This window comes from Equus przewalskii, chromosome 19, assembly GCF_037783145.1.
Source record: "Equus przewalskii isolate Varuska chromosome 19, EquPr2, whole genome shotgun sequence".
Lineage (NCBI taxonomy): Eukaryota > Metazoa > Chordata > Mammalia > Perissodactyla > Equidae > Equus > Equus przewalskii.
Window position 1 is genome coordinate 24,813,709 of NC_091849.1, and position 142,966 is coordinate 24,956,674.

The 142,966-nt window shown below is 43.2% G+C and overlaps 3 protein-coding genes and 7 pseudogenes across 42 annotated transcripts; all 10 read left to right on the forward strand.

Moving 5' to 3' along the window:
* Positions 1–300: 300 nt before the first annotated feature.
* On the forward strand, positions 301–74,442 carry LOC103562016 (butyrophilin subfamily 3 member A3-like). 19 transcript variants are annotated; one of them, XR_011529928.1, is made up of 14 exons: positions 336–506; positions 1,483–1,558; positions 4,897–5,027; positions 5,274–5,621; positions 8,541–8,696; positions 8,875–8,895; positions 8,985–9,011; positions 9,890–9,916; positions 10,387–10,413; positions 32,334–32,395; positions 34,818–34,844; positions 35,498–35,524; positions 35,858–36,016; positions 39,560–44,259. XR_011529928.1 is itself a non-coding variant. In XM_070585216.1 (10 exons), the coding sequence occupies exons 3-10, from the start codon at positions 4,943–4,945 to the stop codon at positions 12,442–12,444; spliced, it is 1,221 nt and encodes a 406-aa protein (XP_070441317.1). In that variant the 5' UTR covers positions 301–506; positions 1,486–1,558; positions 4,897–4,942; the 3' UTR covers positions 12,445–13,805. The 19 variants fall into 19 exon arrangements, 17 of the variants coding, with proteins under 17 accessions (XP_070441317.1, XP_070441327.1, XP_070441328.1 ...); XR_011529927.1 differs by lacking the exons at positions 35,498–35,524; positions 35,858–36,016; positions 39,560–44,259 and adding an exon at positions 71,456–74,442; XM_070585216.1 differs by lacking the exons at positions 32,334–32,395; positions 34,818–34,844; positions 35,498–35,524; positions 35,858–36,016; positions 39,560–44,259 and adding an exon at positions 11,915–13,805 and having other exon boundaries at positions 301–506; positions 1,486–1,558.
* Positions 37,462–39,552, forward strand: LOC139077439 (butyrophilin subfamily 3 member A3 pseudogene; annotated as a pseudogene).
* On the forward strand, positions 44,642–74,442 carry LOC103542445 (butyrophilin subfamily 3 member A2-like). 10 transcript variants are annotated; one of them, XM_070585257.1, is made up of 14 exons: positions 44,642–44,659; positions 47,711–47,975; positions 60,453–60,617; positions 60,914–61,050; positions 61,410–61,502; positions 63,948–64,094; positions 67,065–67,154; positions 67,406–67,753; positions 69,170–69,451; positions 70,942–71,142; positions 71,321–71,341; positions 71,425–71,455; positions 72,357–72,385; positions 73,735–74,442. In XM_070585257.1, exons 7-12 carry the CDS (start codon positions 67,076–67,078, stop codon positions 71,433–71,435), a joined length of 942 nt encoding a protein of 313 aa, XP_070441358.1. In that variant the 5' UTR covers positions 44,642–44,659; positions 47,711–47,975; positions 60,453–60,617; positions 60,914–61,050; positions 61,410–61,502; positions 63,948–64,094; positions 67,065–67,075; the 3' UTR covers positions 71,436–71,455; positions 72,357–72,385; positions 73,735–74,442. The 10 variants fall into 10 exon arrangements, 7 of the variants coding, with proteins under 7 accessions (XP_070441358.1, XP_070441360.1, XP_070441357.1 ...); XM_070585259.1 differs by lacking the exons at positions 60,453–60,617; positions 60,914–61,050; XM_070585256.1 differs by lacking the exons at positions 44,642–44,659; positions 47,711–47,975; positions 60,453–60,617; positions 60,914–61,050; positions 61,410–61,502 and adding an exon at positions 62,828–62,987 and having other exon boundaries at positions 63,945–64,094.
* LOC139077423 (butyrophilin subfamily 3 member A3-like) lies at positions 72,118–74,442 on the forward strand (annotated as a pseudogene).
* A 2,793-nt stretch (positions 74,443–77,235) lies between these two features.
* LOC103562018 (butyrophilin subfamily 2 member A2-like) lies at positions 77,236–91,079 on the forward strand (annotated as a pseudogene).
* On the forward strand, positions 88,802–91,079 carry LOC139073319 (butyrophilin subfamily 2 member A2-like; annotated as a pseudogene).
* Positions 91,080–109,520: 18,441 nt separating this feature from the next.
* Positions 109,521–111,827, forward strand: LOC103562014 (butyrophilin subfamily 3 member A2-like; annotated as a pseudogene).
* Positions 111,828–113,200: 1,373 nt separating this feature from the next.
* On the forward strand, positions 113,201–122,705 carry LOC103562019 (butyrophilin subfamily 3 member A2-like). Of its 13 annotated transcripts, none has more exons than XM_070585299.1 (8): positions 113,212–113,351; positions 114,369–114,514; positions 115,988–116,082; positions 117,660–117,749; positions 119,774–120,055; positions 121,799–121,999; positions 122,180–122,200; positions 122,291–122,705. In XM_070585299.1, the coding sequence occupies exons 4-8, from the start codon at positions 117,665–117,667 to the stop codon at positions 122,311–122,313; spliced, it is 612 nt and encodes a 203-aa protein (XP_070441400.1). In that variant the 5' UTR covers positions 113,212–113,351; positions 114,369–114,514; positions 115,988–116,082; positions 117,660–117,664; the 3' UTR covers positions 122,314–122,705. The 13 variants fall into 13 exon arrangements, with proteins under 13 accessions (XP_070441404.1, XP_070441399.1, XP_070441393.1 ...); XM_070585300.1 differs by having other exon boundaries at positions 117,665–117,749; XM_070585301.1 differs by having other exon boundaries at positions 113,215–113,351; positions 114,366–114,514.
* A 1,000-nt stretch (positions 122,706–123,705) lies between these two features.
* On the forward strand, positions 123,706–125,976 carry LOC103540603 (butyrophilin subfamily 3 member A3 pseudogene; annotated as a pseudogene).
* Positions 125,977–130,956: 4,980 nt separating this feature from the next.
* LOC103562020 (butyrophilin subfamily 2 member A2-like) lies at positions 130,957–139,892 on the forward strand (annotated as a pseudogene).
* Positions 139,893–142,966: the final 3,074 nt, after the last annotated feature.

A 142,966-nucleotide genomic window follows, 5' to 3' on the forward strand; every position in this document is an offset into this window, starting at 1 on the left:
CACCTACACAGATGTTAGCAAAGAGCCACAGAATCATTTTAATTAATGCACATCTTCCTCTCTTCACAGAGTAAAATTTTATAATTTTTCTGCTTAGTTCTGCTGATAAATCTATTGTGATATAAAAGACATAAAACAGGTGTGTATAATCAGTATGAAAGCCTGATTATACACAAAGATGCAAATCAACGATTCAACTGGTAAACACAGAGACACAAGCAGTGTGGAATTATGGTTAAAATTTGTCTTCATTTTGCCCAGTCCAGTCCAGTTTCAGTTTTCATTCTAACCTTCTCCACTGATGTCTGGCCAGCAACTGATAAGAAACACCCATCTGAGCCAATCAAAGAACTAATTCCTACAGAAAGGGACTCTATTACTGCTTCTCACAGTGCGCAGCCTCTCCTCCTTTTCCCTTTCTTCTAGAGCAGACTGTTAACATTAAAGGAAAACTATTGATTCTCTTCATTCCATGGGCTGCGATTTTCAGATGGGAGTGCCAAGGGGTAAGTGAGGGAAATTGGTAAAATCCAGGGTCACAGGCCATGGAAGGAGAGAGGCTAAAATGCTGAGAGTGGGTACAGGAAAGTCCTCACCCCAAGAAAGGGCTTTGGTGCTTGTGTGTGAGGTGAGGGGATGAGGGTGGGGTCAAGAGGCAGTGCAAAGGGTGAAGACCTGCACTGGGAAATTTGGTGGGAGGGAGACAACTTGAATGAAGAAACTTGCCAACTGCGTGTTCTAAGGAACTTACTGTGGTCTGAATGTAGCACAGATCTCTTATATTCTCTCCTGGTCATCTCTGGAAATGTATTCTAAGACTTTCTAAAAGAGATGTGCCTTAAAGATTTATAGGTAAAGATATTCATTACGGAATTATTTGTAATATAGAAAAATTTGATCCAACCTCCATATATAACATATCTTTACATGTACAAAAGATCGAGGTTGAATAAACAATACATTGTCCAATCATAAAGGGATTTCCATACAGTCATTAGGAATTATGCTTTTAATAATAAATTTTAATTTATTTGTGATTGTAACAAAACTGGATCCAATCTGAATATTGAAATTGTATCTATATTTTGCTATTGTAGATTTTACTATGATGAACAACCTTAAACATAAATCTTTGTGTTAACATATGATTATTTTTCTTTAAGAGTAATTTCTAAAAGTAGAATTTCTCAGTCAAAGGATAAAACATTTTTAAGGCATTTGGTATATACATATGGCCAAAATACTTCCAGAAACATTTACGTTCCCATGAATCAAAGTATGGGGTTACCATTACAGATTACTTAAATTTTATTCTTTTATATTTTTCTCTATTTTAAAATTGTTTCTAATTAAGAACAAAAAACAATAAATACTCTAAGAATAAGTGGAAACCTTTTCCCCACTCTGAGTACAGCAGGGCAATTGTTACCAATCATAATAATAATAATAGTAATAATAACAATAGTACTCTCATCTCTCTAGCAGCATAGAAAACAGTTGAAGAGGAGAGGATGGACTGAAAGACAATATTTTGTCTGAGGTTGTGTCCAGGTTTCAGGTAAGGGTCTGAAGGAGTGCCAGCTGCACAGACTTCTGCTCCCGTCCCCCAGCAGTGCTCGGACTTGCACGTACTATGACTACGGGCCTCATGCTGGTTTGTGTTTGGGGAGTTGATATTTTCTAAATAACTAATACACTGCAGGCACTATAATTACTTGTAACAATTTTTGATTGTTAAGTTAAACATGAAAACTTTTCAAATTTAAAACATTCAAATAATTTTCAAACTATAGTGTGCAAGGGACAGAAGTATCTTTTACTCAGCCCCCCAGTTCTCAGTGTAGCATGTGTCCTTTTAGACCTTTTTTAAGGAAACTACATAAACATGGATATACAAATTTGTAGCTTTGTTTTTGTTTTTTAGTAGAATCGTTAGTAGTGTTCTACAATGTCCTTTTCATTCACTTAATATGTCTTGATTATCTGTGTTAGTGACTATGAACTAGTCTTAACTGCCACATTGAATTCCTTCATAGGATGAGCCATTATTTAACTAACCAGTCTCCTATGGGTGGCCAGTTAGGTTGTTGATCGCTTTTTTCATTTTAAAAATAATGCTGCTCTGTCATCCTTATACATGTTTCTCTCTGTACCCATGCAAGTACTTTGCTGGCCCAGATATCTGGAAGTGGAACTGCTGGTCCTGTTCTGCACGTTCTAAAGTTTATATATCACATTGTTTCATGAGTGACTGGAGTTCAAATAGTTTTTGTCACATGACAGATCACACAGCTTGTGAATTATACAGCCATTACCTAGTTTCCACCCCATTTTTGTTCCTACACTTAACACTTAGTGGGCCTGGCACATAGTGTGTCTTCAGTAAATATTTGTTGAATAAATGGATGAAAAGATGGGTGAGACCTTGTCTTATTCCTAGCTCTCCCATCCAATAGCCTTGTGATTAAGAAGTGGTGGTTTCTGGACAGTCACTTTGGCTTAGTGGTTAAGTTCAGCATGTTCTGCTTTAGCAGCCCAGGTTCTAGGGTTAGTGTCCCAGGCATGAATCTACACCATTTGTCAGCCATGCTGTGGCAGCAACCAACATACAAAATAGAGGAAGATTGGCACAGATGCTAACTCAGGGCTAATCTTCCTCAAGCAAAAAGAAGTTCAAAGATTGGCAACAGATGTTAGCTCAGTATGAATCTTCCTCAGCTGAAAAAACAAAAAGTGGCAAGTTCAGCCTCTGACTGACTCCAAACCTCCACCAGGGAGTCTGCCTGGCTCTTAATCAGAGTCTGACAGGGGTGTGATATGAACTTGGTAATGGCCACGGGTTGGGACTTAGAGGAGTCCACAGTGTTGCTCCCCAGATGGACACTACTTCAAGCCATTTGTCAGCACCCATTTCACCTACATCTTCAGGGAAGGAGAGGATACATGGTGGGAGAGGAGCAAGGGAGAAGGGAGGGGCCTATGTTCAGAGATCTCAGTTCTGTCTCTGAGTAATCCACCTAGGCCTGTTCTCAGGATCTCCACTATCTAGGGATGCCACCAACTCTGGAGTGTTTAGGACAGACTCCAACACAGAATACCAATTAGAATCAAGCCTTGCCATCTGGCGAGAGTTTCCCACTTCTCTTATCACCGTGGTTCACAGTGATGCCACAAACCATGCTTAAAAGTTGGTGAAGGTACTTTTCTGAGCCAAGACAGTTGGGAGCACTGGGCAGGGAGTGGCAAGTTGCAAGGGCCCTGCCTCTGAGCTGATAGAACCTCAGTACTTCGTAGAGGCATGAGCTTTGTTGGGCTACTGTGTGCTCCTAGCTTGACTCCTTTGCCCCTTCTTTACAAGTGCCAGCTCTCAGGTCTCTGCCTCAAAACTCACTTCTCTAGCAGTGCAAAGACTAAGACCAGGGTAATTATCCATTACTTGTGAGCCCAGAGGCTGTCTTCCAAGAAACATTGGTGAAGACTGTGGGAAAGGGAAGACAGGAAATGAATAATTTCCTTCCCAGGGATGTTTATCACCCAAAGAACAATTGTGAAAAGAGTGCACTGAGGCGCTTTGAGTTTCAACACTCTTACATGCAGATCCAGGACATGCTTGCTCATTGAAAGCACTTTATTGAAAAACAGGAATAATATAGGCAAGTTAATATAGGCAGTACATTAATACAGGCAAGTCCTACATTAATATAGGCAAGTCCTTGTGGGAGCATAGGAGGACCAACTCTCTCTCTAAGACAAGACAAAAAGAGCAGGTCACTACGGAGACAGACCCTTGTCTTTACAACTTTCTACCTTCCTTTCTGTGGGATGACAACCAATTAATCTGATCATTAACCCAATTTAAAATGCTAGTGAGTTTTGACAGGTTAATATGTTACCCCTCATCCATTCAGTTATTCAACAAATATTTACTGAGGCTTCCATGTGAACCACAAACTGTTCCATGGGTTCATTACACATTAGGACACAAAACAGAACAATATCCTTGCTTTGTGGAGCTTTGATTCAAGCACGTAGAGACAGACAGTAAACACGTGATATATTAGATGGTGAAAATTCAACAGGGGAATAAGAGCAGGCTCAGGGGGATAGGAGCAGTTTCCATAATCCTGTGGTCAGAGAAGTTTTGATGCAAGAACTGAATTCAGAAGAAAGACTTGAAGGAGGTGATGGAGTGAATCTTGTGGATATTGGGGGGGGGGGGGGGGAAGATGGTTCCAGGCAGAGGGAAGAGTCAGGGCTGAGGTCCTCTGTCCTGGCCTGTTCAAGGACCAGCAAGAAGGGCAGTGTGTCTGGAACAGACGAGGAGAGTAGGGGATATGAAGTGAGAGGTGCAGGTCCTGGAGAGCCATGTTGGCCACTGTGAAGACTAAAGCATATACGTTGAGTGAAACGGGAGCCACTGGAAGGTACTGAGCAAAGGAGTGACGTGATGTGACCCAGGGAACAATCTGGCTGTTGTGTTGAGCATAGACTGTAGGGGATACAGGTGGAATCAGGGGGCCCAGAGAGGAGGGCCCTGCATTAATCAGAGTGTGATGGTGGAGGCTTGGACCTGACTGTAGAAGGGGAAGTGTGGGAAAGTGGAAGGATTCTGAGCATATTTGAACAGCAGAGCCAGGGATTTCCTGATAGGTTAGGGTTAATGTTTGCACGTTTAACACCACATACATTATATTTATATGTTAAATGTATATATAATTAACGTTACATATTTTTCTGGGTGATTGTCCATGTCAGAACCCAAAGGTTAGGAGACTCTCAAAGCAGACATTTTGGCAGAGGAGGATCATGAGTTACCACATTAGTGACTGTGTGTTTCACCCTGAGTTGACCTTGGGGAGGTGGAGGTTTCATGTGGACTTCACCGTCTTCTTCCAGGTTATAATTTCTGCGTGACAATTTCTGGTGTCTCTCTGGAGAACAGATGAAAATGGGAGGTTTCCTAGACATCCCTCTGCTCAACCTCCATGGCTGCCTCGTCTTGGTCCAGCTGCTTACCCCTTGCTCAGGTAGGGAACATTCTTCTTTTATGTGTCTGAGGTCGATAATTACCTATTAGTGGCCAGTCAGAACCTCTGACAACTTCTCATACCTGGAAGTCCCATACCAAACTGAAGGTGAATGTGCCATTAAGACCTGTTGTACTTCCATGTCCTTCTCTAGGTTTTTCATACCTCACCCTCCCTGCCTGAGACCCCTCCCTTACTCTCATGGCCCCAACTCCCTCTGATGGAGCTTCTCCTTTTACTGACCAGCTCAGTTTACTGTGATTGGACCACCTCGGCCCATCTTGGCCCTAGTTGGTGAAGATGCTGATCTGCCCTGTCATCTGTCCCCAAAGATGAGCGCGGAGATGATGAGGCTGATGTGGGTGAGATCCAGCCTTGGGCAAGTAGTATACATGTTTGTAAATGGGCAGGAAGTAAAAAACGTACAGATGGCAGAATATCGGGGGAGAACTTTGATTTTAAGTGATGGCATCCCTGAAGGGAAGGCTACTCTCCGAATTTATGATGCCAGAGCCTCTGACAATGGAAACTACCAGTGTTATTTCCAAGATGAGAACTTCCTGGAAAAAGCCACGGTGGAGCTGAAGGTTGCAGGTGAGCCTCTAAGTTTTGCTCTGAACTGGTTCCTCTGTGGGACCTGGGCAGAGCGGCAGAGTTCACGCTCCAAATCTACCTCAGATCATCCTGACTGGTCACTAGTATCTGCCTCCACTGCCTTCCTTCTTTGTTTCTCTGAGGCCCTTGGGAAAGACACAGGTTTCCCTCCAGGAAGAATCCCTCCTGTACATATAATGTCAAGTAAAGAACTCTCTCATGCTGGCCACCAGGGTCTAAGCAGGGGAGTAGAAGGTCAGGGATAAGAAGGATAAGAAAATGTCTCCTCTGTGATGGCATACAGCTGTCTGGGTTCAGTTGTGTTCCAGATAGCTTCTGTGGCCCTTCTAGTTGCACGCTGCTGTGGGCCCTGGGAGGCTGACCTGTGGGACAGCATCTGTGCTGCCAATGTTCTCCCACCAAAGGCCCCCAGAAATCACCTAGAGTTGACCAAGTTGTGTTTGTCAATTGTTACAGGGAAGGAGAATGCACACCTTGTGGGAACCATGGGGTGTCTCAGTAAGAGGTTGTTAGAGAAGACTTGGTATAGAATTTGGGCTTCTGTTAGGGGAGTTGGAGGATGGTTTATGGGAGTTGGGCTTTGCTCTGGCTTGGATGTGATCAGGAAGGTAGGTGGTGTGACATTCAGGTACAAAATCATTACGAGTCAGTTCCCTGCTTAGCCTCAGGTATAGTGTGCTGAGCCATGGCTACTGAAAGAGGATGTGTGATCCATGGCTAGTGAAAGAGGATGTGTGATTCTCCGTTGCTGACTTGGGTCTTTGCAGTGAGTATAAGGCACAGAGCAGGGATCCAGTGCCTCCTTCTTACGCCAAGATGTTTCTTTTCCCTATAAAGCTGTCTATGTCACAAATGTTTGCTATTTCCCATGTGCCAGAAACTGAAATAGGCAATGGGAATTGGGGAAAAATGGTAAAGATCAGACCCTTAAGCAAAGACAAACTCCAAAACGGAGAAAAAGTGAGTACAACTCACATCTTAGAGAAAGAACTAATCTCTTTAAAGTATACAACAACCCAGTAGAAAAATGAGCAAAGTTCACAGAAAAGGAAATAACACGAGATGATATCCCATCTCACTCAATAGAGGAATATGTATTAAAACATTTTCCACTTGTGAGATTGGCAACAAAACAAAACTGAGGTGGCAGATCACACATTCTGATTGCAAGATTGTGGGGAGACAGTCACTCTTAGACATTTGCTGGTATAATTTGGCATGTTTTTGGTATAAATTGGCACAACTGCTTTTGAGAGCGATATAGCACTATTTCTCCAAAGTACTTATTTATTGATCCAAAGTCCCACTTCTGGGAATTTATCTGACAGATAGACTTGCATTTGATGAAATGACACATGTAAAAGTTTGTTTCTTGTAGTAGTTATTATATAACAAAAAGGTAGAAATTATGCAAATGTCCATCAGTGGGGAACGTTCATGCAATGGAATATTGCACACCTGGGAAAGAAAACACAGACAATCTCTCTGTACTAATATGGCAGGATCCCCAAGATGAACAGAAAAAGCCAGATCCAGAGCAGTTTGTATAGAATGCTCTCTTTGGTGTAAACAAGAAAAAAAAGACTATTTTCACATTTTTAGAATATGATACATACTTGTGTTAGTGCCTAAAAACATAGGTTCCCTACCCACCACACAAGAGAGGCCAAATAAAAACTAGAACACCAGGCTTATGAGAAGGAAAGGGGTTTTATTTCAGATGATATCAGCTGGGAGACAAGAGTGAGCCCTCAAATTTGTTTTGTTTCATCTTGTCTCCCCGAAAGCGAGGAGACCAGGGGTTTTAAACGTTGATGAGGAATGTGGCTGCTTGTAGGGGGTGGGTGGGCAGTGGTCTTGCTGCTAGGAGCTTTCCCACCAGCCTGCATCTGCCTTGGGAGGCTCCTTACAGGAGGAAGATGATAAGGGAATTTGTAGGTGGGTGACCTTGGCTGTTTGTCTCCATGGTGGATAGTGGATTCTGGAGCCAGGAAGTAAGCAGGGAAAGAGTGCTTTGGTTTTAACCCCACATATGCGTTTACTATAGAGGAACTGATATCAGGGCCAGTATCACTTGCATAGCACTCACTATGCGTCAAACTCTTAAAAACATTAATTGATTCCTTTAACCTTATGAGTGAGTTACTATTACTTCCATGGTACAGATTAGGACACCAGGAACAGAGCAGTTAAGAATTAGTCCAGGATCACACTGCCTGTCAAGTGGGAGGAGCCAGAATTTGAATGGAGGCCCTCCAGCTCCAAAGTTCATATTCTTTTTTTCTTTTTTAAAGATAAGTACTGAGGTATCATCTGTTGCCAGTCCTTTTTTTTTGTTTTTCCCCCAAAGCCCCCAAGTACATAGTTGTGTATATTCCAGTTGTAGGTCCTTCTAGTTCTGATATGTGGGACCCTGCTTCACCATGGCTTGATGAGCAGTGCTAGGTCTGCACTCAGGATCTGAACGAGAGAAAGCCTGGGATGCTGAAGCCAAGCATGCAAACTTAACCACTCAGCCACAGAGCAGGCCCCCAAAGTGCATATTCTTAACCACCATATTAAGCTGACTAATGAGAGGCTAATAAATGAGGGGACAGTAGATGGAGTGGATGGGAGACTTTTTATATTTTTGTTTATATTTGAGCCATGTAAATGTAGCCTATTGAAAAATTAAATTAGAAAAAACATACGATTCTGATACTCAAGCAACTCATAGATTCAGATGTAAGAAGCAGACATTTCAAGATAAGTAATAGTATTACATTATACCAAGTATTTTCTGAAGTCTTACCCAAAGTTCCCTGACACTTTAGGAAGAAAAGGATCATTTAATGTCATGAGATCAACTCTGTGATTCCTGCTCTGGGGATGAGAGGCTAAAGCTCCATTCCATTGCAGACCCCTTCTGGAGGACCATGCCCTGGATCGCAGCCTTCTCGGGGACCCTGTCCATCTTGCTGCTGATTCATGCAGGGATGGGTTACTTTCTGTGGCGACAGAAGAAGGAGAAAGAGAGAGAGCAATTGGAAAAGGAACTGGAAGGAAGGGCAAGAGGTATCAGACCAGGGAGGGAGCTCAAGGCACAGGCTTAGGGGAGGGTGCCCCTGACAACCTCACACTTTCCCAACCCTGGCAACCACCCTTGTCCTGGGTCATTTGTAAGGTTTGTTTTCCAGAGGTACACCCCATTTAATCCCAACATCAGTAATTTTTTCTCTTGCCTATTTTCCAGAGGAGCTCCAGCATGAACTAAGTAAGTTATGATTCCCCCAGAGACCAATATATATCTCCCTATGGCTCCTTTAATCCTCCTAATGACTTTTCACGTTTCTTCCATTGCAGAGTGGAGAAAGATCAAGCACATGGCTCGTGAGTGGCTCTGACATTTTCTCTGAATTCACATCGAAGACTCTGCTGGGATATTTCCCAGCCCTTTTCCTCACCCCTAACTCTGCCCAGGGCTGAGAATATCCTGGATCCCTTTACCAAGGGAAGTAAATAAGGGTGGCTGACTAGGGGCATGCATGGAGTCCTGTTTTTTTAAAGGAGAAAAGGGCCTTCAGTCTATCTCCAAGACAAGACCACAGGCTCTTCAGCCCTCCAAGGGTGCACTTGAAAGGAAAGGAGAAGGTGGAGGATGGAACTCTCTAGATGAGTGCCTTCCCTATGCTGGGAACCTCTACTTGCCTTACATAATCTGTAGGCTGTTGAGAAGAAGAGAAAAAATGTAAGATGTAAAAGAATGAGAAAATCAGAGAAGAAGGAGAGAGAAAAATGTCTCTTAAAAAGAGGAGAGGCCACAGTGGCTGCACTGTCACATTTTTATTACAACTGCTTTTAAAAAATAGTATCTGAGATTTCCTCATTAAGTTGCCCAATTCTTTTCATAAGTAGGAAGGAAATAATACAGCTCAAGACAGATGGATTCTAGTACATATACACATACATGTATACACACGTGACACCTATGACCAGGTATGGGAGTGTAGATACATACAAAATAGATCTGCCGGCTCTCAGTTGGGAAAGCACTTACATGATGCCTGTGGTATCATCAGCATGCAATTGGTGTTCTCAGACTTGATATTCAGAAGAGGAGACGAGAGAATTGAACAGGTAGAGGAGGAAGGTAGGGAGATTGGCAGTGAGGGTCAAACAGAAAGACTAGATGAGTTTAAAGGAAGAAAAAGGACATGACTCAGAAATGACATATTTCAGGTACCATCTCTACCTTTCTTTCATTGCAGGTGGAGAGGATCCTCAGGCCTATGCTGGTGAGTGACCTCGATGTTTTCTGAGTTTCCTGGCACATGTGTACTAAGCATTTAAGCCTTTTCTGTGCTGTGTGACCCAGTGATATTCCCAGTATAAATAATCAGATCTAGACCAGAGGCTCACTTTTTTGTGGGGAATACCAACCTTGCTTTTCTGGAGCCTCAGAGAGGACCTTCCAGATATAGCATCTGGAAGCATCTTGACATTTTCAGCCATGCCTCACCCTGATGACGCACACATCCACACCCTAACAAAGCCTGGCCATGTCACCTGAAGCCCCAGCATGATAGATGGAAGAGAGTCCACCATTTTGAGAGGTTGTATGGCTGATCCAGCAGAGCTGTAGATGAAGGAAGTTGCACATTGGAAGAAACTGAAGAAAGGGAGGAAGAAAAGGCTTAGTAAGGAGAATGGGTGGGGCAAAACCAGAAATAATGCCCTTTCCTTATCTGTCTCTCTTGCCTTTCAGAATGGAAGATGGCCCTCTTCCAACCTGGTAAGTGAATCACTGTATGTTCCCTAGGACAACAGCCTGAGGGACCATATTCCCTTTTTCTTCTCCAACTCTTGAGATTCTGGGAAGAAAAGTCCCCATGACTGGGAGAGTTCTGGGTAGGTCTCTTGAAGTCCTGGTCTCAAAGATGTGCTCATCTCCAGGCCTTCCTGCTTTGAGCCCAGAGAACCAGGGAGAGTTGCTGTCCTGGGTCCACAGATCTTCATGGGAAGGAAGAGGCAAAAAGGGTAGAGCTGAGGGAAGGAGGGGCAGAGTGAACTAATCCTGTAGGGAGATTGAGGATGTGGAACGACCAAGTAGAGAAGGCAATGCACAAAGATATTTGGTTTTCCCAAGCTTCTTATGCCACCTCCTGCTGCTGTGTTCTCAAATTACTTAAGTTTCTGAACTTTAGTTTCCTCTGTTATAAATGATTATCCTAATTCCTATTACATGAGGGTTGAGGTAAAAACTAAATGAGGTAATGAACATGTATAGTTCAAAAACCAACAAGAAATAGATGACATGTTCAAAAGAGGTGGTTGAAGAAGGTTTAGAAAAGTAACTCTTTAGAAAGTTGGGACTGGAGTTAAAGGAAACAAACTAGGGAATGTGAAGGGCCCCAGGGCTCCCAATAGTGAGGAGTTGTCACCACCCCTAGACTTGAAGGAATTGGGAGAAGGAGCAGTTACTGGAGCCCAGAGGAGGCTGTAGCTCAAGGACAGGGCTGCCTGAGAGGAGTCATGCCCTTGTTAGAGAATCATCATCTGACACTGGCAGGGAGGAAATGGGGGAAATAAATACTATGCCTCTCTTTTCTTTCTCTTTCCAATCTTCAGCTAGTACCTCCCACTGGCCAAACCCAACAGGCAACCGAGACAAGGGAACCCCATGATGTTGTCCATCAGGATAGATTCCTGGGGCCCAGAAGAGCATAGAGGAAGGATGAGAGTGGATCTGGGGGCACAGAAAGTCCCCAACATGGCCTCTAGCACAGAAAAGGCATGGAGCTATTATAACATTAGGCACATCCTCCATGCCTCTCTGTGGGCTACATATAAAACATGTGATGTCCATTTCTACCCTAGAGGTTAGTATTTTTATCCTCATTTTACAGAAATTGAGGCTGAAACATATTATATAGCTCGTGTCTGTGCAAAAAAGACTGTAGCAAAGGAAAAGTTATTCAGCTCATGAGTGGTAAAGCAAGGACTGAAACGTAAATCTATGTGACTTTAAAGCACAGTGGGCAAAGTCATTTTGGGGAGGAAAATAGGAAAAGGATAGAAGGAAGGAGACAGCTGGAGATGTCAATTTAGGCAGTCTCTGACCCTCAGCTCTCTTCTCTACAAGATCTCTGGGCCTTTCTTTTGGTGTTGCTGAGAGGGTCACATTCAGGGCAGGCTGGGGACACCTCTCCAGCCAGACCTAGGTCTTGAAAGCTGAGGCTCTGAGGTCTAGGAACACTGGCTGACCCCATGGTCTATCCCCAAACTTTCTGCAGCGAATGTGATTCTGGATCTGGACACAGCAAACTATTATCTTCGTATTTCTGAGGACCGGAGGAGCCTGCAGTGGGCAGACAAACCACAGTTTCTGCCATACTACCATAAGAGATTTGAGTACTTTAGCCACGTGCTTGGATGCAGAAGCTTCACATCAGGGAGACATTTCTGGGAGGTAGAGGTGGGGGACAGGAAACAGTGGTTTGTTGGGGTGTGTAGGGGGAATGTGGAGAGGAAACTTTATGTTTTTATAGCACCAAAGAATGGATTCTGGACTATTAGACTGTCTGATGGGAAAGACTATGGGGCCCTCACTGACCCCCGGACCAACCTGACAATTGTCAACCCTCTTCAAAGAGTTGGGGTTTTCCTGGACTATGAAAATGGTGAGGTCTCATTCTACAATGCCATGGATGGATCTCATATCTACACCTTCCCACACACCTCTTTCTCTGGGCCTTTGTACCCTATTTTTGGTATTTCAACATTGGATCCCATTGCCTTGACCATTTGCCCAGCACTGGCTTGAGTGCAGAGTTCCCTTCTTACTAACCTAGTGTCTGACCTTTCCCTGGACACCCTAGTGACTCTGGGTTCTGTTGATGGGAGTGGGGACCCTCAGGCTGAGGTAACATCCTTGCTTCCCCCTGCTCAACCTGGAGCTGAGGGCTTCCTCCTTAATAGCAACATATCAGAACAATAAAATACTTAAATGAATACACTCTGGGAATCACTTCAGTAATATTAATTCCAGTATTCCATGTGACTTGAGTTTGTTACCACTTTATTGTCTCCTTTCTATAGATAAGAACATGGGGCTGCAGAAAAGTGAATTAACTTTCCAAAGATGACTCAGCAAGTGAAGAACAGCTGAGATTTGAACAACAATAACTAACATTTATAGATGCTTAAAGTGTCCTGGGTGCTGTGACAAATGCTTTAAGTGAATTTCACTTATTTAATCCTTACAACAACTCTGTGAAGTTGTATCATTTCAAGAATGTTGAAAGTGAGACAGGGCCAAGTTGGGTATCGTATATAATTCAAACAGAAAGTTGTGTTGCCAGGAAAGTTTTGGCACCTGTCCCACTCCCTTGCCTGTTTTCCTTTCAGGACCCATTGCCCTTGTGGAGAAGGGACTGTGGGCTGCACTGAGTTTCCTTTCTCAGGTCACCCCAGGGTAAGGATCAGTATAGATGACTATGGAGGCCACACTCCACTTGGTTCCTCCAAAGTCGACTGTCGGAGCCATAGGTCCGTCACTTCATTGGATTGAGTCTTCAGGGTGACTTGGTCCAGAGAATGAATTCAAAGGGACTGCATCATACAGGATGTGAAGGGACTAGAGGCCAAACTCTTAACTAATAATGGGCATATGTGTATGCACTCTCTCAATGTGATGCTTGATAATGGAGTCAAAACCAATCCTCCTACTTTGAAGATCTCTAGGAAGCCTAACTTAGCACCTAAAAATCATCTGTGGAATAAGAATTTGGGAGGAAGGAAGCTAGATGAACTTTAGTGACAGTTTTATCACACTGTAGACTCCATCTCCAGGAAAGGGATATTTCCACTCTTGATCATTCATTGATGTTAACATATGTTCCTTTCAACTGCTGGATGCTGGGGAAGGACTGCTCTTCATTATCATCACTATTATTGTTCACTTCTGTATCCACTCTACCCAGCATGTGGTTGCCAAGTTGCATTTGTTCAATGAATTTATTAATAATCTTCAGTCTTCAACTGAGCCTTTTCTAGATTTTAATCCCCCACAGTTTATTGACTACAGTGTCACAATTGACCTCACTGCAACTTTTTCACAAAATCCTTATTGTATTAATTTTCTATTGCTGTCATAATAAATTATCACAAATTTCAGAACCTAAAGCAACATAAATTAATTATCTGACATTTCTGTATGTCAAAAGACCAAGATGGGTCTCACTGGGCTAAAATCAAGGTGTCTGCAGACTTTGTTCCTTTCTGGGGGTCTTCCGGAAGAATCCATTTACTTGCTCATTCAAATTGTTGGCAGAATTTTGTTTCTTGCAGTTGTAGGACTGAGGTTGCCACTCCATCCTGGCTGTCAGCTGAGGGCTATTCCCATCTTCTAGAGGCTGCCACCTTCCTTGATTTATGTCTTTCTTCCTCCATCTTCAAAGCAACAAGGGCAGATTGAGTCCGTCTCAATCTTTAGATCTCTCTTCTTCTTCTGTTGAATCTCCTTGTCTCCTCTGCCTTCCTCCACTTTTAAGAATTTATGTGATTATATTGAGTCAACCTAGATAATCCAGGATAATTTTACTAAGAATCCAGGATAATCTCCCTACTTTAAAGCCCAATATCTTAATTCTATCTGTAAGGTTCCTTTCGCCATGTAATGTATCATAGTCACAGGTTGCAGAGATGATGGTGTGGACTATTTAGCTTACTACACTTATCATAGTTACAGCCTCACTCGCTCTGAAATAGGAAGAGGCCTCCATCCTGGGAGGTCCCTGTATAGAACAAGGACCTCCATGATTGAAGATTCCTGTGAATTTCTGGGAAATTTGTCTGTAGCCCTTTATTCACTTGCTAGACTCAGGTATATACGCCAGAGTGCACTTCTCCAAAAAAGATAATTCACACTGTCTAATACAATGTGTGGTGAAATTTCTTATCTCCTAGTTTATGTTCCCAAAAAACTGATTCTGAGTCAACGACTTGGGTCCAGGTAGTCTATTTGGGAAATGAGCCCTTGAAACCCACATTCGGGAGTAATTAAAAGGGAAAAAGCCAACTAAGTGAAAAATGGCATTCAGGGTATGTTTATTTTCATTATCATGTGGGAAACTGGACTCAGTCCCACTCAGGACACTCTGAGAAACTATGTGAAATTGTGGACTATACCTCAGAACCATCCTAGCAGGTGTGGGGAGCCTGGGCCATGCACCACAACTCTCAATCCACATTGGTTGAAGGTTGTCCATGAGGGTGTTAACTCCCATGCACTTGCAGATTGGGTTATGGATATGAAAATTAGCAAGCATCATTAGTGTTGGATAAAGCTCTCCAGTGGAGAAGAAGAAAGGCAGGCACCCAGGAAATTCCAGTGGACCAAGGGACTATGGGTTTGGGCATCAACAGCATTTGTTTATAAGTCTTGGCCTCTGAATATATAGTGAACGTCTGTTAAGACCTGTCTACCTTCCATCCACCCTCATCCGTTTAGCAGTGGTGAATTCCTGTCTTCCAATACATGTCCATATAACGTGGCCCAACTGCCCCCTGACATAGACTGCACCTGGGATGGACATCTGACCCAGACTACACCAGAGGGAAAACTTTGCACATTTTGACGGAATGATTCAGTGATATGAAACCAATTGTACCTAGTTAGTAGCAGGTATGCGTGGGAGCTGTGGAAAGGCATTTTCCATCCACAGTGTGGTCTAGGGAAGTAAAAGGAAGGTGATCTACAGAGAGATTAGACAGAAGCAGACATGCAGAGAGAAGGGTTCGAGATGGAGAGAGTTGAGCAGCTTTCCCATCCTTGGTTCCAGTGCCTTCAGGCCCCAATTTTATTCCTGCTGTGTGTTCTGTGAAATTTGTTCTCTTGTGACAAGGTAAATATACTGTTTACTATTGCTGTGGCCTTAAATATTAGCAACTTAACACGTCCATTTTCTTATGCTCATTGGTTCCATGAGTCAACAATTTGAAATTTCAAGAGGACAGAGCAAGAATATTTTTTCTGGCCTCCAAGATGTCTTGGCCTCACTTGCAAGGAATGTGGTGGTGACTCAAGGGAGGGGACACACCCTCTAGTTTTATTCCCCTTACGACAGAGAATGATTGGGTCAGGTTGTCATGATCTGAAGTGGCACACCCTGGTTGGACATGGTTTCCTGCTGAGCTACCTTGTGGGCAATGGGTCCTCCTCATGCTCAAAACACATGTGTTCCCCTCTGGCTCAGGTCAGCTTCCACAGGGGCTGAGGCCTGGCTTCACTGGATGCTTCTGGCTCAAACTTCCCCGGAACCCCCAGGTCTTATTTTCTTTAGATAGAGGATGTAGGCAGGCCAGGCTCTTATACATTCACAGCCCTCTCTTCTATCCCTTCCCGAGAGCAACCCAGTCCTGGGAGGAAACCGTGGAGCCATTGCTAGCATGTTAATTGCATAGTTTTTAGTGGAATGAGAAGTGAATTGGAGGCCTCCAGGGGCAGTATTTAGGCTCTTGAAAGAAATGTGAATAAATGTGTCTCAGGAAGATTATTCTAGAAGAAATCTGAACAATGGCCTGATTGGGGTCTGTGGGGCATGGGAGGGGAGCATTGTGCGGGTGAAGGAGGTGTTGGACTCAACCAGTCCTTCTACTAGCAGAGGATGAAGCCCAACTAGAAAGTATTTGTTTGCTGCCATCTTCCTGCCCCACTAGAATGCCACCTCTCTGAGAGAAAGGGGTTTTTCTCTCAGTATCCTCAGCATCTCTCCATCAATAGTTTTTGAATGAATGACAAGATCTACATTCTACTACTGCATCTGCTGTCATACTTCATTTTCAACCCCTCCCTGTGTTCCCCCTTATCTCTCCACTGCCCCCCACAAGCTGAACTTGAATAATATTCCTCTGGCTTTGGAAAGAGAGTTGCTTACTTTTACCTCATCACCTCCCCAACCCCCAAAACCATCCTTTACTCTATACACACCCCTACACAGAGACCTTTCCTCCTGGCTAGAAGCAATGCCACAATCCGTGGGGAATCTCAAGGTTTTGTAAAACAAAAAAAAAATGAAAAGTGTCTTCATTCTGAAAACTGAAAAAAGGAAATGAAAAGGCCAGATCATCTCAGAAGGCTATTTGCAGTTCTGGGATTTTAATTCTTGTGTATACCACCTAGTAGCTGGTGAGAAAGTAGGCTCAGGGATATCATTGCCTGGCTGATCCAAAGCTGACCAATTCTGAGCTCTAAACCATTCATTGGAAATATTTGGACTTTGTGATTGAAAAGTGGATGGGGTCCCAGGTCTCGCAACCCTGCACACTGAGACTAATTGGAGACTAAGAAATTTTTTTTCTTTGCTTTCTGGGCACTTTGTTCTCTGATTGTGACTGTGCCCATGAGCAGGTTAGAAAGAAAAGGGATAAGCAGAAAATCATCTTTTGAGAATCAGAGAAGAAAAGAAACCTCAGAAGTTAATTCTAGAAGGTAGGAAAGGGAAGAAAGTGCTACAGCTCCGGGGTGCCGGTGGTGGGGACTGTAAGTGGAGGAAGGGAACCTGATGAGGGGACAGGTCGGGTGTCTGGGAGAAGGGAAGCTTCCTAGTGAGGAAGTTCTCCATGACTGGTTCTACTTCTGGTCTCCCAGCCTGATTCCTAGGGAGGAGGAAGTGGAAGCAGGGAGAACATGGAAGAATATGAAGTGACAACTGAAGAAACTCAACTCTGGCCGAAGAAGTGAGCCAAAGAGGCTGGAAAACTGCCTCCCTGGTCCTTGTATTGTTGGCTTATTCTATGGAGTGTTTAATGAATCAATCTATCAGGAAATACCTGAACTGGGAGAGGAGAGGTGCTGCCCAAGACAGAAGTTGGGGTTCTGATGATACCGGCACAGGTTACAGGAATGTTAGACCTAGATCGGAACTGTGGTGTCAAGTCTCCATGGATGATTCCTCCGTGTTTGTGCCCCTAAGTCTCTGGTCCCTGCCTCTCCTGGGTGACTCCTCTTTGGTGCTTATGGAGCCAGCTGCTTCCCTGCATTTATCCCTGCCGGGCTCCCTTCTCTTCTTCCACGTCCTCAGCTTGTTTGCACTGGTCTCAGGTAGGGTTCATGCCACTAGCTCCTATCAGCTTCTCAGAAAGGAAAATCGACATTTCAGTCTGAAAACCTTGCAGTCTGAAGAAGTGCTGCAGTTGTGTTCACTCATCCTTTCCTTCTGCACATGCTCACTGAATTTATACCAGAGTGGTCCCATGGAAATATGATGAGAGCCACATAGGGCAGCTGCATACACAACTATAATTTTTTTGGCAGCTACATTTAAAAGAGTAAAAAAGAAACACATGAAATAAGTTTTAATAATATATTCTGTTTAACACCAAATAAGCAAAATATTATTGTTTAAATATTAATTAAGGTAAAATATTAACAAAGATATTTAATGTTTTTATTCTAAATTTTCAAAATTGTGTGTAATTTCATTTACAGCACATTTCCATCGATACTAGCTAGTGGCTACCATACTGCACAGCTCACGTTTATCCTCCACTCCAGGCACTGTGCTGGATTGGGGAAGGAAAGAAAACCTCTGGAAGCACAGGGTCAGTAGGGGGCGCTCAGTGTCTGCTTCTCAATGTTTGTTCAGGAAACATTAGCAGCCTCAATAGATACTCCTATTAGATATCTACTGCTGATGACCAGCCACAGCCACTTGGGGCCAGAATCCTCAGCTCAGGAAGCCCCTGTGGTCTTAGAAAGAATGTGTCTGAAAGAAAATATTAGAAATAGAGACAGAATCTGTCTGTGCCCTGGAATATGCACTTCTTTTCTTGCCTTGGATATTTGATGGCTGGTGCCGCGGTCTAATTCTACCCTTTTGTTGAACAGACTAGTTTACTGTTGTGGGGCCAGTTGATCCAATCCTGTCCATGGTGGGAGGAAAAAGCATGTTACGCTGCCACCTGTCACCTGAGAAAAGTGCTGAGGACATGGAGGTGCCGTGACTCCAGTCTCGCTTCTCCCCACAAGCAGTGCTCGTGTATAAGGGCAGGCGAGAGAGGACAGAGGAACAAATGGAGGAGAACTGAGGAAGGACAACCTTTGTGAAGGAAGAGATCAGCAAGGGGAGCGCGGTGCTGATCATCCACAATGTCACAGCCCACGAAAACGGCATCTACCACTGTTATTTCCAAGAAGGCAAATCCTAAGATGATGTCACCATGTGCCTGATGGTGGGGGGAGGTACTTTCATTTTGTTCTGTTGCTTTTTCAAAGTTTGACTCCTGTGGAAAGTTTCTCCCCTAACCTCAGGCCCTTGGCAGAGCAACAGATATTTGCCTAGAGTCCCCTTTACACAGGGAGGGTGGCTTTCTGCTGCCCAAGGGCCAAAGGAGTGGGTTTGCCCTGCTAAGCTGTGGGCATCACCTCTTGAGAAGCACACAGAACTCAGCAGTAGCCTTGAACAGGGAGAATGTTGGATCTCTACAGATTATTATTATGTTTACTTCTCCAAGATCTCTGAGGATGTTCCTCAGTAACACGTTTTAGAATTAGACATTTTTATTGTGAAATTCAATATGTATACAGAAAGACTCATAAAACATTAATGTTCAAATTACTGAATTATTGTGAACTATAATCCATATAACCACTACTCATATCGACACATGGAACATTTCCTATAGCCGACCCATGTTAGTTTACTAAGGCCGCCATAACAAAATACCACACACCAAGTGGCTTAAACAACAGAAATTTATTATCTCACAGTTCTGGAAGCTCGAATACCAAGATCAAGCTGTGAGCAGGTTTGGTATCTCCTGAGGCCTCTCTCCCGAGCTTGCAGATAGCCACCTTCTCCTGTGTCCTCATGTGGCCCTCCCTCTGTGTCTTCACATGGCCTTTCCTCCATGTAAACATATTCCTGGTCTCTGTGTATCCTAATTTTCTCTTCTTACAAGGACATCAGTCAAATTGGATTAGGACCCACCCTAACAGCCTCATTTTACCTTAAATACCTCCTTAAAGGCCCTATCTCCAAACACAGTCACCTTCTGTACTACTGGAAGGTAGGGCTTCAACATAGGAATTTTGGGGGTGCAGTCCACAACATGCCCCTTCTCAAAATTCCCAAGTGAAACATGTTACTAGGAGAGGAAGTGCTCTGTAATAGGAAATATTTACTTTAGTCCTTAACAGATACTACAAATTTGTTATCCAAAGAGTTTGTACCTCTCTCACCATATAGTATATGATGCTCCTTAAATTTTTCATCAAGTCCACAAAGAAGTTTTTCACATGTGATTTCAATCCATTTCTTCTTTCTACTCAGTTGTTTTCCATGGCTGTGAGGATCAAACACCACCCTTGACCCTTTTCAACCTCTCTTCCCTGCTTTTCTCCTCAGCACCCATAACCTCCCTCCATAGAACACATTTTATTTTTTTTTTTATATCGACTATTATGTCTCTCCCACTAGAAGGTAACCTTCATAAAGGATTGTATTCTATTTTGCTTCTGCTGTATTCACATCTTTAGCACAGAACCTGGAGCATAATGGTTGCTTCAGAGATATTAATTAAATGAAGTCCTGGATCTGCTCCATGAGCAATAAGTGGTCATCATCCCTGAGCTATCTCTAGTCTACACCTGAGGTCTGTTTATTTAACTTTTCCCCATGAGGCTCTGATCAGTTCATGTTCTTAATCATATTTGAGGTGTGCATTAATCAGGATAGGCTAGGTTGGCCTCTGTAATAAGCAGCCCTCAAATCTGAGTAGGTTAGCATAACAAAGGTCTATTTCTAACACATGAAACATGTCCTCCGTGAGTATGGTGGGCCCAACCTCACACAGACCTCCTTTAGGGCCCTGGAGCTGTGCGGTTCACCATCACAGAGGGAAAGAGCCCACAAATCACTCACTGGCTCCTAAAGCTTCTGCCTGTGAGGGGCTCATGTTATTTATACTCACATTTTATTGACCAAAGCAACTCACATGGTTGTTCCTCACTGTTCAGGAGAGGGGACATACAGTCCTAACCATGTGCCCAGGGGAACTGAGAATGTTGGTGGACAGCTCGAAAGAGCACCCTTTCAGGCTTTTGCTACTGGACATTCTTTTAAAGCTTCATAGTCCAAATCACACCAGAACCAGTCAGCATCTGACTCACGCCGGCAGTTATTCACCAGTATACCTCTAGCATCCAGCAAATTGCTTAGCCCCTGGTAGGTAATTGGTAAATAGCTATAAAATGAATGAGTGAATAAAACGATTTATGAAATCAATATTTCAAAGCAGGAAAAATTTATCCCTGAGATCCCTCTGATCACAGACATTCATAAATTCATTTAACAAATATTTAAGAAGCATCTCCTCTGTCGAAGTCACCATTTTAGAAACTGAGGATAAATCAGAGAACAAAATCCCTGAAGATCCCTGCCCTCTGGGGCTCCCATTCTAGACTGTGCAGAGAGCAATATATGAAGTAATGAATTAAACTGTATTTATATCTGATGATGATGAGTCCTATAGACAAAAGAAAGCGGGGGTGGGGTTGAGAGAGATGGGGGCATGGAGGTAATGTAGTTATAAACAGAATGGTCTGGAAAGCTTCACTGAAAAGATGACAGTTGAGTAAAACCAGAATGAGGGAGTGAGCTGTGTACCTCTGGGGCTGACTGAGAGGATCCAGTGTGAAATCTCATCCAGCACAGCACCTGTCACGTGGCTTCTTGATGGGGAACCATGTACTTGATCATCCAAACTGTACACTTGGGAGAGTGAGCAGAGGCACTGTCAATAATTACACCAGGACAACTGGAATAAACAAGGACTACCCAGCAGACGACAACATACGGACATCTCATTGCTTGATAAATATTAATTTTGTCTTCTTTCCCTTTCCCCAAATATTAATTGTAGTGAGAATGACTCACGTGTAAACAGAAAATTTCATGGAAATATGACTAAGTACTAAGCCTGTTGGCCCCACATAGAAAAAAAGTGAGAATTCAGCCACAAGGAATTGGGCAAGGCTTCAAATAGAAGTGGCATTTAAACTGGGATATCTAGGAGTTTATTAATAATGGCTTTAAGGTATGACCTCACTCCTGGAGTCAGTTTATTATACTTTAAAAGAAATGTTTGAAGACTGCAAAAGCCTTGAAGATACACAGAAATCAGAGGCATTTCAGTCCATCAGACCAGTGGAAGTGAAATTTGAGGACAGTGCAACCTTCTCAGGGGGTCTCCAATCATAGCTGGTAAGAAACCCCATCTTTGTTACTCAGAAGGGCAACCTTGCATCTGATTAATACAAAAATGTCATGAAAGGAGTGTTTCTCAACCTGGTGTCCTGACTCTGTTCACAGCAACACTGCAGAGCTGACAACGTGGGTATGTACATGGCAGGAACCCTCCACTCTTTCCCTGTAAACATGACCCTGTCCTGACCTACCCCACTCTGAATTCAGTTGTGTAGAATTGTTTGTTTGTTTGTTTATTGATTTTTGTTTGGTTAACAGCCTGGCTGGTTTTGTCCTTAAGTCTATTGCCTCCTGCTTGCCCTTATTGAACCCCATGTAAAATTTTGTAGAATTTCTTTCTAATTTGCAACACTATTTTGAGTCAAATCTGGTGTCAATTTCTGTGTGAGCCTTTCGATATGCAACTTTTTTTTGCCTCTCCTGGCAAAAATCAAGCAGAGCAGGAAGTCCTAAGACTTAAGTGATTGCTTTAATTTTGTCTTTGGTATAATTTGTTGGATGAGCTTAACAAAGGAATTTCTTAAAAACAGTTTGGATGATGTGCAGGGGGCAGGGACACAGTGGTGTTCATAGAAAGGGCCAGTCTTTCCTTGTTTCATGCAAACTCGAATTCTCTGGTTCTTCTACTGAGGACATTCATTTATTTCTGTTTATTTTTTCAGAGAAATTTCAGGAGGAAATTTCAGCTATTCTAGCTGCAGAGGAAATTGTTGGGATTGGGGGCTCTCACTTCAAAGCTGTAGTAGCAAGCAAGAGCTGGGGGAAGGGGATAGAGGAGAAGAGTGAGTTAGGACTAGATGCAGTTTTGAAAGTGATTAATGATGGAGTTTAAGGAGTGCTGCCTACAGCAAAAAGTCCTCCCCAGAAGTGAGACTGCAACCCTGCCTTCCATCATCTCCAACACTTCCTCCTACTCTTCAGATACTGCCTCTCCTGTCCATTTTGATGCATTCCTTTCCTGTGCCCAGTAGTCCCCTTTCCCATTGCAGACCCCTGCCCTGGCATCACCAAGGAGATCCCTTCATCTTTTATGCATGGAATGGTCGTTTATAGAGGAAGCTTCTCTGCTTGAATGCAAAGGCAAAACTGTCAATTAAGTTGTCCACATACCTCGGACCAGGAACTCTTTCCACCTAGGGACACTACAGTTCTCACTCTCAGAGTTAAGCAGAAGCAGCTTGGGGCCAGGGAATGTTACTAGGCTGGAAATCAGAAAAACAACTAGTTCTGAGCTTGGACAAGCCCCTTAAAGCGTCTTAGCCAAAAGAGTAAAAGCTGATTCAAGGTAATTCTTAGTGGAAGGCTCCTGTTCCCATGATTTGGGGGAAAAGGAGCAATGTTCACACATTCCTCCAGATTGCAGCTTCAATTCCGTATTTCAGGGGTTTGTGCCTCCCTGATTTAAGTCCCAGAGGCTTTATTTGATTTTTCACCATGACTCTCAAGATTTCTTGGTTTCCCAACCATGCAGTGAGAGAGAATTGGGCAAGGCTGGAGTCACTATCCCAGTCAAGCCCCTCCCTGCCATTGGCTTAACCAGGAATCTTGGAGAGTCATTGAGGCATCTCTGTGCCACAAGAAACCTGCTGTATTTGGCCCTTTGCTGCTTTTCTCTGCAGGAATAATGCTCAGCAATTCTGGCTGAGGCAGGATCTTCCTGGAGGACTTTTCTTGGGCGTCAGCCCAGAATTCACTCTTACTTCTTCTGGGACTTCTCCTGGTGGGTGTGCTGCTGGGTGTCATCTGGAAACATCGCCTTGAGAAAGAATGAGAATGCCTGACCAAAGATAAAGCAATCAGAAGACCAAGGCAATGAGGTCTAAAGAAGGCTGTGGAACAGGTGGTTGGACAGAGAGAAAGGGAGAGGACAAACATGAAGAGGATGAGGGGATGTTGTAATGGAGGTTTTTAATGCAGTCCTTCCTCACTGACAACCACCAGCCCCGCTCCATTTCCTCCCCATCCTGTGACCCTGACTGTGCCCCAGTGTTCCTAGTTCTGTGACAGCTCCCAGGACTCACTGCACACAGCCCAGGAATGGGTCTCCCAGAGGTCCCTTTGCCCAGTAAACCTGTGTCCTCTGCTATGGACAGTACTGACTAACTTCCTGTCCTTTTAGAGAGGATCTCCAGAGACCTCAGTAAGTTCTATGCTTCTCTCCTCTGTAGGATTTGAGATCCTCTAATTTGCCAGTTATCTCATGAGATTTCCTTCTTCTACTTCAGGCTGAAGAAAAGCCCAGAAAGTAGATGGTCAGTAAACTGGAATTTTTGTTTTTATTCTAAGACTTCATCTGCCTCATTTAATAGGTGCCTTTAACCTGATTCTTTCCCCCGAGGCCTTGCTCATTCCTACTCAATCATGATTTAACCTGTATAATCCCAATATCTCTGGCTTACACCTCATGGATGCCCTAATGGGTTTTAAAACCTGTGTCCAAACCTGAATTCCTTATCCTTTCCTGTCACCTGCTCTTCCTCCTGTGCACCCTTGATTCCTCAAGGCTGCCGCCAGCCACTCAGGTGGGCTCCTTTCTCTCCTACCCCTCAGGGCAAGTCTTTTCTACTGCTTAGCCCAGTACCCTTCTCAGCTTGGACCAACTCCTCCAATTTTTCTCTCTTCTTTTCTCACAGATCCCTGGGACTCAGTTTCCCACAGCCCTTCTCTTCACAGCCGTCACCAACAAACCAGTCTACCTCTTTGGTTTCTGCTTCCCTTCCTCCAAGAGCTACTGCTGTCCTTTTCCTCTTAAGATTTGGAAGACTTCATACTAAATAAATGTCAGGGAACAGACAAGAAATTTGGAAAACAATCAGCATAAACAACACACCACTTTTTAAAAGTTATTACAATATTGATGACAGTCTAGAGTCTCAGAGTAAACTTGCAGAAACAGACATCTGATTACATTTCTTTCAGTTCCTAGACCTCCTCTGGCTTCGTATTCTCTTTGGCAGTCTTTCTGGCTAGGGGATGCTACAGAGATTTTCAAATTCTAAAATAATTTTTACTTTTTTTAAAAAATTGCCTTAACATTATTTTTAATCTAATAAACACAAGCTAAGCAGACTCTGTGTCACCGAGTTAATATCCCTGTAATAAATTATCACTGAGTGGTTCCAGTTTCCAAGGTAACTTTTATGTTTTAAATCTCATCAATGACAAATGAACTCCCTAATGACACATTTTAACTTTTTGTTTTCTCATTTATTTTCACTTACTTTTAGAGATTTAATGTCCTCACTTTTCATTTATTTTTAACTTGTCTTTGAAGTATAATACACTTAAAGAAAAATTTCCATGTCATAAGGTTGTAGATGAATACTTTTTCATAAACCAAACGTGCTGCGTAATCAGCAACCAGATCAAAAACCAGAACCTCACCCATAGCCCAGAGCTGCCCCGTCCTGTCCCTTCCAGTCACACTCTCCCCTGAGGATAACCGCCCCCGACATCAACAACTACTTGTCCAAGATTTCATACTTAGATGAGTGGGATCATACAGTTTATACTCTTTTGTGTCTGGATTCTTTTGCTCATCATTATGTTTGTGATAGTCATCGTACTGCTGACGCATTATTCTGTTGACAGAATTCAAGTTGTTTCCCATTTGGAATGGTGATATTATGAACTTTTCAGTGCATGATTTTTGGGGAACATAAATATGAATTTCTTTGGATATATATTGCCTTCAGTTTTTGATATGACATTATGACTGGATAGTTTCTTGGGAAGACTTCTGAAAATGCGTAACTTAATTTTTATAGAATAAATGATTTGCTATTAATAAATATCACTCTACCTCATTTATTTTCAAAATTGTAGCTGCTGCTGCTAACATCAGGCACAAGCCTCTAGCCAATCTCAGAGATGGTGGCATTGCCTGTAGTCACATCAAATGACTTACCTAAGCTTGTCGCAAAGAAAGAAAATAGAAGAGAAATTTAATACTGAAGAGGAGGTTTATCTGTTTTTGAATGCCCTGTCAAAGCTCTGTCTACTCTGTCAGAGTGGTACCAGTTTACAGGTCAGCAGTGACTTAAGAAGTTCTCCTTGGAAACCTGAATGACCTGGAAACTGATTTTTGATTCATTTCTATGGTGATTTATCACTTGTTATGTGTTGAATTGTATCCTCCAAAATTTATATATTGAAGGCTTAAGCCCCAGGACCTCAAGATGTGACTTAATTGGAAATAAGATCATTGCAAATGTAATTTGTTAAGATGAAGTCGTTAAGGTGGGTCCTAATCAGGTATCACTGGTGTTCTTATAAAAAAGGCAAACTTGCACATGGAGACATGCAGATAGGGAGAATGGTATGTGAAAATGAAGGCAGACATCAGGGTGATGCTTCGATAAGCCAAGGAATGCCAAAGATTGACCACAAATCACCAGAAACTAGGAGAGAAACAAGGAACACAGCCCTTTCTCACTTCTCTCAGAAGAAATTGTTGATGCAAATAATTCATAACCACCACCCTATAAATCAAAATTGGAGTGAGTTTATTATGAGCTAGAGTGAGGATTATAACCCGGGAAGGCCTTAGAAGGTGTTCAGAGAAGTATGCATTTCAGTAGACTCTTATATCTTTTTAGAACGAAGAAGATACATTAAACACAGCCAGGACACATTTTCAAAGAGGTATTCAGTTGCAAATTAGCAGGTCAACATGACCATGATGCCAGGAAAGGGACTAACCCAGGCATTACCAATAGGGAGTTACCAATAGGGCGTAGGAGAGGAAGTCTGCATTCTGTATCCTTACTTTAATGGATAAGCAGATGTACAATGTATGTTTGATAGGCCATAAGTCAGGCTTTCTAGTTCAAGCTGAATCAGTTTTGAACTCAAATAGTTACCCCATGTACCTCAATATGTGAAAATCTCTTATCAAAATCAACACCAAAAACACCTTGATGTTGGACCTCTAGCCTCCAGAACTATGAAACAATACCATTCTGTTGTTTAAGCCTCCCAGTGTGTGGTACTTTGCCACAGCAAACTAATACATCCTCCTTTATAACGTGGACCCTGGGTCATTGCCAATTTGCCTGATCCTTAATTTGACTCTTATCTTGGGCTTTGACAAGTGACTCTTACAACTGTGTGATCTTGGGTAAGTCATTCAATCTCTCTAAACATCAGTGTCTTCCTCTGTATAATTAGGATAATAATCATACCTACATCATAGGATTATTGTGAGAATTAAATAAAATCTGCATATAAAGAACTTCTTACAGTATTTCTAAATCATAAATTTTTTAAATATTATCTATCATTATTACACACTAAGTCACAACCTCAATAAATTCCCAAAACCAGAACTTGCACAAACCATATTCTCTGGACCACAGAAGCACGCACAAAACAAGTAAATAAAAATAAATTCTCCTTAACAACAAATATGGAAAAGACGTGAAACTGTAGTTACAGACTATTTGAAGATAAGGCAACTATGACATCAAAATGTCTGGATATAGCTGCAAAATAGTTCCTAGATAAAATTACATAGCTTTTAAGGGTCTTGGTTTTGTTCTGTTTTGCATTAAATACAATATTTTTTTTTTTATTTTTTGAGAAAGATTAGCCCTAAGCTAACATCCACTGCCAATCTTCCTCTTTTTGCTGAGGAAGACTGACCCTGAGCTAACATCTGTGCCCATCTTCCTCTTCTTTATATGTAGGTCACCTGTTACAGCATGGCTTGGTAAGCAGTGTGTAGGTCCGCACCTAGGATCCGAACCAGCGAACTGGACCACCAAAGTGGAATGCACAAACTTAACCACTACATCATTGGGCCAGCCCCTAAATACAATATTTTAATGCAAAATTTTTCTTTGTGTGCTGAGATTCCAAACACTTCACCTGCTACATTTCCACGCTCTTCTTTGTATTTTTTTAAAATTAACTAATTTAGTTTTTGCAGCACCAATAGTCTACTTTTTATGTCACCAAGCACATGTGCTCCTTTAGCCATTTTGTCTTCCTCCCACCCACTTTTCCTCTGGTAACCACTAATCTGATCTCTTTATCTATGTGTTTCTTTGTTTATCTTCCACAAATGAGTGAAATCATATGGTATTTGTCTTTCTCTGTCTGACTTATTTTGCTCAGCATAATACCCTCAAAGTCCATTCATGTTGTCACAAATGGCATGATTTTGTCCTTTGTTAATGTCTGGGTAGTATTCCATTGTATAAACACACCATATCTTCTTTATCCATTCATCAATTGACAGGCACCTGGGTTGGTTCCACATCTTGGCTGTCACAAACAATTCTGCGAGGAACATAGGGGTGCATAAATCTTTCTGAATTATTGATTTCATGTTCTTTGGATAAATACCCAGTAGTGGAATAGCTGGATCATATGGTATATCTATTTTTAATTTTTTGAGAAATCTTCATACCGTTTTCCACGAGTGCACTAGTTTGCATTCCCACCAACAGTGTATGAAGGTTTCCTTTCCTCCACATCCTCTGCAAGACTTGTTATTTATTGTCTTATTAATTATAGCCATTCTAATGGGTGTGAGGTGATATCTCTTGGTAGTTTTGATTTGAATTTCCCTAATATTAATGATATTGAACATCTTTTCATGTGCCTGTTGGATATCTGTAAAGCTTCTTTGGAAAAATGTCTTTTCATATCCTCTGCCCATTTTTTGATCAGGTTGTTCATTTTTGTTGTTGTTGCATTGTGTGAAGTCTTTATATATTTGGAAATTGACTTCTTATTGGACATATGATTTGCAAATATTTTCTCCCAGATGGTGTGTTGTCTTTCATTTTGTTGATGGTTTCCTTTGTCATGAGGAAGCTTTCTAGTCTGCTGTAGTCCCACTTGTTTATTTTTCTTTTGTTTTCCTTGTCTGAGTAAACATGATACTTGAAAAGATGCTGCTAAGACTGACGTCAGACAGAATACTGCCTATGTTTTCTTCTAGGAATTTCATCATTTCAGGTCTTACTTTCAAGCCTTTAATCCATTTAGAATTAATCTTTGTGTATGTTGTAAGATAATGGACAGCTAATCTTCAGAAAAGGAGCCAAAAACATACAATGAAGAAAGGAAAGTCTCTTCAATAAATGGTGTTAGGAAAACTGGACAGCCACCTGCAAAAGAATGAAAGAAGATTGTGAATTTTTAAAAGGGAGTTTCTCAGTGAGTAAGAAAGGAGGAAGCACTCAGAGAAGGGGGTTGTTTTGATGCTTTGCAGCTGCAGCATGAACATGGAAGAAATATTATTTCTGTTAACTATGTCGTTGGGCTTATCAAATATGTCTGGTATCCTAGCATCATGAACATCAGGGCCAATTGTTACATTCTGAGCAAATTTTTACTTTCTCACCCTTTTGTAATGGAATGCCCACTTTCCTTTTTTAGTTTGTCTCTGAACTCAACCTCATGCTTCTCCTCACTTTCCTTCACAAGTGATTTTATGACTGCTCTTCTTGAAGTGATTTGTGGGCCCTACATCCTACAGGTCCTCCAGAACATCGATTGCCTTCTAGTGGTATCAGCAGAGAAGAGAGCACTTCTCTCAGCATGTGTCAGCGGGTGGACAGAGGGGCCCTGAGGCAGTGCTTGTCTCCTTCTCAAGCAGTTCCTGAGAGGCAGTCCTGGAGCCTCCTGCATACACAGCCTCCAGAGGGAGCCTGACTCTTACTAGGAGGACCCAGGTGCCTAGGGCCAGACTGTCCATATCTTTGGGGATGGTGAGGCATTTAGGAGCTAGAGATACTCAGATAAAAATACCCCACTGATCATTTTAGAACATATAACTGAAAGGAACTCCGACATTTGTGTTTCAAACACAATGCCTCAAGCATTTCAGAAATGTGTTCTTTTACTTGATAAGTGTGCTGAAGTATCCAGGGGAAAGGGCATTGATGTTTGCAAGTTACAGTAAAGGAAATTAAATAAATAAATAAATAAAGATTGACGTAAATAAATCAAGAATGATGCATGGGGAAGGAACAGAAGGATAGACTAAAATAAAGCAAGTATAGTGAAATGTTCACTGTTGAATCTGGATAGTAGGTATATTTGGTGTTTGTTGAAAAAGTCTTTTAACTTTGCTCTATGTTTGAAAAGTTTCATGATAAACTGTTGATAGTGGGGGTTGGGGAAGGAAGAATTGTATTTTGCTGATGATAACAGAGACCAGAACCACCTCTGGCTTCAGCAAAACAAGGGTTGTTTTCCTTTTATATAAAATGAATTCAGAGAGCGGCAGTCTAGAGCTGGTCTGACAGCTCAGAGATGCATCCATGCCCCATACTCCTGTCTTTGTTCTCTGCTATCTCAACATGTGGCTTCCATTCTCAAGGTTCCTCATGGTCACAAAATGGTCACTGCATATCAGCTCCAAGGACCATGTTCTAGGCAAAAAGAAGGAAGATGTAGGAAGATTTTGGACCCTTCTTGAGAAACACAACCCAACAGCTTCCACCTACAAATCATTGGCTCAAACTTAGTCTCTTGGTCTCTCCTAACTGTAAGAGGGATGGGAACAGTGCAGGACCCCCGCGATCCCCTCCCCCCCAAAATTGGGTTTGATTACTGAGAAGAAGCAGCAGATATTGTACAAGGAACCAGCCGTGTCCACCACAGAGCCTAAATTCAAACTGTTGGAATTTAACCAAATTCCATCAGCTAAGGTCACATCAAAGCTCTAGGAGTTTTAATCACTGTCTCAAGATGACAATAAAGTGCCTGGGGAAGCCCTAGGCCACAGGTGGGACCCGTTTGTCCCAAAGGCACCTAATACAAACAGCATCCACAGCTTATCCAGAGTCTAACCTCAGAGAATACAGAATCCTGCAGGCAGAGTAGAAATAAATACACGTGAAAAATACAAATGTAGCACAAATAAGGCACAGAGGGTGAAGGAAGCTACTCAGCAACACTCCAAATAAGACTGTTCTGTAAAATGTAAGACATGCCCATCAGTCACTGTCAGCACAGCATGTGAAAACTTGAAAATTGTATGATTTGGTCATGGATCTGAGCCTTGAGTTTCAGAGGTGCTAAAAAGGTGGAGTGGATCTGGTTTTCTTTCCATTCACCCTTCTATTTGGCTCTGTTGTAAAAGATGTTCTCCTCTGTGTGCCTACCTAGGTGCACACTGCCACAGAAACATTTTAATTAATGCAGGTCTTCCTCTCTTCACATTAGAATCTTGTAATTTTTCTCTGTATTTCTGATGATAACTCTATTATGACATAAATGACATAACATAAGTATATAGAATGAAGTACTGATTATACACAGACATACTCTTGAATGACTCAAATAGGTAAACAGAGAGAGACACAAATAGTGTGGGAATTAGAGCTGTGATTTTTCTTCATTGTGTTCAGTCCAATACAGTTTCAGCTTTCATTCTAACCTTCCCCAATGGTTTCCATCCAGAAACTGATGAGAAACATCCCTCTGAGTCAATCAACAAACTGATTCTTCCAAAGAGGGACTCTGTTACTGTTTCTCACAGTGAGCAGCCTTTCTTTCTTTTCCTTTTTTTCCAGAGCAGACTGTTAACTATAATGGAGAATTATTGATTACCTTCATTCTGTGGGCTGAGGTTTTCAGACTAGAATCCCAAATCTAACTGAGGGAAATTGGTAAAAACCAAGGTGTAAGTGGGGGAGATTGGTAAAATACAAGGCCACAGAACGTGGAAGGAGAGAGGCTAAAAAGCTGAGAGGGGGTACTCACCCAGAGAAAGGGGTTTGGGGCTTGTGTGTGTGGTGAGGCGATGGGGGGGTCGGGGCAGGAGGCAGTGCAAATGGTAAGGACCTGCATTGGGAAATTTGGTGGGAGGGAGACAACCTGAATGAAGAAACCTACCAACTGCATGTTCTTAGGAACTTATTGCTGTCAGAAAGGAGCAAATGAGTCTTGCAGCCTCTCCTGATCACCTCCAGGAATGCATTCTAAGAGATTCTAAAAAAGAGATGTGCCTTAAAGACATATGTAAAGATGTTCACAATAAAATTATTTGTAATACAGAAAAATCTGAACTAACCTCCATATACAACATGCACATACATACAACAGTTGAAGGATAGATAACAAATTGCCCAATTATAAAGGGATGTCCATACAGTCATTAGGAATCATGTTTTTAATAAAGGGTTTTATTTATAATTGTAAAAAAATTGCATTCACTTTGGATATTTTAATTGTATCTACATTTTGCTATTGTAGCTATTATGATGATGAACAGCCTTAAACATAAATCTTTACGTTAACACCAGATATTTTTTGTGAAATTTCTGAGTCAAAGGATGAAACATTTTAAAGGCATTTGATATATGTACATATATATGTAAATACGTAGCCGAAATATTTCCAGAAATATCAACATTCTCAAGAAACAAAGTATGTGATTACCATAACAGATTATTTAAATTTTATTCTTTTATATTTTTCTCAGTTTTAAAATCATCAGAAATACCCTCCTAAAGCAGGAAAAGACTGCCAAGATTTCCATTGCAGGTCAGTACCCTCTTAGGCTCAGGCATACTGTATTGAGCTGCAGCTATTGAAAGTAGGATATGTGTTTCTGTTGCTAATTGGGTCTTTACAGTGAATATAAGGCACAGAACAGGGATCCAGAGTCCTCTTACTCCAGAGATGTTTTTTTTTTCTCATAAAGCTGTTTATGTCATACATTTACTCAGTATTTCCTGTGTACCAGAAACTGTGATAGGCAATGGGAACTATGGGAAAATGGTAAGTGTCAGACCATTAAGCAAAGACAAATGACAAAATGGGAAAAAAAATATGTACAACTCACATCTTAGAGAAAGAACTAATCTTCTTAAAATATAAAACAACCCAGTAGAAAGATGAGCAAAGGACATGAATTATTCATTCAGTGAAAAGGAAATAACATGAGATGATGTCCCATCTCAGTCAGTGGAGGAACGTTTATTAAAACATTTTCTACTTGTGAGATTAACAGCAAAACAAGACCAAGATGGCAGATAACACATTCTGATGGCAGGATTATGGGGAGACAATCACTCTTAGACATTTGTTTTTATAAGTCGATGTATTTTGGATATAAATTGGCACAATTTCCTTTGGGGCAATATACTAGTATTCTCTAAGCTACTTATTTATTGATCCAAAATCCCGCTTCTGGGAATTTCTCTGACAGATATACTTGCATTTGTATGAAATGACTCATGGAAAAGCCTATTTCTTATAGCATTAATTATAATAATGAAGTTAGAAACCATCCAAATGTCCATCAATGGGGAACTTTTTCTTTTTGGTGAGGAAGATTGGCCCTGACCTAATATCTGTGCCAATCTTCCTCTATTTTGCACATGGGTTGCCATTACAGCATGGCTTTATGAGTGGTGTAGGTTTGTGCCCAGTATCTGAACCTGAGAACCCCAGGCCACCAAAGTGGAGCACATGAACCTAACCACTACACTACCAGGGCAGCACTGATGGGGAACTTTTGTGCAATGGAAGATTGCAGTTCTGGGAAAGAAAACACAGACATTCTCTCTGTACTAATATGGCAGGATCTCCAAAATGAAGAGAAAAAACCCTGATATAGAAGTTTGTGTAGAAGTATAAAATGCTATCTTTTGTATAAACAAGAAAAATTAAGAATATAGTTCTACCTTTTTTTTTTTTTTTTTTTGGTGAGAAGGTTTGGCCCTGAGCTACCATCTATTGTCAATCTTCCTCTTTTTTTCCTCCCCAAAGTCTCAGCACGTAGTTGTATACCCTAGTTGTAAGTTCTTCTATGTGGGACACCACCACATCATGGCTTGATGTGCGGTGTGTAGGTCCCTGCCCAGGATCCAAATCAATGCATGAACTTAACCACTTGACCACGGGGCCAGCCCCTATTTCTACATTTAAAATTTAATAAACACTTGCATAGCACTCACTATGTGTCAGACACTTGATAAGCTTGAATTGCTTTTGCCTTATGAGTGAGGTACAATTATTGCCTCATGTTGTAGATTACGACACCAGGAACAGAGCAGTTAAGTAATTAATCCAGGATCACACTGTGAGTCAAGTGGAGGAGCCAGAATTTGAACTCAGCCCCTCCAGCTCCAAAGTTCACATTCTTAACCACCATATTAAGCTGACTAATTAAGCTAATAAACATGGGAGGGGGGGAGGGCGTGGATGGGAAACTTGGATGTCTTTTTATATTCTTTTTGATATTTGTACCATGTAAATAACCTATTAAAATTAAATTAGAAAAGACATGATTTTGATGCTCAAATAACTCAGTCACATGTGAGAAGCAGATATTTCAAGAGAAGTAATAGTATTACGTAATAGTAAGAGTTTACTGAAGTTTTACCCAAAGTGCCCTGAGACTTTAGGAAGAGAAGGGTCATTTAATGTCATGAGATCAACTCTGTGATCCCTGCCCTGGGGGTGAGAGGCTAAAGCTCCATTCCATTGCAGACCCCTTCTTCTGGAGGGCCAGGCCCTGAATAGTGGCCTTGGCTGGGACCCTGCCTGTCTTGCTGCTGCTTCTCTCAGCAGTAGGTTATTTCCTGTGGCAACAGGAGAAAGAGAAAGAGAGAGAGCAAGTGGAAAAAGAGTCAGCACAGACAGAAAAGGATCTGGAATGAAGTGCAAGAAGTATCCCACCAAGGAGGGAACCTAAGGCCCTAGCCTATGGAAGGGACCCCGAACATCTCATCCCCTGCCCACCTGGGGCATCTACCCCTGCACTGGGTCACGTGTAAAGTTTGCATTCAAGAAGTGTCCCCTGCTTGATCCCCATAACAGTATTTTTTTTTTTTTCTTTTTATATCCAGAGCAGCTCGAGCATGAACTCACTAAGTTCCCATTCCCCCAGGGACCCATAAATGTCTCCCTATCTCTCCTTTAAGCATCTTAATGACTCTTCATATTTCTTCCATTGCAGAGTGGAGAAAGATCCAGTACATGACTCGTGAGTGGCTCTCATATTTTCTCTGAATTCCCATCTAAGACTCTCTGCTGGGATATTTCCAAGCCCCTTTCCTCATCCCTAACTGTCCAGGGCTGAGAAATGTCAAGGATCCACTTATGAGAAAAGAAATAAAGGTGGTTGATTGGGGGAAAGTATGGGGGAGTGGTGTTTTCTGATGGAGAAAAGTGCCTTCTATCTTTCTCCAAGAGGGGCCCATAGACTCTTCAGCCCAGCAAGGCACCATAGGATACCCAGGAGTGCACTTGAAAGGAAAAGAGGAGGAGGGGGATGGAACTCCCTAGATGAAGTGCCTTCCTTATGCTGGGAACCTCAACTGGTTGCTTTACATAATCTGTAGGCTGCTGAGAAGAAAACAAATAAACCCAGGAATGGGAGTACAGATACATACAAAACAGATCAACCAGTTCTCATCTGGGAAAGCACTTACATGGTGCCTGTGGTATCATCAGTATGCAATTGATATTCTCAGACTTGAAATTGGAGGAGACAGGAGGGGAGAATTGAACAGGTAGAGGGAGAAGGGGGTGGAGTTGGGGTCAAAAAGAAAGATTAGATGGGTGCAAAAGAAGAGAAAGGATATGACTCAGAAGTGACATAGTTCAGGTGATATCTCTATGGTTCTTCCATTGCAGGTGGAAAGAAATCTCAGGACTATGCTGGTGAGTGACCCTGATATTCTCTGTGTTTCCTGGCACATGTGTACTAAGCATTTAAATGTTTTCTCTGCTGTATGACCCATTCGCATTCCCACTAGGAATAATCAGATCTAGCCCAGCAGCTCATTTTCTGTGGGGGACGCCAACCCTGCTTTTCTGGAGCCTCAGAGAGGACCTTCCAGATACAGCAGCTGAGCATTTTCAGCCACCCCTCACCCTGCTGACACACATGCACACACCTTGTCAAAGCCTGGCCATATCACCCGCAGCTCGCTCCAGCACGATGGAGGGAAGGAAGTCCACTGTTTTTGAAAAGTTGTATCCCTGATTCAGCAGAGCTGTGGATGAAGGAAGCTGGACATTGGGAGAGACTGAAGATGCGGAGAGAGAAAAGGCTTCCTGAGGAAAATGGGTTGGAGGAAAAACAGAAATAATGCCCTTTCCTTATCTGTGTCTACTGCCTTTCAGAATGGAAGATGGCCCTTTTCCAATCTGGTGAGTGAATCACTGTATGTTCCCAAGGACAACAGACTGAGGGACTATATTCTCTTTTTCTTCTCCAACTCTTGAGATTCTGGGAAGAAAAGTCCCTGTGACTGGGAGAGTTCTGGGTGGGTGATTTGGGGTCCTGGTCTCAAAGGTGCCCATCTCCAGGGCCTTCCTGCTGAGAGACCAGAGAACCAGGGAGGATTGCTCTCCTGGGTCCACAGATCTTCATGAGAAGGAAGAGGCATAAAGGGTGGACTGAGGGAAAGAGAGGCAGAATGAACTAATACTGCAGGGGGAGTGAGGATGTGGAATGACCAAGGAGAGAAGGCCACACACAAAGATCTTTGCTTTTCCCAAGTTTCTTACACCACCTCCTGCTGCTGTGTGTCCCCAAGTTACTTAATGTTTCTGAACTTTAGTTTCCTCATGTTTAAATGATGACCATAATTCCTATTATGTGAGATTGAGGTAAAAATTAAATAAGGTAGTGAATGAGTATTGGTGAAAAAACCAATAACAAGGAGATGGTATGTTCAAACTGGGTGGTTGAAGAAGGTTTAGAAAAAGAACTCTTTACAAAGGTGGGAGTGGGGTTAAGGGAAACGAACAAGGAAATGTGAAGTGTCCCAGGACTCACAATAGTGGGGAGCCCTCACCACCCCTAGGCTTGAAGGAATAGAGAGAGGGAACAGTTACTGGAACCCAGAGGAGGCTGTAGCGCAAGACAGGGCTGACTGAGAGGAGTCGTGCCTCTGTTAGAACGTCACCCTCTGAAATTGACAGGGAGGAAATGGGGAAATAAATGCTGTACCTCTCTTTTCTTTCTCCTTCCAATCTTCAGCTAGTACCTCCCACTGGCCAAACACCACAGGTAACCAGAGGCAAGGAAGCCAGTGATGTCGTCCATAGAGGATAGATTCCTGGGGCCCAGAAGAGGGTAGAGGAAGGACGAGAGTGGATCTGGGAGCACAGAAAGTCCCCCAAATGGCCTCTAGCACAGAAAAGGCATGGAGCTATTATACCCTCAGGCTCTTCCTCCATGATTCACCCTGGGCTACATGTAAAACATGTGTTGTCTTTTTCTACACAGAAGGAAATTGTGGCTCAAAGATACTATATAGCTTGGGTCTATAGAAAAAGGGACTACAGAAAAGGAAAAGTCATTCAGCTCATGAGTGGTAGATCAAGGATTGAAATGTAAGTCTATGTGAGTTTAAAGCACAGGTGGACAGAGTTCATTTTGGGGAGGGAAGTAGGAAAAAGACGGAAGGAAGGAGCCAGCTCAAGATGTCAGGTTAGACAGACTCTGACCCTCAACATTCTACTTCACTGAACACATGACCCCTGGGGCTTTCTTTTGTTATTGTTGAGAAGGTCATATTCAGAGCACTCTGGGGACACCAGGCTCTGGACTCAGACTTCCTCAGCCAGACTCAGGTCTTGAAGGCTGAGGCTCTGAGGTCTGGGAACAATGGCTGACCCCATGGCCCATCCTCAAACTTTCTGCAAAGGATTTCATTCTTGATCCAGACAAAGTAAACCCCATCCTCCTTGTTTCTGAGGATCAGAGGAGCCTTCTCTGGGCAGACACGTGATGTAATCTGCCAGACAACCCTAAGAGATTTGATTGGCATTACATGTGCTTGACTGCAAGAGCTTCACTTCAAGGAGACATTTCTGGGAGGTGGAGGTGGGGGGCAGGAAAGAGTGGTTTGTTGGGGTGTGTAGGGAGAATGTAGAGAGGGAAAAAATGGGTTTATATAGCACCTAGAATGGATTCTGGACTAAGGGGCTGTCTGAGGGGAATGACTTTTGAGGGTTTCACTGACTCCCAACACAAACCTGACAATTGTCAACCCTCTTTGAAGAGTAGGGGTTTTCCTGGACTATGAAATTGATGAGGTCTCATTCTACAATGCCGTGGATGGATCTCATATCTACACCTTCCTGCACACCTCTTTCTTTGGGCCTATCTGCCCTGTTTTCAGTATTAAGGCACAGTATCTCACCTGAGAGTGGAGTTCCCTTGTCCCTGACCTAGAACCTGACCTTCCCTGGAACCCCAATGACCCTGGGCTCTGCTGATGGGAATAGGGACCCTCAGGCTGAGGTAACATCCTGACTTCCCCCTGCCCACCCTGGAGCTGAGGGCCTCCTCCTTAACAGCAACACATCACAACAGTAAAATACTTACTAAATACACACGCTGTGTGAAGCACTTCACTAATATTAATTGCATTATTCCAATTATATAAATTTGCTAATAATCTTCACTCTTCAACTGAATTTTTTCTATATTTTAAACTCCCAGAGTTTATTCACAACAGTTTCACAGTTTACTTCACTGCAACCTTTTCACAAAACCATTATTTTATTATTTTTCTATTGCTGCCATAAGAAAGTCCCACAAATTTCAAGACCTAAAACAACATAAATCTATTATCTCACATTTCTGTAGGTCAGAAGTCCAACATGCATCTCACTGGGCTAAAATCAAGGTTCCTGCAGGCTGTGTGCTTTCTGGAGGCCCTAGGGAAGAATCTGTTCCCATGCTCCTTCATATTGTTGCCAGAATTCAGTTTCTGGCACTTGTAGGTCTGAGGTTACCATTCCTCGCTGGCTGTCAGCTGAGGCCTATTCCCAGCTTCTAGAGGCTGCCACCTTCCTTGATGGTGGTCCTCTTCCTCCATCTTCAAAGCAGCAATGGCATCTTAAGTCCCTCCTATTCTTTGAATTTCTCCTGGCTCTTTTTCCACTGAATCTCTTTGATTCTTCTGCCTTCTTTTACTTTTGAGAACTCACGTGATTAGATTGAGTCCCCCCAGATAATCCAGGATAATTTTACCAAGAATCCAGGATAATCTCTCTACTTTAAGGTCCAAAACCTTAATTCCATCTGTAAGGTTCCTTTTGCCATGCAATGTATCAATTCACAGGTTGCAGAGATGATGGTGTGGACTATTTAGCCTGTTACACTTATCATGGTAAAAGCCTTGCTCACTCTGAAGGAGGAGGAGGCCTCCATGCTGGGATGCTCCTGTATAGACTAAGGGCCTCCATGATTGGAGATGCCTGTGACTTTTTGGGAATTTTATCTGTAGCCCTTTATTCACTTGCCAGACTCAGGTATATACGCCAGAACGTACTTCTCCAGAAAGGGTAATTCTCACCGTTGGATGTGATGTGTTGCAAAATTTCTATGTAATCCCATCTCTTAGTTTGGGTTCCCCAAAAGCTGACTCTGAGTCAAGGACTTGGGTTCGGGTAGTCTATTTGGGAAGTGATCCCAGGAAACCCAAGTTTGGAAATAAATATAAAGAGAAAAGCCAACTAAGTGGAAGTGGCATAGATGGTGCATTAATTTGCTAGTTATCATGTGGGCAACTGGGATTTGTCCCACCCAGGCCACTCTGAGAATCCATATGAAATTGTTGGCTATACCACGGAATCCTCCTAGCAGGGGTGTAGAGCCTGGGGCATTCATCCGCAGCTTCCGTCTTCTATTGGTTGAAGGTTGCCCATGGGATGTTAACTCTCCTGCACTTCCAGGTTGGACTGTGTATGTACAAAGGAGCAAGTATTACTGGTGTTGGCGAAAGCTCTCAGTGGAAAAGAAGAAAGACAGGCACCTGGGAAACTGTTACCTTGCAGGGAACTGTCTACCTGAAATGGATCAAGGAGCTATGAGATTGGGCATCAACAGCATTTGTTTTTAAAGCTCTGTCTCTGAGAATTTACTTAACGCCTCTTAAGACCTGTGTGCCCTTCCTCCACCCCCATCCATTTAGCAGTGGTGAGTTCCTGTCTTCCAATACACGTCCACATAATGTGGACCCACTGCCCCCTCACATGGACTGGATCTGGGATGGACATCTGACCTACTAGGTCAGAGAGAATACCTTGTACACTTTGATTGAATGGCTCAGTGATATGTAACCAGTTACACCCAGTTAGTATTATGCATGCATGGGAGCTGTGGGAAGGCATTTTCTGTCCACAGTGTGGTCTAGACAAGCAAAAGGAAGGAGATTTACAAAGAGATTAGACTGAAGGAGGCATGCAGACAGAGGGGTTCAAGATGGAGAGAGTTTTGACAATGTTCATATCCTTGGTTCCAATGCCTTTGGAGGCCTGGTTTTATTCCTGTTGTTTGTTCTGTAAAATTTATTCTCTTGTGAAAAGGTAAATGTACTGGTTACTATTGCTGCAGCCCTGAAAATTAGCCAGTTAACACAACCATTTTCTTGCGCTCATTGATTCCATGAGTCAGCAATTTGTAATTTGAATAGGACAGAGTAGGAATGTCTTGGAGGGAATCCACAGCTGGAGGTGACTCAAAAGAAGGAACACACCCTCTAGGTTTATTCCTCTCATGACAGAGAATGATTGAGTCAAGTTGTCATGAACTGAAGTGGCACACCGTAGTTGGACCTGGTTTCCTGCTAAGCGACCTCAAGGGCAATGGGTCCTCCTCTTGCTCAGAACATATGTATTTCCCTCTGGATCAGGTCAGCTACCCCAGGGGTTGAGGTCTGGCTTCACTGGATGTTTCTGGCACAAACTTCCCCAGGACCCCTGGGCCTCATTTTCTTCAGATGGAGGCTGTAGGTAGACTAGGCTCTTAGACTCTCACAGCCCCCTCTTCTGTCCCTTCCCAAGAGCAACCCAGTCCTGGGAGGAAACTGTGGAGCCAGCGCTAGTGTGTTAATTCCACAGTTTTGAAATGAATCAGAAAGCATTTAGGTTCCTGAGGAAAATGTGAAGCAATGTCTCAGGAAGATTATTCTAGAAGAAATCTATACAATGGCCTGATTGGGGTCTGCAAGACATGGGAGGGGAACCTTGTGTGGGTGTAGGGGTTGTTGCACTCAACCGGTCCATCTACTGGCAGAGGATGAAGCACAACTAGAAAGCCTTTGTTTGCTGACATCTTCCTGCCCCCACTGGAATGCTACCTCTCTGAGAGAAAGGGGTTTTTTCTCTCAGTATCCTCAGCATCTCTCCCTCAATGGGTTTTAAATGAAGGACAAGACATACAGTCTACTACTGCAGCTGCTGTCTTGCTTCATTCTCTGCCCCTCCAACCCCTCCCTGTGTTCCCCCCTAACTCTCCCCTGACCCCCACAAGCACAACAAGTTGAACAGGATTCCTCTGGCTTTAGAAAGAGTGTTGCTTATGTTTACCTCATCATCACCTCCCCATCTCCTAACCCAGTCCTCTACTACATACACACTTTGGTACACAGAGATCTCTCCTCCTGGGTAGCAGCAATGCTTGAATCCTCAGAGAATATCAAGGTTTTGCCAAAAAGAAAAAAAAAAGCAAAGTCTTCCTTCTGAAAACAGAAAAAGGAAATAAAAAGGCTAGATCATCTCCAAAGGCTATTCACAGCTATGCAATTTTAAGTCTTAAAGATTTTTGTGTCTTCTACCTAGTAACTGGGAGAAGGTAGGCTCAGGGATACCAGTGGCTGGTGACCCACAGCTGGACAATCCTGGGCTCTACATCATTCACTGGAAATCTAGGGACTTTGGGGTCACAGACTGGACTTGTCTCAGGTCCCTGCACACTGTGAGTTACAATAGGATAAGAAAATTTTTTTCCCCTGCGTTCTGCAGTTTATTCTCTGATTGTGACTGTGCTCATGAAGGGGTTAGAGAGAAGAGGGATAAGGAGAAAATCATCATTTGAGCATCAGAGGAGAAAAGGAAATGCAGAAGTTAATTCTAGAAGGTAGGAAAGGGAAGGGAAGTGTTACAGCTCTGGATTGTGGGTAGGGCGGTTAGTGGAGGTAAGGAAACTGATGACAGGAAAAACAGGGTCCCCTGGAGAATAGAAAGCCTCCTGGCTGCCAGGATACAGAGTCACAAGAAGGTAACCCAGAAATTAGCAACAACAAGAAGCTGTTATCACTCCTAAAGATGGGGGGACAGTGGGAAGAGGTGGCAGGAGAGCCCACAGCAGGAGCTGGGACAACAGTGGATGCCCCGGGGATGAGCAGCAGGAGCTAGCATGCCAGAGGCAGGATCTTAAGTCAAGTAATGGATGCAGCTGAAGCAGAAAATGCTGCAGAAGCAGAGAGAGAGAGGAGAAATATCCTGGTTTCTGCCTTCCTACTGCATGCCTATCTTTCGTCAGTCTTTACCTTGGCTAAACCAGAAGCCAGGGGGCAAGGGATCCTGGGAAATGTAGTTCCTTGTGACACAAAGCAGAGCAAGGAAGGGTGGGGAATGAATCTGACAACAGGCAACTTGATTGACATAAGACCCCTCCCAGCTATGATCAAAGTATCACATCTACAAAAAAATTGTAGAACCAAAGGACATGGACATGACCGGAACTTAAAAGTCGGACTCTTATCAAAAATGAGGGGTTGGCCATTCAAGATCTGGTATTAAAATTCCTTCCCCACTTCATCATAAATGTTTAAAACCTCATTATAAATGTTTAGAACCTCATCATAAATCTTTAGAATCTTACTATCAATGCTTGAAGCCCACTAATCAAAACCTGTCCCACCAGCTTTTCCACGTGCCAGCCTCTTCCCCTAACCTCTTAAGTTCTCCCCAAATCCTGAATCAGAGAAACAGATCCGAGGGCACACACATTCACTCTCCCTTCAAACTGATCTCACAAAATCAAGCTCATTTCTCTCCAAAAAGCTGATGCCATAATTAATTGGTTCATTCATGTACATTGAGTGGGAGAACCTCATTTTGGTGTGGTAATGTCAATATTAAATAAAAGAACTCAGAGATGAGACTTTCCAGAGGAGATGGTATCACAGTTGAATTAACTCAAGAGAGGTCCTTCTAACAGACAACTGACATGGAATTTCTGAGATCTAACTGCATTTAGCAGGAAATACAGAACTGACCCTGCTTCTTTCTCCATGGAGGAAGGTAGAAAGACAAGTTTCTCAGGAAGAACGTCATGTGTAAACAAAGGCAGATATCAAGGTGATGCTTCTATAGGCCAAAATACAGCAAAGACTGCAGGCAAACCACCAGAAGCTGGGGAAGAGGCCTGGAGCAGATGCTCCCTCATCGCCCTCAGAAGGAGCCAACCCTGCTGACACATTGATCCCAGACTTCAAGCCTCCAGAACTGAGACAATGGATTTCTGTTCTTTACGCCACCTGGTTTGTGGCGCTTTGTGCAGTCCTGGGAATCTAGTACACACCTGCACAATGATTTGACATAGATGTGTCTTGTGCAGTATTTTATATATATGAGAGGAAGAGGTAGGCAAGAAAACATTCAGAAATGTTAATCCTTCTGCATCAGAAAACTCTCTGCTCTGCCTCACGCCCAAATGAAAGCATTCTTACAGCTTTAATATGAAGAAAAACAGTGAATTTTTAAGTTTCAAAATTAGTTTTAAAAAGTCATGTCAAAAACCATCATTTGAAAGTAAACTTTTGAGTATCAAAACTCTGTCTTTTGGGTAACAAAAGCAGAGCCCTGCAGGACTTGGGGCATATCGTTTATGTCGCAAGACAGTAATCACAGAACAGTGCTTTTCAACCTGCAGCTCCTGGTCCATTACCGGACGGTGCAATCAATATATTGAGTGGTGACACATATTTAAAAAAAGATCAAATAGAACAGAATGGAACTATAAAAGCATACAGTATATATACATTTGAATGTGTGTACGGAGTTATGATATAAAATATATGTCTTACTGTGGTTTACGGTAAAAAAAAAAAAAAAAGGTTTGAAAATACATTAGAACAGAGAGGTGCGGGAACTTAGCGGGGGGGCGGGACACAGCTGTGGGGAGAAAGGCCTGAGGCAGAACCACCAGCTGGAAGGGAATCTCCACAGGTTTCGGGTGAGCTTGCTGGGTGTGGATGTGGCTGAGGGGTACAGAGGCCCAAGGACTCCTCGCCTGGATGCGGAGGAAGGAAGCAGGCATATGCATGGTTCCACACGGAGAAGCAAGGGCACAAGGATGTGGAGGCAGACGTCTGAGGTGACAGATGACAGTGGAGAGCCGCTGACTCTTCCGCGAACCTGGACAAGGCAGAGCTCTTCTCTTCGTCTCGAAACTGAGATACAATTCCGACGAAATTGGGAACCCAAAAATTAATTGATGCAGTCCTGAATTGACTCAGACAAGGCTCACTGACTTAGGCGTAGCCTGATTGATTAAGATCAAGGTCCTGCCATTAAGCAGAAAACGGGCTGGGAACGGAAATAAACCTCAGTTTATGTACAAATAAATGGACATATTTAACTCCTGAGTTTGCGGCCTACCGAATTCAAACCTGTTCACGGGACCTTCTAATCCTGTTATAGAATTTTTGCGAGGGAAACCCACGTCAGTGCACAGCCCTTTACCCTCCTATTTACAGCGTAGCGGCCCGAGGTGGAGACTGTTTCCCTGGCGCACAGCGCATGCAGTAATGCTCAGTGGCCATCAGGGGGAGGAGAAGGCTAAAGATTATCTTTTGAGAAGTAGGAGTGGGAAGAGGCGGGAGGAGGAGGAGGGGAAGAGGCGGGAGGAGGAGGAGTGGAAGAAGGCACAGAGCGGGAAGGAGAGGGAGAGGAGAGAGAAAGGAGGAGGAGGAGAGGGAGGGGGTCAAGTGAGAGGAAAGGGGAAGAGGAGGGAGGGGAGGAAGGAAGAAGAAGGAAGAGGAAGAGGTAAGTAGAAGGGCTGGAAGGAGGAATGAGAGGTGGAAAGAGCAGGGGAGGGGAAAGCAGGTTACTGAAGGGAAAAAATAGCTTTCCGGACAGCAGTCAGTGACATTTGTAGGTACTTTACATTTTACAGCGTGTTATAGATACACTTTCATATTCTCCTGGCAATAACAACCCAGGGATAATGATTTATAGCCACATTTTATTTTATTTTCACGTGCGATATTCTGTATTAAAAGACATATTTACTTTATGCGTGACGAAGTGAAGAGAAACATTTGGGGGGATGTCAAGATGAATGGACCTTTACTGTATGTCACAGGTTTATTAAATCTATTTTTGTGGGAATTCAAATAACATCAGAGGGTGCAATCCTCATGTCAGAGCTCAAACACGGAGGCAACTTGATAGAGCAGTTCTCAAACCCTAATAGAAGTTTGTGCTCATAGAGTTTGCATGCCAGTGAGAAGGTGAGAGAAAAGAAATCAGTAACATATACAACATGTCAGATGGCGACCTAAATGTTATGGAGAAAAATAATCATGGGAGAGAGAGAAAGAGGGACAGGTGGAGGGAGTGGTCAGGGAGGGTTTGAGCAGTCTGCCATCTGTGACATGGGGACAACAGCCCCCACCTCATAGGGTTTTGGTGAGGAACAAAGGAGTTATTGTAGGCCTTAGCAAGTGTGCCATAAATGTGAACAATACAAAGAGAAGTTGAGAGAGAGAATTTATTATTGTAGCCAAAATATTTGGAGCTGTAATGTTTGAGAGATTGGATTAATTTTGCTTAGCTCTATAAAGGAGAACTACAAGCAAAAGATGAAAAGAATAGAGAGGCAGATTTTGCTCTGTGGGAGAAAAAAATTTCTCATGATTAGCCTTGTCCATTTTGAGAGGTAGTGAGCGCCCCATGTGGGGAATGTTTAAGCAGAAATCTGATGGCTGCCACTGAAGGATGTAGTTGAGAAGTCTTCCTCATTTTGTGGACAACTAAACTGAGTTTTATAATTTTTTCCAAATCTCACGCTTTATGATTCAACTAAAATTTATGCATAAATTCATCTGGTATGTATCAAATGACACATATTCACTAAGAAAATCCTTTTTGAACTCTTCTGTTGGTCATTTTTGGAGATTAAGCTTAGAGTTTAACAATAACAGACAAACACATAGAAACAGAAATTGGGTTGGTGGGAGGGGAATGGGGGCAGAGAGAGTGAAAGGGGTGATTAGGCACACGTGTACAGGGATGGATGGTAATTAGTCTTTGGCTGGTGAACATGATGTAGTCCACACAGAAACTGAAATATAATGATGTACACCTGAAAACTTTTATCATGTTATAAACCAATATTATACTGCAGTAAAAAAAATTTAAAAAAATAAAAAGTAAAATATAAAAAGCACAGAGTTTATAGTCTGGTGGAAATACACCTGTTACGTCACATCATGCTCACAGTCAGCAGGTGGCATAACACATTTCTTCATTACTTTCATAAAGCCAAAATACTTCTTATGGTTTATTTGCATTATAATATCTATAACCTGAATAATTGTCCAGTATTTTCTTTGTTATCATGCAGATTCAGAACAGCATAAAGGTCAGGAGCAGAAATTTTGGGATAAGACATCTGGCTTTAAATCTCAGCAATGTGTTCCTCTCTCAGTGACCTGGGGCAGGTTGCTCAGCTCTTTGAGCCTCTGGTATCTCATCTGCAGAATGAGTTCATCATTTACCCTTGAAAAGTGATGTTTTCAGGATTACGTGTGATAATGCCTATATAAACGCTAGCACAGTGCCTGTAAAAGAATAAGTCGATAATTAGCAGTTAAAACTAGTTTTCATCCCCATCCACCATCCACCACTGACTATGACACGCCCTAACGGCAATGATCTGACCTTGTTTGGACCCTGAGTTGAACAATCCAATTGTAAAAATACATTTTTGAGGTAATTGGGGAAATTAGTATATGAGTAGGTTTAGATGACTCAAAGAAACTACAGTGTGATTATTTTTACTAGGATAATAAAGGCATTGTGTTTATGTAAAAAGTCCTTATCTATTGTAGATTTATTTTTACAGATGAAATCATGAAATCCTATGGTGTGTGGGGAGAAAAGTGAGAGTGGGGAGATAAAATACTTTCCATTTGGTAAAATGTTCAAGTTGCTGACACTTGAGGGACTTGTTATACGATTTTCTCTACTTCTGTGTATGTTTGAAAATTTTCGTAATAAAACGTTTTAAAATATACTGAAAAAAATGGCATGAAAATCTTCCTAGAACATTGCCAAGTATAAAAAACAGACCACAAAACATTAAGAAGTCATTTGGAAGAAAAGCAATCATTCATTGATCCATTCCACAAATGTTTACCAAACACCTACTTTGTGTCAGCTGCTGTTCAAAGTGCTGGGGACTCTAGGGTTGACTGGAACCCAACCTCCAGCCTGGCATCCAATCTAGTCAGCCAAGCCCAGGTGAGCCCACCCTGGACCAGCTGCACTCCAGTCACCCAGCAGATCCATGAAGGAGAAAAGTAAATGTTGATATAATCTCCTGAGATGTTTGGTGTTTGTTCTGAGGCATGACTGCAGTAGAAACCTGTCTCATACACATAGACCCAGTACAGAGTAAATGTTATTACCATTATTATTCTATTTTATAATAGCGGGAACTCCTTGCCACTGGTTGGTTGGGGGACTATTTTGGCTAGGACAGAGGTTCCCCATTTAGTGGATCAGAGCAGCTTAATCATCTTGCTAAGCATGAAAGTGGGGAAGCAACATGAGGAGGAAAGACTCTTGCTTCTCTCCCCCAAAGGGAAATTATTGAAAACAAGATTCACTCCAGGGCAGGAGTTGGATAAAGGATAATCCAGGGGTGAGAAGACTCCCTTGCACCAGAAGACTCCCACCTAGTTCCTGTTGCCTGGAGTCTGTTTAAGGAAGGAGAGAACGTTTTATTCCACAATGAGAAAGAAAAGACTTCAAATGCAGTGGAAAAGAAGTCAAGCAAATGAGTTTTTTCTTGTTTTTGTTTTTTTGCAGAAGATTAGCTCTGAGCTAACACCTGCCACAAATCCTCCTCTTTTTGCTGCGGAAGACTTGTCCTGAGCTAACATCCATGCTCATCTTCTTCAACTTTGTATGTGGGACTCCTGCCACAGCATGGCTTGACAAGCGGTGCTAGGTCTGCACCTGGGATCCGAACCGGTGAACCCTGGGCTGCCAAAGCAGAACCCTGGGCCACCAAAGCAGAACGTGTGAACTTAACTGCTGTGCCATAGGGCTGGCCTGCAAATGAATTTTTAAGGTAAATAATTATGATAATTTCTCCTCTCTCTCTCTCTCTGTTTCTTTCTCTTTTTATTCAACCAATGGTTTGAAAACCTGTCCCTGTCTTTCAGGCACTAACTCCATTCCTTCAAGTATGTATTTGTGAACTAGATAAGGACTTTGTCTTGGAGTAGCTTGTCTGATGAGGGATGGGGTTAAAAAGTCAGCAGGCCCTGGGCATCTGAAACTGAGTACCAAGAGACTGGAGATCCTGAAGTCAAACTTCTCAAATTCCACAAAGAGACCTCAGGTACAGTGTATTTTTGAAACAAACAGAAATAGGGTTTAAAAATATGTGCTTCATTTAGAGCCTGGAGCAGCCTTTACAAGTGCTCTGTCAATTAGAAATTACCATCCCTGGAGCTGAGACTAATATTTCTGGAGAGCATCTTGCTTTTGGCTAATCATAGCCCCACAGGAAAAATCGGAGCAGAAGAGATTGTCTGCAACTTGTATTTGCTCTTCCCAGTATAATAAGAAAGAGGGATTTCCTTTTTCTGTGTAGTCTGAAAAACAGCTTTCACTACTAAGACTGAGTAACCTAACTGTACATCAGAATTCATGTTTTTTCCTTCCATAATATAGTTGTCCAGCCAGGGAATACATTTCCCAGCACCCCTTGCAGCTAGGTGGGTCCATGGACTGTTTCTCATCAATGGAATATGGGTGGAAGTGAGGTGTGTACCCTCTGGGCCAAAGCCTTTATGAGACGGCCTCTTTTTCTTCCTTCTTTCTGGCTACATGTAGAGGACTCTGTGCTCTGGGAATGGGGAGTCAGATGAAAGGAGTCCCAGCCATGAAACTTGCCTGCCAACCAGGAGCAACTGCATTGAGGGTTACGTGAATAAGAACTCAATTACTGTGGGTTCAGCCCCTGACAATTTGGAAGATATTTCTTGCAGCAGCTGGCAATATGTTAAGCAATATTTATACCTTGCGTTTTTTACAATATATAGAAATAGCAACAGTTCTTCAGGGAGGTCATATCTCAAAAAGCTTCCTCACTCTCCCCATCTTGGTAGCCCCTCCCTAAGTAGCTCTGATGAAAATGGCATCAGAGGAATTGTGTAACATTCACACTGCAATCAAGATGCCCAGGCCTAGAGCGCATGGCCTTATCAGCACGTCTGGGGCTTGGGTGTGTACATCATGCAGTATCTGGGGAAAAAATGTGCCTTCTGTGGCTCTGAAGCTTGTACAATTTTAAGTCCCTATTTAAGGAAAAGATACAAAATTATGCATATACATTATGTACAGGCCCTTGGAAGGGGCTCTGAAACCTCAGTTTTATTTGCATCCCTCTAAATCCACCCCTCATGCTTGTAGAAGAAGATGGGCAGCAAGGGAGGTGGTCAGGCCAAAAAGAAATAAGGCTGCCTACACATGTTTCCTCTCTCAGCTAAGGGTCTTGATACGCAATACTGTGAAAGCAAAGGACTTTGCAAAACTGTGTAAACCTCGAGAGTGCTGCTCCACCAGCAGAGGAACGTGGAGGTGTGCAAAGTGACTGTGTAGAGGGCTTCTTGCCAGTCTTTCAAATAGGATCCCAGGACAGAATTTAATTTATTTAGAAACATTAGTTATATGACATTTCTTGCACCTGGAATGTCATGGTCAAGTCCTGCCTTACACATGAGATTCTGCCTCCTCACTGCTCCTCATTTCACCTGGAGTCTCCCCTCAGAGCTCTTTTCTCTGTCTGGCTGCTCCCTGAATGATCTTCGCCATTTTCATGAGGTCCCCCTTCCGTAGATAACCCATCTCTCTCACACACCCATGCCTGTCTCCCCATCTGTCTGATGTGTCTGTCTAAATGTCCCACAGGCCCCTCAAATGCAACATACACTGAACTGCCATCATTATCTCCCCCTGTTCTTCCTCCTGTCTCCCCTGACCCAGCAGTAGCACTGTCATTCCCAGTCACCAATCCAAGACCTTCAAATCACGCCAGAAAACTCATTCTCTCTTCCCACCCCTAGCAGGTGCCATTTCTATCTGGGGCTGGCTCCATAATTTACAAGGCTCTGTGCACAATGACAGTGTGGAAGCCCTTGTTCAAAAAGTAGGAAAAAATGCCTTTATAACTACTAAAATATTAAGCTATTTTCTTCTTCTACAGTCTTTCTTGTGGGTGTGTGGTTTGTTATTGTGGCTTTTAGTTGCTAGCTATTGCTGTTCTAAGTAAAGAAACATTAGAATTTTTAACACTTAGCATGAATTTTACTGTTCATCTTTGTGCAATGTTCAATGTTTGTTTTAAATGCAAAAATAAGAGCATTGAGCTTGTGTGTGGAATCACTAAACTCACATCATTTGTATTTCACAGCTCATGCGTGTATTCCATTCTTACCAGAACACCGCAAACCCTGCACAGAATTAACTTGAATGTTTTTATTTCTCTTCTTGGTATGTGTACATTCTACTAACACAATCTTTGGCTTATTCATAAGCAACAAAGGAGTGAAGGAAAAGGAACTATGGGTGCCCTTATCTTTTTCTTACCATCTATGTCATTTTCAGCATAAATTTTTGACAAATACAGGCAGGTAACACAGAAAGGATATGATAGGATTGTATTCGTAGAACTCCACTGACTTTTTTTGCATTTGAAGCAGTTTGGTTCAAACCGGAAGCATGATTTCTAGGGACTGTCAGCACCCACATTTACTCAGTCATAGATGTAACTGGTTTACCATGTATGCACCCTGAGTTTTGCTGAGCTCCTATGAATATGGGTCCACTGGAAATCTGTGCTCATGGGGTTTCACAAATGTTGTATGTGCATGGAGTGTCAAGGAACGATAGACACAGTATGTGCATAGTGTGCCTGTATCCTTTCCTCATGAATATATTCTGTTGGTTCATTGGATTTCACTTAAAAAACACAAGCTTACTGGACAGCCACATAGAAAAGAAAGAAACGGGACCACTATCTTCCACCATACACAGAAAGCGACTCAGAATGGATTAGAGACTTGACTGTGAGACGTGAAACCATAAAACTGCTAGAAGAAAACATAGGCAGTGAGCTCCACTATGTCAGTCTTGGGGATAATTTTTTGCATTTGACACCAAAACCAAAGGCAACAAAAGCAAAAATAATCAAGTGAGACTACATCAAACTAAAAAGCTTCTGCACAGCAAAGGAAACCATCAACAAAATGAAAGACAGCCTATTGAGTGGGAGAAAATATTTGAAAATTGTGTATTTGACAAGGGATTAATGTCCGAAATATGTAAAGAACTCATGTGACTCAATAGAAACAAAACAAACCAATTTAAAAATAAGCAAACAAACTAAATAGACATTTTTCCAAAGAAGGCGTACAGATGAACAACAGATACATGAAAATGTGCTCAACATCACTAATCATTGGGAAACTCAAATCAAATCCACAGTGAGATATAGCCTCACACCTGTAAGAATGACTATCATCAGGAAAACAAGAAATAAGTGTTGGTGAGGATGTGGAGAAAAAGGGAACCCTGTGCACTGTTGATAGGAATGTATATTGGTGCAGCCACTATGGAAAACGGTATGGAGGTTCTTCAAACAGATAAAAATAGAACTACCATATGATTCACCAATTTCACTTCCAGATATTTATTCTAAGAAAACAATAACACTAACTTGAATAGACATATGCAACCCCATGATCATTGTATCATTATTTACAATAAACAAGTTATGGAAACAACCTGAGTGTCCTTCAGTGGATGGATGTATAAAGAAAATGTGGTGTATATATATGTATATACAATGGAATATTATTAAGCCAAAAGAAGGAAGAAAATACATTTGAAACAACATGAATGGACATCGTTATGCTAAGTAAAATAAGTCAGACATAGAAGGACGAATACTGTATGATGTCAGTTATATGTGGAACCAAAAAGATACCTCATAGATACAGAGAACAGATTGGCTGTTGCGAGAGGCAGAGGGAGGGCAGCGGGAGAAATAGGTGAAGGGAGTCAAAAGGTACAAACTTCTTGTTATAAAATAAATAAGTCATGGTGATATAATGTACATCATGGTGACTAGATTTAATAATACAGTATTGTGTATTGAAAAGTTGCAAAGAGTATAGATCTTAACTGTTCTCATCAAAAGAAAAAAATATTTGTAACTATGTGTGGTGATGCATGTTAATTAAACTTATTGTAATGACCACTTCATAATATATACAAAAATTTACTCATTGTGTTGTATACCTGAAATTAATATGTTATATGTAAGATGTTAATTTAAAAAACACACAAATAGAAACACAAAATTCTTAAGAATTCCAAGATGGCAACAGCAGAGCATTAAACCAAGTGTGGGGCCCTTGTGAGTGCAGGGTGCTGTGCAACTGCACAGGTGACACCCTGTGAAGCCAGCCCTGTTTCTTTCTCTTTACTCCCTCTTGGAACTACCCCTCCTCTTCAGCCCCCTGGACTCTGTCTAAGTCACTGTAGTTTCTCCCTGAGACTGTTACAATACAATAGTTTCCCCATTTCCTGTTTCCTTTCCTATTCTTCCTCCACGTTGTCCTGAGAGAGACATTCATAGAGCACACACTTAATCTGGACCTCTAATCACCTGTCCCTTTAAATCCTTCCATGAGAATAAAGTATAAAGTGCTAAGCATGGCGTCCAAGGCCCTCTACGACCTGTCCCTATCTGGCTCTACAGTCTCCTCTTTTCCACACCCTCAACCCCTGACACATAGTCTTTATACAAGCAAACAACTGACTGATGGGTAGTGTTGCCAGATTTAGCAAATAAAAATACAAGATTCCTATTCAAATTTGTCCCATGCAATATTTGGGACATATTTAAAAATTATTTGTTGTTTATCCAAAATTCAAATTTTAACTTGGGCATTATCTGTATTAGCCACTCTCTCTTTTTCTCCAAGTCAATCCTCAGTGGCCACCCCCTCCTGGAAGTCTCGCTGGCCTCTCCCATCATTCCCCTTATCACAGCAACAGCATATTGCTCCTTGTTAGTATAGTAGGTGCTGTTTGGCTCCAGCAGACTCTGGCATGATGTCAAAGCATGATTTCAAAGTCCAGAAAGAGTCACTCTTCATTAGCTCTAACATTACTTAATCTCTTTCTGCCTTACTTCCTGCATCTGTAAAGTGAGCAAGATGAGGACGGTGCTGATGATGGTAACAGTGCCTGCCTCTGAGGGTTGTTATAAGGTCTGAGGCATTCACACGTTTAAACCACTTAGAATGATTTCTGGCACATGGAAAATGACATTATTTGCTGTTTGAATGATTTGGCTGGGAATCCTGGCTAGCAGGAACTGTGTTCTATTTATTGCACCCCTGGCTCCTCATACAATCTCTGGCACACAGTGGGGTGTGCTTATTGAATGAACTTGTCTGCTTTAAACTCCAACCTAGAACATTGAGAAGGAAGATTATAAAGCTTACTTGGCCTATGACCTTATCTAGGGTCAAGAAGGCTCCTGTTGACAGGGCTCCATCTTTCCCAGGTCCCCTGGGAGTTCTTCCTGGGGCAGCTCTCCACCCTGGCTTCTGTTGCTTCCACACACCTGCCTCTTTCTAGGTCTCATCACCCCCCTGGCTATGCCCTTCTCCCATCTCCATGGCAGTGTTTGCTGGGTCTGCAGCTGACCCGTCTCTGCAGGCAGAGATGGGGCTACTCTGTAGCCCCCTGCCTGGCCTCTCCTGGTCCAACATCTGGGCCAAGCTCTTCTGTTCCTGTGACCCAACTGTACCAAACTAGTGAGAATAAACATCGCATACCTCTCAACTCAAGGTGCTAGAAGACAGGGGAAGTATAAGGACAAAGGGGAGATGGGCAAGGAACATTCTGTGTGAGGTAGGTATGGGAGAAAGCCTGAGAGGGAACAAAAAACAATATTATCCTTTTCATGTTACTCTCTTCAGGCAAATAAACTCTGGGAGCAGGACAAAGACCTCCTGTGCTTTGGCCAAGGACCTTTGCCCTGTTGTGTGTTCTCTGTGGCTGGTACTTTCTCTCTTGTTTTCACTGGCTGGCTGTGGTCATCAGGGGCCTGCACCAGTCTGAGTGGAGATCCTGTTCCCCAGGGTCAATGTGGGTGGCCATGGCAGGCCAAGGCAATGAGGTAGGGCCTGCTGTACAGCAAAAACTGTTCAGAGGTCAGGCTTCACAGTCAGACAGAGCCGAGTTCAACCCTGGCGTTGCTGCTCACTAGCTCAGGACTTTGATCCACTCACTCAACTTCTCTCATCCTCAGTTTCCTTGAAAAACTGAGATCATAATACCTCTCTGGCAGGTTTGGTGCAATGAGAAGTATAAACAAAACTCACTCCCTAGGGCTTACTTGAGTCATGGGGATGCACACAGCCCCTAGAGCAGGGGGAGCACTGAATAACTACTGGGTGTTATTATTGGGGTCTTAGAGAGAAGGCGCAACAAGGATTCTGAAGTGTGATCTTTTCCCAGGAAGGAGCAAAGTGTAAATGAATGAAGAAGTTCTTCCCTTCCTCTTCTGTGATCCTCCTCACTTCAGAGAACTCTCTAGTTTTCACATGAGAAGGTGATGAGAGGCTTAAGAATTCTCTATATAGGAGAAAATGTATGTGTGTGTCTTGTGGGCCTAAAGCTGCATATGCACAGCACTTCTCATGTAACTGAAGAAAGTGTCAACATGGTAAAGAATGGGAGATGATGAAGATTTGGGAGGCATGGTTGTCCTCCATAGTCCCCAACTTTGTTAAACATATTTTCACATTACAATGATTGGTAAGGCATTGTTGGATCTGAAGAAGACTGACAATGAGTTGGAATAACAGTTACTAAGTTTAGTCAGAGAGTCCACAGCTGTCACTTTGGTAAGGGATGTTAAGGAAAAGAGTCATTAAGCCACCCTGGATCTGGGTGTTTGCTTGTTTACGTAAGTTGACAGGGCAGGGATTGAACGGAAGATGAAAGGGATCCTAGACACATAGTAGCAGCAGGGCTGAATGAGAATATCCTAGAGACATGCATTGTTCTAGGAAGAATAGTCTGCAGCCAATCGTGGGAATGTTCGTTTCATTGTTGGGGTGGCAGCTATTCTAGCTGCAGAATAAATTTTTGGCAATTGTGGTTCTCACTTCAAAGGATTAGTATCAAGCAAGCGGTGGGAGGAGGGGATAGAGGAGAAGAGAAAGAGTTGAGACTGGAAGCAATTTTGAAGAAAACTGATGATGGAGCTTAAGGAGTGCTGCCCACATCAAGAAGTCACACCGAGAAGTGAGACTGCAACCCTGCCTTCCACCTTCTCTGCCTCCTCCTTCTCTTCAGACCCCACCTCTCCCGTCCATTTTGGTGCATTCCTTTCCTGTGCCTGGGGGTCCCTTGTCCTGTTCATAGACCTCCGCCCTTACACCACCCTGGAGATGCCTTCAACTTCTATAATTGGAAGGATCTTTTGGAGAGGAAACCTCTCTGTCTAAATTCAAAGGTAAAACTGTCAGTTTAGGTCCCACATTTCTGGGACCAGGGACTCTTTTTCCTCCTAGGGAGCCTCCAAATCTGACACTCAGAGTTAAGCAGGAGCAACTTAGGCCCAAGGAAAGATCACTAGAAATTAGAAAACCAACTAGCTCTGAGCTTGGACAAGTCCATTAAAGCATATTAGCCTAGATTGGCTTCTGGAAAAGACAAGGAGAAAGGGAGGGAAGAAAACTAGATGAGTGATATTGTGAATTCTGAGGAAGCCTAGGTTCTAAATTGGCTGAGTTGATAGGGTGAGTGGAGTTCCAGGTACCTTCTCCTGCCTTATAAAGTGTTTTGAACATTCATAGGAAGGAGAGACCTTTTCTGGCCATGAAAATCAAAGAAAGCTTTTGTGGATGAGGTGACATTTAATTCATGAACAAACGAGTGAGATAAAGCATCAAAACAGTCACAGTGCTGGTAGGAAATTGGGCACAGTCCAGAAGGCAACTGAAGAGAGTTTAACGAAGGGGCAATTTGCAAAGCTCAGGGAAAGGTTTATGGAGGTCACCAACAAGAAACCGTGACCTACCATGGGTCTACAGCAGGAACCATCACCAGTGAGTCTGAAGGAGCAAGGGGAGAGTATTTTGAAAGGATATGAGACTTAAAGCCATGGTAGAGGGTCCTGACAGAGCTGTGGCTTCTAGAGCAGGAAGGCAGCCACCGTCACCTGCTGCCCAGTAGGGAGGGAGCTGGGGGAATAGATGATCAGAGTCTCTGCCCTTCCGGCCTCTGGACCTTCTCCTGTTGTCATCTCTTGGCAGATCTCCACCAGAAGCCAGACTGCAGAGGCTGCTGATAGAGTCCTCAGAGGTCAGCCTGTGGGGCACAGAGCTGACTTGAAAAGAGTTGGGAGTGGATTGAGGTGAGAGAGGGGGAGAGAAGTAGAAATAAACAATAACCAACCCAGACATCTCTCTTCAAGGATTTGCAATATAGAGAGACTCTAGATATTAGTGAATAATCACATTATCTGGTAAATTGGAGTAAGAGTTATTAGGACAATATCTTACATTTGCTGAGCATCCCGTACTGGATGCTGCACGTATAACCTTGTTCCATCTTCACAGCATTCCTATGAAGCCGTCACCATGGTTCAATCTATTTTGTAGAGGAGGCTTAGAGAGATCAATAGTAAGCCCAAGATCATACAGCCAGCAAAGTTGGTGGAGCCACATGTGAATCCAGATGCTGTAACCCTAGAGCTCACACACTTAACCAAAATGCAGAGCCCCTTGTTCAAGAGCACAGTTGTTAATTGTGTCTGTATCTGTTGAGCTTAAATACTGCCACAGTCAGAGTTTCAGATTTTGAAGGGAAGCTTGTAGAGCATTTACCCCACCAAAGTTGACTGAGGGTATTAATACTCATGACTCATTTGATCCATACCTTTCCTAGGTTCTAACTGCTCCAGAGCTCATTTCTCTGGGTTCATCCATTCTACTTGCCACTACAGTTCTCTCCTAATAAGAAAATTGAACCATCTCTGATTTCATCCCTACCTGACCCAGCTGCCTAGCAACAGCTCCTTTTCCCCATTGTCTTCCACGTTCCTGCAAATCCCTTAGGATCAAAGAAGTAAAAAATGTTTAGCAGATGCATCCAACATTGGGCTTTATTTTTGGTTTTGTTTTAATACAGCATTGTTTTTGTCCAGCTTGTTCTCTTTTTTGGGACCCCCAGTCGCATCATCTGCTCTCCCCAAGCACACACATAAGGGATTGCCAACAGGTCCACTGAGCTCAAAAGCCTCTTGCCAGCTACTGTAAGTGCCAGATGGGCAGTGCTGTGGTGAGACTGACCAGCCCAGGTCTGTGTGGGACAATCTCTAGACTTGGCTTCTTTCCCTGAAATCATTGCTATCTTACAATACAAATGTATGGGGAAGTGGTGCACCGTCCAGAGTTCATCCCTGTCATCACATGTTTAAGCACTGGGGGCAGACATGGACACATGGTGGCATCAGGGCCAGACATAAATTGACATGGAGTTCTCAGAGGAGCCCTACTTATGGCAATACCCGGCCCCTGAACACTCTCCTGCCTCTGACAGTATAACAGTTTGAGATACTGGAAGCAGTGGAGAGTCCTGACTGGAGCCCTGGTGCAGCCCAGAGTCTCAATCACAAACTGATCCAAACACTGAGTCAGTCAGAGGAGCAGAGAGATGTGAGTGTCTGAGAAAGGGCTGTGGGGAGACTGCCACGCGCGTGTGGTTGAAGGACATGGGAGGGTGTGAGCATGAGGTCAGAAGGCTCCCTGAAGGAAGGGCTCTCTCTGACTCTTCTCTTTACTCATCCTACCCAACTTCAGTGCTCGGTACAGTGCCTAGGTCACAGCAAACAGACAGGGGTCTCTGCTTCTAACCTAAATTCGCTTATCTTGTCTCCTCTGCCTGCTGCCTTGCTTGGCTTCTCTGTTTCCCAATTCAAGCTCGAAGTGGAAAACAGTACTCATTCATTCCACTAATATTTACTGAGAGTCCCATGTGTTTAAGGTTGCCTGACTTAAGAAATAAAAACACAGTGTATTTTTTCTGGCAATCTGAGTACCTTCTGTTTTAGGTGCTGGGAATCCAGCAGAAGACAAAGCAGACAAAAATTTATGCTCCAGTGGAGCTTACATTCAAGAGCAAGGAGAGAGATAATAAACAAAGAGAAATATAAATTGATTATAGCACGATAAGTTTTATGGACAAAATAAAGCAGGTCTCAGATTGTGTCTATTCGCCAGACTTCTGAGGGAGAGCACGACCCATCTTGAGGTTAGTCCAGGGTGCTCCTTTACTCACATGTCTCCACCTCGTCTTCCTCTTACTGGTTGGTAACCGGCTCCATGGGCAGGGAGTGACCCCTGAGGTGACTGATCTTCCGGCCAAAATGTGAAGGACAGCGAGCTCCCCTGCCCCTCTCCCTGGAGGTGAGACTCAAGCACATGGAGGTACAACAGCTGTAGGTGCATCCGCTCTGGTCATGGGCTCGACAAGGACGGGACCCATCAGCACCACAGAAGAGAGGCCTGTAGCACTTCCACTAGGAGATGCCAAGTCAGTCCTTGAATACTCGCCATTTTACAAGGAGGTGACTTCACTGAAGCCACTGCTGGACAGAAGGAGGCAGGTGAGGACTCTGTTTAAAGGGACGGAGGGTATGTGTGTGTGTAGTCCTCTCTCTTCATCTTAAGTCCTTTGCAAATGATCTGAATCACTTCTGGAAATCTCCTTTGATCTTTTTCAAGCACCACATAGGCAGCATTTCTTGGGAAACAGTATGTTCATCTGTTTCATATTTTATCTAATATCTGCTGCCTTTGTGTGAACCACCACAGCCTGCTTCATCCTCAACACTGTAGGAGAAAGAAAGAAAGAAAAACTGCCAGGAAAAATTGTAAGAGACTTTCAGATCATCGAAAAGCTGACTGGGTATCGTTTCAATGGAATACCTCACACCTGGGATCTCTGATTCTGTAGGAGTATGCCCTTGTTTCTTTTTCTAGGCTGTTTTATAACTTTGTAGAGACAGATGTTAACTCATAGAACACTGACAGTAATACAGATGATTCCTGTCCATGGCAATGCACACGACTTCTCTTTGATAGAGAATATAAGTTTCTGTAAATCAAATCCTCATTTGAACCATTCTTAAGATTTTACTGGGTTCCTCATTAATTAATAAGCTAAATGAAATCTTTGACACATGTTCTTTTTACATATGTATCTTTTTTGAAAATTATCTTTTAGCAGGACATACAGGGATTTCACTCTAAAGTTGTTACCAGTAGGAAAGAGCTAGTAAATCATACAAAACAGCACCTAATCAGGGTTAAACTTTAAAGAGGAAGAACACAAACACAGCAAATGAGGAAGTTGTCTGTGGGCTTCTGTGGAAGATAATGACTAACCAAACAGAAAACATGGTGTTTAAGTTTCAGGACAAACTAACAGAAACTACTTCATTAATAAAAATGCCACTGTATTAGGAAGATAATAACACCTGATTTTTCCCTATTCCTTTAATCTTCAATGCAACAATGTTTCTCAGCTATTTGGAGGAAATTTGTTCTGGGGCATGCATTGGACCTAGACTGTTATGTTTATGTCTCTTTGTGACTCTGTTCTGGCTGTAAGGGTACTTTTTGTTTTGTTAATTTAAATTTTTCTATGAATAGGATATTTCAGTGAATTTCTAACACCTGTTTGAAAAGGCTTTCTAGTCACATGGAATCCTTTTTCTGAGAGACAAACAAAAGATTCACAGTTTCATTTTTCTCAACTCTATGGTTTTTATTGTATACTTACTAAATGACTAGTGTGTGTTGGGTGCAGAGGAAAATTCACAAGAAACACATGCATAAAAGTTCATCTAGATGGTCAAGTTCTTTTCTGAAAGTTTTCTTCTTGATCTGGCAGTGTCAATAGCACGGGTAACGTGATTGAACTCTCCAGTTTACAGGCAGGAATCAAGACAGACATGAGATGGCTTGTCTGAAACCAGACATGGAAAAAGCAGCAGAGTTAGGACAAGGATTCAGCATTCTCATTCCTACTGTCATCCTTTCCTGCAAAAAATATACTGCATTCCACAATTGCACGTAACTTGAGGGTCTCCCACTTTCAAGATGATTCTCAGTGGAAGACACCTCTTTCCATGATTTGAGGAAAAAGGAACAGTGTCCACCCATTCCTCCAGATCTCAGTTTCAGATCAAAACTTCAGGAGAAAATTGTGCCTCCTTGATTTAAGTACCAGGGTATTTTTTATATATATATATATATATTTTCCCAATGACTATGTTTCTTCATTTCCCAACCATCTGTGGAAGACAATGGGGCAAGGCTGGAGTCACTATCGCAGACAGGCCCCTCCCTTTCATTGGGCAGGAACAAGAATCTTGGAGAGTCCTTGAGGCATCCTCTGTGCCTCCAGCACTCTGCTGTATTTGGTCCTATTCTACTCTTCTCTGCAGGAATAATACTCAGCAATTCGAGCTCAGGCACTCTCTTCCTGAAGGACTATCGTTGGGTGGCAGCTCAGACTTCAATCTTGTTTCTTCTGGATCTTCTCCTGAGGGGTGCACTGGGTTTCATCTGGAAACTTCATTGGGAGAAAGAGTGAGAATGCCAGACCAAAGGTAAAGCAATCCGAAGACCTAGGCAGTGAGGTCCAAAGAAGACTGTGGAACAGGCGGTTGGACAGAGGGAAAGGGAGAGGACAAAGATGAAGAAGATCAGGGGATGTTTTAATTGAGCTGTTTAAAGCAGTCCTTCCTCACTCACTACCACCAACCCTGCTCCATTTGCTTCCCCACCTGTGATCCTGACTGTGCCCCAGTGTTCCTAGTTCTGGGACAGCTCCCAGGACTCACTGCACACACAGCCCAGGAAGGGGTCTCCCAGAGGCACTGATTACCTTCTTGTCCTTTTGCAGAGAAACTCCACAGAGAGCTCAGTAAGTTCTCTGCTTCCCTCTCCTCTGTGTAGGATTTGAGACCCTCTCAAGTGCCAGTTATCTCATGAGGTTTCTTTGTTCTACTTGAGGCTGGAGAAAATCCCAGAAAGTGGGTGGTGAGTAAATCGGAATTCTCGGTTTTACTCTTAGACTTCACCTGCCTCATTTAATAGGTGAATTTATCCTGATTTTTTTCCCCAGAGGCCTTGCTCGTTCCTATGCAATCTCAACTTAACCCGGGTAATCTCAGTATCTCTGACTCACACCTCATGGATGACCCAAATGTTTTTACAATGTTTCCTGTCAGCCTGTTCTTCCTCCTGTGCACCCTTGACTCCTCAAGGCTGCCACCACCCACCCAGGTGGGCTTCTTTCCCTCCTACCCCTCAGGGAAAGTCCTTTCTACTGCTTAGCCCAGGGCCCCTTATCAGCACAGACTGCCTCTCACATTTTTTTTTCTCTTCTTTTATCACAGATCCCTGGGACTCAGTTTACCACAGCCCTTCTCTTCAGAGCTGTCGCCAATGACCACTCTACCCTCTGGTTTCTGCTTCCCTTCCTCCAAGAGGTACTGCTGTCCTTTTCCTCTTAAGACTTTGAAGACTTAAGACTAAATAAATATCAGGAAACAGACAAGAAATCTGGAAAACAACCAGCATAAACAACACATTGATTATGCTGATTGGTTCCTCTATGATGTCCACTGGAGCATTCAGGGAATCCATATTTTATTTTATATCTTCCATTGTGCCTTTCATTTGATTGGTTCTTCTTTATAGTTTCAATCTCTTTTGTGAAGTAGCTCCTGAACTCATTGAATTGTTTCTCTGCATTCTTTTTTAACTCACTGAGTCTTTTGATGATAGCTATTTTGAATTCTCTATCATTTAAATAACATATTTCTGTGTCTTCACTACTTATTTCTGGGTACTTGTCATTTTTTTTCTGGTCTGGAAATTTAATATAATTTTGGATACTGCCAGAGGGCGTGACTTTGTTCTTTCACATGGTGGTATTATTTGGTCACAGTTACCACCTATCGCCACTGGGTGGTGATCAAGAGCTGCATATTCTGAGCCCTCTGCATTTGGGCAGGATCCCTGGCGCTGTAGCCGGTGGTCAGAGGGTGGGGGGAGGGTTGCTTTCTTCTGCATGCTCTCAGGATTTTCTTGCTCTGCCCTCACTATCTGTTCTCCTGGTGTGTTGGCCTGATGAATTCACCCCAGCAATAGCTTTCACTTCAGTAGGGGCTTTGCCCCTAGGTTGCAAGGGAACTTGGGGACCTTTGATATTCCCGAAAACAGGCATCCCTCCCTCTCTCAGAGGCTGCACACTGTCCCCAATGGCAGTCTTTTGGGGGAGAGAGCCAGATTTTCTCTTACCCCATTCCACCTCCTCTAAGGGGGCCTCCAGCCTCTCCAACCTCGGTCGTATGGCTGTGTGGATCTCCCAGACACCTTTTGTGTTGTGCAGATGTCCTCTGTTGGAGTATGAATGTCTTTTTCATTGTGTGGTGGAAGGGACAGATCACTGGGAGAGCTCACTCTGCTATGATGCTGATGTCACTTTCTCCAGATTCAGAAACATTTTAATTAATGCACATCTTCCTTTCTTCATACATTAAAACTTTTAAATTTTTCTGCATAGTTCTGCTCATGAATCTATTATGATGTAAAAGACATAAAACAGGCATATATAATGAAATATTGCCTATACACAAACATATATGTGAATGATGCAAATAGGTAAACACAGAGAGAGGTAAACAGTGTGAGAGTGAGGGCTGGAATTTTTCCTCATTTTATAGAATCCAATATAGTTTCAGTTTTCATTCTAACCTCCTCACTGGTTTCTGTCCAGCAACTGATAAGAAACACCCCTCTGAACCAATCAAAAAACTTATTTTATCAAACAGAGACTCTGTTACTGTATCTCACAGTGAGCAGCCTTTCTTTCTCTTCCCTTTCTTCAAGAGAAGGCTGTTAACTATAATAGAGAACTACTGATTCCCTTCACTCTGTGGGCTGTGATCTTCAGATGGGAATGCCAAGTGGTAAGTGGGGGGAAATGGTAAAAGCCAGGGCCACAGGCCCTGGAAGGAGAGAGGCTAAACACCTGAGAGTGGGTGCAGGGAAGTCCTCACCCAGAAAAAGGGGTTTGGTGCTTGTGTGTGTGGTGAGGGGATGGGGGTGAGGAGGCAGTGCAAAAGGTAAGGACCTGCATTGGGAAATTTGGAGACGAGCTGAATGAAGGACCTTAACAACTGCATGTTCTTAGGAACTTACTGTGGTCAGAAAGGAGCCAAGGACTCTTATAATCTCTCCTGGTCATCTCTGGAATATATCTTAATAGATTATAAAAAGAGATGTGTCTTAAAATTCATATGTAAAGATGTTCACTAGAGAATTATTGGTAATGTAGAAAAAACTGAACCAACCTCTGTATACAACATATGTATACATATATGAGGATGGTTAAACAACATATTGTCCTATCATAAAGGGATTTCCCTACAGTCATATGAATCAAGCTTTTAATAAAGAGTTTTTATTAAAAACCGAACACCATTCAATCCAATTTGGATATTTAAATTGTATCTACATGTTGCTGTTGTAGAGTTTACGATGATGAACAGGCTTAAACATAAATCTTTTGTTAAAACCTGATTATTTTCTTTAAGAGTAATTCCTACATGTGGAATTTCTGGGTCAAAGGATGAAACATTTTTAAGGCATTCGGAGTATATATATATACATATATATATGTGTGTGTGTGTGTATGGACAAAATACTTCCAGAAATATTTATAATCCCGTGAAATGAAGTATATGTGATCATTACAGATCATTTAAATTTTATTCTTTTATATTTTTCTCCATTTTAAAATTGACTGAAATTGGAGCAAAAAACAATAAATATCCTAAAAGATAAGTGAAAATATATTCCCTACTCTGAGGACAGCAAAGAAAATGTTTCCTATTATAATAATAATAATACTTTCCTCTCTCCAGCAGCATAGAGAACAGTTTGAAGAGAAGAGGATGGATTGAAAGGCAATATTCTGTCCGAGGGTGTGTCCAGGTTTCAGGCAAGCGTCCGAAGGAGTGCCCGCTGCACAGGCCTCTGCTCCCTTGTCCCCCTGGCACTTCCGGGACTTGCAGGTACTGTGACTTGGGACTAATGCCTGTCTGTTTTTGAGGAGTAGGTAGTTTCTGAACAGTTAATTATGATGTAGTTGCTATACTTACTTGCAACAATTTTTAATTGTTAAGTTACACACGAAAATTTTTAAAATTTCATACACTCAAATAATTTTCAAAATATAGAGCACAAAGGAAAAAAGTATTTTTCACTCAGTTCCCAATTCTCAGTGTAGCATGTGTCCTTTTAGACCTTTTTAAGGCAATGATATATACATTTTTTTTAAATAGAATCATTAGTATTGTTGTGCAATGTACTTTTTGTTCACTTAATATATCCTGATTATCTGGGTTAGTGACTGTAAATTAGTTTAACTGGCATGTTGAATTTCTTCATAAGGATGAGTCATTATTTCACTAACCAGTCTCCTATGGATGGCTAGTTAGGTTGTTGATCACTTTTTTACTTTTAAGAATAATGCTGCAGTGTCATCCTTACACATGCTTTTATCTCAACCCATGCAAGTGCTTTACTGGACCAGATATCTGGAAGTGGAATCACTGGGCCAATTCTGCACATTCTAAAGTTCATATTTCACATTGTTTCATCTGTGAATGGAGATCAATAGGTTTTGTCACATGACTTGAGATCACACATCTTGTGATTCATAGAGCCACTAATTAGTTTCCACTCCCTTTCTGTTCCTATACCTAACACATAATGGGCCTAGCATTCAGTGTGTACTCAGTAAATATTTGTTGAATGAATGAATGAGAAGATAAGTGAGACCTGATCTTAGTCCTAGCTCTCCCATTCACTAGATTTGTGATTCAGAAGTGGTGGCTTCAGCCTCTGACTCACTGGAGTGTCTAACAGGGAGTCTGCCTGGATTTTAACTAGAGTCAGATGGAGGTGTGATTTGAACTGGGTGATGGTCTTAGTTTGGGGCTTAGAGGAGTCCACAGTGTTGTTCTCTAGATGGGTATAGCCTCAAGTCATTTATCAGTACCCCATTCCAGCTGTCATCTTCAGAGAAGAAGATGTATGATGGGAGAGCACCAAGGGAGGAAGCTAGGTCTAGAGATCTCGTTCCTGTCTCTGAGTAATCCTCCTAGGCCTGCTCTCAGGCTCTCCACTATCTAGGGATGCAGCCAACTCTGGGCTGGTTAGGATGGAAGCCAAGCTAGAACTCCAGCTAGAATCATGCCTTGCCAGCTGGCAAGGACCCCACACTTCCCTTATCACAAAAGTTCACATAGATGCCACAGACCATGCCTAAATGATAGTGGAATTTCTTCTCTGAGCCAAGATAAAGTTGGGAACACTGAGCTGGGAGTGGGGAGTTTCAGGGTCTCTGCATCTGAACTGAGAGAAACTTATCACCTCCTAGAGGCGTGAGCTTTCTTGGGCTGCTGTTTGCTCCTGGCCTGACATATTTGTCCCAACTTTGCAAGTGCCAGTTCTTACAACTCTGCCTTGAAAAGACAATTCTCTAGCAGTGGAAAGATGGAGACCAGGGAACTTATCCATTGCTGGTGAGCTCAAAGGCCATGTGCCAGGAACATTCATGAACACCAGGGAAGTGGGAAGACAGGAAATGAATGATTTCCTTCCAAGGGATATTTCTCCCTGAAAGAACAAGTGTGAAAATTGTGCACTGAGCCACACTGAGTTGTTAAACTTTTACATCCACATCCAGGACATGCTTGCTCCTTGAAACCACTTATTTGAAAAATGAGAATGAGTATATTAATATAGTCATGTCTCAGTGGGACACAGGAGACCATCTCTGCTCTCTAAGACATACCAAATGAGAAAATCATTGAAGAGGTAGAAATTTGTCTTCATAACTCTTAACCTCCCCTCCTGTCAATAGCAATCAGTTACTCTGATCATCTAAATTGATTTAAAATGCTAGTGAGTATTGATGCATTGATATGTTACCCCTCATCCATTAACTCATTCAACAAATATTTACTGAGGGTTCCATGTGAGCCACACACTGTTCTAGGGGCTCATTACACATTGGGAAACAAAATAGACCAATATTCTTGCTTTGTGGAGCTTCCATTCAAGCAGATGGAAACAGACAGTAAACAAATGATATGTTAGATTGTCAAAGTTCAGTGGGGAAAAGAGAGCAGGCTCAGGTGGATGAGAGAAGTTTGCCATAATCCTGTGGTCAGAGAAGGTCTCATGGAGGAACTAACTTTAGAGGAAAGACTTGAAAGAGGTGAGAGAGTGAGCCTTGTGGATGTCTGGGGGAAGAGGGTTCCAGGTAGAGGGAAGAATCAGGGCCGATGTCCTCTGTCCTGGCCTGTTCAAGGACCAGCAAGAAAGGCAGTGTGGCTGGAGCAGATGTGGAGAGTAGGGGAGATGAAGTGAGAGGTTCAGGTCCTGGAGGGCCATGTTGACCATTGTGAGGCCTTCAGCATCTATTTAGTGAAGTGGGAGCTACTGGAAGGTGCTGAGCAGAGGAGGGACATGATGTGACTCAAGGAACATTCTGTCTCATGTGTTGAGCTGTAGGGGCCACGTGTGGGGTCACTGTAGGGGACACCTGTGGAATCAGGGAACCCAGAGAAGAGGGTCCTGAATTAATCAGAGTGTGATGCTAGAGGCTTGGACCTGACTGTAACAGGGAAAGTAGAAGGATTCTGAGCATATATGGACAGTAGAGGTGAAGATTTCCAGATGGGTTAGGGTTAATGTATGTATAGTTACTACTACGTACATAATATTTATATGTTAAATGTATGCACATTTAACATGACGTATTTTTATGGGGGATTTTCTCTGTTGGAACTCAAGGGTTAAGAGACTCCCAAGCAGACATTTTGGTACAAGAATATCTTGAGACACCACACTAGTGACTGTGTGTCTCACCCTGAGTCAGCACTGGGGAGGTGGAGGTTTGAATTGGAATTCACCATATCCTTCGAGTTCCAGGTCATGGTTTCTGTCTGACTCTTTCCATCATCTCTCTGCAGCACAGACGAAAATGGCAAGTTCCCTGGATTTCCCTCTGCTCAGCCTCCTTGTTGGCTTCGTCTTGTTCCAGCTGCTTACCCCTTGCTCAGGTAGGGAACATTCTGCTTTTACCTATCTGAAGCAATTACCTATTAGTGCCCAGTCAGAACCTCTGACAACTCCTCATGCCTAAAAGTACCATCCTAAACTGAAGGTTCACATGCCATTAAGACAAATTGTACTTCTGCTAGGACCTGTTCCTTTCTAGGATTTTCGTACACTAATTCTCACTGCATGAGATCATCCCTTTACCCCCATGGTCTCAACTCTCTCTGATGGAGCTTCTCCTTTTACTGACCAGCTCAGTTTTCTGTGATTGGACCCCCTGAGCCCATCCTGGCCATGGTGGGTGAAGATGCTGATCTGCCCTGTCATCTGTCCCCAAAGATGAGCGCGGAGACCATGAAGCTGTTGTGGGTGAGATCCAGCCTTAGGGAGGTAGTATATGAGTATGCAAATGGGAAGGAAGTAGAAGACCAACAGATGGCAGAGTATCGAGGGAGAACTTCGATTTTAAAAGATGACATCACTGAAGGGAAGGCTACTCTCCGAATTTATGACGTCGGACTCTCTGACAGTGGAGACTACCAGTGTTATTTCCAAGATGAAAACTTCTCTGAAAAAGCCATGGTGGAGCTGGAGGTTGCAGGTGAGCCTCCCAGTTTAGTTCTGAGCTTGTTTCTTATGGGACCGGGACAGGATGGGATGCAGAGTTCATCTTCCAAATCCACTACAGAGCATCCTGGCTGGTCACTAGGAACTGACTCCACTGCCTTCTCCCTTTGTTTCTCTGGGCCTTTGGAAAGATACAGGATTTCCCCCAGGAAAAAATCTCTCCTGTACCCTATAATATCAAGTAAGGAGCTCCCTCATACTGGCCACTTGAGTCTAAGCAGCGAAGTGGAAGATCAGGGATAGGGAGGATAGGAAAATATCTCCTCAGTGACGGCACACTGTTGTTTGGGTTCAGTTGTATTACAGATATCTTCTATGACCCCTCCAGGTACACACATCTGTGTGTCCTGGGAGGCTGAACTGTAGGACAGTACCTGTGGTATGTTCTCTAATCAAAGGAACCGCGGAACACAGCCAGAGTTGACCAAGTTGTGTTTAATACCTGTTACAGGGAAGGAGAATGCACACCGTGTGTGAATTATGTGGTGTCTCAGTAAGAGGGTTTTAGAGAAGACTTGGTATAAAATTTGGGCTCGTGTTAGGAGAGTTGGGAAAGGGTTTATGGAAGTGGGTTTTTGCTCTGAATTGGATACTTTCAGGAAGGTGGGAGGTGTGATTCTGTGGGTAGATGTCTTAATAAGTCTCATCTAGGAAGAAGATTAGAGTGAGGCTAAAGCTGTAATTGTTCAAGGAACAGCAGTCACTCATAGCCAGGATAAGGAAATGTTTGATCATGACTGTGGTTTAGACAGTGTTCATGTTTTTCTCTGTGTTCAAAGAGGATTGTTGAGTGGTCTTGTTTTTGTCTTGACCCATCACAGTGACAAAGTTCCCTTGTCTGATGTTGATGTTCCACAAAATTCCTTATGTTCAACAGGAGCACACCCAGACCAGACCAATGTCCAGGTGTCAAGGGTTGCATTTCTCTTTCTCAGGGCTCTCTCTTGCCCTGTGGCTTCTGGCTGGGTTTGGTCAATAGGGAGACATAGCAGAAGATGGAAGGAGGGAAAGAGGAGAGAGGTCTAGCTAGTTTTTCCCTGGCATTCTCCCTGTAGGACCATCTCCAGCTGGTTGTGTTCCCTTCCCGAAAATCACAGCTCTTCTTAAGAAAGCCCTCTATACATGACACGCTTCTTTTAGGTCTTCAAAATAGCTTCCTCTCCATCTCCCTTCGGGTTAAGGGTGATTCTTAACATCTCCGTTGTTCCTGGCCCTGGAGTATTGCTCTATCCCATGTAGTTTTCCCATCAACATGACCACACTTTTGTAAACAGCTCCTTAATGAAATCCTCCTTGAATTAGCTAATGTGGGTGTGACATGAAGTTCCTGTTGAGACCCTCACTGATACAGGATACTGCAAAGAATTCAGGCTCATTTATCCTTCCACAGCTCTGGGTTCTGATCTTCACATTGAAACGAAGAATTATGAAGAGGGAGGGATCCGTCTGGAGTGCACTTCCGCTGGCTGGTATCCTCATCCACAAATACAGTGGAGAGATGCCAAGGGAGAGGACCTTCCAGCTGTGGCAGCATCTTTGGTTGCAGATAGAGCAGGTCTGTATGGAGTTGCATCATCTGTGATCCTGAAAGGCAGCTCTGGGGAAGGAGTATCCTGTATCGTCAGAAATCCCCTCCTCAGCCAGGAAAAGACTGCCAGGATTTCCATTGCAGGTCAGTACTCTGCTTAGCCTCAGGTATACTGTGCTGAGCTATAGCTACTGAAAGGAGAAGGGTGTGTGATTCTCTGTTGCGGACTTGGGTCTCTGCAGTGAATATAAGGCACAGAGCATGATCTGCAGCCCCTTCTTACAACACAGATTTTTTTTTCCCCATAAAGCTGTTTACATGACAAATATTTACTGAGTATTTCCTGTGTGCCAGGAAGTGTGACAGGCAATGGGAACTGAGGGAAAATGGTAAAGATCAGACCCTTAATCAAAGACCAACGACAAAATGGGAATAAAAATACATACATTTCACATCTTAGAGAAAGAGCTAATCTTCTTAGAATATAAAACTACCCAGTAGAAAAAAGAGCAAAATTCAAAGAAGAGGAAATAACACATGAGATGATGCCCAATCTCATTCAATGGAGGAACATATTTTAAAATATTTTCTACTGATGATATTGGCAACAAAACAAAACAGAACAAAACTAAAGAAATAGATCACACATTCTGATGGTAGGATTGTGGGGAAACAGTCACCTGTAGACATTTGTTGGTATAATTTGATATATTTTGGGTATAAATTGGCACAACTTCTATCGGGGGCAATATAGCAGTATTTTTCCAAATATTTATTGATAAAAAATCCCACTTCTAGCAATTTCTCTGACAGAGGTACTTGCCTTCATATGAAATGACCCCTGTAAAAGGTTAATTAATCATAATAGCAAAAAGTTAGAAACTATGCAAATGTTCATCACTGGGGATCTTTTATGCAATGGAATCTTGCACAGCTGGGAAAGAAAACACTGACATTCTCTATGTATTAATATGGCAGGATCTCCAAGATGAACAGAAAAAGCAGACGCAGAGTAGTTTGTGTAGAATGCTGTTTTGGCGTAAACAAGAAAAAATAAGAATACTATTGAGTTTTTAAAATTGAATATTCACTTGCATAGCACTCATTATGTGTGAGGCACTTGATACACATTAATTTAATCCTTTTACTTATGAATGAGGTACTATTATTACCCCATGTTTCAGCTTAGGACACGAGGAACAGAACGGTTAAGTAATTAGTCCAAGATCACACTGCCATTTAAGTGGAGCAGCCAGAATTTGAATGCAGGCCCTCCAGCTCCAAAGTTCACATTCTCAACATCTGTATTAAGCTGACTAATGAGAATCTAATAAATGGGGAGAGGGAGAAGTGAGTAGATGGGAGACTTGGGTGACTCTTTATATTTTTTTGACATTTGAACCATGTTAAGTGTAACCTATTGAAAAACTAAATTAGAAAGGACATATGATTCTGATGCTCAAGTAAATCATATTCACATGTGAGAAACAAGTAATACCAGACAAGTAATAGTATTATGTTATAGGAAGAGTTTTCTCTCAGACTTTAGGAGGAGAAGAATTATTTAATGTCATGAGATCAACTCTGTTTTCCCAGCCCTGGGGGTGAGAGGCTAAAGCTCCATTCCATTGCAGACCCCTTCTTCTGGAGGGCCCAGCCCTGGATCGCGGCTTTGTCAGGGACCCTACCCATCTTGCTGCTGCTTCTAGCAGTGGCGAGTTACTTCCTGTGGCGACAGCAGAAGGAGAAAGAGGCTGTATTCCAAGAGAAAGAGAGAGAGCGTGTGGCAAAAGAAAAAGCCCAGGCAGAAAAGGAGCAGGAAAGAAGGGAAAAAGGTATCAGACCAGGGAGGGAATCTAAGGGTCTGGCTTACTGGAGGGAGCCCCATGACCTCATCCCCTCCCTACCCTGTGCACCCACCCCTGCACTGGGTCATTTGTAAGTTTATTTTCCTGAGGAAATCCTTGATCCATCCCCATAACGGTAATTTTTTCTTTCCTGCTTATTTTCCAGAGCGCTACTGGACTCTATACTGTAAGTTCCTATTTCCCCAGAGACCACAAATGTCTTGATCTCTGCGTTGTGTCTTAATGACTCTTCACATTTCTTCCATGCAGGGGGGACATAGGTCCAGATCATGGCTCGTAGGTGAGTGGCTCTGACATTTTCTCTGAATTTCCATCTCAGACTCTCCGTTTGGATATTTCCCAGCTCCTTTCCTCACCCCTAACTCTGCCCAGGGCTGAGAAATATCCTGGATCCCTTTATAGAGGGAAAGAAATAAGAGTGGCTGACTGCAGTATGCATGAGGGAGTCATGATTTTTTAATGGAGAAAAGGCCTTTCAGTCTCTCCAGGAGGGGCCCACGGACTTTCCAGCCCAGCAAGGCACCAGGGATTATCCAGGGTGCACTTGAAAGGAAAGGAGGAGGAGAGGAACGGAACTCTTTAGATGAAGGGTCTTCTCTATGCTGGGAACTTCAATAGTTTCTTTACATAGTCTGTAGGCTGCTGAGAAGAAAACAAAGAATGTAAGATTTAAAAGATTTAGAAAATCCGAGAAGAGGGATAGAGAAAAGTATCTCTTAAAAAAGGTATGGCCACTGTGGCTCAGTTGTCATAGATTAATTAGAGCTCTTTAAAAAAAATAGTATCCAAAATTTCTTCACTAAGTTGCCCAATGCTTTTCAGAAGTAGGCAGGACATAATACAGTTTAAGAAACATGGATTCTAGTACACATACACATACGCAGACACAGCGACACCTATACCCAGGTATGGGAGTGTAGATACACACAAAATGGATCTGCCATGTCTCAGCTGGGACATCGCTTACATGGTGCCTGTGGTATCATCAGCATGCAATTGATGCTCTCAGACTTGATATTAAGGAGGAGATGGGAGGAGATAATAGAACAGGCAGAGAGAGAAGGTAGGAATGGTGGGGGTGGGAGTCAAAAAGAAAGATTAGATGGGTGTAAGAAAAGACAAAGGACATGACTCAGAAACGACACAGTTCAAGTAACATCTCTAATTTTCTTCCATTGTAGATTGAGTAAGAAATCTGAGGAGTAGGCTGGTGAGTGACTCTGATGTCCAAGAGTTTCCTGGCACATGTGTACTAAGCATTTAAACCTTTTCTCTGCTGTGTGACCCTTTGGCATTCTTAATAGGAATAATCAGATCTGGCCCAGAGGCTCATTTTCTGTGGGAGAGGCCACCTGTGCTTTTCTGGAGCTTTAGAAATGATCTTCCAGATACAGCATCTGGGTATTTTCAGCCAGCCCTCACCCTGCTGGCACAGCGGCCGCACCCTACCAAAGCCTGGTCGTGTTGTCTGCATCCCCAGAATGATAGGTGGAAGAAAGGGCATCATTTTTAGAGGTTATTCAAAAAACCAACAAGAAAGAGATGGGATGTTCAAAGTGGCTGGTTGAAGAAGGTTTATCAAAGGAACTCTTTACAAAGATGGGAAGGGGATTAAGGGAAACCAACAAAGGAATGTGAAGTGCCCCAGGGCTCACAATGGTGGAGAGCTGTCACCACCCCTAGGCTTGAAGGAATAGGGAGAGGGAGCAGTTCCTGCAGCCCAGAGGAAGCTATAGCTCAAGGACAGGGCTGCCTGGGAGGAGTCATGTCTTTGTGAGAGCATCACCATCTGATGCTGGCAGGGAGAAATGGGAGGAAACAAATGTTGTGCCTCTCTCTTCTTGCTCTTTCCAATCTTCAGCTAGTACCTCCCATTGTCCAAACCCAACAGGTAACCAGAGGCAGGGGAGCCCAGTGATGATGTCCATAGAGGACAGATTCCTGGGGCCCAGAAAAGGGTAGAGGAAGGAGGAAAGTGGATCTGGGAGCACAGAAAGCCCCAAATATGCCTCTGGCACAGAAAAGGCATGGGGCTGTTATAACATCAGGCACTTCCTCCATGCCCAGCCCTAGGCTACATATAAAACATATGATGTCTTTTTCCATTCTAGAGATTAGCATTTTTCCCCCATTTTTCGGATAAAGAAATTGAGGCTCAAAGATACGATACGGCTTGAGTGTATGGAAAAAGAGACTGTAAAAAAGAAAAAGTCATTCAGCTCAGGAGTGGTAGAGCAAGGATGGAAGTATAAATCTATGTGACTATAAAGCACAGATGGACAGAGATATTTGGAGGCAGGAAATAGGAAAAAGATGGAAGGAAGGATCCAGGTTGCAAATGTTGGGTTAGGCAGACCCTGAACCTAGGCATTATACTCCACTGAACACAAGACCGCTGGGCAGTTCTTTCGGTCTTGCTGAGAAGGTCACATTCAGGGCAGGCTGGGGTGACTAGGCTCTGGACTGGGACCTTCTCAGCAAGACTCTAGTCTTGAAGGCTGGGACTCTCAGTCTAGGAACAATGACTGACCCCACAGCCTATCCCCAAACTTTCTGCAGGAGTGATTCTGGACCTGGACACAGCAAAATCCATCCTCCCTGTTTCTGTTTCTGAAGACCAGAGGAGCCTGCAGTGAACAGACACATGCCAGAATTTTCCAGACAACCCTAAGAGATTTGTTATGCATTACTATGTGCTTGGCTGTAAGAGCTTCACATCAGGGAAACATTTCTGGGAGAAGGAGGTGGGAACAGTAAAAATGACATGCTAGGGGGTGTAGAGAGAAAAAATTGGGTTGAAATGTCACCCAGAATGGATTCTGGATTGTGGGGCTGTCTGATGGAAAAAACAGGTGGGCACTCACTGACCTCTGGACCAAAATGACACTTGCCAGCCCTCCTCAAAGAGTGGCGGTTTTCCTGGACTATGAGACTGGTGAGGTCTCATTCTACAATGCCGTGGATGGATCTCATATCTACACCTTCCCGCACACCTCCTTCTCTGGGCCTCTGGGCCATTTTCAGAATTAAGAAATTGGATCTCACTGCCTTGACAATTTGCCCAGTGCTGACCTGAGTGCAGTGTTCCCTTTTTCCTGACCTAGTGTCTGACCTTTCCCTGAGGCCCACAGTGACGCTAGGCTCAACTTATGGGAATGGGGACCCTCAGACTGAACTAACATCCTTGCTTCCCCCTGCCGAGCCTGGAGCTGAGGGCCTACTACTTCACAGCAACACATCACGACAATAAAATACTTACTAAATGCACACACTGTGTGAAACACTTCACTGATGTTAATTCCATTATTCCACATGGCAGTTGAGTTTGTTACCACTTTATTGTCTGCTTTCTATAGATAAGGGAAGAGGGGTACAGAAAAGTGAATTAACTTTCCAAAAGTGACTTGGAAAGTGAATAACAGTCCAGATTTGAATACCAATAACTAACATTTATAGATAGCTTAAAATGTACTGGGTGCTGTGCTAAAGGCTTTAAGTGAATTTCACTCATATAATCCTCACAACAACCCTGTGAGGTAGTCTCACTTCAAGAATGTGGAAACTGAGTCAGGGCCAAATTCAGTAACTTATATAATTCATACAGAAAGTTGTGCTCCAGGGAGAGGTTCAGCCCCTGTCCCACTCCCACCCCCAAGCCTGTTCTTCTTTTCCTACCCCATTACCCCAGGGGAAGGGACCATGTGCAGCCCTGAGGTTCTCTTCCCAGGGCACTTCAGGGTGAGGATCACTGTAGGTGACTATGGAGGCCACATTCCACTTGGTTCCCTCAAAGTCGATTGTCAGAGCCATAGGTCCAGGACTTCATTGGATTGACTGCAGGGTGACGCCATCCAGGGAATGAATTTACAGGAACTACATCATACAGGATGTGAGGGGACTAGAGGCCAAACTCTTAACTAATAATGGGCGCATGTGTACCTATTCTGTCAATGCAATGCATGATCATGGAGCCAGAACCAATCCTCCTGATGAAGATTATTTTAGGCTGGTTACTTTTAAAACTGCAGGTGAGAAGGGGGCTGGTTACTTTTAATAAAAACAACTCTGAGGAGTGGAGTTTGCTTGCCCTTTGTTGGGAAACATTTACATTTGTAAGGGAAACCTCCATCTGTAAAAATGCCTCCCTCTCTGTGCCAGGAAGAAGGGGGATGACCTTATCTCTAGAAACTCTTAATCAATGCCAAAGGCAAGAACTTAAGCTGTTTACTGTCTGGCAACCTCATGTAACTGTGTAACTGCCCCCCCCCCCCCCCCCCCCCCCCCCCCCCGCCCCCAACATCCTCCTTTGTCTCTAGCTGAAGATAACATTTAAGTCGTGGCTTCTGCCATTTACTTAATCCGGTTTGATTCTTATCTAAAAGTTATAGGACCACCCAATAACCAGACCCTACTGTCGCTGACACCATTTTAACAACTCTTTTTACATATTCTTTCCTTTGTCTTGTAAAGAGATAACTCACATACCTATGCCTTAAATTTAGCTTTACTCTCCACCCATGTCTGCAGCAGCAGCAGTGGTAGCAGCAGCTCCTCCTGCCCGTGGGTCCTGTCCCCATGCTATTCCACACTATTCTCTAAATAAAAGAGCACTACTGCCAGACCTTGAGAGTCCAGGAAATCTTTCTTTCGACTCCTCAGCTCATTGACCCTGCATCACTCCTACTTTGAAGGTTCTAGGAAGCCTAACTTAGCAGCTAAAGATGGTCTGTGGAATAAGAATTTGGGAGGAAGAAAGCTAAATGAACTTTAGTGATATTTTTATCACTTTGTAGAATCCATCTCCAGGAAAGGGATATTTCCATCCCTGATCATTCAATGATGTTGAAGGATGCTCCCATCAACTGATGAATACTGAGGAGAAGCTACTCTTCATTATCATCACTACTATTATTCACTACTGTATCTCCTCCATCAGGCATGTGGTGTCAAGTTACATTTATTAAATGAATTTGTTATCAATCTTCAGACTTATAAACTGAGCTTTTTCTAGATTTTAAGCCCCAACAGTTTATTTACCACAGGTTCACAGTTTACTTCATTGCAAAATTTTCGCAAAATCCATATTGTATTATTTTTCTATTGCTGCCATAATAAATTACCAGAAATTTTGGGAGTTTACACAACTTAAATTAATTAAGTCACATTTCTGTAAGTCAGAAGGTGAATTTGGCATCTTCTGAGCTGGAATCAAGGTGTCTGCAGAATGTATTCCTTCTGGAGGCCCCTAAGGAAGAATCTGTTTACTTGCTCATTCAGACTGTTGGCAGAATTCAGTTTCCTGCAGTTGTAAGACTGAGGCTGCCATTCCTTGCTGGCTGTCAGCTGAGGGCTATTCCCAGCTTCTAGAAGCTGCCACATTACTCAGCTATAGCCCTTTTCCTCTACCTTCAAAGCAGTAATGGCAGCCTCAGCCCCTCTCAATCTTTGAATCTCTCCTGGTTCTTCTTCCATTGAATCTCTTTGACACTTTTGCCTTCTTCCACTCTTAAAAGCTCATGTGATTGTATTGAGTCCACCCAGATCATCCAGGATGATTTTCCTGTTAATCCAGGATAATCTCCGTACTTTAAGGTCCAAAACCCTAATTCCATCTGTCAGGTTCCTTTTGCCATGTAATGTATCATATTCACAGGCTGCAGAGATGATGGTGTGGACTATTTAGCCTCCTACACTTATCATAGTCACAGCCTCACTCATACTGAAGGAAGTGGAGGCCTCCATCCTGTAGGTCCCTGTGTAGACTAAGGGCGTCCATGATTGGAGATTCCTGTGAATCTTAGTGAAAGTGAAATCTTTTGGAAGTTTTATCTCTAGCCCTCTATTCACTTGCTACACTCAATTATCTGTGTCAGATGTACTTCTCCAGAAGAGATAATTCTCACTGTTGGATACAATGTGTGGAGAAATTTCTACCTAATCACATCTCTTAGTTTAGGCTGCCCAAACCCTGACTCTGAGTCAAAGGCTTGGGTTCAGTAGTCTATGTGGGAATTGATCCCAGGAAATCAAAGTTCAGAAATAAATAAAAGGAGAAAAGCCATGGATCTGGGATGGGCATCTGATCTGGATATTCTCAGCATAGAAGGTATGTCAATTAGTTGGTTATCATGTGGGCAACTGGTCTAGCTTCCATCCAAGACATTTTGAGAAACTATGTAAAATTTTGGGCTATACTTCAAAATCCTCCTGGCAAGGATGAGTGCCTGAGCCATTCAGCTACAACTCCCATCCTCCATTGGTTTAAGGTTTCCCCTCCGGGTATTAACTCTCCTGAACCTCCAGAACAGTCTGTGTGTATGCAAAGGAGCAAGCATCATTGTTGGTGTAGGTCTCTATATAGACTAAGGGCATCCATGATTGTAGATTCCCATGAATCTTAGTGAAAGTGAATCTGAGAGTTCTCATGTGGAGAAGAAGAAAGGCAGGCACCTAGGAAATTGTTACCTTTCAAGAAACTGTCTACTTGAGATACAATAAGGATTGGATATCAACAGTATTTGTTTAGAGTCTCTGCCTCTGAGAATATCTGGAATGCTTGTGAAGACCTGTCTTCCCTCCTTCCACACCAAATCATTTGGCAGTAGAGACTTCTTGTCTTTCAATAATGTCCGTGTAACATGGCTCCCCTGCTCCTTGACATAGACTGGATCTGGGATGGACATCTGACACAGTCTAGGCCAGAGGGAAGACCTTGCATATTTTGATCGAATGGCTCAGTGATATGTAGCCAGTTATACCTCATTAGTAGCAGGTATGCATGGGAGCTGTGGGAAGGCATTTTCCATCCACAGTGTGGTCTAGAGAAGCAACAGGAAGTTGATCTACAGAGAGATTAGACTGAAGCGGACATGCAGAGAGGAGGGTTCAAGATGGAGAAAGTTTAGACAACTTTCCCTTCCTTTGTTTCACTGACTTTGGGGATCTAGTTCTTTTCATGCTGTGTATTCTGAGAAATTTGTTCTCTTGTAACAAGGTAAATGCTTACTTTGGCTGCAGCCCTGAAAATTTGAAACTTAACGTAATCATTTTCCTCTGCTCATTGATCCCATGAGTCAGTAATTTACAATTTGAACTGGACAGAGTAAGAATGTCTTTTTTATGTCAAGATATCTTGGCCTCACCTAGAAGGAATCCACAGCAGGAGGTGACTCAAAGGAAGGAACACATCCTCTAGGTTGATTCCTCTCAGGACAGAGAAAGATTGGTTCAAGTTGTCATGATCTGAAGTGGCATGGCCAGGTTGGACATGGTTTCCCACTGAGCTACCTCATGTGCAATGGGTCCTCCTCATGCTCAGAACACATACGTTTCCCTCTGGCTCAGATCAGCTACCACAGGGGTTGAGGCCTGGCTTCCCTGGGTACTTCTGGCACAAACTTCCCCCAAACTCCTGGACCTTATTTTCTTTAGATGGAGGCTGTAGGCAGGCCAGGCTCTTATACTCTCACAGCCCTCTCTTCTGTCCCTTCCCAAGAGCAACTCAGTCCTGGGAGGAAACGGTGGAACCATGGCTAATGTGTTAATTGCACTGTTTTGAATTTAATCAGAAAGGAATTAGAGGCCTCCAGGGGAAGTATTTAGGTCCTTGAAGGAAATGTAAAGAAATGTGTCTCAGGAAGATTATTCTAGGTGAAATACATACAATGGCCTGATTAGGGTCTGGGCCTGTGGAGCAAGGGAGCGGAGAATTGTGTGAGTGTAAGGGGGTGTTGAATTCAACTAGTCCATCTGCTGACAGACGAAGTCCAAATAGAAAGTCCTTCTTGGCTGCCCTCTTCCTGTCCCCACTAGAATGCCACCTCCCTGAGAGAAAGGGATTTTTCCTCTCAGTGTCCTCAGTGTCTCTCTCTCAATAACTTTTGACTAAATGACAAGGTCTACAGTTTACTACTGCAGCTCCTGTCTTGCTTCATTCTTTACCTCTCCAGCACATTCCTGTGTTCCCCCTGATCTGTTCACTGCCCACCACAAGCAGAACAACTTGACAAATTTCCCCTGGCTTTGGAAAAAGGGTTGTTTACATTTACCTCATCACCTTCCCAGCCCCCAATCCCATCCGCTACTCCACACACACTTCTACACGTAAAGAGGCCTCTCCTCTTAGTTAGCAGCAAGACCAGAATCTGCAGGGAATCTCAAGTTTTGCAAAAAGAAATGAAAAGTATCTGTCTTCTAAAAACAGAAAAAGGAAATAAAAAGCCCAGATCATCTCAAAAGGCTATTCTCAGCTGTGCAATTTTAAATCGTAAATATTTCTGTCTATTCTACCTGGTAACTACTGAGAAAGAAGGTTCAGGGATGCCATTGGCTGGCAAACCCACAGCAGGCCAATCCTGGGCTCTAAACCATTCACTGGAAATCTTGGGACTTTGTGGTTACAGAGTGGACCAGGTCCTGTGTCTCACAGCCCTGTACACTGTGAGTGACAGAAGGCTAAGAAAATTTACACACAGATTGTTCTCTGGATGTGACTGTCCATGAGCAGGTTAGAGAGAATAGAAGAGGGATAAACTGAAAATCACCATTTGAGCCACAGAGCAGAAAAGAAACCTCAGAAGTTAATTCCAGAAGGTAGGAAAGGGAGGGGAAGAGATACAGCTGAGGTCTGGATGGGGCGGTAAGTGGAGGATGAAAATCTGATATGGGGAAAAGGAAAAGTGGGGTCCCTGGGAGAGGGGAAGCTTCCTGGTGGGGAGACTTTCCATGATGAGCTTTACCTCAGGTCCAACAGCCTGATTTTCGGGGAGGAGGAAGGGAAAGGAGGGAGAGTATGAAAGAACATGGAGTGACAACTGAAGAAACTCAACTCTGGTCGGAGAAGTAAGTGGAGGAAGGTGGAAACCTGCCTCCCTGATCCTTGCATTGTTGGCTTATTCCATGGAATGTTTAAAGAATCAATCTACTGGGAGACAACTGAACCTGGAGAGGAATGAGGCTGCCCAAGACAGAAGTTGGGGCTCTGATGATACCAACAGGGGTTAAAGGAAAGTTTGACCTAGATCGGAACCGTGGTGCCAAGTCTCCTTGGCTGATTTCTCCATGTCTGTGCCCCTAGGTCTCTGGTCCCTGTCCCTCCTGGGTGACTCATCTTTGGTGCTTATGGAGTCAGCTGCTTCCCTGCATTTCTCCCTGCCAGATGCCCTTCTCTTCTTCCAATGCCTCAGCTTGTTTGCACTGGCCTCAGGTAGGATCGATGCCACTATCTCCTCTCAGCTTCTCAGAAAGGAAAATCAGCACTTCAGTCTGAAAACATGGCAGTCTGAAGAAGTGCTGCAGTTGTGTTCATACATCCTTTCCTTCTACACATGCTCATTGAATTTGTACCAGCACAGTCCTATGGAAACGCAATGAGAGTCACAAAGGCCAGCTGCATACACAATTTTAAATTTTTCCGTAGCTACATTTAAAAAAGTAAGAGAGAAACTGCTGAAATCAATTTTAATAATATATTTTCTTTAACCCCAAATAATCAAAATATTGTCATTTAATTTTTAGTGAATGTAAAATATTAACAATCGGATATTTAATATTTTGTTTTCTAAGTTTTCAAAATTGTGTGTGCGTATTTCCATTTACAGCCCATTTCCATCGGCACCAGCTAGTGGCTACCATATTGGACAGCTCAAGTTTATACCGCATTCCAGGCACTGAGCTAGACTGGGGAATGGAAGGAAACCTCTGTGAGCACAGGGGTCAGTAGGGGGTGCTCAGTGTCTGCTTCTCAGTATTTTGTTCAGGAAGCATTGGCAGCCTCAATAGATACTCCTACTAGGTATCTATTGCTGCTGACCAGCCACAGCTACTGGCCCCCAGAATCCTCAGCCCAGGAAGCCCATGTGGTGTTAGAAAGAATGTGTCTGAAAGAATATACTAGAAATAGAGAAAGAATCTGTTTGTGCCCTAGAATATGCACTTCCTTTCCTGCCTTAGCTATGTGATGCCTGGTGCCCCTGTCTAATTCTACGCCTTTGTTGAACAGACCAGTTTACTGTTGTGAAGTCAGCTGATCCAATCCTGGCCATTGTAGGAGGAAACAGCATGTTACACTGCCGCCTGTCACCTGAGAAAAGTGGTGAGTACATGGAGGTGCGGTGGTTCCTGTCTCATTTCTCCCCGCTGGTTCTTGTGTATAATTGTGGACAAGAGAGAACAGAGAAGCAGATGCAGGAGAACCAAGGAAGAACAACCTTTGTGAAAGAAGAGATCAGCAAGGGGAGCGTGGCACTGATCATCCATAATGTCACAGTCCATGAATACCGCATGCTTTTTCACTGTGTGACTCTTGGGGAAACTTTCTCTCCTAAACTGAGGCCCTTGGCAGAGCAGCAGATATTTGCCTAGAGTCCCCTTTACACAGGGAGGGTGGCTTCCTCCTGCCCAAGGGCCTAATGAGTGGGTTTGCCCTGCTAGGCTGTGGGCATCACCTCTTGAGAAGCACACAGAACTCAGCAGTAGCCTTGAACAGGGAGAATGTTGGATGCCTACAGATTATTCTTATCCTTAATTCTTAGGGATCTCTGAGGGTCTTCCTCAGCAATGCGTTTTAGAAGTAGACATTTTTATTGTGAAATACAATGCACATACAGAGAATGTCATAAAAGATCAATGTACAGATTACTGAATTGTTGTGAAGTATAATCCATGTAACCACTACTCATATCGACACATAGAATATTGACTATTCCTGACCTGTGTTAGTGTGCTAGGGCTGTCATAATAAAACACCACACACTGGGTGGCTTAAACAAGAGAAATTTATTTTCTCACTTGCTGGAGGCTGGAATTCCCAAGATCAAGCTGTCAGCAGGTTTCATTTCCCCTGAGGCCTTTCTCCAAGCTTGAAGATACCACCGTCTAGCTGTGTCCTCACATGGTCCTCCCTCTGTGTCTTCATATAGAATTTCCTTTGTGTGCACACATTCCTGGTGTCACTCTGTGTGTCCTAATCTCCTCTTCTTATAAGGACACCAGTCAGATTGCATTAGGGGCCATCTGAGCAGCCTCATGTTAACTTTACCTCCTTAAAGGCCCTATCTCCAAATACAGTCACCTTCTGCAATACAAGAGGATAGCGCTTCAACATAGGAATTTTGGGGATAAAATTGAGTCCATAATCTGCCGCTTCTCAAGACTCCCAACTGAAACATGTTCCTAGAAGTGGAAGTTCTGTGTAATGAGAAATATTTATTTTCATCCTTAATAGATACTACAAATTTGCTTTCCAAAGACTTTGTACCAATATACACACTCACCAGTAGTATATGATGCATCTTAAATTTTTCATCAAGTCCAAAGAGATGTTTTTCACATACGATGTCAATTCATTTCTTCTTTCTAGTCAGTGGTTTTCCATGACTATGAGGATCAAACACCATCCTTGACCCTTTTTGCTCCCTTCCTTGCTTTTCTCCTCAGTACCTATAACCTCCTTACATAGGATGCATTTTATTTATTTGACCATATTATAATTTCTCTTCTATGAGAATGTCACCTTCAAGGATTCTTTTCTCTTTTGCTTCTGCTGTATCCACATCTTTAGAACAGAACCTGGAGCTTAATAGTTGCTCCACGGATATTGATTGAATGAAAATATGAATCTGCTCCGTGAGCTGTAAGTGGTCATCATGCCTGAGCTATCTCTGTCTACTCCTGAGGTCTGTTTATTTAACCTTTCCCAATGAGCCTAGGATCAGTCCATGTTCTTAATGATCTTTGATTTGTGCGTTAGTCAGGATAGGCTAGGTTTTGCTCTGTATAAGCAGCCCTCAAATCTGAGTAGGTTAACATAACAAAGGTCTATTTCTAACACATGAAACATGTCCCTCATGAGTATGGTGGTCTCTGCTTCACACAGACCTCCCTCAGGGATGTAGAACTGTGCTGTTCACCCTCACAGAGGGAAAGAGCCCACAGATCACTCACTGGCTCCTAAGGCTCCTGCCTGTGAGGGGCTCATGTTATTTATATTCACATTTTATTGACCAAAGCCAGTAACATGGTTGGGCCTCATGGTACAGGAAAGGGGAGTCCTAACTGTGTGCCCGGGGGAACTGAGAATGTTGGTGGACAGCTCTAAGGAGCACCCTTTCAGGCTTTTGTTACTGGACATTCTTTTAAAGCTTCATAGTCCAAATCCCACCAGAACCGGTCAGCCTCTGACTCACACCAGCTGTCATTCACCACTGTACCTCCAGCATGTAGCAAAATGCTTGGCCCCTGGTAAGTACGTAATAGATAGGTATGAAATTAATGAGCAAAAGAAACAAATTACGGGAATCAAAATTTCAGAGCAGGAAAACTTTATCCTTGGGCTCCCTCTCATCACAGACATTCATAAATTCAGTTCACAAATATTTAAAAAGCATCTCCTGTGTTCATGTCACTGTTCTAGAAACCGAGGATAAATCAGAGAACAAAATCTGTGAAGATCCCTGCCCTCCTGGGGCTCTCTTTCTAGAGAGTGCAGAGAGCAATAAATGAAGTAATTAACTGAACTGTATTTATATCAGATGGTGATGAGTCCTGTAGACAAAAGAAAGCAGAGAGAGGTTGAGAGTCCTGGGGCATGGAGGTAATGTAACTATAAACAGAATGTTCTGGAAAGCTTCACTGAAAAGATGGCAACTGAGCCAAACCAGAATGAATTGAGAGAGTGAGCCGTGCCCCTCTGGGGCTGACTGAGAGTATCCAACATGAAATCCCACCCAGCACAGTGCCTGGCATGTAGCTTCTTGATGGGGAACCATGTACTTGATCATCCAAACTGCACACTTTGGAGAGTGAGGGAAGGCACTGTCAATAACTGCACAGGACAACTGGAATAAACAAGGACTGCTCAGAAAACTACAACATGTGGACATCTCATTTCTTGATAAACACTAGTTTTGCTTTTTTCCCTTTCCCAAAATAATAATTGTCATGAGAATGACTCATGAGAAAGTAGACGATTTCATGAAAGCATGATTAAGTACTAAGCCTGTTGGCTCCATGGAGAAAAAGAGTGAGAATTCAGTCAGGAGGAATTTGGCAAGGCTTGAGAATAGAAGTGGCATTTAAACAGGGATTTCTAGGAGTTTGTTAACAATGGCTTTAAGGTCTGACCTCCCTCCCAGAGTCAGTGTATTACACTTTAAAAGAAATGTTTGAGGACTGGAGAAGCCTTGAAGACACACAGAAATCAATGGTATTTCAGTCCATCAGACCAGTGGAAGTGAGGGTTGGGGACAATGTGACCTTCTCAGGGGGCCTCAGATCATAGCTGATTTTAGATATCATCTTTGTTACTCAGAAGGGCAACCTTGTATCTGATTAATACAAAGTGTCGTGAAAGGAGTGTTTCTCAACCTGATGTTCTGACTCTGTTCACAGCAACACTGCACAGCTGACAGTGTGGGTGTGTGTGTGGCAGGAACCCTCTGCTCTTTTCCTGTGAACATGACCCTGGCCTGGCCTGCCCCACTCTGAATTCAGTTGTTGTAGAATTTTCTGTTTGTTTATTGCTTTTTGTTTGGCTCCCAGGCTGGCTGGTTTTCTCCTTAAGTCTATCGTCTCAGGCTTGCTTTTGTTGAACCCCATGAAATGTTTTGTGAAATTTCTTTCCAACTGCCTCATTATTTTGAGTCTTCTCCACTTCTAAGTTTCTGTGTCAGACTTTCAATATACAATATGCTTTTTTTTAATCTTGGCAAAAATCAAGCTGAGTAGAAAGCACTAAGAATTAAGTGATTGCTTTAATTTTGTCCTTGGTATAGTTTGTTGGATAGGTTACCAAAGGAATTGCTTAAAAGACTTTGGATGATCCCTGGACGCATAGCTAAAGGGGCAGAATTCTCCAAGACCAGGGATTTGAGGCTCTATCACACCCGGTATTCTCTGTTATTGAAGATTCTTTTATAGATGGAATAAGCGAGGAAGACTCTGGATTCTTAGGATTTTTGATGATGTTCTGCTACATTGAGGAGCTGATATTGCTATCTTGAGGATCTCAGGGACATCCAAATCTTTCTAATAGGTGGATGTTGTCAAGGGACTTTAAGGGAATCATGTAACTGACTGAGCCCCTGGGAGGTAAACATCTCTGAATTGAGATAAGGTTTGGCTTTGCACATGAGCTCGATCCATTCTTCTAAAAACCAACAGCTTCTTATGATTATCTGATAGCTGTGGTGATGTGAAGCCCTAAGTCAGAAAAGAAGGGACAGTCTTGAGGTTCAAAGTTCCTTAAATATCTGCCACCCTGGCAGGTTTCTGTCTTTATCATATTAACCTTCAGGAAGCCAAGGCTACTGAGAAGTCCTCCCAGGGCTGAAAGTGAAATGCTCAACTCACTCGTTTTAGGTCAAAGTGGACACACTCACATGGAAGTGAGAATGTTAAAACCTCTAGCTGAATGAATCAATCAACTAACATTTATTAGGAGGTAGATGCTTGGTGCTGTGATGAGTCTGTAGGTGCAGCACAAAGAAAAGTGCATTGTAATCCTTTCTCCTTAGAGATCTCACCATTTCTTTGGCATATTGGTCTCCTGGTGTTCTCCAATGTCAAGGTTTTCTTCCCTCCCTTCTCCCTTCCTTTCCTCCTTCCTATCTTCTTCCTCCTTTCCTCTGTCCTTCCTTTCTTTCCTTCCTTCCTTTCTTCCTCCCTTCACAGTAGGAGTACTGCAGGAATGCATGGAATATGCATAATCAATTTCTCTGGATGCTGGACCCTTGCTCTCTCTCCCCTTCCCTTGGCTCTCACCATGAAGAGCTGATCTTCCAAGGCATTCTGGCTAAGACACCATTGCCTTTTTATCTGAGCCCTGGTCTCTCTCCTCTGGCCTGGGCTCTAAGCCCCTCATTGAAATGAAAGCCCATGAGGATGGAGGCATCCGGCTAGAGTGCACATCTGTAAGGCGGTACCCAGAACCACGAGCCTTTGGAGGGACTCCTGTGATGAGATTATGCCCACCCTGGAGGAGGCTTGCTCTGTGGATGAAGACAGCCTCTTCATGGTCACCACACCTGTGATCAACAGGGACCACTCCGTGAGGAACGTGTCCTGCTCCACCAACAACACCCTGCTTGTCCAGGAAAAGGAAACCGTGATTTCCATTCCAGGTTAGTTCCCTGCCCTTTGGAGGCTCATTGTGTGGAGGCAGATGCTCAGCAGACAGATTGGAGGCTGGAGTGGGGATGGGGAGGTAGGGACGTGGAGTGGAAGGGTCTGGGCCCCGAATGGCTGGAAGATGCAGCTGAGTGGAGGCCTCTTCCCTTGTCACAAGAGGAAAATAAAATAGTCTCAAAACACATGAGTATGAGCCTCTTCTCTGAGGGTAAATCTGATCATTTTTCCCTGTTGTGGTCCTTATCCTGCAGCAATTTTTAAACATTTAGAACAATTATAAATCATGGAGAGTGATATGGGTGGGTGTCTATCTACACCCAGAGGTGCTGTCTGCTGAAGCCCTCCCTCCCTGCCCAGGGGATTTCCCAAGGGACAGAGCAGGGAAATTCTCTATCTACAGACATTCATAAATTCATTCAACAAATACTTCACAAGCATCACATATGTTCAAGGCACTGTTCTAGAAACCGAAGATAAATCACTGAGCGAAATATTTGAAGATCCCTGCCCTTATGGGGCTCACATTCCAGAGTAGCAGAGAGCAATAAATGAAGTAATTAAAACAAGAAGTGAAATCGTTAAATTGCAGATTATATCAGATGATGATGAGCACTGCAAAAAAATTAATTGGGGGGGCTGGCCCCATGGCCGAGTGGTTAAGTTCGCGCGCTCCGCTGCAGGCGGCCCAGTGTTTCGTTAGTTCGAATCCTGGGCGCGGACATGGCACTGCGCATCAGACCACGCTGAGGCAGCGTCCCACATGCCACAACTAGAAGAACCCACAACGAAGAATACACAACTATGTACCGGGGGGCTTTGGGGAGAAAAAGGAAAAAAATAAAATCTTTAAAAAAAAAAACAAAATTAATTGGGGAGGGGACAGGGAGTGCTAGGGCCATGGGGAAGTGGAATTAGAAATAGGATGGTCAGGGACAGCTTCATGGAAAGATGGCAGTTGGGAAAATAAGGAATGAGCCATACAGCCATGCATTTGAGGACTGAGCAAGGCAGGTAGCAGGAATAGCATGTGCAAAGGGCCTGAGGCAGGAGTATGTCTGGCAGTTTCAAGGAACCCCCAGAGACAGGTGTGGCTGTAAAGGATTGAGTGCAGGGAGAGTTGAAGGACATGAATTCAGAGAGGCAATATGTCCAGATCATATGGGGCAATGTAGGCCAAAAATTTACTAAGGTTTTCAGTCTGAGTGAGATAGGCGATGCAGCAGGTTTTCAGCAAAGAGGTAGCATGGTCTTACTTAGGCTGCTGTGCTGAGGATAGACTGCAGAGGGTGTGGGTAGAAGCAGGAGGAGAACATTGCAGTATTGCAGGCAAGAAGGGATGGTGGCTTGTCCCAGGGTGATGGCTGTAGTGATACAGCATGGCTGGTTATCTTTTATTCACCCTGGTCCATCTCACAGAAACTCCAGGTATTTCTGCTTTTTGTCTCCTGGGCCTCCAGCCCTTGGAATTGGTGTAGGGTGACCCTTTCTGTATCTGGGGTTTCTGAGAGAGAAGCCAACAGAGCAAGGACCTGGGGGAGCTCTTTAGATATGAATCCTGAGGGGAGCTCTCATCCCATGTCTCCTTTTTCTCACTAAATGGGACTTTTCTGTCTACCTTTTCAGAATCCTTTATTCCCAGCACATCTCCCTGGGTGGTGGCCCTGGCTGTCGTCGTGCTTACTCTGCTCCTCCTCATCATTGGGAGCATCTTCCCTATCAAGAAGCTCCCTGGAAAAAAGAGACCCTCTCAGGAAAAGAGGGTGAAAATGAAGAGAAAGAAATTGTGCATGAGGAACTGGGGAAAAAACATGTGAGAAAGAGAAAGAACGTTACATAAAAGGGAAAAAAGTAGGAGGACAGTTCACAGTCACAAAAGGGACACAGCTCTGACAGCTAGAGGCCTGGGAAACAGAGAGAGGAAATGAATAGAGGCAGCAGCAAGGGCTTGGAATTCTCATGTCCTAGTAATTAATCCCTCTGAGCTCTCTTGTTTCCATTTTGCAAGTGTTGCATCCATTCACCTGGTACATGAAGCACTATGTTGTTGAACTAGAGCAAACTTCAATCAGTTCTGATAATCTTTAGCCACCTCATCATATTTCATTTCTGGCATCTTGACAATTCCATAGGCAGAGGGAGGGGATGGTGTTTTCACAGGAAGGGCCTGTCCTTCATGTTTTGATACAACGTCAAATTCTCTTAGTTCTTGTATGAAGGCCCTTCATTTGTTTCTGTTTATTTTGTCAGAGCGACTTCAAGAGGAATTGCATAACTTTGGCATTTTTTTGTCAAAGGCACAATTTGTCTTCTGCTTGGATAGCCATCATCTCATGAATCTCACCTCTCTGTCTGTCCCATTGCAGGATGGAGAAGAACCCTCTTGCATGCTGGTGAACACCTCTGACATTCCCTCAGTTCCTGAGCTTCCTCCACACTAGCCAGCCAACAGGGCGCATTAGAGGGAATGAACGAGGGGGCCTGAAGCTGGCTGTGGGACAACATGGGGCTGGGGTCTGGTCACTGTCAGTATCCCAACCAATGCTGGATCCCAGCTCTTCTGACAGGGAATTCTCACAAATCTCAACCACCTCTAGGGCTAAGTTCCCACCAAATATTCTGTTTTAGAATAATTTAATCCTTCACTACAGAGGTCCACCATATGTAGGAGACTAGCCGAAAGGTTACATTGCTGTAGTTTGCTCTGTGGATCCTGGATTAATTTGAAATAAGACGATGCTGTATTAGCCATTTGTGACTTGGGAGAGGGTATAGACTGCACAATTGAGGAGCCACATGTGGGAAAGGCAATAAGCTTCCTCAAGCCTGTCTCATGGGTGCACAGTCAGGTGCCAGAGATGCCTCCTGCTCCAAGAGAACACTGATGCTCTGTGTGCAGCCTATGAGGGGAGGGGAGGTGGGCAAGTGGGAGAGCAGGAAATCCACTTACCTGGTCTTGATGAGCACTTTGCAGTTTGTGGTTTGTCACCTTCTGCTCTAAAGCACCAAAGAATCCAGACCATACTAGATACCATGGCACTGGGAACTTTACTCCTTCCTCTTTGGAATTTCTAAATTGTCACAGTGGACAGATCAAGTTGGGGAAAGGAGAAAGTCATTTTAACACAATGGAAACGTAGGCTGAGTAACTCATAATAACTGCAGATGGGAGAGTCTCCTCCCCAGGGCTCCCGCAGCCACAGGTGCTTGCTCCACTCCTGGCACCAAGCACGCTGAAGCATTTCCTGTATCCAGAGAGGTCACAGCTGCAGACTCAGACCCATGTTGTTACAGCAAAACTGGATGGAAATAGTCCCCCCTACCTTTTTCCATACACGCCTCTCAGTCTGCAGTTTGACTTTTGGGGACATTATCCTCCTTTTTTTATCCTTTGAAGGGTGCCCTCGTTAGTCATTTAAATCAGTTGTCATCTGGTTAAACTAGTGGAACCTAGAGGACAAATGAAGGGCCCTTTACCACCCAGAAAGCTGTGTAGGGAGACATTGGCCTTAATTGCTTCATAGGGAGAGGGATAGGGCCTCTTTGCTAGTTTAAGCCAAGTGGGATAGTTTCTAACTCAAGAGAGTCCTGGAGATCATATGTCTTGAATAGAAAAGGGAGTAGATCTGAGAATGTTGAGAGAAAGTGGGAGCCATTATTCCCCCACATTTGCTAAACTTTCTACATTTCCAAGAGACTCAATTATCCTCTTCCTGAGGCAAAGCTCCTGCCACTCAAGAGATAGAAGTCCAGCCTCAGTAATTCTGTCTGTGAGCTGCCTGGGACCTGGGATCAAGGGGCCTTCATGGAAAAGGCTGCCACATGGGCCATCTCCCACCAGCTTTCTGGGACCTGTATGGGGACCATGAATCACACAATCTCCTGAGACCCCAGCCCTACACTTGAGTCTTCCTCTACAGCTGATGTGGTCCTGGACCCAGATACCGCTCATCCTGAGCTCTTCCTGTTAGAGGACCAGAAAAGTGTGAGATGGGGCCCCTCCAGGCAGAGTGTGCCTGAAAAACCAGAGAGATTCGAGTGTAGGCCTTGTGTCCTGGGCCTGGAGAACTTCTCCTCAGGGAGACATTACTGGGAGGTGGAGGTTGAAACAAGAGAGCTTGGGTTGTGGGTGTTTGTAGAGACAGTGTTGAGAGGAGAGGGGAGGCCCTACTGGTTCCTCAGAATGACTCTGGACCCTGGAGATGATTGGAAACAAGTACTAGGCCCTGTCCTCTCCTCAGAAGTTTCTCCCTTCTGGCAGAGAGCCTTCACCAAGTTGGTGTATTCCTTGACTATGAAACACAAGATGTCTCCTTTTGTAACATGAGGGAGAGATTGCACAGCTACTCATGTCCCCGTTCGCACTTCCCTGGGTCCCTGAGACCCTTCTTCAGGCTGTGGTCTGATGACAACCCTCTCTTCCTTTGCCCAGGTTTTGCAGAGGCCCAGGAGATCATGGGCATCTTGATCCTACACAGGGCAGGGACTACTGCAGCCACCACTACCAATTCCCCCATCTCAGAGCCAAGTAGAGAAGACCTGGCCACCTCCATTATCCCAGCACAGCAACTTTTGGAGGAAAATGGGCCCTTCTTCCCTCTGATCACATAAGAGATCCTCCTCAGAGGCCCCCTAAACACCCTTTTCAGGCCCCAGCCACCTTACTCTCTTGTTAGGCTGTTGCTTTAGTAACACATTTGCTTGTAACCATGGGTCAAGGCCTAATCTCAGGAAATTTGTACTGCGGCATGGTTCCTAACCAAGAAGAAACTGTGAGAAAGTGCCAGGCAAAAAACCTGTTATTTTAACATCAGTGGGGTGTATTCAGCCTGATCCTCGAGTTGACATCTGACAGTGTAAACTCCTGGTCAGGGCAACAGCATGGACTAGGATGTAAGAGGGGAGGGTGATACCACAGATGGAGGTCAGAAACAGAGAAAGCAGACCAGAGAGGTTGGAGGGGGCCAAAGTTGTGGGCGTGGTTAAGCCCCACCATTACAGCTAAGGGCTCCCAGGAGCTGATGGTCCATTTCCAACTTACCTCTAAGATTTCCAGACCACAAAGTGATGCTCCCCAGGCCTAGAACTGGGATGAGGAAGGATGAAGGAGGAGGACACTTCTGGATCTTGCCTGGCTTAGGTGTCCCTGAAATAAACAAAGAGTCAGGACTCAGTTATTGAGTATGGCCTAAAGTTTCAGGTCCCAGCTGAGCAGGTGAATACTGGACCAAATAAGTCATAAGGTTTAAGTTCAGTGGGGAAAGCAGCAGCTTCCAGCTTCTGGTCTTAGAAAGTTAAAAATTATTGAGGACCTCAACATGCTTTTTCTTATTTGGCTTATATCTCTCAATATTTATGGCATTAGAAATTGAAACTGAAACTGTGTGTCTGTTGCACGGTGGGTACATGTTGTGTCTGTCATGTGGTGGGTCCCTGGGGCAGGAGCAAGTGTGGAGGAGTGAGACTAAGTAGGAAACAATTGCAATTGTCTATGCAAGAGATGATGGTGCAGTTTTGGACCGTGGTGGTTACCATGGAGTTGCAGAATGTAATAGATTCAAGATTTATTTGGAGACAGGACTTGCTATTGGATTAGATGCTGGGGGTGAGAGGAGGATCTAAGCAAGAATGACTTTTAGGTTTTTGCTTGAGTTTCTGGGTGGATGGTGGGAGACTAGGAGAAAACTATTTAAATTCTACTTCCTTTGGTGGTGGAATTATGTGGCACTGATGTCCTTAGTCACCAATCAAGACCTTGGGATCATGCCAGATAACTCATTCTCTCTACCCTACTTCTAGTAGCTGCCATTTCTATCTGTGGCTGGCTGCATAGTTTGCAGAGTTCTGTGCACAATGACAACGTGAGGGCCCCTGATCAAAAAGCAGGAACAAGTAGTTTTAAAGTACTGAAATATAAAACTTTTCTCTTTTTTCTGTAGTCTATCTCTCTGTTCCTCTGGACTTGTCATAGTGGCTTTTATTACCTAGTTATTAATGTTCTAAGTAAAGGAATGTTGGCATTTATAATTATTACCATGAATTTAACCATTCATCTTTATAATGTGCAATGTTAGTTTTAAATGCTAGTATAAGAACATTTAACTCCTGTGTGTAATCATTAAACTTGCATCATTTGTATTTCACAGCTTGTACATGTATTCCATTTTTACCAGAACAGTGGAAACCCTGCACAAAACTAATTCAACTGTTGCTGTTTCTCTTCTTTGTATGTGTACATTCTACCAACACTATATTTGGTTTATTAATAAGTAAGGAAAGACTGGGAGGAAAATGGACTATGGGTTGCCTGATCTTTTCCTTTCTATCTATGTCATCATTTTTAGCATAAAAGGTTGCAAATACAGGGAAGTAACACATAAAAGGATGTGATAGTCTTGTGTTTCTTAGAACTCCATTGACTTCTTTTTGTATTTGAAGCAAAGTTTGGTTCAAAAGGGAAGCATGACCTCTAGGGGCTGTCAGCACCCCCATTTACTCAGTTGTAGGTGTAACTTGCTCATCTTGTACTTACTCTGAGTTTTGCTGAATTCCCATACATATGGGTCCGCTGGAAGCCTGTGCTCATGGAACATCACAAATACTATTTGAATGCAGTGCCAAGGAATAGTGGACACTCATATTCAGCACATTACCTTTCCTTATGAACATGCTCTTCTGGTCCATTGGATTTCACTTAAAAAATGCAAGTTCACCAGACAGCCACATGCAAAAGAATGAAACTGGACCACTATCGTACACCATACACAAAAATTAACTCAAAGTGGATTCAAGACTTGAATGTAAGACCTGAAACCATAAAATTCCTAGAACTAAACATAAGCAATAAGATCCTTGGAATTGGTCTTGGAGATGATTTTTTGAATTTGACTTCAAAATAAAAGGCAATAAAAGCAAAAATAATCCAGTGGGACTACATCAATTTAAAAAGCTTCTGCAAAGCAAAGGAAAACATCCAACCATCCACAAAATGAAAAGGCAACCTATTGAGTGGGAGAAGATAGTTGTAAATCACATATCTGATAAGGGGTTACTATCCAAAATTTATAAAGAACTCATACAACTCAATAGCAAATACCCAAACAATACCATTTAAAAATGGACAGAGGAACTGAAAAGACATTTTTCCAAAGAAGAACTACAGATGACCAACAGGTAGATGGAAAGGTGCTCTACATCATTAATCATAGGGAAATGCAAATTAAAACCACAATGAGATATCACCTCACACCTGTTAGGACAAGAAGACAAGAAATAACAAGTGTTGGTGAGGATGGGGGGAAAAGGGAGCCCTTACCTACTGTTGGTGGGAATGTAAATTGGTGTAGCCACTATGGAAAAGCATATGGAGTACTTGAAAATATTAAAAATAGAACTACCATATGATTCAGCAATTCCACTTTAAGGTATTTATCTGAAGAAAACAATAACATTACCTTGAAAATGTATATACACCCCCATGTTCATTGCCGCATTATTTGCAGTAGACAGGATGTGGAAACAACCTAAGTGTCCATCAATGGTATGTATACATATATAATGGAATATCATTCAGCCATGAGAAATAAGAAAATCTTGCCATTTGCAACAATGTGGATGGACTTCATTATGCTAAGTGAAATAAGTCAGACAGAGAAAGGCAAATACTGGATGATTTCACTTAAATGTGAAATCTATAAAAAAGAAAACCCCAAGCTCCAAGATACAGAGAAGAGATTGGTGGTTACCAGAGGCGAGGGGTAAGGGTGGGCCAAATGGGTGAAGCGAGTTAAAAGGTACAAACTTCCAGTTATAACATAATAAGTTATAGGGATATAATGTACAATGTGGTGACTATAGTTAATACTGTATTGTATATTGGAAAGTTTCTAAGAGAGTAGATCTTCAAAGTTCTCATCACAAGAAAAGCATAATAACTATGTGTGGTGATGGATGTTAACTAGATTTATTGTGGTAACTTACATTATATGTCAGTTATATCTTCATCTAAAAAATCCACAAGCTTAAAGACTAAATCGTTAAGAATTTCGAGATGGCAGCACAGAGCATTAAACCGTGTGTGGAGCCCTTCTGAGTGCAGGGTCCTGTGCAACTGAACAGGCGATGCCCCTGTGAAGCCAGCCCTGTTTCTTTCTCTTTACTACCTCTTGGAACTTCCTCCTCTCCTTCAGCCCCGTGATCTTAGTCCAAGTCACTGTAATTTCTCCCCTGGACAGTTAAAATAGTTTCAGTACTTCCTGTTTCCTTTACTATCCTTCCTCCATGTTGTCCTGACAGAGACTTTCATAGAACACACATTTAATCTAGGCTTCTAATCCCCTCTCCTTTTAAACTCTTTGAGAATAAAGTATAAAATGCTAAGCATGGCATCCATGGCCCTCTATGACCTGCCCCTGTCTCACTCTACACTCTCATCTTCTCCACACCCTCAACCCCTGACACACAGTCTTTACACAAGGAAATGCCTGACTGATGGGGAGTATTGCCAGATTTAGCAAATAAAAACACAGGATGCCCATTTAAATTTGTCCCATGCAATATTTAGGGCATACGTAAATAAAAAAAAAAATTCTTCTTTATCTGAAATTCAAATTTTAACTGGGCATTATCTGTGTTAGCCACTGTCTCTCTCTTTTCTTCAAGTCAATCCTCAGAGGCTGCCCCCTCCTGGAAGACTCCCTGGCTTCTCCCATCACTCCCCTTATCACAGCACCAACACATGGCTCCTTTTTATTATCATGGGTGCTGTTTGGCCCCCAGCAGACTCTGAGACCCAACAGCCTGATTTCAAAGTCTAGAAAGAGTCACTCTTCTCTAATTGTGACAAGTTCCTAAATCTCTTTCTGCCTCACTTCCTGCATCTGTAAAATGAGCGTGATGAGGAGGGTGGTGATGAGGGTAACAGTGCCTGCCTCCGAGGGTTGTTGTAAGGACTCAGGAGTTCACAGGTATATAAACCACTTAGAATGATTTCCAGCACATAGTAAATGGTAATTATTTGCTGTTTGAATGACTTGGCTGTGAATTCCTGGCCAGCAGGAACTGTGTTCTATTTTTTGCTCCACTGGCTCCTCATACAATCCCTGGCACACAATGAGGTGTGCTTATTGAATGAACTTGTCTGCTTTAAACTCCAACCTAGAACCTTGAGAAGGAAGATTAGAAAACCTTACCTGGCCAATAGGCTTATCCATGGTCAAGAAGGCTCCTGTTGACAGGGCTCCATCTTTCCCAGGCCCCCTGGGTGTCCTTCCTGGGGCAACTCTCCACCCTGGCGTCTGCTCCTTTAATACACCTGCCTTTTTCTAGATCTTATTGCCTTCCTGTCTTTTCCCTTCTCCCATCTCAGCAGCCGTGTTTGCTGGATCTGCAGCTGAACCATCTCTGCAGGCAGAGAGAGGGAGCTACTGTGTACCCCCGGCCTCTCCTGGCCCAGCTTCTGAGCCAGGCTCTTCCGCTCCTGTGATCCCAATCTGACAAACGCCAGAGAACAGACATCACTCAACCCCAGGTACTAGAAGACTAGGGAAGTAGAAGGACAAAGGGGAGATGGGCAAGGAACATTCTGTGTGAGATAAGTATGAGGGAAAACCTGAGAGGGAACAAAAAAACCGTATTATCCCTTTTATGTTGCTGTCTTTGGGCAAATAAGCTCAGGGGGCAGGACAAAGACCTCCTGTGCGTTTGCCAAGGACCTTTGCACTGTTGCATGTTCTCAGCTGGCCGGCACTTTCTCTCCTGCTCTCATTGCCCAGCTGAGGTCATCAGATGCCTGTGCCAGTCTGACCTGAGGTCCTGTTCAGCATGGTTAGTGCAGGTGGCTACGGCAAGCCAAGGCGATGAAGACAGGGCCTGCTGCACAGCAGAAAGGGCTCCGAGTTCAGGCTTTGCAGTCAGACAGAGGCAGGTTCAACCCCAGCATTGGTGCTCACTTCCCTACTACTTTGAACCAGTCTCAGTTTCCTCCCAAAACTGGGAACATAATAACTCACTGTCGGGTTTCTTGCAATGAAGAATAAACAAATACTCACACTGCGGGGCTTCCTTCTGTCATGAGGATGCACACAGCCCCTAGAGCAGGGAGGGGAGCACTGAATAACTACTGGGTGTTATTATTGGGATCTTAGAGAAAGGACAAAACAAGGATTCTGAAGTGTGATTTTTTTCCCCAGGAAGGAGCAAAGTTTCGAAGAATGAAGAATAAATTCTTCCCCTCCTCTTCTGTCATCCTCCTCACTTCTGAGAACTCTCGAGTTTTCATGTGAGAAGTTGATGGGAGGCTCAAGAATTCTCTAAAGAGGGGCAGGCGTGTGTCTGTGCCTTAGGGACCCAAAGCTATATACACACAGCATTTCTTGTGCAATTGAACAAAGTGTCAACATGATAAAGAATGGGAGATGATGAAGATTTGGGAGGCGTGGATGTCCTCCATAATCCTCAACATTGTTAAATATGTTTTCACATTACAATGATTGGGAAAGCAATGTTGAGTGTGAATAACACTGGCAGTGAATTGGAATAACAGTCACTAAGGTTAGTCAGAGAGTTCAGAGCTATCACTGTGTTAAGGGATGTTAAGAAAAAGAGTCATTAAGCCACCATGGATATGAATGTTTGCTTAGTTTACGTAAATTTTGGGGACAGGGATGGGACTGGAAGACAAATAAGGATCCCAGAGTCTTAACATTCACAGACCCATAGTAGCAGCAGGGCTGAATGAGAATATCCTAGAGACATGCGCTGTTCTAGGAAGAACAGTCTTCAGCCAATTGTGGGAATGGTCATCCCATTGTTGGGGTGACAGCTATTGTAGCTATAGAAGAAATTTTGGGGAATGGTGGTTCTCACTTCAAATCTTTAGTATCAAGAAGATGTGGGAGGAGGGGTTAGAGCAGAAGAGAAAGAGTTGAGACTGGATGCAGTTTGGAAGGAGACTAATGATGGAGCTTAAGGAGAGTTTCTCACAGCAAGAAGTTGCATGCAAAAGTGAGACTGCAACCCTGCCCTCCACCTTCTCCACCACCTACTCCTACTTTTCAGACCCTGTCTCCCCAGTCCATTTTGGTGCATTACTTTCCTGTGCCCAGGAGTCCCCTGTCCCATTGTAGAACCCTACCCTTGCCCCTTCCAGAGATGCCTTCATCTTCTATGTGTGAAATGATCCTTTGGAGAGGAAGCCTGTTTGCCTGAATGCAAAAGCTAAACTGCCAATTAAGTTGTCCACACTCCTGAAGTCAGGGACTCTTTTCACCTAGGGAGCCTCCAGATCTGACTGTCAGAGTTGAGCAGGAGCAGCTTGGGGTCAGGGAAAGATCAGTAGGCTAGAAATCAGAAAACCAACTAGCTCTGAGGTTGGACAAGTCTGTTAAAGCACCTTAGCTTAAAGAGTAAAAAGTCTTTAGGTGATTCAAGGTAATTCTCAGTGGAAGTCTCCTCTTCCCATGATGTGAGGAAAAAGGAGCAATGTTCACTCATTCCTCCAGATCTGAGATCCAATTCCTTATTTCAGGGGCGATTTGTACCTCCCTGATTTAAGGCCCTGGGGCTTTTAGTTTTGTTTTTTCAGAATGACTCTCAATGATTCCTGATTTCCCAATCATATAGTAGGAGAGAATGGGGCAAGGCTGGAGTCACTATCCCAGCCAGGACCCTCCCTTTCATTGGGTTGGACCAGGAATTTTGGAGAGTCCTTGAGGTATCTCTGTGTGCCCCAGCTCCCCTGTGTCTTTGATCCTTTTCTATTTCTCTCTGCAGGAAAAGTGTTCAGCAATTCTGGCTCAGACACCCTCTTCCTGAAGGACTTTCCTTGGGTGGCACTTCAGAATTCACTCTTGCTGCTTCCCCTGAGACTTCTCCTGATGGATGCTATGGGTTTAATTTGGGAAGACGAAGAGAGGGCACAATCAGGGTCACAGGCGGAGAAGGAAATGGAGCAGGGTTGGTGGTAGAGAGTGAGGAAGGACTGAATTAAAAACTTCAATTACAGCATCCTCTGATCTTCTTCAGCTTTGTCCTCTCCCTTTCTCTCTGTCCAACCCCCTGTCCCAAAGTCTTCTTTGGACCTCACTGCCTCAGTCTTCTGATTGCTTTACCTTTAGTCTGACATTCTCACTCTTTCTCCCAGCAGTTTCCAAATGAAACCCAGGGCATCCCTCAGGAGAAGTCTCAGAAGTAGCAGGAGGGAAAAGAAGGAGAGTCCTTCAGGCTGGAGAAAAGCCCAAAAAGTTGATGGTGAGTAAACTGGAATTTTTGTTTTTAATCTAAGACTTCATCGGCCTCATTTAATCAGTGCCTTTACTCTGATTCTTTCCCCTGAGGTCTTGCTCACTCCTACACAATCTGGTCTTATCCAGTATAATCCCAAAATCTCTGGCTCACACTTCATGGATGCCCCAAAGGGTTTTAAAACCTGTCCCCAAAACTGAACTCTGTACCCTTTCCTGTCACCTGCTCTTCCTCCTGTGCTCCCTTGATTCCTCAAGGCTGCCACCACCCATCCAGGTGGGCTCCTTTCCTTCCTACCCCTCAGGGCAAGTCCTTTCTACTGCTTAGCCCAGGGCCCCTTCTCAGCATGAACCACCTCCCCCAATTTTTTTTCTCTTCTTTTATCTCAGATACTGGGACTCAGTTTACCATAGCCCTTGTCTTCACAGCTGTCACCAACAAACCACTCTACCTTTCTGGTTTCTGCTTCCCTTACTCCAAAAGCTATTGCTGTCCTTTTCTTCTTAAGACTTTTAAGACTTAAGACTAAATAAATATCAGGAAACAGACAAGAAATCTGGAAAACAATCAACATAAACAACACATTACCTTTGAAAGGTTTTTACAGTATTGATCATAGTCTAGAGTTTCAGAATAAAATTCCTAAAACAAATATCTGATTACATTTCTCTGGGTTCCCAGACCTCCTGTGAATTCACGTTGCCCTCTGCAGTCTTACTAGCTTGGGGATACTATGGAGATTTGTAAATTCTAAAAGAATTTTCACATGTTTTAGAAAAATTGCCTGAATATCATTTTTAATATAAAGAAATACAACCTAAGCAGATTCTATATCACCTGGTTAACATCTTTGTAATCAATTATTGCTGAGTGGTTCCAGTTTCCAAGCTAACTGCTATGTCTATAATTCCATCAGTGACAAATGAACTCCCTACTTACCCATTTTAAATTTTTGATTTTTTTAACTTTCTTTTTAGAGATTTAATATTCTCTTTTATTTTTAAGTTTTCATTGAAGTATAATACACTTAAAGAAAATGTCCTTGTCATAAGGTTGTAGGGCAGTACTTTTTCACAAACTGAACATACCATGTAATCAGCAACCAGATCAAAAACCAGAACCTCACTAGTGCCCCAGAACTGTCCCATCCGGTCCCTTCCAGTCTCAACCTCCCCTGAGGATAACTTCCTTTGACATCAACAACTACTTGTCCCCGTTTTGATACTGAGATGAGTGGAATCATACAGCATATACTCTTTTGTGTCTGGATTCTTTTGCTCATCATTATGTTTGTGATAGTCATCATACTGTTGACCCACTATTCTGTTGACAAGATTCAAGTTGTTTCTCGTCTGAAATGGTGATATTATGAACTTTTCAGTGCATGGTTTTTGGGAACATAGACATGCATATCTTTGGGTATATATTGCCTTCATCTTTAAACATGATACTATGACTGGATACTTTCTTGGGAGGACTTCTGAAATGTGTAAATTTGTTTTTATAGAATAAATGATTTGTCAACAATAAAATAGCACTCTGCCTCTTTTAGTTTCAAAATTGTAGCTGCTGCTGCTAGCAACATCAGGCACAAGCCCCTAGCTAATCTCAGAGATGGTGACACTGCCTGTAGTCACCTCCAGTGACTTACCTATGCTTGTCACAAGGAAAAAGAAAATAGAAGAGACAACTTAACCCTGGAGAGGAGTTTTATCTGTTTTTTAATGCTCTCTCAAAGCTCTGTCTACTCTGTCAGAGCGGTACCAGTTTACAGGTCAGCAGTGACTTAAAAAGCTCTGCTTGGAAAACTGAATGATCTGGAAACTGATTTTTGATTCATTTCTATGAGGATTTATCACTTATGTGTTTAATTATATCCCCTAAATTTATATATTGAAGTCCTAACCCCCAGTACCTCAGGATGTGACTTATTTGTAAATACAATCTTTGCAAATGTAATTTGTCAAGATAAAGTCATTAAGGTGGGCCCTAATCAGGTATGACTGGTGTTCGTATAAAAAAGGCAAATTTCCACACAGAGACACGCAGACCGGGAGAATGCCATGTGAAGATGAAGGCAGAGATCAGAGTGATGCTTCTCCAAGCCAAAGAACGCCAAAAATTGATGACAAACCACCAGATGCTTGGAGAAAAATATGGAGCACAGCCTTCTCTCATATCTCGCAGAAGAAATTGACCCTGAAAATACCTTGATCTTAGTCTTCCAGTCTCTAGAACTGTGAGACAATACCTTTCTGTTGTTTGTTTCCCAGCGGGTAGCACTTTGCTATGGCAAACTAGCACATCCCCCTTTATAACGTGGTACACTGGGTCATTGTCAATTTGCCTGATCCCTAATTTGGGTTTTATCTTGGGCTTAACGAGTGACTCTTACAACTGTGTAGTCTTGAGTAAGTCATTCAACCTCTCTAAACATCAGTGTCTTCATTCGTGTAATTAGGATAATAATAATACCTACTTCATAGGATTATGGTGAGAATTAAATAAAATTTACATATAAAAAACTTCTTAAAATATTTTTAAATAGTAAATATTTATAAATATTAGCTATCATTATTTCACACTAAGTGATAACCTCAATAAATTCCCGAAACCAGAACTTGTACAAGCCACATTGTCTGGAACACAGAAAAAGACACAAAATAACTAAATAAAAATAAATTATCCTTAATAACAAATATAGAAAAGCACATAAAAACTGTAGTTACAGACTATTTGAAGACAAGACAACCATAACGTCAACACTACGGATATAGCCACAAAATAGTTCTTAGATAAAAAGGCATAGCTTTTAAGGAGCTCATCTTTTTTAAATAGAATATTTTAATACAAAAATTTTCTTCCTATTGATTCCCAACAGTATTTCCCCCTCTCCATTTCCAGGCACTTCTTTGTATTTTTAAAATTAATTATTTTTTTCAGCACCAATAGTCTAGTTTTTATCCACCACCATACATATTTGTCCTTTTACATTTTTTCCCTCCGCCAATCCACTTTTCCTCTAGTAACCACTAATCTATTCTCCTTACTTACATGTTTGTTTGTTTATCTTCCACGTATGAGTGAAATTTTACCATATTTGTTTTTCTCAATATAATACCCTCAAAGTCCATCCATATTGCCACAAATGGCACAATTTTGTCTTTTTTATAACTGAGTAGTATTCCATTGTATATATATATATCTCATGTCTTCTTTATCCATTCAACTCCTGAATGGGCATTTGGGTTGCTTCCACATCTTGACTATAGTGAACAATGGTGTGATGAACATAGGGGTGCATAAATCTTTTTAAATTGTTGATTTCATGTTCCTTGGATAAATATCTAGTAGCAGAATAGAAGGGCCATATGGTATTTGTACCTTTAATTTTTTGTGAAATTGCCATACTGTTTTCGACAATGATTGCACCGGTTTGCATTGTCACCAACAGTGTATGAGGGATCCCTTTTCTCCACATCCGCTCCAACACTTGTTTTTTCTTATCTTATTAATTATAGCCATTCTGATGGGTATGAGGTGATAGCTAATTGTGGTTTTGATTCACATTTCCCTAATAATTGGTTATGTTGAACATCTTTTCATGTGTGTGCCATATGTATATCTTCTTTAGAAAAATGTCTTTTCATGTCCTCTGCCCAATTTTTAAATTTTTTTTAAGATTGGCACCCGAGCTAATATCTGTTGCCAATCTTCTCTTTTTTCTTCTTCTTCTTCTCCCCGAAACCCCTCAGTACATAGTTGTATGTTCTAGTTTTAGGTCCTTTTGTTTGTGCTCTGTGGGATGCTGCCTCAGCATGGCTTGATGAGAGGTTCTGTATACTTGCCCAGGATCCAAAATGGCAAAACCCGACGCTGCCAAAGCACAAACTTAACCACTCGGCCATGGGGCCGGCCCCCCTCTGCCTGTTTTTTTACCGGGCTGTTCATTTTTTTGCTGCTGAATTGTATGATTTCAACACATATTTTGGAAATTAACTCCTTGTTAGACATATGATTTGCAAATATTTTCTCCCAGTGGGCGGGTTCTCTTTTCATTTTGTTGATGGTTTCCTTTGCCCTGCAAAAGCTTTTTAGTCTGATTTAGATCCACTTGTTTATTTTCGTTTGTTTGTTTCCCTTGCCTGAAAGGACATAATATTTGAAAAGATACTGCTGAGACCAAAGTCAAAGGGCATACTGCCTGTATTTTCTTCTAGGAGTTTTATGGTTCCAGGTCTTACCTTCAAGTCTTTAATCCATTTTGAGTTATGTTTGTGTACGGCGGAAGATAACAGACAGCTAATCTTTGACAAGAGTCAAGAACAAACAATGGAGAAAGGAAAGTCTCTTTAAAAACAGATGTTGGGAAAACTGGAGAGACTTGCAAAAGAATGAAAGTAGACTGAAGTTTTAAAAGGAAGGTTCTCAGTGAGGAAGAAAGCAGGCAGCACTCAGAGAAGGGGGTTGTTTTGCCCCTTTGCAGCTGCAGCATGCCCTTGGGAGAACTTTTCTGTTAACTGTGTAGTTGGTTTTATCAAATATGTCTGTTATCCCAGCCTGATGACCGGCAGGGCAAATTGTTACATTCGGAGTTAATTTTCACATTCTCACTCCACCGTAATGTAATGCCCATTCTCCCATTTTATTTTGTCTCTAAACTCAACCCCCAGTCTTTCCTAAACTTTCTTCATGAGTGATTTTATGGCTGCTCTTCTTCAAGTGGTTTGTGGGCCCTACATCCTACAGGTCCTCCGTAACATTGATTCCCTTCTTGTGGCATCAGCGGAGAAGAGAGCACTTCTCTCAGCAGATGCCAGGGAATGGACAGAAGGGCCCTGAGGCAGTGCTTGTCCTTGTCTCAAGCTGTTCCTGAGAGGCAGTCCTGGAGCCTCCTGCTCACACAGCCTCCCAGAGGGAGCCTGACTCTCACTAGGAGGGGTCAGCTACTTGGGGCCAAACTGTCAGTATCTTTGGGGATGGCTAGGCACTTAGGAACTAAAGATACCGAGATAAAATTGCTCCAGATTGTTTTAGATCATATAACTGAAAAGTACTCCTACATTTGTGTTTCAAACACAGAATCGGTGTCTCAAGAATTTCAGAACTGTGCTCTTCTACTAGATAAGTGTGCTGAAGTATCCAGGGGAAAGTGGATTGATGTTTGCAACTTACTTTAAAAAAAACAAATAAATAATAAATAAGGATTGAAATAAATAAGTAAATACAGATAGATATGCAGACAAATAAAAGGGTGGATTATAACAAAACTAGTACAGTAAAATGTTCACTGTAAACTCTAGATAGTAGATACATTTGGTGTTCTTTGATAAAGACTCTTAATTTTGATCTACTTTGCAAAGTTTCATGGTAAAGTGTTGATGGAGAAGGATGCGGAGGGAAGATGCATGCTTTGCTGCTGATAACAGAGACCAGATGTACCACTGTCTTAAAGAAAAGAAAAGTTGTTTCCCGTTCACATAAAATGAATTCAGAGCGCAGCAGTCCAGAGATGCATCCATGCCCCAGCCTCCTTCTGTCTTTATTCTCTGCCATCTCAACATGTGGCTTCTATTCTCAAGGTTGCCTCATGGTCATGAGATAGTCCTTGCACTCCAGCTCCAAGGACCATGTTCTAGGCAAAAAGAAGGAGGAAGTAGGAAGAATATGCACCTCTCTTGAGAAGCACAATCCAACAACTTCCACTTACAAATCATTGGCTAAAACTTAGTCCTTTCATCTCTTTTTTCTGTAAGGAGGATGCACACATTGCAGTAGTCCCTAAAATTGAGTTTGATTACTAAGAATAAGCAGGGGATATATATATAGCACAAGCAAACAGCCATGTCTACCAAAGCACCTTAATTCAATCTATTGGAATGTAATCAAATTACCTCAGCCAATGTCACATCAAACCCTCAGAGTTTTAATAGTGTTCTTGAGATGCAAATGAAGTGTCTTGGGAGACTATAGGCCACAGGTAGGAACGGTTTGTCCCAAAGACATCTTACAGAAACAGTATTCACAACCTATCCAGAGTCTAACCGCAGAGAATACAGAATCTTGCTGTCAGAGTAGAAGCAAATACATGTGAAAATACAAATGTAGCACAAATAAGGTTCAGAGGGTGAAGGAAGATGATCAGCAACACTACAAATAAGAATGTTCTGAAAAACGTAAAACATACCCATCAGTCACTAATAGCACTGCCTCTGGAAACCTGAAAGTTACTTGACTTGGTCATGGATCTGAGACTTGAGTTTCAGAGGTGCTAAAAAGACAGAGTGGATCTGGTTTTCCTTCTGTTTGTACTTCCATTTGGCTCTGTTGTAAAAGATCTCCTCCTCCTCCATGTGCCCACCTACATGCACACAGATGTTAGCAAACAGCCACAGAAGCATTTTAATTAATGCACGTCTTCCTCTCCTCACATGTTAAAATCTTCTAATTTTTCTCCTTAGTTCTACTGAGAATTTTTTATGATATAAAAGATATAAAACAGGTGTATATAATGAAATATTAATTATACACCAGCATACACGTGAATGATTCAAATAATTAAACAGAGACACAAACAGTGTGGGAATGAGGGCCAGAAGTTTTCTTCAATTTGTACAATCCAATACAGTTTCAGCTTTCATTCTATCCTTCCCCACTGGGTCTGCCCAGCTACTGTCCCCACTGAGCCAATCAAAAACATAATTCTTCCAAAGAGGGACTCTGTTACTGTTTCTCACAGTGAGCTGGCTTTATTTCTTTTCTCTTTCTTCCAGAGCCAATTGGTATCTATAATAGAGAACTACTGATTCCTTTCATTGTGTGTGCCGTGATTTTCAGATGGGAATGCAAAGGGGTAAGTGGGGGAAATTGGTAAAACTCAGGGCCACAGGCTTTGGATGGAGAGAGGCTAAAAAGCTGAGAGTGGGTACAGGGAAGTCCTCATCCAGAGAAAGGGGTTTCGTGCTTGTGTGTGTGTTGAGGGGATGTGGAGTGGGAGCGAGGAGACAGTGGGAAAGCTAAGGACCTGAATTGTGAAATTTGTTGGGAAGGAGACAACCTGAATGAAGAAACTTACCAACTGCATGTTCTAAAAACTTACTGTGGTCGGAAAGGAGAAAGGACTCTTATAATCTCCCCTGGTCATCTCTGGGAATGTATTCTAAGAGATTCTAAAAGATACATGCCTTAAAGATTTATATGTAAAGATGTTCATTACAGAATTCTTTGTAATATAGAAAAATCTGAACCAACCTACTTATACAGCATACGTATACATATACTAAAGTTGGAGGATGGATAAACAACACATTGTCCAATCATGAAGGGATTTCTATACAGTCATAAGGAATCATGTGTTTAGTAAAGAATTTTTATTATAATAATAACAAAATTGGATCCACTTTGGATATTTAAATTGTATCTACACTTTGCTATCGAAGATTTTACCCTGATGAACAGCCTTAAACATAAATCATTGTCTTAACCACTAATTTCTTTTCTTTATGAGTAATTTCTACAAGAGAGATTTTTAGGTCAAAGGATGAAACATTTTGAAGGCATTTGGTACGTATATATTTGGTCAAAATACTTCCAGAAGTATTTACATTCCCATGAAGCAAAGTATAGGATTACCATCATGGCTTATTTAACTTTTATTCTATTACATTTTTCTCCATTTTAAAATTGTCTATAATCAGGAGCAAAATACAATAAATTTCCTAAAAAACAAGTTTAATCATATTCCCCACCTGAGGAGAGCAGAGAAATTGTTACCTATACTACTACTACTACTACTACTACTACCGTCCTTTCTGTAGCAGCGTAGAGAACAATTTGAAGAGGAGAGGATGTCCTGAAAGGCACTGTTTTGTCTGAGGTTGTGTCCAGGTTTCAGTCAAGCGTCCAAAGGAGTGCCAGCTGCCCAGACTTCTGCTCCCTTGTCCCCCTGGCAGTTCCTGGACTTGCAGGTATCGTGACTGCGGCCTCATGCCGGTTTGTATTGGAGGAGTTGCTAGTTTCCGAACAACTAATATGTTGTAGGCATTATAAGTACTTGTAACAATTTTCAATTATTACTTTGTATATGAAAAATTTTCAAATTTAAAGCATTCGAATGATTTTCAAAGTATAGAGCATAAAAGACAAAAGTATCTTTCACTCAATCCCCAATTCTCATTGTAGCGTGTATCCTTTCAGATGTTTTTTAAGGCAATGACATGAATGCATGTATACAAATTTATAGCTGCGTTTTTGCTTTTTAATAGAATCATGAGCATTGTTCTGCAATGTGCTTTTTGTTCACTTAACATATCTTGATTATCTGAGTTACTGTCTATAAATTAGTCTTAACTGCCACATTGAATCTTTCAAAGAGATGAGTCATTATTTAACTAACTGGTCTTCTCTCCATGGACTGTTACATTGTTTATTACTTTCTTAGTTTTAAAAATAATACCGCAGTGTCATCCTTACACCTGCTTCTCTTTGGATCCATGCAAGATCTTTGCTGCACCAGATGTCTGGAAGTGGAATTGCTGTGTCAATTATGCACATTCTAAGGTTCGTATTTCACATTCTTTCATGACTGACTGGAGTTCAAATAGTTTGTGGCACATGGCTGAGATCATATGGCTTGTGAATCATAGTACCATTACTTAGTTCCCACCTCTTTTTTGTATGTACACCTAACACATAGTGGGTGTGGCCCACAGAATGTACTCTCTAAATATTTGTTGAATGAGTGAATGACAAATGGGTGAGACTCTGTCTTATTCCTAGCTCTCCCATTCATTGACTTGTGACTAAGAAGAGAGGGGTTCAGACTCAGCCTGACTCCAGAGCCTCTGCTAAGGAGTCTGCCTGGATCTTAACCAAGTCTGATGGGGGCATGATTTGAACTTGGTGATGGCCATGGATTAGGGCTTAGAGGAATCCACAGTGTAGCTCCCCAGATGAGGAAACTCCCAAGTCACTTGTCAGCATCCCATTCCACCTGACATCTTCAGGGAAAGAGAGGATACATGTTGGAAGAAGACCAAGGGAGAAGGGAAGGGGCTAGGTCCAGAGATGTCAGTCCTATCTCTGAGTAATCCACCTAGGCCTGCTCCCAGGCTCTCCACTATCTTGGGAGGCAGACTACTCTTGGGTGATTAGGATGGAAGCCAATCTAGAACTCCAGCTACAATCAAGCCTTGCCAGCTGGTGAAGACTCCACACTTCCCTTATCACAAATGTTCAGAGTGATGCCACAGATCATGCCTAAAGATGATGGATGTGCTTTCCTAAGCCAAGACACAGTTAAGAGCAGTGGGCAGGGAATGGGGGGTTGTAGGGGTCCTGCCTCTGAGCTGAGAGAATCTCAGCACGTTGTAGAGGCATGAGCTTTGTTGAACTGCTATGTGCTCCTAGCTTGACATATTTGCCCCTTCTTTGCAAGTGCCATCTCTTACATCTCCACCTGGAAAAGACACTTCTCTAGCAGTGGAAAGACTAGGATCAGGGAACTTATCCATTGCTGGTGAGCCCAGAGGCCATCTGCCAAGGAGCATTGGTGAACATCTGGGGAAAGGGAAGATATGAAATGAATAATTTCCTTCCCAAGGATGTTTCCCGTCCAAAGAACAATTGTGAAAAGAGTATATTGAGGCACACTCAGTTGTGACACTCTTACATGCATATCCAGGATATTCTTGCTCCTTGAAATCACTTCACTGAAAAATAGGAATAAATACATTCATATAGGCAAATACCAGTGGGAGCACAGGTGACTGGGCTCTTTCTCTAAGAAAGACCAAAAGAGCACATCATTAAGGAGCCAGATGCTTATCTTCACAACTCTACACTTCCCCTCCTGTGGTATGATAACTAGTTAATCTGATCATTTAAACCATTTAAAAATGCTAGGGAGTATTTATGGGATAATATGTTACCCCTCATCCATTCATTCATTCAGCAAATATTTACTGAGGGTTTCATGTGAACCACACAATATTCTATGTGTTTGTTATACATTAGGAAACAAAATATACTAATATTCTTGCTTTATGGAGCTTCCATTCCAGCAGGTGGAGACAGACAGTAAACACATGATATGTTAGATGGTGAAAATTCAGTGGGGAAAAGAGAGAAGGCTCAGGGGGATGGGAGCAGTTTGCAAGAATCCTGTGGCCAGAGAAGGTCTCATGGAGGAACTGCCTTTAGAGGAAAGACTTGAAGGATGAGATGGAGTGAGGTTTGTAGATATCTGGAGGGCAGAGGGTTTGAGGTCTAGGGAAGAGTCAGGGCTGAGGTCCTCTGTGCTGGTCTGTTCAAGAATCAGCAAGAAGGGCAGTGTGGATGGGGCAGATGAGGAGACGAAGTGAGAGGTGCAGGTCTCAGAGGGCTATGTCAGCTGTTGTAAGGACTTCAGAATCTACTCTGAGTGAATTTGGAGCCACTGAAAGGTCCTGAGCAGAGGAATGACATGATGCGACTCAAGGAATGTTCTGATGCTGTGTTGAGCATAGAATATAGTGGATACAAGTGGAATCAGGGGACTCAGAGAGGAGGGTTCTGTATCAGTCAGTGTGTCATGGTGGAGGCTTGGACCTGATGTAGCAAGGGCAGTATGGGAAAGGGAAAGATTCTGGCCATATTTGGACAGTAGAGACAAGGATTTCCTGATGGGTTATGGTTAGTATATGTACATTTAACACTACATGCATAACATTTATATGCTAAATGTATGTGCAATAGACATTACACATTTTTATGGATAATTTTCCATGTTGGGACTCAAAGGTTAAGAGAATCCCAAGCAGACATTTTGGCAGAAGAGGATCTTGAGTCACCACACTAGTGACTGTGTGTCTCACCCTGAGTTGGCCCTGGGGAGATGGAGGTTTGATGCAGAATTCACTATCCTCCTCCATGTCGTAGTTTTATCCTCCTCCATGTCGTAGTTTCTGCCTGACTCTTTCTGGCTTCTCTCTGTACCACAGATGATAATAACAAGTTCCCTAGATTTCCCTCTGCTCAACCTTCTTGTCTGCCTCTTCTTGGTCCAGCTGCTTACCCTTTTCTTGGGTTAGGAACATTCTCCTTATGTGTGTCTGAAGCAGACAATTACCTATTAGTGTCTAGTCAGAACATCTGACAACTCCTCATACCTGGAAGTCTCATCTCAAACTGAAAGTGGGAATGTCAATAAGACAAATTGTACTTCTATTAGGATCATGTTCCTCTCTAGGTTTTTCATACCATAACCCTCCCTGCCAGACATCACCCCCCTTACACCCATGGCCCCAACTCCCACTGATGGAACTTCTCCTTTTACTGACCAGCTCAGTTTTCTGGGATTGCCCTCCTGGGCCCATCCTGGCCATGGTGGGTGAAGATGCTGATCTACCTGTTATCTGTCCCCAAAGATGAGCATGGAGACCATGGAGATGATGTGGGTGAGATCCAGCCTTAGGGAGATAGTATATTAGTATGCAAATGGACAGGAAGTAGAAGATCAACAGATGACAGAGTATTGAGAGAGACCTTGGATTTAAGTGATGACATCACTGAAGTGAAGGTTACTCTCTGAATTTACAATGGCAGAGAATGGGACAGTGGAAACTGCACGTATTATTTTCAAGATGACAACTTTTCTGAAAGAAACATGGTAGAGCTGGAGGTTGCAGGTGAGCCTCCAGGTTTAGTTCTGAACTCCTTCCTCCACATGGCCTGTGGGCAGAAGCAGTTCATGCTCCAAATCCACCTCAGAGTATCCTGGCTGGTCACGAGAACTGCCTCCTCTGCCTTCCCAGTTTATTTCTCTGAGACCCTTGAGAAAGACCAAGGTTTTCCTCCAGGAAGAATCCCTCCTATACCCTGATATAAAGTAAAGGACTCCTTCATGCTGGCACCAGGGTCTATGCAGGGAAGTAGGTGGTAGGGGATAGGTAGGGTAAGAAAAATTTCCTCAATGATGGCACACAGATGTTTGGGTTCAATTGTGTCCCAGATCGCTTATGTGGCCCCTCCAGGTGCGTGCTGCTATGGGTCTGCTATGGGACACCTTCTGTACTGCCAGTGTTTTCCAACCAAAGCCTCCAAGGAACACACCAGGCATTGAGCAAGTTGTGTTTATTACTTGTTGCAGGGAGGAGTAGTACATACCATGTGGGAACCATGGGATGTCTCAGTAAGAGGTTGTTAGAGAAGACTTGGTACAGAATTCAGGCTTATTATGTTAGGGGAGTTGGGGGAAGGTTTATGGAAGTGTTCCTTTACTCTGAATTTGATGCTATCAGGAAGGTAGAGGGGCTGTGATGCCGTGGCTGGGTGTCAATAAGTCTTATCTAGGAGGAAGACTAGAGTGAGGCTAAAGCTGTAATTGGTCAAAGAACAGCAGTCGCTCATAGGCAGGATAGGGAAATGTTTGGTCATGACTATGGTTTGGGCAGTGTTCATGTTCTTTTCTGTATTCAAAGAGGATTGTTGAGTGGTCTGGTTTTTATTTTGACCCATCATAGTGACACAGTGCCCTTGTCTGATGTTGATGTTCCATGAAATTCCATATGTTCAACAGCAGAACACTGAGATCAGGTTGATTTCTTTATCTCAGGGCACTCTCTTGCCCTGTAGTGTCTGGCTGTATTTGGTCAATGGAGAGCCATAGCAGAAGATGGGCAAGGGAGATAGGAGACATGGGTCAAGGTACTTATGCCTCTTGCTTTCTCCCTGCAAGACAACCCCTAGATGGCTGCATTCCTTTCCCAAAGATCACAGCTCCTCTCAAGAAAGCTCTCTCTACAGGACTCTTTTAGGTCTTTGAAATGGCTTCCTCTCCACCTCCCTTTGGATTTAGGGGTGGGTGGTAATAGCTCCACTGTTCCTGGCTATGAGCTACTGATCTATCCCATGCAGTTTTCGCCTTACCATGACCATGCTTTTGTAAACAGCTCCTTAATATGCCACTGATCTCTGTTGAGATTCTCATTGATACAGGAGGCTCCAAAGAATTTAGGCTCATTTATCCTTCCACAGCCCTGGGTTCTGATCTTCACATTGAAATGAAGGGTTATGAGGACGGATGGATACAGCTGGAGTGTGTGTCCACTGGCTGGTATGCTCTGCCCCAAATACAGTGGAGAGATGCCATGCCAGCTGTGGCAGCTTCCTTGGTTATACACGGAGCCCTAGTGTTGCTAGTTCTGGGACAGCTCCCAGGACTCACTGCACACAGCCCAGGAAGGGGTCTCCCAGAGGCCCCTTTGCCCAGTAGACCTGACTCCTCTGCTGTGGACAGTACTGATTAACTTCTTGTCATTATGCAGAGAAACTCCAGAGAGCTCAGTAAGCTCTGTGCTTCCTCCTCCTCTGTGCACGATTTGAGACCCTCTCACGTGCCGGTTTTCTCATGAGGTTTCTTTGGTCTACTTCAGGCCGGAGAAAAGGCCAGAAAGTGGGTGGTGAGTAAATTAGAATTCTTGTGTTTTTTTTTTTTTTTTTTTTTTTTTTGAGGAACGTTAGCCCTGAGCTAACATCTGCTGCCAACTCTCCTCTTTTTGCTGAGGAAGACTGACTCTGAGCTAATATCCGTGCCCATCTTCCTCTACTTTATATGTGGGGCGCCTACCACAGCAAGGCTTGCCAAGCTGTGCCATGTCCGCACCTAGGATCTGAACCAGTGAACCCTGGACCATCGAAGCAGAACATGCACACTTAACAGCTGCACCACCAGGCTGGCCCCAGAATTCTTGTTTTTAATCTAAGACTTCATCAACCTCATCTAAAAGGTGGTTCTTTCCCCTGATGTCTTGCTCACTCCTACATAATCTCGACTTAACCCATATAATCCCAATATCTCTGTCTCAGACCTCATGGATGCCCCAAAGGGTTTTAAAACCTGCTTCCAAAACTGAACTCCATACCCTTTCCTGTCACCTGCTCTTCCTCCTGTGCACCCTTGATTCTTCAAGGCTGCCACCACTCACCCAGGTGGGCTCCTTTCCCTCCTACCCCTCAGGGCAAGTCCTTTCTACTGCTTAGCCCAGGGCTCCTTCTCAGCATGGACTGCTTCCCTTAATTTTTCTCTTCTTTTATCTCATATCCCTAGGACTCAGTTTACCACAGCCCTTCTCTTCACAGCTGTCACCAGCAAACCACTCTGCCTCTCTGGTTTCTGCTTCCCTTCCTCCAAAAGCTACTGTTGTCCTCTTTTTCTTAAGACTTTTAAGACCTAAGACTAAATAAATATCAGGAAACAGATAAGAAATCTGGACAACAACCAGCATTAACAACACATTGTTTTTTGAAAGGTTTTAACATTATTCACCACAATCTAGAGTGTCAAAGTAAACTTGCTAAAACAGATACCTGAATATATTCCTCTGAGTTCCCAAACTTCCTGTGGCTTCCCATTGCCTATTGCTTAGTTCTGCTCATAAATCTATTATGGTGTAAAGGACATTAAACAGGTGTATATAATGAAATACTGATTATACACAAACTTACACATAAATAATTCAAGTAGGTAAACACAGAGAGACACAAACAGCGTGGCAATTAGGGCTGTAATTTTTCTTCATTTTGTACAATTCAGTACAGTTTCAGTTTTCATTCCACCTTAGCCACTGGTTTCTGTCCAGCAGCTGATAAGAAACACTCTGCTGAGCCAATCAGAAACCTAATTCTTCCGAAGACAGACTCTGTTACTGTTTCTCACAGTGAGAAAATTTCTTTCTTTTCCCTTTCTTCCAGAACAGACTGTTAGCTATAATGGAGAACTACTCACTACCTTCATTCTATGGGCTATAATATTCAGATGGGAGTACCAAGGGGTAAGTGGAAGAAATTGGGAAAACCAAGAGGAATGGGGGAGAGATTGGTAAAAGCCAAGGGGCACGTTAGGGAGAAATTGGTAAAAGCCGGGACCATAGACCCTGGAAGGAGAGAGACTAAAACACTTAGAGTGGGTACAGAGAAGACTCACTCAGAGAAAGTGGTTTGGTGCTTGTGTGTGTGGTGAGGGAATGGGGGGTGAGGGCGGGAGGCAGTGCTAAATGTAGGAACTTGCCTTGGGAAATTTGGTCGGAGGGAGACAACCTGAATGAAGAAACTTACCAACTGCATGTTCTCGGGAAATTACTGTGGTCATAAAGGAGCAAAGGATTCTATTATCTCCCCTGGGATCTCTGGGGATGTATTCTAAGAGATTCTAAAAAGAGATGTGCCTTAAAGACATATGTAAAGATGTTCATTATAGAATTATTTGTAATGTAGAAAAATATGAACCAACCTCCATATACAACATACACATACATACAAAAGTTGGGTGATGGATAAACAACGTAGTGTCCAATCATAAAAGAATTTCCATACAGTCATCAGGAATTATGTTTTTAACAAAGATATTTATTTGTTTATAATTATGACAAAGTCAGATCCAATTTGGATATTTAAGTTGTATCTACATTTTGCTATTGTAGATTTACTGTGATGAACAGCCTACAACATAAAATTTTGTTAACATCTCATTTTTTGTCTTTAAGAGTAATTCTTAAGAGTGGAATTTCTGGGTCAAAGGATGAAACATTTTGAAGCCATTTGGTATTTGTATATAGATGGTCAAAATACTTTCAGAAAGATTTACATTCCCATTAAGGGAAGTATGTGTTTACCATTACAGGTTATTTAAATTTTATTCTTTTATATCTTTCTCCATTTTCAAATTGCCTGTAATCAGGAAAAAAAATCAATAAATATCCAAAAAGTAAGTGAAAACATAGTCTCCACTCTGAAAACAGTAGGGAAATTTTTAAGTATAATAATAATAATAATACTGTCTTCTCTAGCAGCTTAGAAAACAGTTTGAAGAGGAGAGGATGTACTGAAAGACAATATTCTGTCTGAGGTTGTGTCCAGGTTTCAGGCAGGGGTCCGAAGGAGTGCCAGCTGCACAGACTTCTGCTCCCTTGTCCCCCAGCAGCTCCTGGACTTGCAGGTACTATGATTGGGGGCCTCATGCTGCTTTGTTTTGGAGGAGTTGGTATTTTCTGAACAACTAATAAGTTGCAGTCATGATAATTACTTGTAAGAATTATTAAGGGTTAAGTTATTCTTGAAAACTTTTAAAATTTAAAACATTCAAATAGTTTTCAAAGTGTAGGGTGGAAAAGATAAAAGTATCTTTCACTCAATCTGCAAGTCTCGGTATGGCATGTGTCCTTTTAGACCTTTTTTTCTTCTTTTTTTGCTGAGGAAGTTTCACCCGGAGCTAACGTCTGTTGCCAATCTTCCTATTTTTGTATGCGAGACACCACCACAATATGGCCACTGACAGACAAGGGGTATAGGTCTGCACCTAGCCACCGACCCCAGGCTGCCAACGTGGAGCATGAAACTTAACCATCAGGCCACCAGGGCTGGCCCTTTTTAGGCCTCTTTTAATGAAATTACACAAACATGTGTATACAAATTTATAGTTTTGTTTTTGTGTTTTAACAGAATCATTAGCATTTTCCTTCAATCTGCTTTTTGTTCACTTAATATATCCTGATTATCTGGGTTAGTGACTATAATTTAGTCTTAACTGCAACATTGAATTCCTTCATAGGGATGAGCCATTGTTTCACTAACCATTAGGTTGTTGATTGCTTTTTTACTTTTGAAAATAATGCCCCAGTTTCATCCTTACATATGTTTCTCTCAACCCATGCAAGTGCTTCGCTGGACCGGATATCTGGAAGTGAAATTGATGGGCCAATTATGCACATTCTAATATTCATATTTCACATTGGTCCTTGACTTACTGGAGTTTAAATAGGTTTTGTCACATGGCTGAGATCATACAGCTTGTGATTCATAGTGCCATTACCTAGTTTGTACCCCATCTTTGATTCCACTCCTAACATTTGGTGGGCCAGGCACAAAGTGTGTGTTCAGTAAATATTTGTTGAATGAATGAATGAAAAGATGGGTGAGACCTGGTCTTATTCATAGCTCTCCCATTCACTAGCTCTGTGATTCAGAAGTGGTGGGTTCAGCCTGTAAGTGATTCAAGAATCTCCACCAGGGAGTCTGCCTGGATCTTAACCAGAGTCTGATGGGGGTGTGATTTCAAATTGATGATGGCCATGGGTTGGGGCCTACAAGAGTCTGCAGTGTAGCTCCCCAGATGGGCACTTGCTCAAATCATTTGTCAGCACCCCATTCCACCTCACATCTTCAGGAAAGGAGAGGATACATGATGGGAGGGAAGCTAGGGAGAAGGGAGGGGTCTGTGTCCAGAGTTCTCAGTCCTGTCTCCAAGTAATCCACCTAGGCCTGTTCTCAGGCTCTCCAGTATCTAGGAATGCAGACTACTCTGGGGTGGTTAGAATGGAAGTCAAACTACAGCTCCTGCTAGAATCAAGACTTGCCAGCTTGCCAGGTCCCCATACTTTTCTTATCACAAAGGTTCACTGTGATCCCACAGATCTGCCTAAAGATGGTGGAGGTGCTTTTCTGAGTCAAGACAGAGTTGTGAGCACTGGGCTACTAGTGGTGACTTGCAAGGGCCCTGCCTCTGAGGTAAGAGAATCTCAGTACTTTGTAGAGATATGAGCTTTGTTAGGCTAACCTGTGCTCCTAGCCTCACATGTTTGTCCCTACGTTCCAAATGCCAGCTCTTATATCTCTGCCTTGAAAAGGTGCTTCTATAGCAGTGTAGAAATTAAGAGCAGAGAAATTATCCATTCCTGGTGATCCCAGAGGCCATCTTCCAAGGAGCATTATGGATACCTGGGAAAGGGAAAGCAGGAAATTCATCATTTTCTTTCCAGGGACTTTTATCCCCCAAAGAACAATTGTAAAAATAGTGCACTGAGGTACACCGAGTTGGACACTCTTGCATACTCATCCAGGGCATGCTTGCTCCTTGAAAACACTTCATTGAAAAGTAGGAATAAATACATTAGTATAGGCAAGTTCCAGTGGGAGCTCTGGAAGCCAAGCTCTGCTCTCTAAGCCAGGCCAAAAAAGCAGGTCATTAGGAGGCAGATGCTTATCTTCACTGCTGTCCACCTACCCTCCTGTAAGATGCCAACTATTTAATCTGATCATCTAAACCAATTAAAATGCTAGTGAGTATTGATGGGTTAATATGATGTTACCCCTCACCCATTTACTCATTCAGCAATATTTAGTGAGGATTCCACATTGTAAGGTTGATACACATCAGTAAACAAAATAGACCAATATCCTGTCATGTTTACAGATAGTAAACACATCATATGTTAGATGGTGAAAATTCAATGGAGAAAAGAGAGAAGGCTCGGGGGATGGGAGAAGTTTGCCATAATCCTGTGGTCAGAGAAGGTCTCATGGAGGAAGTGACTTTAGAGGAAAGCCTTGAAGGAGGTGAGGGAGTGAGCCTTATGGATATCTGGGGCAAGAGGGCTCTAGGTAGAGGGAAGAGTGAGGGCAGAGGTCCCCTGTTTTGACCTGTTCCAGGACCAGCAAGAAGGGCAGTGTGGCTGGAGCAGATGAGGAAAGTAGGGGAGATGAAGTGAGAGGTGCAGGTCCTGGAGGGCCATGTTGGCCATTTTGAGGACTGCAGCATCTACTCCGAGTAAAATGGGAGCCACTGGAAAGTGCTGAGCAGAGGAGTGACGTGATATGACTCAAGGAACGTTCTGGCTGTTGTGTTGAGCATAGACTCTAGGGGACACAAATGGAATCAGGGGACCCAGAAAGGAGGGTCCTACGTTAATCAGAGTGTGATTGGGAGGCTTGAACCTGGTTGTAGCAGGGGAAGTGTGGGAAAATGGAAGAATTCTCAGCATTTTTGGACAGTAGAGCCAAGGGTTTCCTGATGGTTTAGAGTTAATGTATGTACATTTAACACTAAATACATAAGATTTACATGTTAAATGGATGTACATTTAACATTATGTATTTTTAAGGGTGATTTTCCATGTTGGAGCTCAAAGTTAAGAGATTCTCAAGTGAACATTTTGGCAGAAGAGTATCTTGAGTCACTGGCGTAGTGACTGTGTGTTTCACCCTGAGTCAGCCCTGGGGAGGAAGAGGTTTGATGTGGAATTTGCCATCTTCTTCCAGGTCCAGGTAATAGTTTCTGCCTGACACTTTCTGACATCTCTCTGCAGCACAGATGAAAATGGCAAGTTCTCTTGGCTTCCATCTTCTTGTCTTCCTTGTCTGCCTCATCTTGGTCCAGCTGCTTACCCCTTGTTCAGGTAGGGGATATTCTGCTTTTATGTTTTTGAATCAGACAATTACCTATTACTGCCCAGTCAGAACATCTGAGAACTTCTCATATCTGGAACTCCCATCCCAAAGTGAAGGTTCACATGCCGTTAAAACAAGTTGTAGTTCTCTTAGGAATGTGTTCTCCCATACATTTTTCATACCTCATCCAGCCTCCCTGAGAACCCCCGCCCTTTGCCCTCATGGCCCCAACTCCCTCTAATGGAGCTTCTCCTTTAACTGAGGAGCTCATTTTGCTGTGATTGGACCCCATGGTCCCATACTGGCCATGGTGGGTGAAGACGCTGATATACCCTGTCATCTGTCCCCAAAAATGAGTGCAAAGACTATGGAGCTAAAGTGGGTGAGATCTAGCCTTGGGCAGGTAGTATGCAAGTATGCAAATGGGAAGGAAGTAGAAAAGCAACAGATGGCAGGGTATCTAGGGAGAACTTCAATTTTAAGTGATGGCATCACTGAAGGGAAGGCTACTCTCCAAATTTACGACAACAGAGCCTCTGATAGTGGAAACTACCTGTGTTATTCCCCAGATGACAACTTCTCTGAAAAGCCATGGTGGATCTGGAGGTTGCAGATGACCCTCCTGGTGGGGTTCTGAACTTGCTTCTCTGTGGGAACTGGTGCAGAGGCAGAGGTCATACCCTAAATCCACCTCAGAGCATCCTGGCTGGTCACTAGTATCTGCCTCCACTGACTTCCCATTTTGTTTCGCTGAGACCCTTTGGAAAGAAACAGTTGTCCCCCCAGGAAAAATCCCTCCTGCACCCTGTAATGTCAAGTAAAGAACTCCCTTGTGCTAGTCACCAGAGTCTAAGCAGACAAGTGGAATGTTGGGAATAGGAAGGATAAGAAAAGATCTCCTCAGTGATGGCACACAGTTGTTTGGGTTTGGATGTTTTTCTGTGGCCCCTGTAGGTGCACGTTACTGTGTGCTCTGGGAGGCTGACCCATGGGACAGTATCTGTGCCACCAAAGTTCTCTAACCAAAAGTCCCCAGGCACACACCTGGAGTTGATCAAGTTGTGTTTATTTCTTGTTATAGGCAGGGAGAATGCAGGCCATATGGGTCTGTGGGATATCTCAGTAAGAGGGTGTTACAGAAGACTTGGTATAGAATTTGGGCTTGTGTTCTGGGAGTTGGGGGAGAGTTTATGGAAGCTGGGATTTGCTCTGCACTGGATGCTATAAGGAAGGTGGAGGGGTTGAAATGCGGTGGCTGGGTGTCAATATGTCTTATCTAGGAGGAAGACCAGAGTGAGGCTAAAGCTGCAATTGGTCAAGGATCAGCAGTCACTCATAACCAGGATAGGGAATTGTTGAGTTGTGATTGTGGTTTTTTACAGTAGTCATGTTTTTCTTGATGTTCAAACAGGATTGTTAAGTGGTCTTCTTTTTCTCTTGACCAATCATAGTGACAAAGTGCCCTTGACTGATGTTGCTGTTCCACGAAATTCCTTATGTTCATCAGGAGAACACTGAGACCAGACCAAAGTCCAGATGTCAAGGATTGCATTTCTCTTTCTCAGGGCACTCTTTTGCCCTGTGGCCTCTGGCTGGGTTTGGTCAGTGGGGAGCCATAGCAGAACATGGAAGGAGGGAGACAGGAGGGAGATGTCTAAGCACTTATTCCCTGGCTTTACCCTTGTAGGACCACTTCTAGCTGGCTGCATTCCCTTCCAAAGATGGCAGCTCTTCTTAAGAAAGCCCTCTCTACATGACTCTCTTCTTTTAGATGAGTTGGCTTTAGATGAAAATGGCTTCCTCTCCTCCTCCCTTTGAGCTTCGTAGTGAGTGGTAACAGCTCCACTGTTCCTGGCCCTGCGGTACTGCTTTATCCCAGGTCACTTACCTGTCAGCATGACCACACTTTTGTAAACAGCTCCTTTATGAAACTCCCTTGAATTATCTAATGTGAGTGTGCCACTGAATCCTGTTGATATTCTTATCAATAGAGGAGGCTCCAAAGAATTCGGGTTCATTTATCCTTCCACAGCATTGGGTTCTGATCTTCACATTGAAATGAAGGGTTATGAGGATGGAGGGATCCATCTGGAGTGCCTGTCCACCGGCTGGGATCACCAGCCCCAAATACAGTGGAGAGATGCCAATGGAGAGAACATGCCAGGTGTGGCAGAATCTTTGGCTGTAGATCAAGATGGCCTGTATGCAATCAAAGCATCTGTGATCCTGAAAGGCAGCTCTGAGGAAGGGGTGACCTGTGTCATCAGAAATCCTGTCCTCAGCCAGGAAAAGACTGCCAGGATTTCCATTGCAGGTCAGTACCCTGCTGAGCCTCAGTATACTGCGCTGAGCTGTGGCTATTGAAAGAAGGAAGATGTGTGATTCTCTGTTGCTGACTTGAATCTCTGCAGCGAATATAAGGCACAGAGTAGGATCCAGAGCCTTCTTCTTACACCGGGGATGTTTCTTTTTCCCATAAAGCTGTTTACATAACAAATATTTACCGAGTATTTCCTGTTTGCAAGAAACTGTGACAGGCAATGAGAATTGGGGTAAAAAGGTAAAGATAAAACCCTTAAGAAAAGAAAAATGACAAAACAGGAAAAAGAGTACAACTCATATCATATAGATAGAGCCAATCTCCCTAAAAAATAAAATAACCAGATAGAAAAGTGAGCAAATCTTGCAGAAAAGGAAATAACATGTGAGATGATGTCCAATCTCACTCATGAGGAACGTATATTAAACATTTTCCTCTTGTGAGACTGGCTGGCAACAAAATAGAACAAAACCGAGATAGCAGATCACACGTTCTGATGGCAGGATTGTGGGGAGACAGTCACTCTTAGACATTTGTTGATGTAATTTGGTATATTTTTGGTATAAATTGGCTGAACTTTCTTTGGGCCAATATAGCAGTATTTATCTAAACTACTTATTGATCCAAATTCCCACTTCTGGGAATTTATCTGACAGACATAGTTTCATTCGTATGAAATGACTCATGTAAAAAGTTATTTCTTGGGCCGGCCCGGTGGTGCAGCGGTGAAGTACGCATGTTCTGCTTCGGTGGCCCAGGGTTCGCTGGTTCGGATCCTGGGTGCGAACATGGCACCACTTGTCAAGCCATGCTGTGGTAGGCGTCAGACGTATAAAGTGGAGGAAGATGGGCACAGATGTTAGCTTGGGCTAGTTTTCCTCAGCAAAAAGAGGAGGATTGGCAGCAGATATTAGCTTAGGGCTAATCTTCCTCAAAAAAAAAAAGTTATTTCTTATAGCATTAATTATAATAGAAAAAAGTTAGAATATATGCAAATGTCCATCAACAGGGAACTATTGTGCAATGGAATGTTGCACAACTGGGAAAGAAAGCACAGACATTCTCTCCGTACTAATATTGCAGGATTTCCAAGATGAACAGAAAAAGCAGATGCAGAGCAGTTTTCTTAGAATGCTATCTTTGGTGTAAACAAGAAAAAATAAAAATATATTTATATTTTTAAAATTTAACACACACTTACATATCACTCACTATATATCAGGCACTTTATAAGCATTAATTTAATCCTTTAACCTTATGAGTGAGGTGCCATTATTACCCCATGATACAGATTAGGACACCAAGAACAGAGTGGTTAAGTAATTAGTCCAAGATCACACTGCCTGTCAAGTGGAGGAGCCAGAATTTGAACGCAGATCCTCCAGCTCCAAAGTTCACATTCTTAGCCAACATATTAAGCTGACTAATGAGAGGCTAGTAAACGGGGGGTGGGAGGGAGTAGATGGGAGACTTGGATGACTTTTTGTATTTTTTTGACATTTGAATCATGTTAAGTGTAACCTATTGAAAAACTAAATTAGAAAGGCCATATGATTCTGATGCTCAAGTAAGTCATATTTACAGGTGAGAAACAAACAGTACAAGGCAAGTAATAGTATTCTGTTGTAGGAAGAGTTTTCCCTGGGACTTTAGGAGGAGAAGGATCATTTAATGTCATGAGATCAACCCTGTGTTCCCAGCTTGAGAGTGAGAGGCTAAAGCTCCATTCCATTGCAGACCCCTTCTTCTGGAGCGCCCAGCCCTGGATCGCGGCCTTCACTGGGACCCTCCCCATCTTGCTGCTGCTTCTAGCAGTGGCGAGTTACTTCCTATGGCGACAGCAGAAGGAGAAAGAGGCTCTATTCCAAGAGAAAGAGAGAGAGCGAGAGGAAAAAGAAACAGCTGAGGCAGAAAAGGAGCAGGAAAGAAGGGAAAAAGGTATCAGACCAGGGTGGGAACCTAAGGCCCTGTCTTAAGGGAGGGAGCCCCATGACCTCATCCCTTCCCTACTCTGTGCACCCACCTCTGCACTGGGTCATTTGTAAGTTTATTGTCCTGAGGAACTCCTTGATCCATCCCCATAACAGTAATTTTTTTTCTTTCTTGCTTATTTTCCAGAGCACTACCAGAATCTATGCTGTAAGTTCCTATTTCCCCCAGAGACCTACACTTGTCTCCATACCTCTGCTTTAAGTCTCTTAATGACTCTTCACTTTTATCCCATTGCAGACAGCCGGTTCGGATTCATCTAGCACTCTGATTTTTCTCTGAATTCACATCTCAGACTCTTCATTTGGATATTTCCCAGCCCATTTCCTCACCCCTAACTCTGCCCAGGGCTCAGAATTGTCCTGGATCCCTTTTCTATGGGAAAGAATTAAGGATGATTGATTAGGGGGAATCATGGAGGAGTGGTAATTTTTAATGGAGAAAAGGGCCTTCAATCTCTCTCCACAAGGTGCCTGCAGACTCTTGAGTCCAGCAGGGTACCAGAGAATATCCCGGTGTGCACTTGAAAAGAAATGAGAAGGAGGGGGATGGAACTCCTAGTTGAAATGCCTTCCCTATGCCTTGAACCTAAATGGATGCTTTACATAATCTGTAGGCTGCTGAGAAGAAAATAAAGAATACAAGATTTAGAAAATCAAAGAAGAGGGATAGAGAAAAGTGTCTCTTCAAAAGGTCTGGTACTGGTGGCTTAATTGTCATAGACATATTCAAGCTGTTTTTGAAAAAATACTATCTGAAATTTCCTCATTAAGTTGCCCAATTCTTTTCAGAAGTAGGCAGGAAACAACACAGCTTGAGATAGATGTATTCTGGTACACATACAGAGACAGGTGTACACACAGTGATACCTATGCCCGGGTATGGGAGTGTAGATACATACAAAACATCTGCTGGGTCTCAGCTGGGAAAGGACTTACATGGTGCCTGTGGTATCATCAGCATGCAATTGATGTTCTCAGACTTGATATCAAGGAGGAGAGGGGAGGAGAGAATTGAACAGGCAGAGGGAGATGGTAGGAAGGGTGGGGGTGAGGGTCAAAAAGGAAGATTAGATGGGTACAAAAGGAGAGAAAGAACACAACCCAGAAATGACATATTTCAGGAGACCTTTCCACATTTCTTTCATTGTAAGTTGAGTAAGAAATCTGAGGAGTAGCCTGGTGAGTGACTCTGATATCTCAGAATTTCCTGCAGCATGAATACTAAGCATTTAAACCATTCCTCTGTCCTATGACCCACTGGCATTCCCAGTAGGAATAATCAGATCTAGCCCAGAGTCTCATTTTCTGTGGGGTATACCAACTTTGCTTTTCTGGAGTCTCAGAGAGGACCTTCCAGATAGAGCAGCTGGTCTTTTTCAGCCACCCATCACCCTGCTGGCATATATGCCCACACCCTAGCAAAGCCTGGGCCCCAGCCCAGGTCGCCTCAGCCCCAGCATGATGGAGGGGAGGGAGTCCACCAATTTTGAAAGGGTATATGCCTGATTTGGCAGAGCTATAGAGGAAGGAAGCTGGACATTGGAAGAGACTGAAGAAAAGGGGAGAGAAAAGGCTTAGTGAGCAGAACGGATGAGGAAAGAACAGAAATAATGCCCTCTCCTTATCTGCGTCTCCTGACTTTCAGAATGGAGGATGGCCCTCTTTCAAGCTGGTGAGTGAATCACTCTGTTTTTCCTAGGACAACAACCTAAGGGACCATATTCCCTTTTTCTACTTGCATGCTTGAGATTCTGGGAAGACAATTCCCCATGACTGGTAGATCTGGGTGGGTGATTTGAGGTCCTTGTCTCAAAGGTGTGCCTATCTCTAGGGCCTTCCTGCTGAGAGACCAGAGAAGCAGGGAGAATTGTTCTCCTGGGCTTCCACAGATCTTCAAGGGAAGGAAGAGGCATAAAGGGTAGAGCTGAGGGAAAGGAGAGGCAGAGCGAACTAATACTGCAGGGAGAGTGAGGATGTGTAATGACCAAGGAGAAAGGCAATGGACAAACATCTTTGCTTTTCCCAAGCTTCTTATGCCACCTCCTGTTGCTGTGTGTCCCAAAGTTACTTAATGTTTCTGAACTGTTGTCTCCTCGTTGTTAAGTGGTGATCATAATCCCTATTATATGAGGGCTGAGATAAGACAAAATGCGGTAATGAATATGTATTGGTCCAAAAACCAACAAGAAAGAGATGGCATTTTCAAACTGGGTGATTGAAGAAGGTTTAGAAAAGGAACTCTTTAGAAGGGCAGGAGTGGGGTTAAGGGAGATCAACAAGCAAATGTGAAGTGCCCAAGGACTCACAATACTGTGGAACTGCCACCACTTCTAGGCTTGAAGGAATAGGGAGAGAGAGCAGTTACTAGAGCCCAGAGGAAGCTGTAGCTCAAGTACAGGGCTCCCTGAGAAGAGTCATGCCTTTGTTAGAGCATCACCATCTTGTGCTGGCAAGGATGAAGTGGGCGAAATAAATGCTGTGCCTCTTTTTTCTTTCTCCTTCCAATCTTCAGCTAGTATGTCCCATTGGCCAAACCTGATAGGTAACCAGAGGCAAGAGAGCCCAACGATGCTGTCCATAGAAGATAAATTCCTGGGGCCCAGAAGAGGATAGAGAAAGGTGAAGAGTGGATCTGGGACCACAGAAAACTCCCAACATTGCTGCTAGCACCGAAAAGGCTTGGACCTGTTATAACATTAGGTACTTCCTCCATGCCTGGCCCTAAGCTACTTAGAAAACGTATATGTTTTTTCCTGCCCTAGAAATAAGTAGTTTGGATCCATTTTTCAAATATAGAAATTGAGGCTCAAAGATCTTATATAGCTTCGGTCAATGGAAAAAGAACCTACAGAAAAGGAAATGTCATTCAACTCATGAGTGGTAGGGTGAGGATTGAAATGTAAACCTATGTGACTATAAAGCAGAGATGGGCAGAGACATTTTGGTGAAGTAAGTGGCAAAAAGATGGAAGGAAGGAGCCAGGTCAAGACATGGGGTTAGGCAAACTCTGACCCTTAGCACTCTTCTTCACTGAACACAAGATCCCTGGGCCTTTCTTTTGGTAATGCTGAGAGGGTCACATTCAGGGAAGACTGAGGACACTAGGCTCTGGACTTGGACCTCCTCGGCCAGACTCAGATCTTGAAGACTGAGGCTTTGAGGTCCAGGAACAATGGGTGACGCCATGGCCCATCCCCAAACTTTCTTCAGTGGATGTGATTCTGGATATGGATGCAGTGAACCCCATCCTCCTTGATTCTGAGCACCAGAGGAGTCTTCAGTGGGAAGACACACACAAGAATCTCCCAGACAACCCTATGAGATTTGCTTGACATTACTGTGTGCTTGCTTGTAAAACCTTCACATTATGTGACATTTCTAAGAAGTAGAGGTGGGGACCAGTAATATTGGTATGTAGGGGTGTGTAGGGAGAACATGGAGAGAAAACATTGGGTTAAAATGTTACTCAAAATGGATTCTCGACTGTGGGGGTGTCTGATGGGAAAACTATTGGTCTCTCACCGAACACCAGATAAAAATAAAAAATGCCAACCCTCCTCAGAGTGGGGGTTTTCCTGGACTATGAGACTGGTGAGGTCTCATTCTACAATGCTGTGGATGGATCTCATATCTACACCTTCCCACAAACCTCCTTCTCCGGGCCTCTGTAGCCTGTTTTCAGAATTCCATCTGGAATCCTACTGCTTTGACCATTTGACCAGCACTGACAGGAGTGGGGAGTTGCCTTGTTACTGACTTAGTATCTGACCTTTCCCTGGAGGCCCCAGTGACCCCAGGCTCTGCTGATGGGAATGGGGACCCTCAGCCTGAGGTAATATCCCTGCTTTCCCCTACGCAGCCTTGAGCTGAGGGCCTCCTCTATGACAGCAACACATCACAACAATAAAGTACTTACTAAATGCACACACTGTGTGAAGAACTTCACTAATATTAATTCCATTATTCCACATGAAAGGTGAATTTGGTACCGCTTTATCATCTCCCTTCTATGGACAAGGAAACAGCGGTGAAGAAAAGTGAATTAACTTTCCAAAGGTGACCCAACAAGTGAATGACAGCTGAGATTTGAACAACAACTAACTTTTATAGATAACTTAAAATGTACTGGGTTTTGTATTAAATGCTTCAAGTGAATTTTACTCATTTAATTCTCATAACAATCCTCTGCAGTTGTCTCAGTTCAAGGATGTGGAAAATATGGCAGGTCCAAGTTAAGTTACCTATATAATTCATAGAGAAATTTGTGCTGCTGGGAGAGGTTTGGCCCCTATTCCACCCCCACCCGCTACCCTGTCTTTTTTTTCCAGCCCCATTTCCCCTCTGAGGAAAGGACCATGTACAGAATTGAGGTTCCCTTACCAGGACACCCCAGGGTAAGGATCACTGTAGGTGACTATGGAGGCCACACCCCATTTTGTTCCCTCAAGGTTGATTGTCAGAGCCATAGGTCCAACGCTTAATTGGATTGTCTGCAGGATGACCTGGTCCAGAGAATGAATTCACAGAGACTGCATCATACAGGATGTGAAGGGACTAGAGGCCAAACTCTTCACTGATAATGGGCATATGTGCACCCACTCTGTCAATGTGATGCGTGTTCATGGAGCCAGAACCAATACTTCTACTTTGAAGGTCTCTAGGAAGCCTAACTTAACACCTAAAGATTGTCTGTGGAAAAGGAATTTGGGAGGAAGAAACCTAGATGAACTCTAGTGGTATTTTTATCACACTGTAGAATCCATAGCCAGGAAAGGGATATTTTCACCTCTGATCATTCATTGACATTATTGGGTGTTCCTAACAACTGATGGATACTGAGGAAATGCTACTCTTCATTATCGTCACTATTGTTCACCACTGTCCCCCGTATACCAGGCATGTGGTTGTCTAGTACACTTGTTAAATAAACTTAAGAAGAATCTTCACTCTTCAAGTGAGCTTTTTCTAGATTTTAAGCCACCACAGTTTATTCACCATAGTTTCACAGTTTACCTCATTGCAATATTTTCGCAAAATCCTTATGGTATTAGTTTTCTATTACTGCCTTCATAAATCACCACGAATTTCTGGACCTAAAACAACATAAATTTATGATCTCACATTTCTGGAGGTCAGGAGTCCAACATGGATCTCACAGGGCTAAACCCAAGGTGTCTGCAGGCTGTATTCCTTTCTGGAGGGTGTAGGGAAGAATCCATTTACTTGCTCATCCAGATTGTTGGCGGAACTCATTTTCTTGCAGCTGTAGGACTGAGGTTGCCATTCCTTGCTGCCTGTCAGCTGAGGGCTATTCCCAGCTTCTAGGACTGCAGCATTCCTCAGCTGTAGCTTTCTTTCTCCATCTTCAAAGCAGCAATTGCAGCTTAAGTACCTCTCAATCTTTGAATCTCTCCTGGTTCTGCTTCCATCAAATCTCTTTGACTCTTCTGTATTCTACTTTTAAGAATTCAGGTGATTAGATTGAGTCCACACAGATAATCCAGGATAATTTTCCTATGAGTCTAGGATAATCTCCCTACTTTAATGCCCAATATCTTAATTCCATGTGTAAGGTTTATTTCGCCATGTAATGTGTCATATTCACAGGTTGCAGAGATGATAATGTGGACTACTTACCCTACTACACTTATCATAGTCACAGCTTTACTCACTCAGAAGGAGGAGGAGACCTCCATCCTGGCTGGGCTCCTGGAGAGACTAAAGACATCCATGATAGGAAATACCTGTGAACTCTTGGAATTTTTATCTGTAGCCCTTTATTCACTTGCTAGATTAAGGTATAAATGTCAGAATTTACTTCTCCAGAAGAGATAATTCTTATGTCAAATACAATGTGGAATGCAATTTCTACCTAATGCAATCTCATATTTTGGATTCCCCAAAATCTGTGTCTAAGTCAAAGACTTGGGTTCTGGTAGTCTATCTGGGAAGTGATCCCAGGATACCTAAGTTTGGAAATAAATAAAAGGACAAAAGCCAACTAAGTGAAAACTGGCATAGAGGATACATCAATTAGTTGGTTATCATGTAGGCAACCATGCTTGGTCCCACTCAGGACACTCTGAGAAACCACGTGAGATTATGGACTATACCTCAGAATCCTCCTAGCAGGGATGGGGAACCTGGGCCATTTATCTACATTTCCCATTCTTTATTGGTTGAAGGTGACCCGTGGGGGTATTAACTCTCCTGCACTTCTAGGTTTGGCTGTGTCTATGCAAAGGAGCAAGTATCATTGGTGTTAGAGACAACTCCCAGGTGTGGAAGAAGAAAATCAGGCACCTGGGAAGTTGTTATATTGCAGGAAACTGTCTACTTGATGTGGACTAAGGGTCTATGGGATTGGACATCAAAAGCATTCGTTCATAAGGCTCTGCCTCTGAGAACATACTGAATGCCTATTGAGACCTCTCTGCCCTCCCTCCAGCCCCATTCATTTGGCAGTGGTGACTTCCTGTCTTGCAATACATGTCCACATAATGTGGACCACACTGCCTCCTGATATGGAGTGGATCTGGGATGGACATCTAACCCACACTAGGCTAGAGAGAATGCCTTGCACATTTTGATTGAATGGCACAGTGATACATAACCAGTTATACTTGATTAGTATTAGGCATGCATGGGAGCTGTGGGAAGGCATTTTCCATCCACAGCGTGGTCTAGTGAAACAAAAGGAAGGTGATCTACGGAGAGATTAGACCAAAACAGACGTGCAGAGAGAAGGGTTCAAGTTGGAGAGAGTCTGGGAAACTTTCTCATCCTTAGTTCCACTGCATTTGGGGGCCCAGTTTTATTCATGCTGTACATTCTATCAAATTTGTTCTCTTGGGACAAGGCAACTGTAGTGGTTACTATTGTTTCAGCCCTGAAAATTAGTAACTTAACACAACCATTTTCCTATGCTCATTGATTTGATGAGCCAGCAATTTGGAATTTGAACAGGACAGAGTAGGAATGCCTTTTGTGCACCAAGATGTCTTAGCCTCGCCTGAAATGAATCCTGGAGGTGACTCAAAGGTATGAACACAACCTCTAGGTTTACTCCTCTCATGACAGAGAATTCTTAGGTCAGGTGCTCATGATCTGAAGTGGCACACCCTGGTTGGGCCTGGTTTCCTGCTGAGCAAACTTGAGGGCAATGGGTCCTCCTCATGCTCAGAACATATGTGTTTCCCTCTGGCTCAGGTCAGCTACTATAGGAGTTGAGGCCTGGCTTCACTGGATACTTCAGGCACAAACTTCCCCAGAACCCCTGGGCGTTATTTTCTTCAGACAGAGGCTGTAAGTAGGCCAGGCTCTTACACTCTCACAGCCCTCTCTTCTGTCTCTTCCCAAGAGCAATTCAGTCCTCTGAGGAAACTGTGGATTAACACACATTGCTAGTGTTTTAATTGCACAGTTTTGAACTGAAACAGAAAGGAGTGGCAGGCATCCAGGGTAAGTATTTAGGCTCTTGAAAGAAATGTAAAGAAGTGTGTCTCAGGAAGATTATTCTAGAATAAATCTATACAATGGCCTGATAGGGGTCTGTAGAGCATGGGAGGGGAGCATTGTGTGGGTGTAGGGGGATGCTGGACTCAACCAGTCCATCCACTGACAGACTATAAAGCCCACTAGAAAGCTTTTCTTTGCTGCCATCTTCCTGCCCCACTAGAATGGCACCTCCCTGAGAAAAATGGGTTTTTGACTCTCGGTATCCTCAGCATCTCTCCCTCGATAGTTTTTGAACAAATGACAATGTGTACAGTCTATTACCATAGCTGCTGTCTTGCTTCATTCTCTGTCCCTCCGTTTCCTCCCTGTGTTCCCCTTTATCTCTCCACTGCCCCCAGAAGTCAAATAATTTGAACAAGATTCCTCTGGCATTGGAAAGAGGGTTGCTTATGTTTACTTCATCAACACCCACTCCCCAGGGCCATTCTCTACTGCATATACATTTCTACAAACAGAGAGCCCTCCTCCTGATTAGCAGCAAACCCACAATCTGCAGAGAATCTCAAACTTTGCAAAAAATTGAAAAGTATCTTGCTCTGAATACAGAAAAAGGAAATAAAAACCCAGATCATCTAAAAAGACTACTCTCAGCTGTGCAATTTGAAATCTTAAAGGTTTCTATTTATTCTACCTAATAACTGGTAAGAATGAAATCTCAAGGATACCATTGCCTGGCCGACTGACAGCCGGCCAACTCTGGAATCTAAATCATTCATAGGAAATCTTGGGGCTTTGAGGTCACAGAGTGGACCAGGTCTCAGGTCCTACAGTCCCACACATGGTGAGTAACAGGAGGATAAGCAATTTTTTTCTCTGCTTTCCACACAGTTTGTTCTCGGGTTGTGACTGCATACACGAACAGGTTAGAGAGAAGAGGGATAAGCGGAAAATCATTATTTGAATGTCAGAGGACAAAAGAAAACACAGAAGTTAATTCTAGAAGGTACAAAATGGAGGGGCAGAGCTACAGCTATGGGGTGCTGGTGGGGCAATTAGTAGAGGAAGGAAACATGATGCGGAGAAAACTGGAGTTCCCAGGAGACAGGAAGCTTCCTGGTGGAGAGACTCTCCATGACTGGCTTTATATCGGGTCACATAGCCTGATTCCTAGGGAGGAGGATGGGAAGAGAGGAAGGGTATGGAAGAACATGAAGTGACAACTTAAGAAAGTCCACTCCAGTCAGAGAAATGAGCCACAGAGTGTGGAAAACTGTCTCCCTGATCCTTGCATTGTTGGCTTATTCCATGGACTGTTTCAGGAATCAATCTACCCTGAGACACCTGAACCAGGAGAGGAAGGAGGCTGCCCAAGACAGAAGTTGCGGTGCTGACGATACCAACACGGGTTAAAGGAGACTTTGACCTAGATCAGAAGTAGTATCACGTCTCCTTGTCTGATTCCTCCATGTCTGTGTCCCTAGGTCTCTGGTCCCTGCCCCTCCTGGGTGACTCCTCTTTGGTGCTGACGGAGCCAGCTGCTTCCCTGCATTTCTCCCTGCGAGGCTCCTTTCTTTTCCTCCACCTCCTCAGCCTGTTTGCACTGGTCTCAGGTAGGCTCCATGCTTCCAGCTCCTATGAGCTTCTCATAAAGGAAAATCAACACTTGAGTCTGCGAAACACTGCAGTCTGAAGAAGTGCTGCAGCTGTGTTCACTCATCCTGTCCTTCAGCACATGCTCATTGATTTTATACCAGTGCATCTCATGGAAATACAATGAGAGCCACAAAGGCCAGCTGCATACACAATTTTAAATTTTTTAGTAGTTACATTTAAAAAAGTAAATAAGAGATAGTTGAAATAATCTTTCATAAGGTATTTTGTTTAACCACAAATAACCTAAGTATTATTATTTAAGTTTTAATTAATGTAAAATTTTAACACTGAGATATTTAATATTTTTAATCTAAATTTTCAAAATGTGTGTGTGTATTTTATATTTACAGCACATTTTAATTGGGACCAGCTAGTGGCTACCATATTGGACAGCTCAAGTTTATCCTCCAATCCAGGCACTGGACTAGACTGAGGAATGAAAGGAAACCTCTGTGAGCACAGGGTCAGCGGGGGCGCTCAGTGTCTGCTTCTCAGTGTTTTATTCAGGAAGCATTAGCAGCCTCAATAGATACTCTTACTAGTTACCTATTGCTGCTGACCAGCCACAGCTACTGGCCCCCAGAATCCTCAGCCCAAGAAGCCCCTGTGGCCTTAGAAAGAATGTGTCTGAAAGAATATATTATAAATAGAGAAAGAAGATATTAGAAACAGGGAAAGAATCTGTCTGTGACCCAGAATATGCACTTTCTTTCCTGCCTTAGATATTTGATGGATGAGGCCCCTGTCTGATTCTACCCCTTTGTTGAACAGACCACTTTACTGTCATGGGGCCAGCTGATCCAATCCTGGCCATGGTGGGAGGAAACAGCATGTTACGCCACCACCTTTCACCTGAGAAAAGTGCTGAGGACATGGAGGTGTGGTGGTTCAAGTCTCAGTTCTCCCCTGCAGTGCTTGTGTATAAGGGCGGGAGAGAGCGGACACAGGAGCACATGGAGCAGGACTGAGGAAGAATAACCTTTGTCAAGGAGAGATCAGCAAGGGGAGCATGGCGCTGATCACTCACAATGTTACAGCCAATGAAAATGGCATCTGCCGTTGTTATTTCCGAGAAGGCAAATCCTACAATGAGGCCACCATGTGCCTTTTCATGGCAGGTATGTCATTTAATTTTGTTCCCTTGTTTTTTCACTGTGTGATTCTTGGAGAAACATTCTCTCTTAACCTCAGGCTCATGGCAGACCAGCAGATATTTGCCTAGAGCCCCCTTTACACAGGGAGGGTGGCTTTCTGCTGCCCAAGGGTCAAATGAGTGGGTTTGCCCTGCTAAGTTGTGAGCATCACCTCTTGAGAAGCACACAGAAATCAGTAGTAGCCTTGAACAGGGGAAAAGGTTAGATCCCTACAGATTATTCTTATGTTTACTTCTTAGAGATCTCTGACAGTCTTCCTTAGTAATACGCTTTAAAATTAGATATTTTCATTGTGCTATATAATACACATATGAAATAACTCATAAAACACTAACGTAGAGATTACTGAATTATTATGAACTATAATCCATATAATCATTTCTCATATCAACACATAAAATACTGCCTATTCCTGATCCATGTTAGTGTGCTTGGGCTGCCCTAACAAAGTACCACAGACTGGGTGTCTTAAACAACAGAAATTTATTATCTCACAGTTCTGGTGGCTAGAAGACCAAGATCAAGCTGTCAGCAGGTTTGGTTTCTCCTGTAGCCTCTCTCCGAGCTCGCAGATGGCCACCTTGTCCCTGTGTCCTCACATTGTCCTCCCTCTGTGTCCTCACATAGGCTTTCCTCCATGTGTACACATTCCTGGTGTCTCTCTGTGTGTCCTAATATTCTCCTCTTATAAGGACACCCATCAGATTGGATTAAGGCGCACCCTCGTAGCCAAATTTTAGCTTAATTACCTCCTTAAAGGCTCTATCTCCAAACACAGTCACCTTCTGCAGTACTGGAGGGTAGGGCTTCAACATAGGAATTTGGGGGGACACAATGCAGCCCATAACATGCCCCTTCTCAAAATTCCCAACTGAAACATGTTCCTAGGAGTAGAAATGCTGTACAATGAGAAATATTTATTTTCATCCTTAATAGACACTCAAAATTTGTTCTCCAAAGAGTTTCTACCAATATAAACTCTCACCATAGTATATGATGTTCCTTAAAATTTTCATCAACTCCGAAGTGAAGTTTTCACATAGATTTCAATCCATTTCTTCTTTCTAGTCAGTTTTTTCCATGACTGTGAGAATCAAGCACCATCCCACTCTACTTTTCTCCTTAGCAAATAACGTCCTTATAGGATGCATTTTACTCCTTTATCCTGATTATTATGTCTCTTCCACTGGAATGCCACTTCCATAAGGATTGTTTTCCATTTTGCTTCTGCTGTATCCATATCTTTAAAATAGAACCTGGGGCATAATAGTTGTTCCACAAGTGTTAATTGAATTAAGATATGAATCTGCTCCTTGAGCTGTAAGTGGTCATCATCCCTGAGCTATCTCTAATCTACATGTGAGGTCTGTTTATTTAACCTTTCCCCATGAGCTTCTGATCAGTCCGTGTTTTAAATCATCTTTGAGGTGTGCATTAGTCAGGATAGGCTAGGTTATGCTCTGTAATAAGCAGCCCTCAAATCCGAGTAGGTTAACATAGCAAAGATCTATTTCTAACACATGAAATATCTCCCTCATGAGTCTGGTGGGCTCTACTTCACACAGACCTCCCTCAGAGCTCTGGAGTTGTGCAGTCACCTTCACAGAGGGAAAGAGCCCGCAAATCACTCACTGGCTCCTAAAGTTCCTCCTGTAAGGTGCTCACACTATTTATACTCACATTTGATTGGCACAAGTAAGTCACAAAGTTGTCCCTCACGGTACAGGAGAGGGGAAGTGCAGTCCTAACTGTGTGCCCAGGGGAACTGAGAATGTTGGTGGACAGCTCTAAAGAGCACCATTTCAGACTTTTGTTACCGGACATTCTTTTAAAGCTTCATAGTCCAAATCCCACCAGAAATGGTCAGGACCTGACTCACACCAGCAGTTATTCACCACTGTGTCTCTAGCATCTAGCAAATTGCCTGAGCCTTGGTAGGTACTTAATAAAGAGTCATGAAATGAATGAGTGAAAAAAATGAATTGCTGGAATCACAATTGCAGAGCAGGCAAAACTTATCCTTGGGCTCCCTCTCATCACAGACATTCGTAAACTCATTTCACAAATATTTAACAAGCATCTCCTGTGTTCAAGCCAATATTCTAGAAACCAAGGATAAGTCAGAGAACAAAATATGGAAAGATCCCTGCCCTCCTGGGGCTTTCATTCTTGAGGGTACAGACAGCAATGAATGAAGTAATTAATTGAACTGTATTTTATATCAGATGGTGACGAGTCCTGTAGCCAAAAGAAAGCAGGAAGTCGTTGATAGTGCTGGGGGCATGGAAGTAATGTAACTATAAACAGAAAGCTTCATTGAAAAGATGGCAATTGAGCAAAACCAGAATGAAGTGATGGAGTGAGCCATGCACCTCCGGGGTTGACTGAGAGGATCCAATGAGAAATCCCAGCCAGCATGGTGCCTAACACATGGCTTCTTGATAGGAAATCATGTACTTGATCACTCAAACTGTACACTTGGGAGAGTGAGTACAGGCATTGTCAATATTTACACCAGGACAACTGGAATAAACAAAGACTACCCAGCAGACAACATACGTACATCTCATTTTTAGATAAATATTAATTTTGCCTCTTTTTCTTTTCCCCAATTACTAACTGTAGTGAGAATGATTCACGTGAAAACAGGTGATTTCATGAAAGCATGGTTAAGTACTAAGCCTGTTCGCTCCTCAGAGAAAAAGAGTGAGAATTCAGCCAGCAGGAATTTGCCAGATCTTCAAAATAGAAGTGGCATTTAACCTGGGATTTCTAGTTTATGAATAATGACTTTAGGGTATGACCTCACTCCCGGAGTCAGTGTATTACACTTTAAAAGAAACATCTGAAGACTGAAAAAGCCTTGAACACACAGAGAAATCAATGACATTTCAGTCCGTCAGACCAGAGGAAGTGAGGTTTGGGGACAGTGTGAACTTCCCAGGGGGTCTCAGATCATAGCTGGTAGGAGACCCTGTCTTTGTTACTCAGAAGGGCAACTTTGTATCTAATTAACATAAAGTATCATGAAAGGAGTGTTTCTCAACATGGCGTCCTGACTCTGTTCACAGCAACACTGCAGAGCTGACAGTGTGGTGTGTATGTGGCAGGAACCCTCCACTCTTTCACTGTAAATAAGACCCTGGCCTGACCTGCCCCATTCTGAATTGAGCTACTGTAGAATTGTTAGTTTGTTTATTTATTTGTTGCTTTTTCTTTGATTAATTGGCTGGCTAGTTTTTTGTTTAAGTCTATTGTCTCATACTTGACCTTATTGAACCCCATGGAACATTTTATAGAATTTCTTTCCAACTTGCCTCATTATTTTGAGACTTATCCCACTTCCAAGTTTCTGTGTGAGCCCTCAATATGCAACGTTTGTTGTTTTTTTTTTTTCCTCTTGGCAAAAATCAAAATGATCAGGAAGCACTAAGTCTTAAATGATTGCTTTAATTTTGTCTTTGTTAAAATTTCTTGGATGGGCTTAACAAAGGAATTACTTAAAAGCAGCTTGGATGATGGCTGGACAGATGGCAAAAGGGGCAGATGTCTCCCAGGATCATGCATTTGCAGCTCTCTCACACCCAGTATCTCTTTTATGGAAGACTCTTTTAAAGACAGAATAAATTAAGCAGAGTCTGAATTCTTAGGACTTTTGATGATGTTCAGCTGACATGAGGAGATGATATTGTTATCTTGAGGATCCCAGTGTAACCAAAATTTCAGTCTCTGAACCTGGTGCCAATCTAAATAATGAGAACAGAGTCTTGGGTAAAAAGGAAAAAAATAGCTTTACTTTCTTTGCCATGCAGAGGGAGCAAAGCAATAGCTAGTGCCTTAAGAATTGCTACCTCTCCATTAAGAAGTGGGTGAAGAGTTTTACAGGTTTGCAAGGAATGAAGGGAGGGAGAAGATAAGGAAGTTTGCAGGGGGGGTGTCCTTGGCTGTCTGGCACCAGGAAGCCAAGGAGTTGGGCCTGGGAACCTTCAGCTTTCTGATATTCTCTGGACATCAGTTTTCCTTATAATGAACTTCAAGGACCTATGATTTGTTACAACTTTAGTGTGAGCCCAGTGCCCAGCCACCTGGGCTTTAACAATTTGTGGCTTCTTTATGGTTGTAAAGCTCAGGGAGTCAAAGGTTAAAGAAACAGATATTTACATATGAGTGTAACTAAAGAAGCAGAGAGTGGGGATGTGTGCTTTTGGTTTTAACTCCATATATGCTGCATTCAGTGTAGGAGAATGGATATCAGGGCTGGCATTAGCTAAGAGCTGTAACACCAGGAGCATCCAGATCTTTCTAATAGGTGGCTGTAGTCAAGGGATCATAAGAAAATCACCTAGCTGACTGAGCCCCTGGGAAGAAAACGTCTCTGAATTGGGGTAAGGGTTGACTTTGCACACTAGCTCAGTCCATTCTCCTAAAAGCCAACAGCTCCCTAGGATTATTGGGTAGCTGTGGTGATGTGAAGCCCTAAACCGGGAGAGAAGGGACAGTGTCTTGAGGACAAAAAGTTTCTTAAGATTCTGACAGCCTGGCAGGGTTCTGTCCTTATCATATTAACCTAGAGCTTCGAGAAGCCACAGCTGCTGAGAAGTCCTCCCCAGGTGGAAAGTGAAATCCTGAACCTGCTCATTTGAGGTCAGAGTGGACACGCTCACACAGCAGTGATGACAGTAAAATCTCTAGCTGAATAAATCAATCAACAAACATTTATTAGGAGGCAGATGCTTGGTATTGTGATGGAGTCAGTAAGTTGAGCAGAAAAGAAAATGTAATGTAATCCATTCTCCTTAGAGATCTCACAATTTTTTTTTAAACATTGGCACCTGAGCTAACAACTGTTGCCAATCCTTTTTGTGTTCTTTCTGCTTTTTCTGCCCAAATCCCCCCAGTACATAGTTGTATATTTTTTTAGTTGTTGGTCCTTCTAGTTGTGGCATGTGGGATGCCACCGCAGCTTGGCTTGATGAGTAGTGCCATGTCCGCACCCAGGATCCAAAGCAGTGAAACCCTGGGCTGCCGCAGCGGAGTGCGCGAACTTAACCACTGGGCCACGGGGCCAGCCCCAAGAGATCTCACAACCTATTTGGCATATTGGTCGCCTTGTGTTCTCTAATGTCAAGGTTTTCTTCTTCTTCTTTTTTTTTTTTTTTTTAAATTTCTGTGTGCCTGACTGTTTTTTTAAAGATTGGCACCTGAACTAACATCTGATGTTAATCTTCTTTCTTCTTCTTCTCCTCCCCAAAGCCCTGTAGTACATAGTTGTATATTTCAGTTGTAGTCCTTCTGGTTGTGCTATGTGGGATGCCACCTCAGTATGGCTTGATGAGCGGTGCCATGTCCCCTCCCACGATCCGAACTGGTGAAACCCTGGGCTGCTGAAGTGGCACACTCAAACTAAACCTCTCAGACATGGGGCCAGCCCCTTCTTTCTCTTCTTCTTTCCTTTCCTCTGTCCCTCCTTTCATTCCTTCTTTTCTTCTTTCACAGAAGAGGTACTGCAGGAATGCATGGAATATGCATAATCAGTTTCTCTGGACACTGGACCCTTCCTCTCCACCATCTTCTCTTGGCTCTCACCATGAAGAGCTGATCGTCTAAGACACTCTGGCTAAGACAACATTGCCTTTTTGTCTAAGCCCTGGTCTCTCTCCTCAGGCCTGGGCTCTAAGACCCTCATTGAAATGGAGATCCGTGAGGATGGGGGCCTCTGGCTGGAGTGCACACCTGTAGGGTGGTACCCTGAGCCGCAAGTGGTTTGGAGGGACCCCTATGGTGAGATCATGCCTGCCCAGGAGGAGGCTTACCCTGTGGACAAAGACAGCCTCTTCGTGGTCACCATGGCAGTGAGCATCAGGGACCACTCTGTGAGGAACACGTCCTGCTCCATCAAGAACACCCTGCTTGGCCAGGAGAAGGAAACTGTGAGGTTCTTTCCAGGTTAGTTCCCTGCCCTCTGGAGGCTCATGGTCTGGAGGTTGGATCCTCAGCAGATAAACTGGAGGCTGGAGTGGGGATAGGGAAGTAGGGACATGGGGTGAAAGGGTGAAAGGCTGGAAGATGCAGCTGAGTTGAGGTCTATTCCCTTGTCACAAGGGGAAAATCAAACAGTCTGAAAACACATAGGTAGGACCCTCTTCTCTGAAGATAAATCTGATGTTTTTTCCCCGTCATGGTCCTTATCCTGCAGCAATTTTTAAATATTTTGAATAATCTTTAAAAAAGGACAGTGGTCTGAGTGGGTGTCTATCTATACCCAGAGGTGTTGAGTGCTGAAGACTCCCTTCCTGCCCATGAGATTCCCCAAGGGACAAAGCAGGGAGATTCTCTATCTACAGACATTCATAAATTCATTCCACAGATACTTAACAAGCATCATGTATGTGCAAGGCACTCTTTTAGAAACCAAAGATAATTCACAGAACAAAATATACAAAGGAACCTGCCCTCGTGGGGCTCACATTCTGGAGCAGTAGTGGACAATAAATGAAGTAATTAAAACAAAGAGTGAAGTCATTAATTAAACTGTGGATTGTATCAGATGGTGATAAGTACTGTAGAAAAATATTAATCCAGGAGAGGATAGGGAGTGCTCTGGGGGAGTTGTAATTATGAATAGGATAGTCAGAGAAGGCTTCACGGAAAAGATTGCTGTTGGGCAAGTGACGCAGGAGCCATGCAGATATTTGAGGACTGAGTAGGACAGGTAGCAGGAACAACATATGCAAAGGGCCTGAGGTAGAAGTGTGTCTTGCAGTTTCAAGGAACTGCCCAAAAGGCAGGTGTGGCTGGAAAGGATTGAGTGCAGGGAGATTTGAAGGACATGAATTCAGAGAGGCAATATGTCCAGATCATATGGGGCAATGTAGGGCACAAAAGGACCTAGGCTTTTAGTCTGAGTGAGATAGGAGATATAGCAGGGTTTTCAGCAAAGAAATAACATGGTCTTACTTAGGCTGCTGTGCTGTGGATAAACTGCAGAGGGTGTGAACAGAAGCAGGAGGAGGACATTGCAATATTCCAGGCAAGAAGGGGTGGTGGCTTGTCCCAGGATGATGGCAATGTTGATCTAGCATGGATAGTTAGCTTTTATTCACCTTGGTCCTTCTCATGGTGACTCCAAGTGTTCCTGCTTTTTGTCTCCTGGGTCCCCAGCCCTGGCAATCACTGTGGGGTGACCCTTTCTCTATCTGGGGTTTCCGAGAGAGAAGCCAACAAAGCAGGGACCTGGGGGAGCTCCTTAGATATGAGTCCTGAGGGGAGCTCTCATCCCAGGTCTCCTTTTTCTCAGTAAATGGGACTCTTCTGGCTCCCTTTTCAGAATCCTTTATTACCAGTACATCTCCCTGGATGGTGGTCCTGGCTGTCATCATGTCTGCTCTGCTCCTCTTCATCGCTGGGAGCACTGTCTTATAAAGAAACTCCACAGGGAAAAGAGATTCCCTCAGGGGAAAAAGAGGTTGAAAATGAAAAGAAAGGAACTTGCATGTAAAGAAATGTGGAAAGAAGGTGTGAAAAAGAGAAAGAACATTAGATAAAATGTAAAAAATTTGGTTTACCCTCGTGTCAAAAGAGTAAGTTCATGTCACTGTCAAAGCACAGTTCACTGTCACACAAAAGATACAGCTCTGACAGCTAGAAGCCTGGCAAACAGAGAAAGAACATGAATAGAAGCACCAATAAGGGCTTGGTACTCACACTCTCACGTCCTAGGAATTAATCCACAGAGCTTGCTTCCATTCTGCAAGTGTAGCATCCATTCGCCTAGTACATGGAGCACAGTATTGTTGAACTAAAGCAAATGTAAATCAGTACTGATGATCTCCAGCTACCTGATCATATATCATTTCTGGAATCTTGGCAATTCCATAGGTAGAGGGAAGGGAGGTGGTGGTGTTCATAGAAAAGTCCAGTCCTTTATCATTTAATACAAGAGCAAATTCTCTTAGTTCTTCTATTGAGGACGTTCGTGTGTTTCTGTTTATTGTTTCAGAGCAATGTCAAGAGGAATTGTGTAAGTTTAGCTTTTCCTGAGCTGCTCAAGGCACAATTTGTCTTCTGCTTGGTTGGCCATTGTCTCATGAATCTCACCTCTCTGTCTGTCCCATTGCAGGATGGAGAAGAACCCTCTTACATGCTGGTGAGCACCTCTGACATTCCCTCTGTTCCTGAATTTTCTCCCCATTAGCCATCTTATAGGACACTTTAGATGAGATGAACAAGGAGACCCAAGGTGGGCTAGGGGGTAGCAGGATACTGGAGTCTGTTCACTGGCAGTATCCCACCCAAAGCTGAATCCCAGCTGTTCTGTCAGGGAATATCCACAGCTCTTAGTCAACTCTACAGTTTAGTTCCCACATTCCTTTCTTTGTTATAATAATTTAATCCATGATGACAGAGGTCTACCATACATAGTGGACCTCCACAAAGGTTACATTGTAGTAGTTTTTGCTTTGTGGATCCTGAATTAATTTGAAAGAAGACAAAACTGGCTTAGCTATTTATAACCAGGTTGATGGGATAGACTGCACAGTTGAGGAGCAATGTGTGGGAAAGGCAATAAGCTTCCCCAAGCCTGTCTCAGGGGTGCAAAGACAGGTGCCAGAGAGCCTCCTGCTCCAAGAGAACACTGATGCTCTGTGTGTAGCCCGTGAGGGGAGGGGAGGTGGGCAAGTGGGAGAGCAGGGAATCCATTTGCCTGGTACTGATGAGCACGTTGCATCTTATGATTTGTCACCTGGTGCTCAAAAGCACCAAGGAATCCAGGCTTCAGGAGATACTGATACACCATGGTACCGAGACATTTCCTCCTTTTTCTTTTGAATTTTAAAATTGTAAAAGTCAGACAGATTAACTTAGGAAAAAGATAAAGGCATTTTACCACAATGGAAAGGTAGATTGACTACATAATAATAACTGCAGATGGGAGAGTCTGAAGAATGTCAGGGTCTGAAGCTTTTCCTGTATCCAGGGAGGTCACAGCTGCAGACTTCAGACCCATGTTGTTAAAGCAAAACTGGATGGAAATAGCTCCCCTTACCTTTTGCTTTATATACCTCTCAGGCAGCAGGTACCTTTTGGGGACGTTATCCTCCTTTTTTACCCTTTGATGGGTGCCCTTGTTAGTCATTTAAATCAGTTGTCATCTGGTTAAACTGGTGGAGCACAGAGGATCAATGAAGGGAGGCTTTACTGCCCAGGAGCCTGTGTAGGGAGAAATTGGCCGTAATTGCTTCATTGGGAGAGGGATAGGGCCTCTTTGCTAGTTAAGCCAAGTGGAAAGTTTTTAACTAAGGAGAGTTCCAGAGATATGTCTTGAGTAGAAAAGGGGGCAGATCTGAAAAACAGCAGAGAGTGATATCAGTAAAATGGCGGCGTGAGCAGTTTTCTTTGTCCCTCTCTCTTTGAATCTACAACTAATTGGACATTCATCGGTCAACAAAGGCTATCCACACAGCATCAGGATGCCTGAGAGACCTGTGCTGCTATACATTGGAAGGTGGACGGACTTCCCCCCAGAAGGAGGTGGAGATAAGTGAAAACTCTCTGATCCCTGACCCCCAACCCCCAGAGAGCCTAGTACCTGCAAGCGACTTTCTTCCAGTGGACACACTCACAGCATAACCATGCACAAAGGGCAGGCATGTGCTGTATTGGCAGAGCAGTGGTGGAAACAGGTGACTACAGCCCTACCTAAAACCCTCATGATTGCCCCTAAGCCCAGGGGGAAAATCCATGGTCCCACACCAGCGGCAGGGAAAGCCTCTACTCAGCGTTAGTGGAGAGGCCCTTCCCAGCATTCAGAACACTGGGAGGCTCCGGGAGAGGAAGATCCCGGGCAGGGCAACAGCCTGCCAGCCACCTCTGACTCACGGACTCTGGCTGTGTCCCAGAGGGGCAAAGGACACCCAATGTGACAATGTGTGATGGCAGGGGTGCATTGGAGCCCCAGCCACCCCGCTGCATGGTCCAGGGGAAAATGCATGGTCCTGCACCAGTGGCAGGGAAAGCCTCTACTTGCCATTAGTGAGAGGTCCCGCCCAGCATTCAGAACACTGGGAGGCTCCGGGAGAAGAGGATCCTGGGTGGGGTGGCAGCCTGCCAGCCACTGACTCTGACTCACGGACTCTGGCTGTGTCCCAGAGCAGGTAAGGGACACCCAGTGAGACCAAGTGAGTGGGTGGGGGCTGGTTGGAGCCCCAGCCGCCCTGCTCTGTGGTCCAGGGGGAAAATCCATGGTCCCACAGCAGCCACAGTGAAAGCTTCTGGGCAGCATTAGTGGAGAGGCCCTGCCTGGCAATCACAAGGCTGGACGACCCTGAGGCAGAAGTAGCAAAGCTGGGTGAGCTAACCACAGACTGCAGTAGATACCTATAGCTCTGCTGTGGCCCATCGTGGACAAGTGAGATCTTGCAGGCCCTGAGAGTGACAGAGCTTCAAATCTAGGTGAACCTGCTCCCAGCCACTGTGAAAGCCCATAACATCACAGCAGACCCAAAGAAGGGAGTGTGTCTAGGTGGTCTGCAACAATAGGCACTAGCAACCTGAGGCCCCCTTGCGATTGCCCCACAGCTGATGAGGGACCCCACAGGATCACTGTGACTACGAGGAGGGCCCAGGTCCAGGCAGCAACAGCTGACAAG

Excerpts from the sequence above, each read along its gene's own strand:
- LOC103562019 (XM_070585292.1), top strand. The coding sequence starts at position 113,318 with ATGGGCTATAATATTCAGATGGGAGTACCAAGGG. Across the intron at positions 113,352-117,659 it reads TCAGATGGGAGTACCAAGGG|CACAGATGAAAATGGCAAGT; the intron begins GTAAGTGGAAGA and ends ATCTCTCTGCAG. Across the intron at positions 122,000-122,179 it reads GCAGGAAAGAAGGGAAAAAG|AGCACTACCAGAATCTATGC; the intron begins GTATCAGACCAG and ends CTTATTTTCCAG.
- LOC103562016 (XM_070585216.1), top strand. The coding sequence starts at position 4,943 with ATGAAAATGGGAGGTTTCCTAGACATCCCTCTGCTCAACCTCCATGGC. Across the intron at positions 8,697-8,874 it reads ACTGGAAGGAAGGGCAAGAG|AGGAGCTCCAGCATGAACTA; the intron begins GTATCAGACCAG and ends CCTATTTTCCAG. Across the intron at positions 8,896-8,984 it reads GGAGCTCCAGCATGAACTAA|AGTGGAGAAAGATCAAGCAC; the intron begins GTAAGTTATGAT and ends CTTCCATTGCAG.
- LOC103542445 (XM_070585257.1), top strand. The coding sequence starts at position 67,076 with ATGGCAAGTTCCCTGGATTTCCCTCTGCTCAGCCTCCTTGTTGGCTTC. Across the intron at positions 67,155-67,405 it reads GCTGCTTACCCCTTGCTCAG|CTCAGTTTTCTGTGATTGGA; the intron begins GTAGGGAACATT and ends TTTACTGACCAG. Across the intron at positions 71,143-71,320 it reads GCAGGAAAGAAGGGAAAAAG|AGCGCTACTGGACTCTATAC; the intron begins GTATCAGACCAG and ends CTTATTTTCCAG.